The sequence below is a fragment of the Oncorhynchus mykiss genome, chromosome 32 (genome assembly GCF_013265735.2).
Source record: "Oncorhynchus mykiss isolate Arlee chromosome 32, USDA_OmykA_1.1, whole genome shotgun sequence".
NCBI lineage: Eukaryota > Metazoa > Chordata > Actinopteri > Salmoniformes > Salmonidae > Oncorhynchus > Oncorhynchus mykiss.
The window spans coordinates 40,418,494-40,553,402 of record NC_050572.1 but is presented as its reverse complement, the minus strand read 5'-3'; the positions used below and the strand labels follow the sequence as shown (position 1 = coordinate 40,553,402).

At 42.7% G+C, this 134,909-nt stretch overlaps 2 protein-coding genes across 3 annotated transcripts; both read right to left on the bottom strand.

The window, feature by feature from the left end:
• Window positions 1-31,951: 31,951 nt before the first annotated feature.
• Window positions 31,952-123,274, bottom strand: LOC110487656 (histone-lysine N-methyltransferase 2B). Of its 2 annotated transcripts, XM_036971714.1 has the most exons (38): window positions 122,904-123,274; window positions 103,507-103,573; window positions 101,781-103,325; window positions 100,603-100,832; window positions 95,615-95,686; window positions 92,670-92,826; window positions 92,292-92,526; window positions 92,052-92,113; window positions 91,128-91,382; window positions 90,659-90,774; window positions 89,801-89,908; window positions 89,487-89,600; window positions 89,085-89,231; window positions 88,910-89,002; window positions 88,500-88,617; window positions 79,517-79,630; window positions 78,854-79,038; window positions 78,534-78,638; window positions 78,121-78,231; window positions 76,229-76,305; window positions 73,651-73,835; window positions 73,293-73,390; window positions 69,551-69,685; window positions 69,021-69,179; window positions 68,763-68,880; window positions 57,733-57,811; window positions 57,319-57,476; window positions 56,911-57,069; window positions 54,369-56,663; window positions 54,221-54,332; window positions 53,962-54,069; window positions 37,408-37,541; window positions 37,106-37,237; window positions 35,524-35,776; window positions 35,186-35,299; window positions 34,993-35,076; window positions 34,736-34,865; window positions 31,952-34,398 (listed from the first exon to the last, which is right to left on the bottom strand). In XM_036971714.1, the coding sequence occupies exons 1-38, from the start codon at window positions 123,201-123,203 to the stop codon at window positions 34,123-34,125; spliced, it is 8,940 nt and encodes a 2,979-aa protein (XP_036827609.1). In that variant the 5' UTR covers window positions 123,204-123,274; the 3' UTR covers window positions 31,952-34,122. The 2 variants fall into 2 exon arrangements, with proteins under 2 accessions (XP_036827609.1, XP_036827607.1); XM_036971712.1 differs by having other exon boundaries at window positions 54,221-56,663.
• Window positions 123,275-126,551: 3,277 nt separating this feature from the next.
• On the bottom strand, window positions 126,552-133,544 carry LOC110487657 (zinc finger protein 436). The gene is made up of 5 exons (XM_036971367.1): window positions 133,255-133,544; window positions 132,526-132,689; window positions 131,190-131,305; window positions 130,486-130,629; window positions 126,552-127,869 (listed from the first exon to the last, which is right to left on the bottom strand). Exons 2-5 carry the CDS (start codon window positions 132,638-132,640, stop codon window positions 127,180-127,182), a joined length of 1,065 nt encoding a protein of 354 aa, XP_036827262.1. The 5' UTR covers window positions 132,641-132,689; window positions 133,255-133,544; the 3' UTR covers window positions 126,552-127,179.
• Between the last annotated feature and the right edge of the window lie 1,365 nt (window positions 133,545-134,909).

Genomic DNA, 134,909 nt, shown 5'->3' with positions numbered 1-134,909 from the left:
ATGTTACCTATCTACCCAACGTTAGTAGTTATACATCAAACTTGACAGTATATTAACTATAGGCTATCTAACTACCCAACGTTTATTGACTAGATTATTCCTGTCATTCTTAGCTTTGCTAAATGGTATAGTCGGCGTGCGTTCTCAATGGGACATTCGGGTGCTATCTCTGGCTATCTACTCCGATTTCAGAGCACTCTCGTCTGTCCCAGAGCGCAGATTAATGAATTTACGGGCGCTCGACACCCGTTGAATATGGCCGGTGTCAGTAAACGTCGGCAAAAAAAGCGTAATTAAATTGTTTCCCGCAGCACAGTTACAGTCACCAACGCTTTGGTTAACACGAAAACTGCCTAACCAGCTCTGCTAGGGCGAGTAAAATGGTCAGAGTGGTCTTATTTGTGACTTGAAGTAGCTAGCAAGCTAGCCAACGTTTGCTTGGGTGCTTTACTGCCTCGGGCCGAACGTCCAGTGTGCGCTCCGAGAGCGAAACGGTCTGAATTTACCCAGACGGTTTTGCGTTTTTCATGGAATAGAAACACCATAATATTAATCTAATTAATTAAGCAAATACCAGCCAAAAGTTTGGACACACCTACTCATTCCAGGATGTTTCTATATTTTTTTACTATTTTCTACATTGTAGAATAATAGTGAAGACATCACAACTATGAAATAACACATATGGAATCAGTTAAGAACTCATTCTTATTTACAAGGACAGCCTACTCCTTCCTCCACGTTGGGGGATTGAACCCAGGTCTCCCGTCCACAGGACACATGTATTCTTTAGCTAAATAGCCCAGTACTGTACTGCCGACCATCATGTTGTACAGCGCTATATTTTCCGTTCCATCCTAACAGAAATCCATTTTTTTTAAATAGTTTTCATGGAATAGAAACACCATAATATTAATGAAATTAATTAAGCAAGTACCAGTCAAACGTTTGGACACACCTACTCATTCCAGGATGTTTCTATATTTGTACTATTTTCTACATTGTAGAATAATAGTGAAGACCTCACAACTATGAACTAACACATACGGAATTCAATCTCTCCTCCACTTTGAGCCAGGAGAGATTGACATGCATATTATTATTATTAGCTCTCTGTGTACATCCAAGGGCCAGCCGTGCTGCCCTGTTCTGAGCCAATTGCAAAGTCCTTTTTTGTGGCACCTGACCACACGACTGAACAGTAGTCCAGGTGTGACAAAACTAGGGCCTGTAGGACCTGCCCTGTTGATAGTGTTGTTAAGAAGGCAGAGCATCGCTTTATTATAGACAGACTTCTCCCCATCTTAGCTACTACCTCAATATGTTTTGACCATGACAGTTTACAATCTAGTGTTACTCCAAGCAGTTTCGTCATCTCAACTTGCTCAATTTCCACATTACTTATTACAAGATTTAGTTAAGGTTTAGGGTTTAGTGAATGTTTTGTTCCAAATACAGTGCTTTTAGTTTTAGAAATATTTAGGGCTAACTTATTCCTTGCCACCTACTCTGAAACTAACTGTTGAGTGTTGCAGTCATTTCAATCACTGTAGTAGCTGACGTGTAAAGTGTTGCGTCATCTGCATACATAGAAACTCTGGCTTTACTCAAAGTCAGTGGCATGTCGTGGGTAAAAATTGAAAAAAGCAAGGGGTCTAAACAGCCACCCGGGGGAATTCCTGATTCTAACTGGATTATATTTGATAGGCTTCCATTAAAGAACACCCTCTGTGTTCTGTTAGACAAGTAAATCTTTATCCACTTTAAAGCAGGGCGTGTAAAGCCATAACACATACATTATTTCAGCAGCAGACAAGGATCAATAATGTCATAGCTGCGCTTAAGTCTAACAAGACAGCCCACACAAACATTTTATCATCAATTTCTCTCAGATAATCATCAGTCATTTGTGTAAGTGTTGTGCTTGTTGAGTGTCATTCCATATAATCATGCTGAAATTCTGTTGTCAATTTGTTTACTGCAAAATAGCATTGTATCTGGTCAAACACAATTTTTTCCAGAAGTTTACTTAGGGTTAGTAACAGGCTGATTGGTCGGCTATTTGAGCCAGTAAAGGGGGCTTCACTATTCTTGGGTAGCGGAATGACTTTAGCTTCCCTCCAGACCTGAGGGCACACGCTCTCTAGTAGGCTTAAATTGAAGATGTGGCAAATAGGAGTGGCAATATCGTCTGCTGTTATCCACAGTAATTTTCCATCTAGATTGTCAGACCCTGGTGGCTTGTCATTGTTTGCCAGACAACAATAATTTTTTCACCTCTTCCACACTGACTTTACGGAATTAAAAAGTACAATTATTGTCTTTCATAATTTGGTCTGATATACTTGGATGTGTAGTGTCAGCATTTGTTGCTGGAATGTCATCCCTAAGTTTGCTTATCTTGCCAATGAAAAAGTCATTAAGGTAGTTTGCAATATCAGTGGGCTTTGTGATGAATGAGCTATCTGATTCAATAAATGAAGGAGCCGAGTTGGCTTTTTTTCCCCAAAATTTAATTTAAGGTACTATCATTCTTTATATAATTTATCTTTGTTTCATAGAGCAGTTTATTTTTTATTTAGTCACATGATTTCTTAATTTGCAGTACGTTTGCCAATCAGTTGGGCTTCCAGACTTAATTGCCATACCTTTTGTCTCCTCCCTCTGAACCATACAATTATTAAGTTACTCATCAATCACTTTTACAGTTTTTACAGTCATTTTCTTAATGGGTGTGTGCTTTTTAGTAACTGGAATAAGTAGTTTCATAAATGCGTCAAGTGCAGCGTTCATTGGCTCACTGATCACTGAGCACTCTCAAACAACCAGAGAATCAGGATAAACAACCCAAAATGTAATCATTTGTGGCATCTACTGTAGAAACAGCAATAATTAACTGAACTCTGTTGTTTTTTTAACGCTATGTAGCTAACATTAGCTCGTTAATTCGATTGTTTCGAACTTTACTTTCTATCTCTGAGCTGCTTTTCTAAAATCACCTTCATTCCACTCTAGAAAGTTCTGACGCAGTTCTCTATTGCAAAACCCTATTAACTCCCTCTACTGGAACTAGGTAAAACATACAAGGCAACAATTAACCCTTCTCTGACAGTGATCAAATTAACAGGGTTACATCCTCCCCTCCTGAATCAGCATGCATCCTTGCACGTGATAAGACTATACCTTAAACGCTCTCTGAAGACATAGCTCTGAGCTGACTCATGTAAGGAGTAGTGTAAAAATCAAGGGCTTGGGAGAATACTTGATCCAAATCACTTAAGATTGACTGCATGACTAAGACTAGGGGATTTCCTAATGTAGCGTAAGTCAGTTTCTAGGGGCTATTCTCTTTATGGAGGATCTCCTCAATTCCATCTCCTAATCCTGGACTGATTCACCACCTTCTGAAACTCTAAGCCTCTCTTCATTCTCCTGTTCTTCCTTTCCTTCAGGTTCCGGATCCTTTTTGGTTTCCTCCACAGATTGTGCACTTTGGCTTGTGTCCATAGTTTCATCTCGGATATTCTCTATTACAACTTCTACACTGATCCACAGGTAAATATTGTACTTCGTTCCCTTCCAAGTTTCAATCCATTTGTGCCTCTTGAGGATGGAACGTTTGGGCTATGGGGTTAAGTGTAGAAACTTCCTGACTAGATTCTGTTTCCTCACTCTCTTCTTCTGATTGAACTTCCTCTTCCACTTGTTCCTCTAGTCCTGAAGATCTTTCCTCTGATCTGGATTCCTGTTATTCAGCTTTGTAAGTCCTACCATTCTCAATTTCAATGACTACTGTGTTGTCCAAGAACCCAGAGTGAGGAAATAAATACTCAACCTCATAATCACCTTCAGGAATCTGTGCCTGGTCAGTATTATTATTCACTTCAGCAGCTGGAGTATGCTGTGAGCTGTCTGGCTTCCTTGATGGCCTACGCTGATGTAGCTCCTCGTCACTTGATGACAAGAAGCCACAAGGTAGGAGTAGGTCTAGATGAAACACCCGTTCAGGCACTTCTGAGTGCTCTAATACCGCAACGTAGACAGGGGAGTTCTTGATCTGTTTCACAACAGTGTAAGTAGTCTCACTCCAACAGTCTGCAATTTTATTCTTCCCCGGGATCCCGATGTTCCATACCAGAACGCGATCTCCGGCCTGCAAAACAGGTTCTCTAACCTTTTTGTCAAATCTCTGTTTGTTATGTTGATCAATATTTGCACTACGCTCAATAGCAAGGGTATAGCTCTCTTGAATGCTTTCTCTGAGCTTCTTGACATACTCTGAGTGAGACACTTTGCTGCATCCTTCAGGGTTCAACCCAAAAGTGAGATCAATTGCAGGCATGGTTGTCCCCCAAACATAAATTAATATGGAGAGTCGTGTCATTTCGTGTCATTTCTTGTGCAATTATATACATTAACCAAGGGCTGCACAAAATCCCTCCACCTAACCTTGTCTTCCTCTTCAAGGGTTCCCAACATCTCAAGAAGGGTCTGATTTAACCTCTCCACGGGATTCCTGCATGGATGATATGGAGTTGCCCTTGTCTTTTTTATACCAAGCAGTGAGCACATTTCTTTGATTAGGGTAGACTCAGTCATGACCTTGGTCACTATGCAAACATTCTGGAAATCCATAACGGATGAAGTGGTTCCACAAAATCTTTTGCTACCGTCTTTGCCTTCTCGTCTGTGGTGGGAATCGCTACTGCATATTTGGTAAAGTGGACCATGATGACTAGGATGGTTTTAGTCCCTCTTCTATCAGGCTCAAATGAAAGGTAGTCTATACAGACTAGTTCCAAAGACAGGCTTGTTTTGATGCTTACCAGAGGAGCATTCCGTTCTGCTCAAACTCTCCTTTGAGTACACCTCTCAAAAGGTCTGGATCTTCTCATTTACATCCATGGCCATAGGCGGCTAATAGAACTGTGTGTGAACCAAGTCCATGGTTCGGTCGACACCCATGTGTCCAACAGCAACGTGGAGACCTTCAAGTGCTGCTCTTCTGTAACTGCTTGGTAGAACCAGCTGGTAGGAGGGTTCTCACATGATGCCATTCTTCCTGTAGAGACCTTCATTGTTCAAGACGAGTTGTTCCCTTACTCTGAGTATCAGCTGGACAGTGGTTTTCCAGTGTTCAGTATGGTTATATCCCTACTGATGGCAGGATCATTCCTTTGCTCTAGGGCCCAGTCTTGTGACATACGGGGCAGGGTACAGGATCCAGGGAGGATATCAGCTTGGCAAAACTCTGCAGGGGTGGCACTGTTGGTGGCAAGGAAATTGACTGACATGGGTAAGTCAGTGTTTTCTGGCTCTGTGTCAGAAGCTTGGGTGAGCAAGTGTCTCTGGCAAATAGCTTTGACAGCTTCTGCAGGAAAATAAGTATCCTTTCTTTCCTGTATAAACCGAACAATGAACTGCTGAACTTCCCAGGTTTCAACTCCCCAGGTCTGCATGGAATGCTGAAGTCAACACTGGAAAGAGCAGCAAGCCAACGATGTCCCCCTGCATCTACTTTGGCAGACATCAGTGCGTACGTTAATGGGTTGTTGTTGGTCACTATAGTGAATTTTGCCCCACAAAAGGTAGTCAAAAAATGTGTCAGTGACAGCCCTCTTAACCTCACTGGGATAGGCGGGACGCAACCTATTCAGTACCCGTAGCAGACAGTACTCATGTTTCTCCAGGGTGCTAGAGAAAACAAACAGGTCGTCGAGGAAGACTAGAACTTCGAGGTTCACACACTTCTCCATAACTCTCTGGAAGGTGCTGGGTGTGTTTGTTTCTCCCTTGGCAATTCTGTTAAATTCATAGAACCCCATAGGTGTCATAAAAGTGTTTTTTTTGCTTGTCTTCTTCTTCCATTTCCACTTGGTAGTATCCAGACTTTAGATCCACGACAGAGAACCATTTAGAGCCTATCAGTGCAGAGAATGTTTCCTCTATATTTGGCAAGGTATATGCATACTTGATTGCTTGGTTGTTTAGCTTTTGGTAGTATATGCACAGCCCAATTGCTCCACTCTTCTTCTTCACAACCACAATGGAGATGCGAAGGGGCTTTCAGACTCATAAATTATATTTGCAGCTTGATGCTATTTTAGGTGAAGTGTCATAGCCTTACAGTCAGATGGGTGGATAGGCCTTGGCCTCTGTTTGAAAAGGATAGGGTCTGACCCTATTTTTCCACTCTGCAGGCTCAGGGGAATCTCCAAAGTCAAAGGTATGTTCTTGGAGTCAGGTGAGCACATTGTGGTACACACTGCTATTGTTGGAGCAGGGTGAGATGTGTTATATTTCTCTGCTTCTCTGCTCTGATGTTAGGGAAGTCAGATACATGGGAACAGAGAGCTCAACAATTTTTGACTAGCAGGCACTTAGATATCATGGGCGCTCTCTCTCTTGGAAGGATGTGGGTGCTGGGCTCATCATGACGTAACTACAGAACAGCAGGCCGCCTGATGTCACTTGACTGAATGGATGTTTAATGGTAAATTATTTTTGGCTTCCCTCCCCACAAATACACGCCACTGGTAAATAAGAATTGCAACGCCATAGCTTTAGCTGGTGGTAACGTGTGAAATACACACCAGCTGGAATGCGGTTTTAACCAATCAGCGTACAGGATTAGACCCATCCATTGTATAATTAAGCAATAAGGCACAAGGGGTATATTAAATAAAAGTTAAATAAATGAAGGTTAAATGAACAATTAAAAAATTTAAAATATGTGATTTTACTGCTTGCATAAGTTGCTTGATGTGGAATAGAGTTCCATGTAGTCATGGCTCTATGTAGCCATGAGCCCCACCCTACCTATTGTAAACCATTTCTCCATCCCATTCCCCCAGTTAAGCAAACAAATTACTTTATTTGAAAAACACCCTTTATTGTGTGTGTGTCCCATTTTGAAGTTTTAATAAAACCTTAATTCAGCCAAGAAATCCATATTTTCATTGATTAAATATTCAACAGACTGAACACTCATGTACCAATGAGATGAATTAGTTGCATTGCAGTTGTGTGTGGTGTTGTTGAATAACCAATAGTGTTTCTGTGGACACTGGATATTCTGACTAACACATATATACACACGTCTGTTTGATCTCGCTGTGATACTGTGGGCCTACTTATGTTACTTTTCAATTCAGGTAGCATTTAATGTCCTGCATTTGTGTTAACCATGGCAGCCAGCATTGTAAATAAAGAGATGTGCAGAAAGATAATCAGCCTTTGTGTCTTTGGATCCTTTCCCCTTAATGTATTTTTCATGTCAGCCAGACCCATCTTTCCAAAGAAACACCATTTATTTCAATCTCTAGTTGAGTAAGGAGTCTATTGCTTCATTCCTTGAATATTTTTTATATTCTAGTTACCTGGTAAATAACCAACAACCATGGGTAACCACAAGGAGAATAAGGTGAGGAAACAGTCCATGTCAGTCAGGACCATTTTTTTTCTTTTAAGAAACACAATTTATTTCAATCTCTAGTTGAGTAAAATAAGTAGTTTTGTTCTGGTGACAATAATCCAGAAAATTGCAGTAAACAGCACAACAATCAGGCAGAAAACTGAATATTCTCTTCTCAGCCAGGGCCATCTTTTCAAAGAAAACACAATTTAATTACATATCTATTTGAGCAAAATGTGTAGTTTTGTTGTGATCACAAGAAAATCCTAATAATTCCAGTAAAATGCCCCCCAGGCAGACAAATCTGAATGTTCTATCATAAAGTGATAGTTTCATAAAGTTTCCCTTGCTCATATGGGTACTATTTAGAAATACTATGAGAGTAAATGAATTGATGACATTCACTGCTATAAACCTGTCTCCAATATAATCACATAATTTACATAGACCCACCATGGATCTGCATGTGAAAAGGCGTTACATGGTCTGTTTTGTCAATGAGCAATGTAATTCCAAAGACTTGTGGTAACCAGATGATCCCAATAATTTAGGTAGCCTTGTAAAAGATGCCCCCTCTGGAATGTTCTATTGCAAACTGTCTGGGACTCGTTGTTGTTCCCTTGTTAACTATTCAAAGATATTTTATTTGTTAAGTCAAAGACAAAATTAACTGCAATACACTTGCCTCAAATATACAGTTGAAGTCGGAAGTTTACATACACAGCCAAATACATTTAAACTCAGATTTTCACAATTCCTGACATTTAATCCTAATAAAAGATCCCTGTCTTAGGTCAGTTAGGATCACCACATTATTTTAAGAATCTGAAATGTCAGAATAATATGAATTATTTATTTCAGCTTTTATTTATTTCATCACATTCCCAGTGGGTCAGAAGTTTACATACACTCAATTAATATTTGCTAGCATTGCCTTTAAATTGTTTAACTTGGGTCAAACGTTTCAGGTAACCTTCCACAATAAGTTGGGTGAATTTTGGCCCATTCCTCCTGAGAGAACTGGTGTAACTGTGTCTGGTTTGTAGGCCTCCTTGCTCGCACACACTTTTTCTGTAGCGCCCACAAATTTTCTATATGTTTGAGATCAGGGCTTTGTGATGGCCACTCCAATACCCTGACCTGTTGTCCTTTTGCAATTTTGCCACAACTTTGGAAGTATGCTTGGGGTCATTGTCCATTTGGAAGACCCATTTGTAACCAAGCTTTAACTTCCTGACTGATGTCTTGAGATGTTGCTTCAATATATCCACATCATTTTCCTACCTCATGATGCCATCTATTTTGTGAAGCGCACCAGTCCCTCCTGCAGCAAAGCACCCCTACAATATGATGCTACCACCCCCGTGCTTCACGGTTGGGATGGTGTTCTTCGGCTTGCTAGCCTCCATCTTTTTCCTCCAAATATAACGATGGTCATTATGGCCAAACAGTTCTACTTTTGTTTTATAATTTCTCCAAAAAGTACGATCTTTGTTCCCATGTGCAGTTGGAAAGTCTGGCTTTTTTGTAACAGTATTTTTATTGGAATTTCACAATTTTCACCCATATTAAGAGATACAACAACAGAGACAAAGCACACAAAAAAAACAACACTCACTTACACATACCTACGCATATATATATATATATATATATATATATATATACATACATACACACACATACATATACATACACACATGCATATACACATATATACGCGTACACACATACATACACACACATACATACATACCACACACACCCATACATACGTACACCATTTTCCTCTTCCCGCTCGGTGCTTCTCTCACCCCATCCCCATCATTGCGTCTCTCAATACATACATTTTAAACAAACTTACAAACAGAAATTAAACAAAAAAGCTCAGTTTAAACCAAGAAGTTAGGTTCCACACATGGAACGTACAGTGTAGTTCTGAAATACATAGATCCCCGTCATTCTAGGAGAATACTTGCAGCATAATAGCTGATACCTCAGGTTCTAGGTCATTTAGATAAGGTTCCCATACTTTGTAGAACTGGTCTATTTTAGATATTCCAGAGGCACCCATTCAAATAGTATCTTATGCCAATCTTTAATAGAAGGAACCTTATCACTAATTCACTGTAAAAATATGTTTTTCCTCGCTGCGAAGGTAAGGAAGTTGTAAAGCCTTCTTTTACCCACAGAAGTAACATGCCTACTAGGGAGACCTAACAGTAAAGAAACTGGGTCCAATTCTAGATCAACCCCTAGGATCTTTTCAATTTCTTGCAGAACACCAGACCAGTATCTTTGTATTTTGGTACATGACCATAAACAATGTGTTAGGGTGCCTGTATCAGTTTTGCATTTAAGACACTGAGGGGAAGAGGAAGTGGGGCTAAAAGCATGTCTGCGATTTGGGGATATATGCAATCTGTGTATTATTCTTAATTGGATTGCTCTAGTACGATTACATATAGATATTGTTTTTGCATATCTCCAAATGTCCTCCCACATTTCTTCATCAATAGTAACAGACAATTCTTTCTCCCACACTTGTTTCACCCTCTGTGTGTTGACAGCAGAAAAGGATCTTAAAGTATCATAAAACAGACTTACAGACATTTTCCATTGTGGGAAAAAAGCATTATTTCAATGACAGACACATCAGGGTTACCAATTAAGGTGGTGCTCTTCAGAATATAATGTCTTACTTGAAGGAAGCAGAAAAATTCCTGCTTTGGGAGTCGATATTTCTCTACTATCTGCTCAAATGACAATAAAATCTTATCAGCAAATAAGTAATTTAGCCTGCGTATGCCCTTATTAAGCCAAGTTAAAGCCAGCATCCAGCAATCCTGGACTGAAATCTGGGTTGTTAAGAATTGGGGTAAGAGCAGAGGTTAGTTTGGACCTTCCCAGGAAGCGTTGAACTGACCTCCATACTTTGAGTGTGTTAAGTGTAACAGGATTATTTCAGTGATCTTCTACAGACTTGAAACTTCTGAAAAATAAAAGATCCTGTAAGGGGTATTTTGAAAGAGAAGTCTCAATGTCTAACCAAATAGAGGAGTCATCATTGATAGAACCTGATATTGGGCAGGTCCAAGCCGCCCATAGAACTTGGCAGCTGCAATATTGCCATCTTAAGTCTTGGCTTGCGTTTACTCCATATAAAGGAACTTAGCCATCCATTTACATCCTTTATTACCTTATTGGAGAGTAATACTGGGATCATTTGGATTGGGTAAAGTAGTCTAGGTAAAATGTTAATTTTCAAGAGGGATATTCTACCCAACCAAGAAATCGGGAGAGAGTTCCAGCACTCCAGATCCTGTCTTATTGTATCAAACAAGGGAACACAATTGGCTTTGTACATTTGCTGGAATTTAGGAGTTACAAATATACCCAGACACATGAAACCTGAGGGAGACCATTTAAAAGGAAAGGGGGGAGAAGTATTAGGTACAGAGTGTAGGCTACCAAGTGGCATAGCCTCTGACTTAGTTAGGTTAATCTTGTAGCCTGAGAATTTGCTGATTAATTCAATAATATTAATAAGAGATGTAATTGAAGTCTCGGGACTAGAGATGAAAATCAGGACATCATCAGCATACAAGCTTATTTTATGGTGATCATCACCAGTGAGCAGCCCCGGTATAGCAGGCGTTACCCTGATGGCCTCGGCCAGTGGTTCCATAACGAGTGCAAAGAGGTGAGGGGATAAAGGACAGCCCTGTCTGGTACCTCTGTGTATAGAGAAGCTATTTGACCTTAACCCATTAGTAAGGACAGCAGCCTGAGGATCATCATATAAAACTTTCACCCATTTTATAAAGTTGTCCCCTAGACCAAATTTATTTAGAGCAAATAATAGGTAAGACCACTCCACACGATCAAATGCTTTCTCAGCATCTAGGGAGAGCACAAGACCATCCATAGCACTTTGTTGGTAGGCTTGAATTACATTAAGAAACCGCCTGACATTGTTGCATGACTTACGGCCCTTAATGAAGCCAGTTTGGTCTCCTTTCACAATTAGTGGCAGTGAGTCCTCTAATCTTGTGGCTAGAATTTTAGAAAGCAATTTTCTATCCACATTCAGAAGGGAAATTGGTCTGTACGAGGAACAAGACTCTGGACATTTTCCCTTTTTGAGAATAAGTGAAATGTTGGCTTCTCTCAGCGTTTGAGGGAGCTGGTCATTTGAAAATGAGTGGTTAAACATATCACGCAGTGGCTCAAGGATCAGGCCATGGAACTCTTTATAGAACTCACTACAAAACCCGTCTGGTCCTGAGGCCTTAACATTTTGCAGATTCTTAATTGCGAACATTATCTCTTCCTTGGTAATACAGGCATTAAGGAGAGACCTCTGTTCTTCGGAGATAGTAGGGAGCTCAATCTTACAAAATAAGTTCTCCATTAATTTGGGTGCATCCTTTGGCAGTTCTGAGGCATAAAGGTTTGTATAAAATTTCTTAAATAAGTCACTTATCAGTTTATTTTCATATAAATGATTACCATCAGAATCAGTAATAGTAGCAATTGACTGAGAGTCAGCTCTCTTTTTAGCTAGGTATGCCAAGTACTTTCCTGGCTTATCGCCATGTAGCTTTTGCCTGACAAATCTCATTTTCTTTTCAGCGTCCTGTGTTAGGAGAGAGTCTAACGTTGATCTATTGACTGATATTTCCTTTAATAGGGCAGGAGTGGGAGTTTTAATGTAGTCCTCTTTAGTTCCTAATTCACCCTCTAACATTTTTTGCTTTTCATGCTTTTTCCATCTCTTAGTAGCTGTGTATGACATAATCAGACCCCTGGCATATGCTTTACAGGTCTCCCAAAGGAGCGAGGGGGTATCTGTTGATTGAGAGTTAATTGAGAAAAATGCTTTAAACTCTGTAATAAAATATGATGTGAATGTATGGTCTTTAAGAATGGTTGTAATTCAACCTCCAATGTCTTGACCGTTGAGTTTTATGTCCAGGATCACCTCAGCATGATCAGATATGACTATGCTTCCTATCCTAGCGGATAAAACAGACTGCAAAGACGTCCTTTGTAATCTATTCTAGTCTGACATCCATGAGGTGCAGAGAAAAAAGTGAACTCTCTGTTGGAGGGATGAGAAGCTCTCCAGACATCCGCATACCCCAGATCATCACAAATAGCTTTAAGTGACTTAGCTTGAGGAGAGAGTGAAGCTATACCGCTGGGAAACTTATCAATAAGGGGGTTCAACAAGCAGTTAAAATCTCTTCCAACCACTGCAGTGTCCGAGTTTAATTCTGAAAAGTCTAGAAATACCTTAGTGAGGAAATCAGGGGGGTGAGCAGGGGGGATGTAAATATTCATTATGGAAATGTTCTGCCCTTGTAAAGTACCATTAATTATAACAAAGCAACCAAATTTATCTTTCACACAATTCAAGACCTTAAGTGGTAAGTTCTTTTTCACCAAAATTGCTACACCTCTACTTCTGGATGTAAATGATGAGAAAAACACTTGACCAAACCCCCCCAGAGCGATGGGCTCTGTCCAGCTTCACACGACCAGCCTTAGTGTCCATTTGTAGGTAGCCAGGGATCCTTTCCTCAAAGAATTTTACTGAATGTGTCCCTTCAGAATTTTCCAGGAGTCCCACAACATTATCCAAGTCGTCAATGTGCTCCGCCATTTCGCGCACCTGTTTCTCAAGTGCTTTTATCTTAGCGTCCATAGATGTAGTTGAAGTTTCCACTGCAGCAATTCTTCCTTCCGCCTCAACAACACGTTTCACAACCCTCTGTAGTTCAGCTGAATGGCCTGCTATTGCTTCCAAGACCGTTCTTATCTTTAACATCGATCACTTTAGTAATGTTATCAGTCATCTTTTGAATCACCAGGTCCATTGTGCCTGGATCCGCAATGGTGTTAGCTTCGCTAACGTTAGCTAGCTCCTCCTCCTCCTACGGGGGTGGTGGTTTTGGTCGAGTTCTTAGTAGTTCTGTTGGGCATGTTGTCTGAGATTTTTGCAAAATAGCCGTCAAGACTCATTATAGGATAACTTATTTAGCCAATTCTACCACTTTTTCAAGCTAGGAGATTAATGTAAAAATATAAATTTACGAATGCCACGGGAGCTCGATGAAACACAGTGTTCTCTCTACGGCGCCATTTTGTCCCCCCCGTCTGGCTTTTTTAATGGCAGTTTTGGAGCAGTGGCTTCTTCCTTGCTGAGTGGCCTTTCAGGTTATGTCGATATAGGACTTGTTTTACTGTGGATATAGATACTTTTGTATCTGTTTCCTCCAGCATCTTCACAAGGTCCTTTGCTGTTGTTCTGGGATTGATTTGCACTTTTTGCACCAAAGTACGTTCATCTCTAGGAGACGGAACGCGTCTCCTTCCTGAGCGGTATGACAGCTGCGTGGTCCCGTGGTGTTTATACTTGCATATTATTGTTTGGTGTCAAGCAAAGAGGCACTGAGTTTGAAGGTAGGCCTTGAAATAATTCCACAGGCACACCTCCAATTGACTCAAATGATGTCAATTAGCCTATCAGAAGCGTCTAAAGCCATGACATCATTTTCTGGAATTTTCCAAGCTGTTTAAAGGCACAGTCAACTTAGTGTATGTGAACTTCTGACCCACTGGAATTGTGATGCAGTGAATTAAGTGAAATAATCTGTCTGTAAACAATTGTTGGAAAAATTACATGCACAAAGTAGATGTTCTAACCGACTTGCCAAAACTATAATTTGTTAACAAGAAATGTGTGGAGTGGTTGAAAAACAAGTTTTAATGACTCCAACCTAAATGTATGTAAACTTCCGACTTCAATTGTAGTAGCATAACTAGGCTACAGAGAACCATGTTGGACCCACTGTAAATGTGGCTTTTTTTGGAGCCAAATAGCTGCCAAAAGGTTGAACATACTGTATCATTAAGATCGTAAGAAACATGAGATGTCATCTGTGAACATACAAACACATGTTACGATTACGGACTAATATTTTAGGCTTGAACAAGTCTTGTGTTGCAATTCTGACGTACTATAATACCTCTCAGATTTTTGGCAGTTTCATCTCACCAACAATCAAAAAAGTACAACATACAGCCTGTGAGGAGTCCTACACAAACAAGCATAACACAGTATAAAAGACACGGAAGTCAGGGAAACTAGAAATGTAATGGATTTGTTTGCCAGCGCAAGTCTAGATAGAACTAACTTATGCCTACAACAGGGAAGTTTCAGTCCGCTTCGTGTATCTCTACAGCATGGGCATATCTCTGGGTGACGTGGACATCCCCATGCATATCAAAATACGACTAATTCAATATTGCACCATCCCGTTCTCTGGACTCTGTCTGCAATCATAACCAGTAGTTACCAGGAATAATGAAACAGAATAATAATAATAGATGTCATGTGAATCTATGAATTATGTATGACCACTGGAGTCTTTGGCACTCAAAAAAATTAATTATAGAATATTTTGACATTTAATTAATCACTCAAAATCTTGCTGAAGCATATTCTGTAGGAGGGGTTAATTGAAAATAATTTGACATGGTTTATATGAATAGGGTCATGAACATATGGACTTTGAAATGAACAAGGGAGAGGTCTGGCATAAGCTTATTCGCACTTTTTTTAATAACTCTGTTGCAGTGGTCTTAGGTAGTCTCCATATAGGCTACTCCCTCCATCGCGACACTGCTGCCCAGTTGAAGAGCATGTGATCTCCATGCAGCACCACAGCACCATGAATCTTCGGAAAATAACCCCTCAGCCTCAGAAGATGCTCTTCTGGAGGCATGCAACCATAGAGTCATTATACCCTAATGAAAGCCTAATGTATGGATGCTCTACTAAAGTGTAGAGCATGCATGATGCGTACAACTCATCATTCAAACATATTTGAATATTTAATTCATCCTTCATTCAGTTCAGTCAGTCAGTGTATCATCCATTCTGTCATTTGTCTGAGTTGAAATAGGAACTACATCAAAGATAATAGAACAGTCTTATCCATTTGTTTATTGAAATTATCTAGATTCTCCAAAGTTTTTTAGCCTATCCAAGTTTAAAAAAAATAGGCCTTCATCTTGTCGGAATTGCAATTTAGGCTATCATTTTGGGCACTGGTGTCTTGTGGAATCATTTTAGAACTCTATTTGGTTTTTTTTTAATGTTTTTATTATATTTATTATATCCTCTTAAAAAGAGACCCTAGCTCACAGGCATCTAAATACATTTAAAACAAAATAGCTGAAGAAGCACATGCAGTGGCGGATAGGGAGAACAAATCTGGCAATAAGAATAGGCTATAGATAGTCTTGATCAATTTGGCACCCGTTGGCTATTTAGCTCAGGACAGGTTATAGTCACGATATAATCAATATTTTGTTTTGTCTCATTTATTGATATGGATATAGCCTCTGCGTGATAGGGTTGTGCAACGCAAATGGCTATAACAAGCCTACATACAGAGTGGAATTCACAAATACAACAGTCAAAATGCCTAATATAAGGCCTACAGTCGGCGCTCTCAAATACCTGAAAAAATGTAATTCATTAGGTTACACGATCACCACAGTAGCCCCACGCGGCTATAAAAAATAATTATGCAATTAAATAACCCAACCGCATGGCACATTTAGATAGTGGAAAAGGCCTAGCCTAAATCATATTTACTTTCTATTTTACAGCTCAGGCGGTTATTCTAGACAAGGTTTTTCTGTGTCTTTATAGTATCATTGTCACACAAGTCATTTGCTGAAGGCCCAAGCCTATACTACGCCATCTACTGGTGTAATGTACAGTGCCTTGCGAAAGTATTCGGCCCCCTTGAACTTTGCGACCTTTTGCCACATTTCAGGCTTCAAACATAAAGATATAAAACTGTATTTTTTTGTGAAGAATCAACAACAAGTGGGACACAATCATGAAGTGGAACGACATTTATTGGATATTTCAAACTTTTTTAACAAATCAAAAACTGAAAAATTGGGCGTGCAAAATTATTCAGCCCCCTTAAGTTAATACTTTGTAGCGCCACCTTTTGCTGCGATTACAGCTGTAAGTCGCTTGGGGTATGTCTCTATCAGTTTTGCACATCGAGAGACTGAAATTTTTTCCCATTCCTCCTTGCAAAACAGCTCGAGCTCAGTGAGGTTGGATGGAGAGCATTTGTGAACAGCAGTTTTCAGTTCTTTCCACAGATTCTCGATTGGATTCAGGTCTGGACTTTGACTTGGCCTTCTAACACCTGGATATGTTTATTTTTGAACCATTCCATTGTAGATTTTGCTTTATGTTTTGGATCATTGTCTTGTTGGAAGACAAATCTCCGTCCCAGTCTCAGGTCTTTTGCAGACTCCATCAGGTTTTCTTCCAGAATGGTCCTGTATTTGGCTCCATCCATCTTCCCATCAATTTTAACCATCTTCCCTGTCCCTGCTGAAGAAAAGCAGGCCCAAACCATGATGCTGCCACCACCATGTTTGACAGTGGGGATGGTGTGTTCAGCTGTGTTGCTTTTACGCCAAACATAACGTTTTGCATTGTTGCCAAAAAGTTCAATTTTGGTTTCATCTGACCAGAGCACCTTCTTCCACATGTTTGGTGTGTCTCCCAGGTGGCTTGTGGCAAACTTTAAACAACACTTTTTATGGATATCTTTAAGAAATGGCTTTCTTCTTGCCACTCTTCCATAAAGGCCAGATTTGTGCAATATACGACTGATTGTTGTCCTATGCACAGAGTCTCCCACCTCAGCTGTAGATCTCTGCAGTTCATCCAGAGTGATCATGGGCCTCTTGGCTGCATCTCTGATCAGTCTTCTCCTTGTATGAGCTGAAAGTTTAGAGGGACGGCCAGGTCTTGGTAGATTTGCAGTGGTCTGATACTCCTTCCATTTCAATATTATCGCTTGCACAGTGCTCCTTGGGATGTTTAAAGCTTGGGAAATCTTTTTGTATCCAAATCCGGCTTTAAACTTCTTCACAACAGTATCTCGGACCTGCCTGGTGTGTTCCTTGTTCTTCATGATGCTCTCTGCGCTTTTAACGGACCTCTGAGAATATCACAGTGCAGGTGCATTTATACGGAGACTTGATTACACACAGGTGGATTGTATTTATCATTAGTCATTTAGGTCAACATTGGATCATTCAGAGATCCTCACTGAACTTCTGGAGAGAGTTTGCTGCACTGAAAGTAAAGGGGCTGAATAATTTTGCACGCCCAATTTTTCAGTTTTTGATTTGTTAAAAAAGTTTGAAATATCCAATAAATGTCGTTCCACTTCATGATTGTGTCCCACTTGTTGTTGATTCTTCACAAAAAAATACAGTTTTATATCTTTATGTTTGAAGCCTGAAATGTGGCAAAAGGTCGCAAAGTTCAAGGGGGCCGAATACTTTCGCAAGGCACTGTAGTTATTGTTATTCTAAAACGAGCTCTAGACTTTTATCTTGGAAATGAAACCAGAAGCTGCAAAGCAACTCTGGGCTAGAGTTACTTGATTGACTCGAGAACTTCAAATAGCTATGTTCGGTTCATGTCCTTTGCAGATGCCGCGAACTGTGACCGGGTAAAGGGAGATGTAAAGTAAGAATTTAATGTGTAAATGTTCATTCATAGTTGTGATATAGGGTTTATAAGTTCACAGATCTAATTTAACAGTTATGTTACATGTATCACGCATTGCTTTTCTTTTGATCCTATTTTCTTACAATCTTAACGATACGTTCGTTCAACCTTTTGGCAGCTATCTAGCTCCATACTTTTTTATCGTTTTATAAGGCGTCCCAGTCCAACATGCCTATCTCTGCCCACTGGGGCGTGGCTTATGGAGTGCTCTCTGAAATAAGTGCTCGTATGGTCGTATTCCACCGGATCAAGTTCTCTCATCACACCAGTCTGTGTTTGTTCAAAAACGAAATAAATTATGTTATGCCATGCTATTATAGTAAGATAACTCCAACTGGACTGAAATAATGAACATGCTGAATATACATTTCTGTGACTCACTAGATAACATTAGCTTGCTAGCTCAGTGTCTGCTGCCAGGTCAGGAAATATGCACCTCTACCTGTTACAGTGTTCCCTATGGGAAATCAGACTAGCGCCACAAAACCAACCAGTGGACAGAATTATATTACACCGCATTGACATTGGATGGGAAATGGTTCAGGGCTGTTTAGAGAGAGATTTTTTTTTAAGCCTATCCAGAAACCATTACCTTAACCTGGGGCGGCAGGTAGCCAAGTGGTTAGAGCTTTGGGCCAGTAACCGAAAATGTTGCTAGATTGAATCCCCGAGCTGACAAGGTAAAAATCTGTCGTTCTGCCCCTGAACAAGGCAGTTAACCCATTGTTCCTAGGCCGTCATTGTAAATAAGAATTTGTTCTTTAACTGACTTGCCTAGTTAAATAAAGGTTAAATAAAAAATATTACAATTTAAAAAACATTTGGAGTTTTAATACCTAACCTTAAGATATCAGAGTTAATGTCTAAAATGAACCCTAACCTAAAAAATTGTAGTGTGACCTTGAATGAGTGTGTGAGCATTACAGTACATTTGTGTGTGTGTGTGTTCAACACGGTGTATGTCACCAGGCTTAATAATAATGCCTGGAATGGAGTGAATGGAACAGGATCAAACACATCAAACAGCCAATATGTTGAGCTGTCCTCCCCTAAGCAGGCCTCCACTGGTTTATGTGTGTGTGTGTTTAGTTGTTGCTCAACATATCGCTGATCCAGATGTTGTATTGGCAAACGCAGGCGTAGAGACTAGGGTGTCCCTCCTGGGCACACTCGTAACCCCAGGACACCACACCCTACAGCTGACCATTACACACCAGGGGGCCACCAGAATCACCTTACGCACACTCACACATAGACACGCACACAGAAAGATAAAAATATCAGAATTAAAGTGAATATTCCCAGAAGACAGAATACTGTAACTCTAGTAAGATCTAAAGGAGAGTGTTGAGAAGACGCGTAGATGGTTAGAGAATATTATCAATACAAGTGGGAAAGAGGGGATGAAGAATGAAAGCAGGAAAGCAGTCCAACAGTCTTATTTCGGTATCACTCTCAACCCACATTTTCTCAGTGGTTTAGGTCGACTAACGTGACAGCTGCTGACTCCTCCATACATGAATGCGGGCCATGTTCTCTATGAACAGATTCTCATTCTCGCAGATTCTGTGATCGATGATGGGATGATGGGCTGTCTCAGGCACTGCAGTTTAGTAGGGAAGCTGTCTGGCGAAAGCAGAAATAAATCAATGAATGTGCTATGCCACACTCACACAGACTCTCATTCAACATACAGTATTCTGTGTTGTGTGCTTTCAAGTCAGCCCTAGACCGTTTGCATTTGAAATGTTATGTATCATGTAAACAAATAAAGCATACTCTTCAAGTTACTTTGCTTTAATAAAAAAAGCACTTATTAACTCAATACAACATCAAATCCCACTCCCCTCTCATTTCCTCTGCAGTTTGTGCCCTCTTTTTTATTTCACCGTTATTTAACCAGGTAGGCAAGTTGAGAACAAGTTCTCATTTACAATTGCGACCTGGTCAAGATAAAGCAAAGCAGTTCGACACATACAACAACACAGAGTTACACATGGAGTAAAACAAACATACAGTCAATAATACAGTAGAAAAATAAGTCTATATACAACGGGAGCAAATGAGGTGAGATAAGGGAGGTAAAGGAAAGAAAAAGGCCATCGTGGCGAAGTAAATACAATATAGTAACTAAAACACTGGAATGGTAAAGTGGAAGATTGCAAAGTAGAAATAATGGGGTGCAAAGGAGCAAAATAAATAAATAAATACAGTAGGGGAAGAGGTAGTTGTTTGGGCTAAATTATAGATGGGCTACGTACAGGTGCAGAAATCTGTGAGCTGCTCTGACAGCTGGTGCTTAAAGCTAGTGAGGGAGATAAGTGTTTCCAGTTTCAGAGATTGTTGTAGTTCGTTCCAGTCAAAGGCAGCAGAGAACTGGAAGGAGAGGCGGCCAAAGGAGGAATTGGTTTTGGGGGTGACCAGAGAGATATACCTGCTGGAGCGCGTGCTACAGGTGGCTGCTGCTATGGTGACCAACGAGTTGAGATAAGGGGGGACTTTACCTAGCATGGTCTTGTAGATGAGCCAGTGGTTTTGGCGGCGAGTATGAAGCGAGGGCCAGCCAACGAGAGCATACAGGTCGCAGTGGTGGGTAGTATATGGGGCTTTGGTGACAAAATGGATGGTACTGTGATAGACTGCATCCAATTTATTGAGTAGGGTATTGGAGGCTATTTTGTAGTTGACATCGCCAAAGTCAAGGATCGGTAGGATGGTCAGTTTTACGAGGGTATGTTTGGCAGCATGAGTGAAGGATGCTTTGTTGCGAAATAGGAAGATGTGAGTCTGGAAGGAGAGTTTACAGTTTAACCAGACACCTAGGTATTTGTAGTTGTCCACATATTCTAAGTCAGAACCGTCCAGAGTAGTGATGCTGGACGGGCGGGCAGGTGCAGGCAGTGATCGGTTGAAAAGTATGCATTTAGTTTTACTTGTATTTAAGAGCAGTTGGAGGCCACGGAAGGAGAACTGGGTGGCATTGAAGCTCGTCTGGAGGGTTAACACAGTGTCCAAAGAAGGGCCAGAAGTATACAGAATGGTGTCGTCTGCGTAGAGGTGGAACAGAGACTCACCAGCAGCAAGAGCGACATCATTGATGTATACAGAGAAGAGAGTCGGCCCAAGAATTGAACCCTGTGGCACCCCCATAGCGACTGCCAGAGGCCTGGACAACAGGCGCTCCGATTTGACACACTGAACTCTATCAGAGAAGTAGTTGGTGAACCAGGCGAGGCAATCATTTGAGAAACCAAGGCTATCGAGTCTGCCGATGAGGATGTGGTGATTGACAGAGTCGAAAGCCTTGGCCAGGTCGATAAATACGGCTGCACAGTAATGTCTCTTAACGATGGCGGTTATGATGTCGTTTAGGACCTTGAGCATGGCTGAGGTGTATCCATGATCAGCTCTGAAACCAGATTGCATAGCGGAGAAGGTATGGTGGGATTCAAAATGGTCGGTAATCTGTTGGCGTTCGAAGACCTTAGAAAGACAGGGTAGTATAGATAGTCTGTAGCAGTTTGGGTCTAGAGTGTTACCCCCTTTGAAGAGGGGGATGACCGCGGCAGCTTTCCAATCTTTCGGAATCTCAGACGACACGAAAGAGGTTGAACAGGCTAGTAATAGGGGTTGCAACAATTTCGGCAGATAGTTTTAGAAAGAAAGGGTCAAGATTGTCTAGCCCGGCTGATTTGTAGGGGTCCAGATTTTGCACCTCTTTCAGAACATCAGCTGACTGGATTTGGGAGAAGGAGAAATGGGGAAGGCTTGGGCGAGTTGCTGTGGGGGGTGCAATGCTGTTGACCGGGGTAGGGGTAGCCAGGTGGAAAGCATGGCCAGCCGTAGAAAATTGCTTATTAAAATTCTTAATTACAGTGGATTTATCGGTGGTGACAGAGTTCCTATCTTCAGTGCAGTGGACAGCTGGGAGGAGGTGTTCTTATTCTCCATGGACTTTACAATGTCCCAGAACTTTTTTGAGTTTGTGTTGCAGGAATACATTTCTGCTTGAAAAAAACATGGAATAGAGGTATGGGTACTGTAAAAAGTGCCCCTAACCACTAATAGAGAATCAGATTATTTAGTATTTGCCTAATCAGGTTTTTTTACCCCCTTTTTCTCCCCAATTTCGTGGTATCCAATTGTTAGTAGTTACTGTCTTGTCTCATCGCTACAACTCCCGATGGGCTCGGGAGAGACGAAGGTCGACAGCCATGCGTCCTCCAAAACACAACCCAACCAAGCCGCACTGCTTCTTAACACAGCGCGCATCCAACCCGAAAGCCAGCCGCACCAATGTGTTGGAGGAGGCACTGTGCACCCGCCCCGCCACAGGAGTCGCTAGTGCGTGATTAGACAAGGATATCCCTACCGGCCAAACCCTCCCTAACCCGGACGACGCTAGGCCAATTGTGCGTCGCCCCATGGACCTCCCGGTCGTGGCCGGCTGCGACAGAGCCTGGGCTCAAACCCAGAGTCTCTGGTGGCACAGCTAGCACTGCGATGCAGTGCCTTAGACACCTGCGCCACCTGGGTGGCCCCTGCCTAATAGTTTTAAGTTTAAGGGTTGGCTAGTTGCAGCCTAGGTTTATGCTTAGGTCCAAATTCTACCTTTAGCTCCCAGACTCTCACTTACTTCCGTTGGGGATGGTGTTGCCCCAGCCAGACACCAGGCAGTTCTACAGTCTGGATATGGCTATTGAGTTCAAGTAAACATTTTATTACACCTACCTAGCAGCAGTCAATAGTTCAACTACCACCGAGGTACTGCGTAATGTAATTATACTGAACAAAAATATAAACGCAAAACAAGCAACAATTTCAAAGATTTATATGAGGAAATTGAAATAAATTCAGTAGGCCCTAATCTATGGATTTCACATAACTAAGAATATACATATATTCCTCTGTTGGTCACAGATACCCCCCAAAAAGTATGGTGTGACCACCATTTTCCTCATGCAACGCGACACATCTCCTTCGCATAGAGTCGATCAAGCTGTTGATTGTGGCCTGTAAAATGATGTCCCATTCCTCTTCCATGGCTATGAGAAGTTGCTGGAATTGGCGGGAACTGGAACACGCTGTCATACACATCGATCCCCCATACGACGCCATACACGTTGTCTGCAGTTGTGAGGCCGGTTGGAAGCACTGCCAAATTCTAAGCCTACATCAGTTTAATAAAGCCCTGTCAGCACTTACGACTTGTGGCAGTGGGCAGCAGACACCACCCACTGGCTGGAGATCAGGGAGACACCGCAGAAGTGGTAGCCAGTGTTCAGAGACACTTAGAAGGGCATGGAGTGGGCCGGGCACTCATACCCTACGATAACCAACTCATCGCTCTCCTCCACCGGGGTAGCAACTGAAACAAACAGTTGTGGAGTTAAGCTGTACTGATCATATAACTTGTCCTTTTTCGTTTGGGTTTTGTGGGTAGTTGTTTTCTGTTTGGTGTCTGCACCTGACAGGACTGTTTCGGTTTTCCCCTCTTTGTTATTTTGTTTGAGTATTAAATTTATCATGAACACTTACCACGCTGCGTTTTGGTCCACTCCTTCATACGAAGTTGTTTGTTTATAAATCTGTCTGGTGGATCTTGCCTTCGTTCCGGGTAGCGCCTTGGATTGTCTGGAGGCTGCTGCACATCCTCATTGTGTGCTTGCTTCATTATATCTTCTGCTATAACAGCACCATCATCAACACGTTCTTTCTTTCAGCCTGGGGTCTCTGTACTGCTCCACTGTTCTCTACAGTTCCCTGTGTGTCACTCTCAGGTGCTCTGAGAGTGACAGAGCTCTGTTCTCTCTCGATTGTTGTGCTGTTTTCCGTGGAATGCATTTGGCTAATGTGACGCCGTCACGTTATGTCTGGGCTCACTTGAACCTGGTAAGTTCTGGATCCCGTTTGTGCTTGTCCGGTCCCTCTTCTCCATTTCCCTCCCCTTCTGTAGTCACGCACTATCACTTCCTCTCCTGTTCGGAGATGGCGCTCCCGGCTGCCGGAGAGCATCTTGGCTTGTTTTTTCAGCACTTCATTACGCCTGTTTAGCTTCTTGTTGTCCAGCTGAGTGTGGAGAGGCTGCCCGAACATCGGTGCTGCTGGGCTTTCATTTGTCGTGGGGTGTTTCGGTAGGAGGCCAGGGACTTGGCTAGTTTTGTTCGCAAGTTCCCTTCATTTCATTTGCTGCATGGAGTCCTTGCTTTAGGGTGTGCACCAAGAGTTCTGCCAGGCCATTTGTGGCAGGGTCGTGCAGAGCTGAGGTTGAGTGTTTTATTCCGTTTCCTGACATGAATCTTGTAAACTCTTCACTTCCGAAAGCTTGCGCATTGTCGCTTACCAGCTGCAGAGACAATCCAAAGCGTGCAAACGTTGTTCTGTGACACTCTATAGTCTGAGTTGAGGTGAGGAGTCGATGCAAAACACCTCTGGCCATTTGGTATATGCATCAACTATAACCAGAAATATGTGCTTTTCAAAGGGGCCGGTGTAGTCCATATTAATTCTCTGCCATGGGTCTGTGGGCCATTCCCATGGGTGGACTGGGACAGGAGCAGGCATGTGAAGGGTTTCCAAATATGCGCTACAGTTCTTCGCCACGTTTTCTATCTGTTGATCTGGCCCGGGCCACCAGAAGTGGCTTCTCATGAGCAGCTTCATTTAGACAATTCCAACATGCTCTTCATGTAGTTGCTGCAAAACCTGATGTTGGCATTTCTGGAGTATCATGACTCTCATTACCCACATCAAACATCCTTGGTACGTTCTAATTTTGTTTCTCTGCTGGAGATACGGTGTCAGCTCCTTTTTCAATCAATCAATCAAATGTATTTATAAAGCCCTTCTTACATCAGCTGATGTCACAAAGTGCTTTACAGCAACCCAGCCTAAAAACCCAAACAGAAAGCGATGCAGGTGTAGGAGCACAGTGGCTAGGAAAAACTCCCTAGAAAGACCAGAACCTAGGAAGAAACCTGGAGGGGAACAAGGCTATGAGGGGTGGCCAGTCCTCTTCTGGCTGTGCCGGGTGGAGATTATAACAGAACATGGCCAAGATGTTCAAATGTTCATAGATGACCAGCAGGGTCAAATAATAATAATCACAGTGGTTGTTGAGGGTGCAACAGGTCAACACCTCAGGAGTAAATGTCCATTGGCTTTTCATAGCCGATCATTCAGTGTATCTCTACCGCTCCTGCTGTCTCTAGAGAGTTGAAAACAGCAGGTCTGGAACAAGGTAGCACGTCCGGTGAACAGGTCAGGGTTCCATAGCCGCATGCAGAACAGTTGAAACTGGAGCAGCAGCACGACCAGGTGGACTGGGGACAGCAAGGAGTCATCAGGCCAGGTAGTCCTGAGGCATGGTCCTAGGGCTCAGGTCCTCAGAGAGAAAAAAAAGAGAGAGCATACTTAAATTCACACAGGACACTGGATAAAACTGAAGAAATACTCCAGATATAACAGACTGACCCTAGCCACCCGACACTAACTATTGCAGTATAAATACTGGAGGTGTCGGGTGTCGGGAGGTGTCGGGAGAAACTGCGGCCCCGTCCGACGATACCCCTGGACAGAGCCAAACAGGCAGGATATAACCCCACCCACTTTGCCAAAGCACAGCCCCCACACGACTAGAGGGATATCTTCAACCACCAGCTTACTATCCTGAGACAAGGCCGAGTATAGCCCACGAAGATCTTCCCCACAGCACGAACCCAAGGGGTGGCGCAAACCCGGACAGAAAGATCACGTCAGTGACTCAACCCACTCAAGTGGGTTAATAACTGTGCTTGTGACAAGTAGAGCCTCGAGCTGAGAGGTATGGAAAATGTCTACTGCATCCACACTCCTTTGTCTTTCTTTTGTACAGGGCAGTCTGGATAATTAGTCTGCGTTTGTGTGGAGGGACGACAGCTTAAACTCAATGTCATACATATGACCGGCAAGGAACAAGGTGTATTGCTGTAACCTGGCCGCTGTCATTGCCAGAATGCCTTTCCTTGGACTGAAAATGGAAAGCAACGGCTGGTGATCCGTAACCAGTGTGAAATGCTTACCATATACAGTGGGGCAAAAAAGTATTTAGTCAGCCACCAATTGTGCAAGTTCTCCCACTTAAAAAGATGAGAGAGGCCTGTAATGTTCATCATAGGTACACTTCAACTATGACAGACATAATGAGAAGAAAAAATCCAGAAAATCACACTGTAAGATTTTTTATGAATTTATTTGCAAATGATGGTGGAAAATAAGTATTTGGTCACCTACAAACAAGCAAGATTTCTGGCTCTCACAGACCTGTAATTTTTTCTTTAAGATGCTCCTCTGTCCTCCACTCGTTACCTGTATTAATGACACCTGTTTGAACTTGTTATCAGTATAAAAGACACCTGTCCACAACGTCAAACAGTTACACTCCAAACTCCACTATGGCCAAGACCAAAGAGCTGTCAAAGGACACCAGAAACAAAATTGTAGACCTGCACCAGGCTGGGAAGACTGAATCTGCAATAGGTAAGCAGCTTGGTTTGAAGAAATCAACTGTGGGAACAATTATTAGGAAATGGAAGACATACAAGACCACTGATAATCTCCCTTGATCTGGGGCCCCACGCAAGTTCTCACCACGTGGGGTCAAAATGATCATAAGAACAGTGAGCAAAAATCCCAGAACCACATGGGGGGACCTAGTGAATGACCAGCAGAGAGCTGGGACCAAAGTAACAAAGCCTACCATCAGCAAGGGCATTGGGCAGTGGCTGGGTCTTTCAGCATGACAATGATCCCAAACACACCGGCCGGGCAACGAAGGAGTGGCTTCGTAAGAAGCATTTCAAGGTCCTGGAGTGGCCTAGCCAGTCTTCAGATCTCAACCTCATAGAAAATCTTTGGAGGGAGTTGAAAGTCCGTGTTGCCCACCAACAGCGCCAAAACATCACTGCTCTAGAGGAGATCTGCATGGAGGAATGTGCCAAAATACCTGCAACAGTGTGTGAAAACCTTGTGAAGACTTACATAAAACATTTGACCTCTGTCATTGCCAACAAATGGTATATAACAAAGTATTGAGATAAACTTTTGTTATTGACCAAATACTTATTTTCCACCATAATTTGCAAATAAATTCATAAAAAACCCTACAATGTGATTTTCTGGATTTCTTTTCTCATTTTGTCTGTCATAGTTGAAGTGTACCTATGATGAAAATTACAGGCCTCTCACATCTTTTTAAGTGGGAGAACTTGCAAAATTGGTGGCTGACTAAATACTTTTTTGCCCCACTGTATATGTGGGTGGAATTTCTTGACTCCCCACACTAGCACCAGTGCTTCTTTGTCGATTTATGAGTAGTTCTTCTCTGCATCATTCAATGTTTGTGACGCAAGCCCACTGGCCTCTCTGATCCATCATTCAGTGTGTGTGAAAGGACGGCCCCTAAGTCATAAGGGGATGCATTACAAGCCAACTTCAAGCCAACTTCACTGGCAGTGATGAGTCGTTTTGCCTCAAGAAAGGCATTTTCACACTCCACTGCCATGTCCTATTCTTTTCCAGGAGCTGATTGAGAGGCTGGAGTACTGCTGAAAGGTTTGGGATGAATCTTCTGTAGTAATTGATCAGCCCTGTGAAAGATCTAACTTCTGTCACATTTTGCGTTCGTGGTGCCTGTACCACTGCATCGATTTTGTCCTGTGTTTTGTGCAATCCATTTTGGTCTAATTCATGTCCACAGAAGACAATCTTGTCTTTGAAGAACTCACAATTCTGTAAGTTTGCCTGTTGATCATACTCTTTGAGTCTTCTCAGGACCTCTTCCAGGTTAGCCAGGTGCTCTTTGTCTGTGCGTCCTGTTATGATCATGTCATCCAGGATACACTGGGTTCTTGTGATTCCTTGCAAAATCTGGTCAATAGTTTGTTGCCAAATGGCTGGAGCCGATTCAATGCCAAAAACCTGGCGGTTATACCGGAATAGACCTTTGTGTGTGTTTATTGTCAGTGTCAGAGTCTATCTACAAGATAGTGAAGGAGTCAGGCGCAGGACACAGATAAGAGTAACAATAACTGATTTACTCAATCCAAAACGTAACAGGACAAAACAGGACTCAAAATACAACACACCGGAATACACGAAAGACGATCACGCACAAAACAGAAAGGGAAACCAGAGGGTTAAGAAAGGAACATAATTATGAGATGGGAACCAGGTGTGTAAACAGACAAAACAAAAATAAAAATTAAACATGGATCGGTGGCAGCTAGAAAGCCGGTGACGTCGACCGCTGAACACCGCCCGAACAAGGAGAGGGAACAACTTCGGTGGAAGTTGTGACAGTCAGGTACTGTTTGGAGCTCTCTTCAACCGGTAGTTGCAGATAAGCCTGTTTCAGGTCGATTTTACTGAAGTATTTCCTAACAGCTAGTGCAGCAAAGATGTCATCCAGACGTGGCAGGGGGTATTGGTCCACATGCAACATTGAATTCACAGTTACCTTGAAGTCCCTCCACTTTCTAACAGACCCATCTTTCTTTACAATAGGAACAATGGGTGTGGCCCATTTACTTCTATCCACTTTCATCAGGATCCCTGTATCCTGCAAGCGATCGATTTCCACTTCCACCTTTGCTCTCAACGAGTATGGAACAGATCTGGCTTTGCAGAATTTTGGGGTTGTGTCATCTCTCAGTACGAGTTTGGTTGTGAAGAATTTTACTGTTCCCAACTGATCACTGAAAACAGTTTTGTATTTCTTCAGCAAGAGTTTGTGTTTGGTCTGTGCCTTTCTCTTTAGGCTGGGACCTATGAAGCATTTTGAAGTCACACCAGTTCAGCTTTATTTTGGACAGACATTTCCTGCCAAATAATGGGGGGCCATTTCCGGGCACCACATACAGCTGTAACTGCTGCGTTTGCTCCCCATAACTCACTCTGACCTGCCAAGCCCCAATTGGACTCAATCTCTCTCCCGAGTATGTCTTCAGCAACACACTTGTTTCCTTCAGATTGATAGCCTTGAAGTGCTCATTGTAGACAGTCGTGGAAATGACAGACACTGCAGATCCTGTGTCCAGCTCCATTTGTAAGGGTGTACCTTCAATTTCTGGTGTCACCCATAGTATGCTACTGCTAGGAGAAGTCACTGCGTTTAACTCCATTGTACCAATTAATTGTTCATTTGAATCACTGCCACTGTTCTCTGCCAGTGCATTCACAGACCCTTTCAATTTCTCAGTTTTCCTGTTGACTGAATTTTGCTCTGCATGCTCTTTGAATTTTGTCTTTGAAACAGCAGTTCTCTGCTCTGTGACCATCTCTGTCACACCTGTTTTTTTACGGCCACACGCTGTCGGCTGCGTGAATACTTGGTCAGGTAAGTCTGTGATAGGTCAGCATTTATTTTCCTTTGCAACACAATTGCATCTTTGGTGGCGATTTCCATAGCAACAGCAATTTCAACAGCCTTTGAAAAAGTGAGATCTGATTCTGTGAGCAAACGTTTGAATGTCCACAAATATATCCCTTAATATGTCTTTCTCCAAAATGGCAGTGCTCTGTCAGTTTCTTCAACTCTGCTACATACAGTGCCTTCGGAAAGTATTCAGACCCCTTGACTTTTCCAAATTTTGTTACATTACAGCCTTACAGCAATCAACACCCAATACTCCAAAGCAAAAACAGCTTATTTTTTTTCTCAACATGTATTAACAATAAAAAGACAACCTTATTTACATAAGCATTCAGGCCCTTTGCTATGAGACCCGAAATTGAGCTCAGGTGCATCCTGTTTCCATTGATCATCCTTGAGATGTTTCAATAAGAGTCCACCTGTGGTAAATTCAATTTATTGGACATGATTTGGAAAGGCACACCTGTCTATATAAGGTCCCACAGTTGACAGTGCATGTCAGAGCAAAAACCAAGCCATGAGGTTGACGGAGTGGTCCGTCGAGCGCAGAGACAGGATTGCGTCGAAGCACAGATCTGGGGAAGGGTACAAAATAATTTCTGCAGCATTGAAGGTCTCCAAGAACACAGTGACCTCCATCATTCTTAAATGGAAGACGTTTGGAACCACCAAGACTCTTCCTAGAGCTGGCCAATTGTGCAAGTTCTCCCACTTAAAAAGATGACAGGCCTGTAATTTATCATAGGTACACTTCAACTATGACAGACAAAATGAGAAAAAAAAATCCTGAAAATCACATTGTAGGATTTTTAATGAATTTATTTGCAAATTATGGTGGAAAATAAGTATTTGGTCACCTACAAACAAGGAAGATTTCTTTACATAGTTGAATGTGCTCACAACAAAATCACACAAATTATCAATGGAAATCAAATTTATCAACCCATGGAGGTCTGGATTTGGAGTCACACTCAAAATTAAAGTGGAAAACCATACTACAGGCTGATCCAACTTTGATGTAATGTCCTTAAAACAAGTCAAAATGAGGCTCAGTAGTGTGTGTGGCCTCCACGTGCCTGTATGACCTCCCTACAACGCTTGGGCATGCTCCTGATGAGGTGGCAGATGGTCTCCTGAGGGATCTCCTCCTGGACCTGGACTAAAGCATCTGCTAACTCCTGGACAGTCTGTGGTGCAACGTGGCGTTGGTGGATGGAGCTCGACATGATGTCCCAGATGTGCTCAATTGGATTCAGGTCTGGGGAACGGGCGGGCCAGTCAATAGCATCAATGCCTTCCTCTTGCAGGAACTGCTGACACACTCCAGCCACATGCGATCTAGCATTGTCTTGCATTAGGAGGAACCCAGGGCCAACCGCACCAGCATATGGTCTCACAAGGGGTCTGAGGATCTCATCTCGGTATCTAATGGCAGTCAGGCTACCTCTGGCGAGCACATGGAGGGCTGTGCGGCCCCCCAAAGAAATGCCACCCCACACCATGACTGACCCACCGCCAAACCGGTCATGCTGGAGGATGTTGCAGGCAGCAGAACGTTCTCCACAGCGTCTCCACTGTCACATGTGCTCAGTGTGAACCTGCTTTCATCTGTGAAGAGCACAGGGCGCTAGTGGCGAATTTGCCAATCTTGGTGCTGTAAGCACAACCCCACCTGTGAACGTCGGGCCATCATACCACCCTCATGGAGTCTGTTTCTGACCGTTTGAGCAGACATGCACATTTGTGGCCTGCTGGAGGTCATTTTGCAGGGCTCTGGCAGTGCTCCTCGCACAAAGGCGGAGGTAGCGGTCCTGCTGCTGGGTTGTTGCCCTCCTACGGCCTCCTCCACGTCTCCTGATGTACTGGCCTGTCTCCTGGTAGCGCCTCCATGCTCTGGACACTACGCTGACAGACACAGCAAACCTTCTTGCCACAGCTCGCATTGATGTGCCATCCTGGATGAGCTGCACTACCTGAGTCACTTGTGTGGGCTGTAGACTCAGTCTCATGCTACCACTAGAGTGAAAGCACCGCCAGCATTCAAAAGTGGCCAAAACATCAGCCAGAAAGCATAGGAACTGAGAAGTGGTCACCACCTGCAGAACCACTCCTTTATTGGGAGTGCCTTGCTAATTGCCTATAATTTCCACCTGTTGTCTATTCCATTTGCACAACAGCATGTGAAATTTATTGTCAATCAGTGTTGCTTCCTAAGTGGACAGTTTGATTTCACAGAAGTATGATTGACTTGGAGTTACATTGTGTTGTTTAAGTGTTCCCTTTATTTTTTTGAGCAGTATATACACACACACACACGTGTGTGTATATGTATATACAGACGTGTGTTTGTTTATATATAATATATATACGCACACACGTGTGTGTGTGTATATACAGACGTGTGTGTGTGTATATATAATATATATACAGACGTGCGTGTGTGTGTATATGGATACATATATACACATATATAATAGATATTGAATCAATCAAAAACCAACATTTCAACATCTTTATTAAGCCAAGTATATCATAAATAAAAAAAAGTGCTTAGAAAAAAATAAACAGGTTTAGAATTTTTTTTATACAACTATGTACAGACAAAGTTCGCTTTGTGTCAAGGTAACAGAACAATGTTCATTCAATACGCAGTGAAATAAACAGTCCTACGGCAACACACTGCATTTATTCAGTACTCTGGGGCAGAGACCCTTCCAAACCCAAAACATGTAGATTGTGTCCTTTGTTGCATGCACTGCCAGCTCAGTGCCCTAAAAAGGGGTTGCACAGCATGAGTTGGAAACCAAGAGCAAGTTACAATATCCATACTAGCATACCACTTAGAATGAAACACTCTATTGGCCATGCATTCTACGTGGTTTACTACAGTCAGTGCTTGACTTGGGCCAGAACAAACAGAAAAAGAGTCCCAATACCTCAAGCACTGGCTGAAGTAGTTATTGTAAGAGAGCCCAAACATTTTATTCTCTTGTTTATGTCATGGTGAGCCACTGAGGTAATATACCTGTGAGAGACAGGGGAGAGGATTGGTCACTGTTAGGTAAGTAGAAGAGGAACACACAGAAAGGTAAAGGACGACAATTTGAGCATAGGCTACGACCAGGTATTGTACTGTAAGCTTCATGCCCGTTTAAAATTAGTGGGTGTTCACTACCGAATATAAACCAGGTTAATATTTGACATCACCACATTTTTTCTCATTAGCATTTTGATTATACATGTATATGAATATACATGAATACATATACAAATTGGGTTGTAAAATTATAGTTGACTTATCAAAGCAGTTTTTATCACCTCAAACCAGATTACATTCCCCAGTATTAAAGTCTGGATAATCAAGAACAAAACGGCACAAAAACAATAGTGGAAAAAAAGTATACCTGGCAGACTAAAAACATCTTTCATTATTTCTTTCTAGAGGGGTGCAACAAGGTATGTTTTCACAGAAATTAAATTCTAATTTCAAGTACAGGGGAGAAATTAGTGGAGAACCAGTTTAAAAGGTAGACTCAGCGATATGACGGAGTTGCAGAAAGTAAACAGCATAGTGGGTCAATTTCCAACTAAGAGCGTTGAAGCGCGAGGCTCAGCGTCTCCGCTGTTTTTGTGCCCTGGCTACCACGCTGTAATAGCGTGAATCTATCCCGTACGCACATACTGTGTGTGTTGACTTTGTGAAATCGAAGTCTTGCATCTCAATATCTGCAGTGGTGATCGTAGCAACGTCACTTCGCTGAGTCTACCTTTATTAAAACCATAAGTGAAAGTATCCTTTAGGGTAGTTGAACAGCACCTTCATATAAGTACAACAAAAGGAACAACAACCTGAACCTGCTCATAAGAGTCTCTGGCCATGTCCTAAATGTCACCCCATTCCCTATTGGCCCTGTTCTAAAGTAGTGCACTATGTATGGAACAGGGTGTCATTTGGGACACATTCTGTTATAATGGTCTCCATAATATCAACATGGGCAATTAAAATATAGCTGCTCTAAAATGTATACTGGAGGTGGCTAGGGTCAAAGTAAAAAAAAAAAAACACAACAGGCTTTTTAAATTTTAAGTACAGCAATGCTCACGCTTATGGCCATTGAAAATAAGGTGCAAAAATAGTTTTCTCCTCAACTCGAGTGTAGCCTTGTACTGTCATAGCTACAGTACAATAACATGGAATTCCTCTTAAAACAGAGTAATCTGAATGATGACAAACTGAAATGAAGTACATAATCAACCCCATCTCTGGTCTAAGTGATAAGCACCACAACTGTGGAATATTTACCTTCATTTTCAGCAGAGGCCATTGGCAACTGATTCAAGAACGTAGACAAACCAAGCGAGTGGCCCATGAGATGGTGTAATGTCACCAGTGGCTTAAAGTACTGAGGTCTGAATCAACTGGGTTTCTTTGCAGGCCTAGAATAGATGTCTGTAGCGGTACACCATCGAATTTAGGAAAACCTACTCTGGGATATGTCCACCAGTCCGTCTTTAAATTAAACTATCTACGGAGGGTTCCGAATCGGAGGGTGCGATTCGTCAGTACTTATCGGTAACGCCACCCTTATGACCACGTCATTGCGTCTCCCAGTCTCCCTTGAAGAATTCAAGTACTCCAACATGGTGTCTGTTTGCTAGGTTGATCTTCTAGTTGAGGAAGCGGCGGCAGCGCCTGGCGGTACAGTTGCAGTGCAGCTTGCTGCTGTCGTCCTCGATGGGGAACTTGTAGTCGTAGGTGAGCTCCTCGCCGCGGTAGATCTTACGCAGGGCGAAGATGACGATGTGCTTGTGGCTGTCGACGAGGATGACACGCGAGTAGCAGTTGGGCTCGCACGAGTGGTTGATGAAACGGGCGGCGTTGCCGTGCATGGTGGCGTCAACCACATCAAAGTCATCAATGCGGAACATGTAACAGCCGATGCCCTGACAAGGAGATGAGAGGGTTTTAGAAGACAAAGATGAGAGAGTACTTTATTAATCCGCCAAAGGGGACATTTTTTGTGCTAGCTATAAAAACAACAAATACACAACCGAGACACTAAAATCCACACATCATGAATGCAAGTGCTCAGATTAAAATGTATCATCGCAAATGTTAAAATATATTTAGTTAGTGAATGAAATGAGATAGCTGTATTTTCTGAAATTAAATGTATTGCTGTATTTTCCTTTGTATTCAACCTAAACATCCGCAGCACAACCAGTTTCTGTAAACTGCTTTAAGGCATTTTTATTAACTCCGGTGATTTTGTTGACCAACCTTGCTGTCATAGTATTTCTCTCTCTTGTCTGTGAGAACCGCACGGATGACATTGCCTGCGTACTCGATCACCATCTCCCCTGCCTCAATGTTCCTCTTGCAGAACAGACCACGTCCGTGAATTTCAGACCTAGGATAAGGAAAATATATAATTTTTTAAACAGTGAAAGAGAAAAAAAAGTGAAGTATTTTTCCCCCAACAAAACAAAGTAATCATAATAATATTAGAACTTTTAAAAATGTAGTTTCTTAGTGACCTGTAAACCCCCACTGCTTCCTTGGAGGTCTTCTCCAGGTGTCTGAAGCGCATGGCCATGGGAAGCTCTGTGCTGGTGGCTCGTCTATGAGATGGGAACATGGAGAATACTGTAGGTTAGAACTTACAAATAGAACATACAAATACAATTAAATTACAGCGTGAACTCAATGGTAATTGTGGAGTTGTCTAACCTGGTGGATTTCAGTAGGACGTCATCGTCCTCCTCCTCACATGGCGTCGACATGAGGTCAGGCAGCTGTCTGTGTTGAGACGCCAAGAAGTTGAACATGTCGAAGGTTGACTTCCTGTGAGGGGACAGAGGCAGAGAGGGAGTTAGTCATAACTACAGTAATGCAATGTTCTAAATGTAGGGGATGTAGAATTCAGGTTACAAAATAGAAATTCAGATTGAATTACATAAGCTTAAAAATGAGAATCACCTCTACATTCCAATAAGAGATAAAGTTATGGAATGGCCCAGACATCAAAATGCCTATTTTAACCACAGACATCAGTGCTTGGTTCTTACCGCGTGTAGACCTCAGCGCGGGCGCAACCGCTGGGGTTGATGGGCAGCTCGTCGTCAGGGGTGTCGGAGTGGTGGAAGCGGAAGCGGTGTTGTTTACAGCTGGCGGCACCCTGCAGCTGCTCCAGTAGGAAGATGACAGCGTCGTGGAGCAGGCCCAGAACCCGCGCCCCGATCACCCCGCCCAGGGGTAACGCCTTCAGATGGAACCCTGCTCGGGCCTCCAGGACGCCATCGATCACCGCTCGCCACGCCACTGAGGGAGCGAGAGTAGAGAAAAAAAGGTGGATATGAATAACAAAATAAAATGCTATACTACATAGGGTCGGTTTACTGGACACACATTAAGCCTAGTCCTGGACTTAAAAGCCAGTTCAACAGATTCTGCATAGAAAATGCTTTTGCATACAAATAGGAATAGCTACAGTGGCTTGCGAAAGTATATAACCCCCTTGGCATTTTTCCTATTTTGTTGCCTTACAACCTGGAATTAAAATATATTTTTGCGGGGTTTGCATCATTTGATTTACACAACATGCCTACCACTTTGAAGATGCAACATTTTTGGGGGGGTGAAATAAGACAAACTGAACTTATGTGCATAACTATTCACCCCCCCCAATATTATGTAGAGCCACCTTTTGCAGCAATTACAGCTGCAAGTCTCAAATCTCTGGAAGACAAACAGGTTTCCCTCAAGAATTTCCTTGTATTTTGCACCATCCATCATTTCTTCAAATCTGACCAGTTTCCCAGTCCCTGCCAATGAAAAACATCCCCACAGCATGATGCTGCCACCACCATGCTTCATCAGGGTTATGAGAGGTGTTGTGTTTGCGCCAGACATTTTCCTTGATGGTCAAAAATCTCAATTTGAGTCTCATCTGACCACAGTACCTTCTTCCATATGTTTGAGGAGTCTTCCACATGCCTTCTGCGGAACACCAAACGTGTTTGCTTATTTTTTTACTTTGGTCTCCTGTTGCCCCTCTGATTAATGCCTCTGATTTAATGCCCTTCCTGCCCGGCCCATGAGTTTTGGTGGGCGGCCCTCTCTTGGCAGGTTTGTTGTGGTGCCATATTCTTCAAATTTTTTATAACGATTTAATGGTGTTCTGTGGGATGTTCAAAGTTTTGGATATTTTTTTGAACCCAACCCTGATCTGTACTTCTCCACAACTTTGTCCCTGACCTGTTTGGAGAGCTCCTTGGTCTTCATGGTGCCCCTTGCTTAGTGGTGTTGCAGACTCTGGGGCCTTTCAGAGCAGGTGTATATATACACTGAGATCATGTGACACTTAAAGTCCACCTGTGTGCAATTAACTAATTAGGTGATTTCTGAAGGTAATTGGATGCACCAGATCTTATTTAAGGGCGTCATAGCAAAGGGATATGCACGCACCACTTTTCCGTAATTTTTTTTTAATTTCACCAATTTGGACTATTTTGTGTATATCCATTACATTTAATCCAAATAAAAATCTATTTAAATTACAGGTTGTAATGCAAAATAGTTACTTTTGCAAGGCACTGTATAGCTTAAACTAAACAGCTACTGTTTCTGTAGTTGGGCTGAGATTCTTACCCTCTATGCTGTCTGCCTGTACATGGAAGCCGTCGTCACTGGTGATCTCAAAACGCAGGTGGGGCTGGTTCCTGTGGACAAACCTGGTCTTGTCCTGTTTAGGTGGCGACGTGTCCTCGTCAGAGCTGAAACCTGAGAGGTTTGAAGTGTGTTAAGACAGGAAGGTTACATAAAAATAAAAAATTAAATCATAAATGAGAAATATTTATTAACAGAATAAATTTAAAATATTGGCTTTGGGTGTTTTTTGTTTGTTTTAAGAGTAAAACCACTCAATGCTGAATGTATACAATGTTGCCCACCTGAGTAGGGGCCCCAGTCAGAGAGATCTCCATGGCGGGCACTGACCCAGACGTGGGTTTTCCCATGGATGTTACTGTTACTCTGAGTGGTGCTGCGGTTGGGCTGACATGCCATCTGAGGTATGGGAGGTGGTCTATAAGACAGGACACACAGACATGGTGTTATATTAAGAGTTTAGATATCCCTATTCTACTGAAGGCTTCAAAGGGAAGACCCCCATGAAAAGGACAAAAATGATTGGGATCTTATTGGCATTGGGCCAACCATATACACAATTGCAAATACCACTCAATTGGGCAGCTGTTGATCAAAAATATATTGCAAGTGGAACATGTCAAATGCCAAGTGTTATAAACCAAAAATCCAAAAGGTGGTTTAGTGCCACCTGAAAGTCAGGTCTCAAGAGTGAAATCTTCAAAATGTAAGGGAATACCCCCCTGATTTGGACAAAAACAAATGGCGGAATATTGGCATTGGACAAACCATATACACGATGGCCAATACCACCCAATTTGGCGTTGATTCATGCAAAGTATATTGCAAATGCCATATGGCAATTGCCAATTGTAACACTTCAAAATTCCAATAGGGGGCGTGTGCGTTCCACCGGGGCATTTCATATTGCAAATGGCACCCAAATCAACATCCAAAAGCCAAATTTTGAAAAAAGAAATAATAAAAAAAAAAAACTTAAAACCCCTTAAAAAAGTGCTTTCTGGACCTTTTTTCGAAATTCTTTCGAGTTTTTTGTCAATTACACATGTGTAAGAACTGTATGAGTATACTTTTGTCATCATATATATATTTTTTTTAAGTACATGCGCATAAGGCATATGTTTTGTCCATTTGCAATATGATTTCATAGGAAGTCAAAAGTCAAAAGTCAAAAATGTCAAAATTTGGTAAAAAACTTCATACATCCTTAAAAAAGTGCTTTCTGGACCTTTTTTCAAAATTCTTTCGATTTTTGTGTCAATAACACATGTATAAGAACTTTACCAACATACTTTAGTCATACTTTATTATCATATTTTTTTTACTTGTGCATAAGGCATATGTTTTCTCCATTTGCAATATGATGTCATAGGAAGTCAAAAGTCAAAGTCAAAAGTAACGATTTTCCTCCGTGCAACTGATGATCTAAAATGTGCAACAAAAATGTTTTGATTTTTTTTGTTTATGTTTCCTTACTTTTTCAAAGTCACTGTGCATTTGCAATATGTTTTAATGGGCAGGTACCATCACGAATTTGTCATGCTCAAATTTCAAACTTTACTTTGCTCAAACTATACCTTTGTCAACTTGTATTACATATTTATTTTTGTTTTACTTGTGCATAAGGCATATGTTTTCTCCATTTGCAATATGATGTCATAGGAAGTCAAAAGTCAAAGTCAAAAGTAACGATTTTCCTCCGTGCAACTGATGATCTAAAATGTGCAACAAAAATGTTTTGATTTTTTTTGTTTATGTTTCCTTACTTTTTCAAAGTCACTGTGCATTTGCAATATGTTTTAATGGGCAGGTACCATCACGAATTTGTCATGCTCAAATTTCAAACTTTACTTTGCTCAAACTATACCTTTGTCAACTTGTATTACATATTTCTTTTTGTTTTACTTGTGCATAAGGCATATGTTTTCTCCATTTGCAATATGATGTCATAGGAAGTCAAAAGTCAAAGTCAAAAGTAAATATTTTCCTCCGTGCACCTGGTAATCTGAAATGTGCACCTGGTGACCTGAAATGTGCACCTGGTGATCTAAAATATGCAACTGGTAACCCAAAAAAAAAAATTTGGGATGTTTTTTTGTTTATGTTTCCTTACTTTTTCAAAGTCACTGTGCATTTGCAATATGTTTTAATGGGCAGGTACCATCACGAATTTGTCATGCTCAAAATTCAAGCTTGTGATCTAAAATATGCAGCTGGTTACCCAACATTTTTTGGGATGTTTTTTTGTTTATGTTTCCTTACTTTTTAAAAGTCACTGTGCATTTGCAATATGTTTTAATGGGCAGGTACCATCACGAATTTGTTTATGTTTCCTAACTTTTTCAAAGTCACTGTGCATTTGCAATATGTTTTAATGGGCAGGTACCATCACGAATTTGTCATGCTCAAAATTCAAGCTTGTGATCTAAAATATGCAGCTGGTTACCCAAAAATTTTTTGGATGTTTTTTTGTTTATGTTTCCTTACTTTTTCAAAGTCACTGTGCATTTGCAATATGTTTCAATGGGCAGGTACCATCACGAATTTGTCATGCTCAAAAATTTTTAGATGTATTTTTTTTTGTTTCTTACTTTTTCAAAGTCACTGTGCATTTGCAATATGTTTCAATGGGCAGGTACCATCACGAATTTGTCATAATCAAAATTTTTTAGATGTATTTTTTTTTGTTTCTTACTTTTTCAAAGTCATTGTGCATTTGCAATATGTTTTAAAGGGCAGGTACCATCACGAATTTGTCATGCTCAAAATTTTTTAGATGTATTTTTTTTTGTTTCTTACTTTTTCAAAGTCACTGTGCATTTGCAATATGTTTTAATGGGCAGGTACCATCACGAATTTGTCATGCTATAAAAATCCTGCAGGAATGTGAAATTGACTGGCCCGATGAACTCGGGATGGCTTTGCAGTGATTCTGGGTCATCTCAATCGCTCGTTTGGGTTGATTTCAGAATGTCGCTTTTGGTGATGGTACCTCACTGTTTAAACATATTGCAAATGTACAAGAGTCAAGTGGACAAGAGTCCATCAGTCAATTAGATATCATTCTGACCACCAAACTGATACAAACTGACACCAAACCCACTTTTTCCAACTCGTTTAGTAGCCAACTATTACATACTTCAGAGCTGGCCCAAAATTCACAACGCCTTCGGTTCAAACCATAAAAAAACCATAAAACACGTAGTTACGTTCTAGTTGCGGGTCCATTTCTTATGTTATGTGTTGGCCTAGCTGAGGCGACCCCGAATCCCAAGTTTCGGCTCGATAGGTCATTTGGTGTCCGAGAAAAACCCTAATTGGTGCTGAAAATCCACTATTTTCCATGACTTGCTACGGGGTCCTTGAATGAGCTATCGGACAGAAACGTGGGGTCTGTCTATATGGGCCGAGACGTTCGCAATGCACCTAGTCTTGCGACTCTGGGACATTTCTAAATGTCGTCATTTTCGTGATGCAAAAATGAATTGAAGTTATTTCAAATGTACGAGGCTGTTTCTCGGTCCGAGAACCTTCTAGAGCCACGTAACTCACCACACACCATCTACGGGAGGTCTAGAACAGGTTTCTAAAGTTTCGGAACTCTAGGTCCGACGGTTCTTTTTTAGCTCCAACAAAGCTAACTATTGGAGCCACTGTCTGTCTCTACGCACCCCAATACGTCCCTCCTTCCAAGTTGTGTTTTAGTGTGATTTTTTTTTCCTTTGAATTTTTTTGGGAAAAATGACTGATTTACAGTTCATGGGGGTTGCCTAATCACACATATGAAGTTTTGGAAAGATCAGACTTTTTTAACCCTTCGAAACAGCCCCTGAGACACCAATTATGGCACTTCCGGTTGGCACAGGAAGTTATAAATCAACACATATCCTCATTGGGGTATGCTGTTACAGAATCCTGAGTTTTAACTCCTTACGTTAAGAATTGACTGATCTACACAGGGTTGAATGCACTATGTCTATCAAACTGCATGCAGTGTATGGGTAAACACTTTTAGGGGCATTTTAACCACTTCCGGTTGGTCCAGGAAGCTTAGAATCGACACAGGTAGACCTCATAGTGGCCTGATGGACTGGTACCGAAGACAGGTTCATACGGCATTCATAACCCACATAGGCCTCAGGTTGAAATTAGGGGTGCAGGCAATGTATTCCTATGGGGAGAGATGACACTGTAATCTGTGAGATCAAAAAACACTGTTTTACTGTTAAGGGTTAATGCCACACGGTCAAGGTTAGGCTTGTTCAGATCGGGAGGACCTTAGGAACATTCATGTGGTGGAATTTTTCTTCTCACTCTAACGGTTCTCTCACTGTCACCCAAAAGCAAATGACATTGTGGTGCAGGCTTCATTTTGGGCCTACTATTCTAATGCTCGCTGCGCCTAGACCGAGCGAGCTACGGTCAAGCGGGATATCTCGCTGAACTCGGTACGGCCTAGGGATTATGGTAATGCCATTTCCTGCTCTCTGTGTCTTTAAGCACCGCACTTTATCACTCCATCCTTCCTGTGTGTGTGTGAGGGAGCTTTTCTTTGACATCTGTTGGGATTAATGACTGATTTACAGTTCAGAAGGGTTACCTAGTCTCACACATAAAGTTTTGGAGAGATGTGACTTTTTTAACCCTTCGAAACAGAGAGTGTGACCCAATTAAAGGCACTTCCGGTTGGCACAGGAAGCTATAAGTAAACACATGTCTTGATTTACATAGCCACTTACAGAATCCCGAGTTTTAAGTCTTTACGTTAAGAATTGACTGATCTACACAGGGTTGAATGCACTGTGTCTATCAAACTGCAGGCAGTGTATGGGTAAACACTTTTAGGGGCATTTTAACCACTTCCGGTTGCTCCAGGAAGCTTAGATTCGACACAGGTAGACCTCATAGTGGCCTGATGGACTGGTACCGAAGACAGGTTCATACGGCATTCATAACCCATATAGGCTTCAGGTTGAATTTTGTGGTGCAGGCAATGTATTCCTATGGGGAGAGATGACACTGTAATCTGTGAGATCAAAAAACCCTGTTTTACTGTGAAGGGTTAATGCCACACGGTCAAGGTTAGGCTTGTTCAGATCGGGAGGACCTTAGGAACATTCATGTGGTGGAATTGTGCTTCTCACCCTAACGGTTCTCTCACTGCCCCCCAAAATCAAATGACATTGTGGTGCAGGCTTCATTTTGGGCCTTCTTTTTTTCAAGTTTGCTGCACTCAGAACGAGCTACGGTCAAGCGGGGCGTCTCCTTGAACTCAGCACAGTCTGGAGACTATGGTGATGCCATTTTTTGTGTTGATTTCAGAATGCCATTTTGGTGATGGTCCCTCTCCGTTTAAACATATTGCAAATGTACAAAAGTCAACTAGCAAGTCAGTGTCCATCAGTCAATTAGATGTCATTATGACACCAAATGGATATCAATTGACACCAAACCCACTTTTTCCTACTCATTTAGTAGCCAACTATCACATATGTCAGAGCAGTCCCATAATTCACAGCGCCTTCAGTTGAAAACATAATAAAAAGGTAAAACACATAGTTACGTTCTAGCTGCGGGTCCAGTTCGGACATTATGTGAAGTCCTATGTGAGGCGACCCCGAATCCCGAGTTTCGACTCGATAGGTCATTTGGTGTCCGAGAAAAACCCTAATTGGTGCTGAAAATCCACTATTTTCCATGACTTGCTACGGGGTCCTTGAATGAGCTATCGGACAGAAACGTTGGGGTCTGTCTATATGGGCCGAGAAGTTCGCAATGCACCTAGTCTTGCGACTCTGGGACATTTCTAAATGTCGTCATTTTCGTGATGCAAAAATGAATTGAAGTTATTTCAAATGTACGAGGCTGTTTCTCGGTCCGAGAACCGTCTAGAGCCACGTAACTCGCCACGCACCATGGCCCGGAGGTCTAGAACAGGTTTCTAAAGTTTCGGCCTTCTATTCTAATGGTTGCTGCGCCTAGACCGAGCGAGCTACGGTCAAGCGGGATAGCTCGTTGAACTCAGCACAGTCTGGAGACTATGGTGATGCCATTTTTTGTGTTGATTTCAGAATGCCATTTTGGTGATGGTCCCTCTCTGTTTAAACATATTGCAAATGTACAAAAGTCAACTAGCAAGTCAGTGTCCATCAGTCAATTAGATGTCATTATGACACCAAACCCACTTTTTCCTACTCATTTAGATGCCAACTATCATATATGTCAGAGCAGTCCCATAATTCACAGCGCCTCTAGTTGAAAACATAATAAAAAGGTAAAACACATAGTTACGTTCTAGCTGCGGGTCCAGTTCGGACATTATGTGAAGTCCTATGTGAGGCGACCCCGAATCCCGAGTTTCGGCTCGATAGGTCATTTGGTGTCCGAGAAAAACACTAATTGGTGCTGAAAATCCACTTATTTCCATGCCTTGCTACGGGGTCCTTGAACGAGCTATCGGACAGAAACGTTGGGGTCCGTCTCTATGGGCCGAGCCGGTTTCAACGCACCTAGCCTTGCGTCTCTGAGACTTTTCTAAACGTCGTCATTTTCGTGATGCAAAAATTAATTGAAGTTATTGCAAATGTACGAGGCTGTTTCTCGGTCCGAGAACCGTCTAGAGCCACGTAACTCGCCACGCACCATGGCCCGGAGGTCTAGAACAGGTTTCTAAAGTTTCGGAACTCTAGGTCCGACCGTTCTTTTTTAGCTCCAACAAAGCTAACTATTGCAGCCACTGTCTGTCTCTACGCACCCCAATACGTCCCTCCATCCAAGTTGTGTTTTAGGGCAATTTTTTTTTCCTTAGATTTTTTTGGGGAAAAATGACTGATTTACAGTTCATGGGGGTTGCCTAATCACATATATGAAGTTTTGGACAGATCTGAATTTTTTAACCCTTCGAAACAGCCCCTGAGACACCAATTATGGCACTTCCGGTTGGCACAGAAAGTTATAAATCAACACATATTATCATTGGGGTATGCTGTTACAGAATCCTGAGTTTTAAGTCCTTACGTTAAGAATTGACTGATCTACACAGGGTTGAATGCACTATGTCTATCAAACTGCATGCAGTGTATGGGTAAACACTTTTAGGGGCATTTTAACCACTTCCGGTTGGTCCAGGAAGCTTAGAATCGACACAGGTAGACCTCATAGTGGCCTGATGGACTGGTACCGAAGACAGGTTCATACGGCATTCATAACCCACATAGGCCTCAGGTTGAAATTAGGGGTGCAGGCAATGTATTCCTATGGGGAGAGATGACACTGTAATCTGTGAGATCAAAAAACACTGTTTTACTGTTAAGGGTTAATGCCACACGGTCAAGGTTAGGCTTGTTCAGATCGGGAGGACCTTAGGAACATTCATGTGGTGGAATTTTTCTTCTCACCCTAACGGTTCTCTCACTGTCACTCAAAAGCAAATGACATTGTGGGGCAGGCTTCATTTTGGGCCTACTATTCTAAATGGTCGGTTATTGTGTTATTTCAGAAAATCATAGAAAATCACAGAAATGTCGCAGAGCTCCGCAGCACACTTTAAAAAGATTCGTATGAACACCCTGCAACTGGATCTGTAACCGTTGAAAAAAAAAAAACGCCTATTTGTGACCAACACCAATTTGTCATTGTTCCGTTTCTCTTAAATGACGATAGATAAATGGCTGGTTCTTTTTTTATTGACACCGGAGGCTCCTTGGCTTTGACCTGAAGTGGAAAAATAATTTCTCTACTTCCATTTTAAGCCTTTAATCCCAGAAAAATGGCCGTAACTCAAAAACCGTCGAGGCCTAGACGCCATCCCGTTCAGGGCCAACTGCCCCTTGAGCCAAACCTACGCTCGCCAAGTTTCGGCTTCGAAATATTTTCAGTTTTTGAGATAAGGCCCCGTCGCGATTCGTGATGTTTTGCCAAATTGCCATATGATTCCGTATGCCATCTGGTGGGAGTGTCCGGGACGGCGGAAAAACGGTCCGAAACTTTTTTTTTATTTTTTACGGAAACCGAACGTCCGACAAAGTTCATTCGATGACTTCCCGGTAGGTCCGGCCCTACCGCACGTCCCGACGCCGACCGCGAATTTTACAAACGATTTTGGACGTCCGGTAAGGGACCGTACATTTGCAATATGGACTTTCTCACTGATCATACACGAAATGCCGAAATGTTCCCTTAAGGTATGTTAAAACCTTGTAAAAAGTGTTTCAATTTTGGTCAATTATACATATATAGGAACCATATGGACATTTTTCCTATTTTATGCAAGTTGTCATAAGGCCTATGTTTTGTCCATTTGCCATATATGATCATAGGAAGTCGGGTTCTGAACCCAAAAGTCACAGAACCATGTCCAAATGGCATATATAGGTATTGAAAGTAATACATCAGGATGTTATGTCCATTTGCCATATATGATCATAGGAAGTTGGCTTCCGAACCCAAAAGTCAGTGAACCGTGTACAAATGGCATATATAATGTCGAGATGGCCTATATACTGACCAAATGATATATCACTATGTTAAGCCTTGAATCAACCTAGAAGGTATATTTGTCATGTTTGATCATAGGAAGTCAGAATTTCTCGTTGGTGTTGATTCAACATCCTTATGGATATACATTGACAATGGACACTGTCAACTTGCAGAAGAGCATGTTCACACTGGCAATGTATTATATGCATTGGATGCTGTCCATTAGCAATACATTAAAATGGGAATTTACCATCATGAATTGAACATGCTCTAATATATTGCTGAAATGCCCAATTGTCTGGTTCGCTGAACTCGGGATGGCCTAGCAGTGATAGTGGTTCCTCTCCATCGCTCGTTGGTGTTGATGTCATCCTGTCCATTTGGTGATGGTAAATCCCTAATTAAATGTATTGGAAATGTACACTGTCCATTAGCAATACATTACAATGGGCATTTACCATCACAAATTAGATATGCTCTAATATATTGCTGAAATGACCAAATGACTGGCTCGTTGAACTCGGGTGGCCTAGCAATGATAGTGGTTCCTCTCCATCGCTCGTTGGTGTTGATTTCAGCCTGTCCATTTGATGATGGTAAATCACTGTTTAAACTTATTGGAAATAGACACTGCCCCTATGACCCAAATGTAAGGCACTTCCGGTTGTCACAGGAAGCTGAGAGTAAACATATCCTCATTGTGACACCCGTATACAGAATCCTGAGTGTCAAGTCTTTACCTTTTGCGTGTAGGGGGAAGTATTTTCGTTTTTGGCTAAAAAACGTAACCATTTGAAACTGCCTATTTCTCAGCCCCAGAAACTAGAATATGCATATAATTGTCAGATTAGGATAGAAAACATTCTAAAGTTTCCAAAACTGTAAAAATATTGTCTGAGTATAACAGAACTGATATTGCAGGCAAAAACCCGAGGAAAATCCAATCAGGAAGTGCCTCTTATTTTGAAACCTCTCTATTCCTATGCATGCCTATCCTCCATTTAAAGGGATATCAACCAGATTCCCTTTTCTATGGCTTCCCTAAGGTGTCAGTCTTTAGACATAGTTTCAGGCTTTTATTTTGAAAAATGAGCGAGAAAGATTACATTGCGTAAGTGGATAGGTGGGGGCTCTCAGAGTGAGTTTTGCGCAACAGAGTAAAGCGGCCATTGTTTCTCCCGGTCCTATTGAAAAACCTACACTCCCGGTTGATATATTATCGAATATATATTTTAAAAACAACCTGAGGATTGATTATAAAAAAACGTTTGACATGTTTCTGTGGACATCATGGATATTATTTGGAATTTTTGTCTGCGTTGTCGTGACCGCTCTTTCCTGTGTATTTCTGAATGCGACAAACAAACGGAGGTATTTTGGATATAAAATAATCTTTATGGAACAAAAGTAACATTTGTTGTGTAACTGGGAGTCTCGTGAGTGAAAACATCCGAGGATCATCAAAGGTAAACAACTAATTTGACTGCTTTTCTGATTTTCGTGACCAAGCTACCTGATGCTAAGTGTACTTAATGTTTTGTCATGCGATCGATAAACTTACACAAACGCTTGGATTGCTTTCGCTGTAAAGCATAATTTCAAAATCTGAGACGACAGGTGGATTAACAAAAGGCTAAACTGTGTTTTGCAATATTGCACTTGTGATTTCATGAATATTAATATTTTTTGTAATATTATTTGACTGGGGCGCTATGCTATTCAGCGGTTGCTGATGACAATTGTCCCGCTTAAGGGATGGGTAGCGTCAAGAAGTTAAGAACCGACTGATTTACAGAGGGTCGAATGCAGTGTTTTTCACTAACTGCAGGGAGTGAAATCAAAATCAATACAGGTAATCCTTAGAGTGGCCTGATGGGTTGTCATTGAAGACAGTTTGCTATGGCAACCATAATCCACATGGGCATCAGGTTGAAGTTAGGGCAGCAGGCAATGTATTGCTATGGGAAGAGATATCAGATCAACTGTTGGAAGAAATACTCAGTGTTTTCACTGTTAAGGGTTAATTCCACATGGTCAAGGTTTGCACAGATTGGGAGGACCATAGGAACATTCCTGTGGTTGAATTGCACTTCCAGCATCAACGGTTCTGCCGCTGTAACTCAAAAGCACCTCAAATTTAGGTCAGACTTCATTTTAGGCATACTTTTTTTGCACGGTCACTGAGGTCAGACCGAGTGAGCTACGGTCAAGTGGAGCACCTTGTTGAACTCGACATGGTTCAACGATGGTGATGCCATATGTTTCCCTTTCTGTGATGGTTTAAGCCTGCTCATTTGTTAATAAAATGCATACTTCCCCTTTAGGATGTGAAGGGGACTATTCAATCTTTTCATGTTGATATCTGTAGAGGTACAGGTGACCCTGCACACGTGGCATAGAAATTTAGAAAATTGCCTGCAAGATGCAGAGTTAGAGAATAACCTGTAAACCCATGTTATCCTTAGGGAGAAACTTGGATGTGTCAAACTACATGAACCGGCGAGCGCAGCTATAATAACTCTGGCTTATCCACCTGATGACCCCAGTCGAAAACAGCATCTGTGTGATCCAGAGGCCGTAATGTCAAAAGCATGTCAATATAACTACTAGTCAGGCTTCATTTCGGGCCTACTATTTGCACGGTCGCTGCGGTCAGACCGAGCGACCTATGGTCAAGTGGGGCACCTCGAACTCGGCACGGCCTAGAGACTAAGGTGATGCCATTTACCAACACTTTAGTGTTGATTTCAGCCTGTCCATTTGGTGATGGTTCATAACTGTTTAAACTTATTGGAAATGGACAAAAGTCAGCCATCCATCAGTCAATAAGATATCATACTGACACCAAACTGATACATACCGACACCAAACCCACGTTGTCCAACTCGTTTAGAATCCAACTATCGCATATTTCAGATCCGTACCAAAATTCACAGCGCCTTCTGTTAAAACCATAAAAAAAAAAAAACACGTAGTTACGTTCTAGCTGCGGGTCCAGTTCTTACATGATGTGTAGGCCTAGCTCAGGCGACCCTGAATCCCGAGTTTCGTCTTGATAGGTCATTCGGAGTCTGAACAGTGACCTTAATTAGTGCTGAAAATGCATTGCTACGGTGTCCCTGAAAGAGCTATCAGACAGAAACCTGTAGGGTCTGTCTCTATGGGCCGAGGCGGTTTCGATGTACCTAATCTTGTGATTCTGGGACTTTTGAAATGTTGTCATTTTCGCAATGTTAAATTAATTGAAGATATTGCAAATGGACAAGGCTGTTTCTCGGCCTGAGAACCTTCTAGAGCCACAACTCACCATGCACTACCGACTTAAGCTCTAGAACAGGTTTATAAAGTTGCAGAGCTTTAGGTCTGATGGTTCTAAGATGGTTGGAACGCCAGTAACTATTACAGGCTCTGTGTGTCTAAGCGCCACACTGTGCCACTCCATCTTGGCTGTGTGTGTGTGAGTACAGAAAGTCACATAAATCACATAGAGCTCCGATACTTACCTTAACACGCCTCAAATGGATCTAGAACTACATTTAAAAAATAATTTAAACACGTTTTAGCATCCTGAAATGGACGTTGTATGATAAACAATGATAGATAAATGTCTGGTTGTATTTTTCCTTACGCCGTTTATGTACTTTGACGTGAAGCGGACAAATTAGCACTGTATTACCATTTTCGACCTTTAGTCCCACAAAATGTGCATTAAGGGCCTGTCCATTTTCCCTATGAAAATCCTCATCAATCAAAAGGAAGCTGCCACATGCGTCCCTTAAGTAGGAAAGGGGTGTTCATCTGGGTTAAGTCATTCCAAAAAAGAAAATGTGAAGGAGGACTGACTGAAGTCAAAAGGAATTCATTTAAAATTTTTTAAAAAAACACACAGTGCATTCGGAAAGTATTCAGACCCCTTAACATTTTACACATTTTGTTACTTTACAGCCTTATTCTAAAATTTATTAAATAAATACAAATCTCAGCAATCGACACACAATACCCTCTAACAACAAAGCAAAAACAGGCTTATAGATATCTTCGCAAATTTCTTACAAATAAATATCACATTTACATAAGAATTCAGACCATTTATTCAGTACTTTGTTGAAGCACCTTTGGCAGCGATTACAGCCTTGAGTCTTCTTGGGTATGAAGCTACAATCCTTAACTCCTGTAGAAGTTAAGGATGATCAATGGAAAAAGGATGCACCTGAGCTCAATTTCCAATGTCATAGCAAAGTGTCTGAATACTTATGTAAATAAGGTATCCGTTTTTTAAAATGTTTAATACATTTGTTACAACAACAAAAACTTTTCGCTTTGTCATTATGGGGTAGTGTGTGTAGATTGATGAAACATATTTTTATTTAATCCATTTTAGTATAAGGCTGTAACGTAACAAAATGTGGGAAAAAAGTGGTCTGAATACTTTCCGGAATGCACTGTATGTATGGAGCCCCTTATGGGTTATGGTGGAGAGAAAAAAACAGCCAGGCTAATCAGTTCCTTCAGTTTTTTCATTAGTTTCCTCAATATAAAAAGTAGATCACTCAATTGTATTAATCCATTGCTTGAATTTGTTCCCTCAATCATGTTGGGGCAGCGTAGCCTAGTGGTTAGAGCGTTGGACTAGTAACCAAAAGGTTGCAAGATCAAATCCCCGAGCTGACTAGTTACATATCTGTCGTTCTGCCCCTGAACAAGGCAGTTAACCCACAGTTCCTAGGCCATCATTCAAAATAAGAATTTGTTCTTAACGGACTTGCCTAGTCAAATAAAATAAAGACTAAAATAGTCCTCAGAATCGGCATTCTCTGCAACCATTTCCCAGAATTTCAGAAGCATGCTGCTGTGTATGTGCGACTGCGCTGCAAGGCATCTTGCTCGCTATAGCTGTATAGTGACTTAGCCAACCATGCACAGATTGATGGTTTAAAGAGGCTCTGGCTCTATGTTCATAACAAAAACTGACCGCTATTCGCTTTGTTGCGATGACAGTACGGTCACCTGCATATTAGCTAATTACCATGCTAGGATGGTAACGAACTCCCCTGGAGTATAGAAAGGCTATAGATCAAGGAGCTGAGCCAGAAATAATTCCTGCCTAGCTCTGGGATGAGAGTGCTTCATTGCACCTGTTAACACTGAAGCCTCTTGGAAACTATGCACACTACATTTGCATTGCCTTTCTGCCTCCGATGAGTCACATGCACAATTGTTAAGTCAAAAACACATCCAGGCGCTTGGCTGGTGCCATGTTTTAGTGGATGTATAGACCAAACTGCAGGAAGCCGGTAAAACACAGGGTCGAAGGGATGAGAGGCACTCAAAATGGACAACTGTTCATGTTGTCCAAGTGTATGAATAGGAGTTTGCACAAAGTGTATTTGGTTTGCATTATAAACATGCATCATTCAATTAGGACTCCTGGCTTTTTAGGCTGTTGAAATTACTTAGCCCAATTAAGGGATTTTAATTGCTATATTTGCCCTTATAGGCATATGAAAACACAAACTAAGCTATTGAATGGTCACTGATCATCACCATTTGTAGCATGCAGAGGACAATACAGTGCCACTGACACGGCCCGCTACCAAAACCTGCGGACTTTCCTTAACTGCAGCTAACGTGAGTAAAACATTTAAACGTGTAAACCCTCGCAAGGCTGCAGGCCCAGACGGCACCCCCAGCCACGTCCTCAGAGCATGCGCAGACCAGCTGGCTGGTGTGTTTACGGACATATTCAATCAATCCTTATCCCAATCTGCTGTTCCCACATGCTTCAAGAGGGCCACCATTGTTCCTGTTCCCAAAAAAGCTAAGGTAACTGAGCTAAACGACTACCGCCCCGTAGCACTCACTTCCGTCATAATGAAGTGCTTTGAGAGACTAGTCAAGGACCATAACACCTCCACCCTACCTGACACCCAAGACCCACTCCAATTTGCTTACCACCCCAATCGCAACCACACTGCATTCTGCCCTAACCCTTCTGGACAAGAGGAATACCTACCTATGTAAGAAAGCTGTTCATCGACTACAGCTCAGCATTTAACACCATAGCACCCTCCAAACTCGAGACCTTTGGTCTCGACCCCGCCCTGTGCAACTGGGTCCTGGACTTCCTGACGGGCCGCCCCCCAGGTGGTGAGGGTAGGTAACAACATCTCCACCCCGCTGATCCTCAACACTGGGGCCCCACAAGGGTGCGTGCTCAGCCCTCTCCTGTACTTCCTGTTCACCCACGACTGCGTGGCCATGCACGCCTCTGTTAAGGGAATTTTTATCAATAATGACTAATTATGTATACATTTCAATCAGGACTGACTAATCAGAATACTATTATATTACTGTATATGTATGAATATAACGTGTGTAAATATAATCAAGAATTAGAACAATGACTGTCTGTTCCTTGGTAGAAATAAATGAACTTATAGCCAGACTGGCTAGAATGCTTATCTACACAGGCAGACCTGGGCTCTGTTCATAAATTATCTTAATAGGGAGAGACGCTGGTGAGAAAGCTTGAGAACCATACAGCCATTGTACTGGAGCGGAGATGACACGGGCTAGTACTAAAACTAATGACGTCATATTCAGTTTATAACCTGGGGTAAAATGTATAATGGGCAGTACTCTCGAGAATAAACGCTGCTGGTTGACTTTTAAGACTGGTCTCTGTCCATTTTATACAAATAAGAGTCATACAAATTATTTTGAATTGACAGAGTGTTTAATTTTAATTGGGTATTAAAACAGAGGAATATAATTCCTGTAACAGCCTCCAACTCAAATCATCAAGTTTGCGGACGACACTAGTGGTAGGCTTGCTTACCAACAACAACGAGATGGCCTACAGGGAGTGTGGTGTCAGGAAAATAACCTCACACCCAACGTCAACAAAACAAAGGAGATGATTGTGGACTTCAGGAAAGAGCAGAGGGAGCACCCTCCTATCCGCATCGACGGGACAGTAGTGGAGAGGGTAGTAAGTGTTAAGTTCCTCGGTGTACACATCACAGACAAACTGAATTGGTCCACCCACACAGACAGCGTTGTGAAGAAGGCGCTGAAGGAGGCTGAAGAAATGTGGCTTGTCACCAAAAGTACTCACAAACTTCTACAGATGCACAATCGAGAGCATCCTGTCGGGCTGTATCACCGCCTGGTACGGCAACTGCTCCGCCCACAATCGTAAGCCTCTCCAGAGGGTAGTGAGGTCTGCACAACGCATCACCGGGGGCAAAATACCTGCCCTCCAGGACACCTACACCACCCGATGTCACAGGAAGGCCATAAAGATCATCAAGGACAACAACCACCCGAGCCACTGCCTGTTCACCCCGCTATCATCCAGAAGACGAGGTCAGTACAGGTGCATCAAAGCAGGGACCGAGAGACTGAAAACCAGCTTCTATCTCAAGGCCATCAGACTGTTAAACAGCCATCACTAACATTGAGTGTCTGCTGCCAACATACTGACTCAACTCCAGCCACTTTAATAATGGAAATTGATGTAAAAAATGTATCACTAGCCACTTTAAACAATGCCTCTTAATATAATGTTAACATACCCTACATTACTCATCTCATATGTATATGTATATACTGTACTCTATATCATCTACTGCATCTTTATGTAATACATGTATCACTAGCCACTTTAAACTATGCCACTTTGTTTACAGACCCTACATTATTCATCTCATATGTATATACTGTACTCGGTACCATCTACTGCATCTTGCCTATGGCGTTCTGTACCATCACTCATTCATATATCTTTATGTACATATTCTTTATCCCTTTACACTTGTGTGTATAAGGTAGTAGTTTTGGAATTGTTAGGTTAGACTACTCGTTGGTTATTACTGCATTGTAGGAACGAGAAGCACAAGCATTTCACTACACTCGCATTAACGTCTGCTAACCATATGTATGTGACAAATAAAATTTGATTTGATTTAATTAACTAAATAGACTTACAATAAGGCTGCAATATGTTATCGGCCAAGTGGGAATGGGACCGGGTAGGCCTACATAAGGAGAATGACATTCTTGTAAGCCAAGAGATCTGCAGGGGAGATCCGAGGGAACTAATACGATTGAGGGAACTACTTTTTCTAGTCAGGGAACAATTTTTTATACGAGGGAATTACTTTAAATATTTGAGGGAATGTTTGAAAAAAAAGAAAAAAGGGAATGGATTAGCCTTTGTTCCAATTTTTCACCACCATGACCCCTAAAGGGCTCCGTACTTATGCATTCTAAAATATCAACAACAACAAAAAAATGTACCTTGCAGTGCGCATTTCTGGCATCCATCTTGCTATGGTCATGTTTGAGAAGAAACTAACCTGATCTTCTCAGGTTCTGTTGGTAGGATGACCTTGGGCTCAACTTTCTCCTGGTCCAGATCCAGCACATCTTTCATTGTTGGGGCTTTAGTTCTAACGCCACAATTTCTGTATGAGAAAAATAGTGACTTAGTCTTTCAAATCAATCAATCTCTTTATTATCCCAATTGGAAAATGTGCAGTGCAGTCAAAGTTACAACATTAAAAGTAAAATAAAAAATGTAATAATTCCATCATCTCATGTTGTACTCTGTCGTACCTGCTGCCATCTAGGTCATCAAGTTCACTAGAGGTTGTCTGCGGGAGGAAATCAGTTTTACATTTCTTCTTGCCGGGACGCTCTGCGACGAAGGACACTCTTTTGACACGGACCTGAGACTCTGGTACGGTGGGCAGCTCATGGCAGAGCATTTGTCCAGGCGTGTCTGAGATGGCTAGAGGGGACTGAAGCTTGTTGAGGAACGGGTGGACTTGGAAGTGGGATGGGCTCAGCTGGGAAGGGATCACCCTGAGGATATTAGGCCGTATCCGAGAGGGCTCACGATGGGAAGCCATGGCTCTGTCTAAGATAGCTTGGGCCTGGTTGCCTGTCATCATTGGAGAGCTGGGCACAGAGACGCACTTGACCTTCACTTGTTTCGCTCCACGCGTCATGGGCATGGCTCGGACCAGCACTCGCCCATCATGCAAACTCTGTGGGGTCCTGATCAGGAGATTGGTGGTGGTTGCTGGTGTGGTGTTGTTTCTGTTAGAAATGGTGGTTGGTGTGGTGGCGTTGTCGTTTCTGCTACTGGTGATGAGATTTGAACTATGGAAGACGGCTGTCCGTGGCGAGGGTGTAGATGTAGCGGGTACGACCACCATCTGGGGAATCGCGCGGGGCAGTGCACCACTGCTGTGGATAATCTTGGCTATCTGGCTGATGCGGCTGTAGGAAGGGGAGCTGGTGCTGACCGTCTGGAAGGTGTTAGTGTTTGGATCTTTCATCAGAATCTGACCTTGACGGTTGACTAGCAGAACCTGTGGAGACAGGGCTGAGTTGGAGGCAGACTGAATAGTGGCAGTCAGCTGCTGCTGCTGAGCTGCTTGTCTTGGTGTGGCCAGGCGGATAGCGATAGCTCTCCCCGTAGTGGCCCCTGTCTGTAAGGGTATAGAGTTCATGCCATTCATTACAAATGGGGTCAGGGAGGCAGTGGAGGTGACTGTCCTTGGAATGGTTCGAACAGCGATGGGTGGCGAAGAGAAGGCTACATTCAGAGGCAGAGCAGGTCCAGAGGGTATGGACACCCTGATGATTTTTCTCTGCGCTGGTGTGGGTTTTCGTGGAATAGTTTTCATGCTCACAGGACGAGGGCGTTCCATGATGGTTTTCACAGGAGTTGATTTGGGGTTGGGTTTGGGTTCTGGCTCAAAGTCTGGGTCTCCCATCTCGTCGTCCACTCCAACGAGAGAATCTGTAGAGGAGCCAGAGCTGTCACTATCCTCGAGCACTACGTTTTTATTATTAGCCAGGTACTCTCTGATGCTGTCGTCATCCGAAACAAAATGGCCACTGTTGGGGTCCAGAAGAACCTCTTTCTGGGATTCCATTTGCTCAGACTCCATCAGAACCTCCTCTTCAATAGACAAGTCATTATTTGGGTCACAGGTTTCAAACAAGGCTTGACTGTCAGCCCCCTGATCTTCCGTACTCTTCCCCTCTTCCTGAGTTTCTTCCTCATCGCAGGTAGAATCGCTTGAATCACTCTCAGAGCAGTTATCCGCTCCGTCAAGCTGGGAGATGGACTGAGACGTAGGAGCTGGTGGGGGGAGAGGGAGACTTGCCTGCCCTGAGTCCTTTGAGACTTTGCACACCACCAACATACGAGATAACTTTAAGTAGTGATCCATGTCTTCGTCTGAGGAACCGTTCTCCAGGACCTCTTTAGTGGCCATTGCTTTGGTGAATACTGGAGCCATGTTGGCATCCATGTTGTCCCCACCACGTGTCTGGCTCTGGGTCTCCTCTAACGGCTCCGCCTCTAATGCCTCCTCCACATCGCCTCCAGCTGTCTGGGAAACTCCACAGTGAAGCGCCACAGTCTCATTCAGCAAGGCCTCGTCAAACTCCAGCTTGGCGTTTAGCACAGAGGCCACCGCCACGTCTGCGTCCGCCACGTCGAAGGGCAAGTCCTGATCCGACATCAGGGGTCCGATGTCTGTGTCTTCCTCCATATTATTTACTGTCAATGTGATTCCGTTTGAGGGCACCACCACTACTGGCTCGGATGATGCTAAGAAGTCTTGTGGCACCTCAGTGGACACTGGAGTTGTGATTTTGAATGACTGCCTGATCCTGGAGGAGTGGCCGAGGGCCAGAGGGAGGTTGGAGGGTGGGCTGCCGATGGCGACAGGCCGCAGAGAGAGAGGGGAGGTAACACTGGAAGGGGACAAGAGAGGGGAGCGCCAGCTGGAGGAGCCAGCGTGAGGTTGTACTCCCCGAGGGGAATTCAGGAGGTTTTCGCTGGTTCTGGGAGGGGAGCTGAAGGGTAGGGACCTGGGGTGGAGGGTGCCCCCTGAACGGAGCATCATTGGTCCAGCAGGGCCATCGGTTGGGGAAGAGGAGTCCCCGGAGTGGCGGCCCCGAGACAGGCGACGCAGCTGGCAGGTATCACCCAGATCCCTGAGAGTCAGGATGTGGTGGGATTTGGTCATCGCACTCCCTAGAGATTAGAGGATGACCAGTTATGTCATGATGGAACAGAGTGATATTAACATTTGATGTCGTTTAGCAGACGCTCTTATCTTAAGCGACTTAGTCAGTACTTTAAATTTAAGGGAACTAGGCAAGACCACATATCACTCATTGTAAGTAAAAATGTTCCTCAAATAATCAGAGATATCTATCTCCCTGTTAACTGACACTAGATATTAAACTGGTATCGATATCTAACTCAATGTCAATGTTACCTGGAGAGGGAAGAGGTCGAGATGTTCCTCCTGCTGGTCTTCTGGTTTGTGAGTAACTAGGGGTTTTGGCCCCAGGCTCCTGTTTCAGGGGGGATGAGGTGGTGCTGAGAGATACCTGAATGGGCAGAGGACTCATCACAGCCTCTGGAATTTCCATTTCTGGTCAAGGAATAAAAAAGGAACATTATTTATTTTGAAGACTGAGAATTAGTAGATTCTAGAAAATTGTCCCTTTTGAATAGCAAATATTGTACAATTCCAATGTACTTAATTATGTTGTTATACATATCCCCCTTAATTATTTCAAATGAAAAGAAACAAACAAATATAACGTATGGGACATCAAGGTTATCCATTGAAGTGCCCACCCTACTACCAGATAGGGGCAGGTTTGGTGGGTTTGCTGACCTTTGTAAAAGCTGTGGGCTATGGTTCGGTTCTCCTCCTGCTCCCACCAATGTGGTTCCCCTGGCTTCTCTGGGAGTGGAGAGTACACCTCTGTCACATTACAGGTGTACTTACAGCGCCGCCGAGGGTCCACTGTGCTCCAGTACAGCCGAGAGCACCTGGACGTAGGAAAACAGAGAGGAAGGAGAATGACAAAAGGTGAGTAACGTAAAAGATAAACAACCCAATATAATTTCAAAACGAACTCCAGGGAAGTTCTCAAACAAAATACCTGCAGTTTTATACTGCTAATCTTATAATAACAATACAATGACAACCCTGACTACATTAATCACAAATCGATTATTCAAAACAAGAAGAATCTAAATGGATGCTGTCGATGTCTGGGTTACAAGAGGATTATTGGTCACTTACTGGTAGCCCACAGGATACAACCTTGCGCCATTTGCTGATTGCTCCGTCAGCACACCCAGCCTGTTGATCTGAAGTGAACCTGGATATAGAAGGAAACAGATGGATGGTTTCACGAGTAAAAGGGGAAATGATTGATGGTGGTAAAATACTGTACATCCCTTACTGGCCAAACTTTTAGAGTATATGGGTCACACCTTCCAAATCAAAAGCCCCTCGACACAGGGAATAGGGTGCCATTTGGGACAAAGCCTGTGTAATGCACTTTTAAACTTTAACTTTAAACTCGTACCCGTATATGGGTTGAAAATTGCAGATTTGGACACTGATAAGTGCCTAATTTGGAATGCAGTGACTGTATAGTAAGTAACATGATATACATAACATGAGAGCTCCTCTTCACAGCTCTGTATTTGTTTTGACTGATAGCTGTTCTGAACTTGAGCACCGAATGTGACAAGACAGTTTGCGCATTTTTTTGTTGTTTGAGTGAGGGAGATGCTGTAAATTAAGAGGGTTCGATGTTATTTATTTACCTTTATTTAACTAGACAAGTCAGTTAAGAACAAATTCTTATTTACAAATGACGGCCCAGACGACGCTGGTCCAATTGTGCGCCGCCCTATGGGACTCCCAATCACAGCCGGATGTGATACAGCCTGGTTCGAACCAGGGACTGTAGTGACATCTCTTGCACTGAGATGCAGTGCCTTAGACCGCTGCGTCCATGTGTGTGTATACTATTTAACTGTACTAGAATGCTTAAAAAGGCCACTAAAATTTTAAATATCGTATCAGCCACAAATGTCATGGTGAGTCACTAAAATGAACCTATAGACCGTTTTTATTTTATTTTTTATGCATGCCCAATCAAATATATTTCCATCAACTGGTATTTCATCAATATATAGGCTAAACAGCATTATTTCACAATGTGATTTTTCTTCTTCTCTCAGACAATTGGCCGAGCCAATTTCTATCAGCCAAAAACCGTTTATTAATGGCTAACGGAAACACTGCTGCCATCCCACAATGGCTGTTTATGCAAATGTAATGGTCCATTATAATTCACAATCTGTTCTATTGCAGATATAACTAGCTAAATTATAAAATACGACCTTAGTGTTAGGCTTTCACTAGGAAATTCAGGGAAGTACAGTGCCTTGCGAAAGTATTCGGCCCCCTTGAACTTTGCGACCTTTTGCCACATTTCAGGCTTCAAACATAAAGATATAAAACTATTTTTTTGTGAAGAATCAACAAGTGGGACACAATCATGAAGTGGAACAACATTTATTGGATATTTCAAACTTTAACAAATCAAAAACGGAAAAATTGGGCGTGCAAAATTATTCAGCCCCCTTAAATTAATACTTTGTAGCGCCACCTTTTGCTGCGATTACAGCTGTAAGTCGCTTGGGGTATGTCTCTATCAGTTTTGCACATCGAGAGACTGACATTTTTTCCCATTCCTCCTTGCAAAACAGCTCGAGCTCAGTGAGGTTGGATGGAGAGCATTTGTGAACAGCAGTTTTCAGTTCTTTCCACAGATTCTCGATTGGATTCAGGTCTGGACTTTGACTTGGCCATTCTAACACCTGGATATGTTTATTTTTGAACCATTCCATTGTATATTTTGCTTTATGTTTTGGATCATTGTCTTGTTGGAAGACAAATCTCCGTCCCAGTCTCAGGTCTTTTGCAGACTCCATCAGGTTTTCTTCCAGAATGGTCCTGTATTTGGCTCCATCCATCTTCCCATCAATTTTAACCATCTTCCCTGTCCTTGCTGAAGAAAAGCAGGCCCAAACCATGATGCTGCCACCACCATGTTTGACAGTGGGCATGGTGTGTTCAGGGTGATGAGCTGTGTTGCCAAACATAACGTTTTGCATTGTTGCCAAAAAGTTCAATTTTGGTTTCATCTGGCCAGAGCACCTTCTTCCACATGTTTGGTGTGTCTCCCAGGTGGCTTGTGGCAAACTTTAAACGACACTTTTTATGGATATCTTTAAGAAATGTCTTTCTTCTTGCCACTCTTCCATAAAGGCCAGATTTGTGCAATATACAACTGATTGTTGTCCTATGGACAGAGTCTCCCACCTCAGCTGTCAATCTCTGCAGTTCATCCAGAGTGATCATGGGCCTCTTGGCTGCAGCTCTGATCAGTCTTCTCCTTGTATGAGCTGAAAGTTTAGAGGGACGGCCAGGTCTTGGTAGATTTGCAGTGGTCTGATACTCCTTCTATTTCAATATTATCGCTTGCACAGTGCTCCTTGGGATGTTTAAAGCTTGGGAAATATTTTTGTATCCAAATCCGGCTTTAAACTTCTTCACAACAGTATCTCGGACCTGCCTGGTGTGTTCCTTGTTCTTCATGATGCTCTCTGCGCTTTTAACGGACCTCTGAGACTATCACAGTGCAGGTGCATTTATACGGAGACTTGATTACACACAGGTGGATTGTATTTATCATTAGTCATTTAGGTCAACATTGGATCATTCAGAGATCCTCACTGAACTTCTGGAGAGAGTTTGCGCCACTGAAAGTAAAGGGGCTGAATAATTTTGCACGGCCAATTTTTCAGTTTTTGATTTGTTAAAAAAGTTTGAAATATCCAATAAATGTCGTTCCACTTCATGATTGTGTCCCACTTGTTGTTGATTCTTCACAAAAAAATACAGTTTTATATCTTTATGTTTGAAGCCTGAAATGTGGCAAAAGGTCAAAGTTCAAGGGGCCGAATACTTTCACAAGGCACTGTATATTGTAATTATGGTGCACATTTAAACAATTCAACAAACGTGCTCATTCTTTTCAGGACAACCCATCACTTCTTTTTTTGAATTTTACCCCTTTTTCTCCCCAATTTCGTGGTATCCAATTGTTGGATGTTTAAATCATTGCTAAGAATAATGAAAATGACTGCAGGTTCTACTGGTCAACTATCTTGTCTCATCGCTACAACTCCAGTACGGGCTCGGGAGAGACGAAGGTTGAAAGTCATGCGTCCTCCGATACACAACCCAACCAAGCCGCACTGCTTCTTAACACAGCGCGCATCCAACCCGGAAGCCAGCCGCACCTATGTGTCGGAGGAAACACCGTTTACCACCTTGGTTAGCGCGCACTGCGCCCGGCCCGCCACAGGAGTCGCTGATGCGCGATGAGACAAGCCCTCCCTAACCCGGACGACGCTAGGCCAATTGTGCGTCGCCCCACGGACCTCCCGGTCGCGGCCGGTTACGACAGAGCCTGGGCGCGAACCCAGGGACTCTGATGGCACAGCTGGCACTGCAGTACAGCGCCCTTAACCACTGCGCCACCCGGGAGGCGCTGACGCTATATATTACTGCACGTCACAATAATTTAATGAGTTCATACATTTTTTACATAGTTAATAGACATTGATTACACTATCATGTCACAACGATTCATCGATACGTATGCTATGATGCTGGTAAAGTTGTCTCGCGCACCTACAGTGCTGGTCATAAAAAAAAGATAGCTAGCTCATGGATGCAAATAATGTTCTTCCCCAAAAACAGCAAAACGACAATCTAGGTGTCATCTAAAATAACCCTTATATAACAGAATAACAAATAACAGTTCTTATTTGATTAATGCTGGCCCGACCCAACTATGTGAAGCTAGCCACAATAAGGATTAGTCACAACAGTGGACTTTGCTGTTAGCCTTCAAAATAACAGTATGGCACAATTCTACTATTTTGTATTCATTTGCGTCCCTGTCAATGACATACTTGTATTTTGAGGGCAAACCGCAAATTCCACTATTGTGCCTAATCCTTATTGTGGCTAGCTTCAAAACACTGAACCCGGTCCGGTCGAGGCACACTAGCCAGAGCCAGATGAAGCTAGCTGGCTGCTAAAAACGTTAGCTTTGGGCACCAGGGTTAAATAACTGGCAAGCTATTTATTTTATTGAAATTGAACTTCAGTTCATTAGGCCAACAACAAGTTGCTGCCTAGCTAGTACTTACAAGGATGTTTAAATCATTGCTAAGAATAATGAAAATGACTGCAGGTTCTACTGGTTATTGTTTTCAGGCTGGTTATATAGGTGCTAGCTAGGTACCAAGCTAAAGCTAGCTACCCCAGAAGTTGTGGTCGAACAAATTATGCTTTATTACCAACGCGGTATTGCAAACACATCGTTCGTGGCCAGTGTTTGCAGACTTTTTTGTACAGCTTTGACAGTGCTACTGTAACATGCAAAGACCCAAACGGCGTTCCATAGTATGTATGTCGTGAAGCTATTAGCAGTGACGCTATTACTGTGTAACTCCTGTAGGGTAACATCTGAAAAATAGCGCACTTGGTAGTGTGTACCAGTGCTCGACCATGACGTAATGTGGCGTCATATAGGTATGACATCGTTTTTTACCATCAGCGTTAAACTAGACATCGGTCCGATACCGATGATGGCATTTTTAGCTAATATTGGCCGATTCAGATATGTTCACAGATCGTGCATCCCTAGTTAATTTGCACGATTTAGTGGAATTAAATTGGCATGAGTACAGTATGTATCTTATTTATATATTTATCTTATTTATCACATGCGTCGAGCATACAGATGTGATAAATTTCTCAAACAGCAAATGCATAGGAAGGTAGGCTTCATCAATGCGTCACGCACCTTTATTTAACTAGGCAAGTTAAAGAACAAATTCTTATTTACAATGACGGCCTAGGAAGTAGAAAATAGTAAAAAATAAAATAAAATAAAAAATATGGAATGCGTAGGTGTGTCCAAACTTTTGTCTGGTACTTTGTCTCCACTTGCTACATTGAAAGTCAATATATATATATAAAAACAGATTTTAAAAAATAAAGAGTTCTTAACAGGGCGTGTTTTTTTTTTTACCCTCGCTGGTTCCTATCAGCACCAGAACTCTGAAGTAAAGCCCTTTTTTTATTTTTTTTATTTATTTTATTTTCCCTCTTGTGATCATCTTTGCTGTTATTTTTGCATTTTGTTATAATTACTACAGCAGCACTACAGCATAATTTGTCTGAAAGAACTGCCTTGTTCAGGGGCCGAACAATAGATTTTTACCTTGTCAGCTCGGGGATTTGTTCTAGCAACCTTTTGGTTACTGGCCCAACGCACTAACCGCTAGGCTACCTGCCACTCATTTGCAATGAGCTGGAGGCAGTACGCATTTTGAAAACATATTAGGCCTGTCCAACATTTTTTTATATATTGGTCGACCAAAAGTAGTCGACCAATCAATTGGTAGAAGTTTTTAAAACGTCTATTTAAAAAAAAAAAAAGGACACCTATGTGTTTAAATAAAATCTCTTATTATCTCTTATTAAATAATTAAGACACAAAAATGACTCGGAGCCAGAGATCAAGATAGCCTAATCAGAAGGGGGGAAAAAAAAAAAAAAAAAAAACTTTACGACCTTGCTCCTCCTGCTGCTGGCCTTCGCAGATTGCCATTTCGTTCTTGTTTCTCACATTCTTCTCTGTAGATCCTCTCAAGCTCTGTCAGGTTGGAATGGGAGTGTCACTGCACAGCTATTTTCTTGTCTCTCCAGAGATGTTAGACCGGGTTCAAGTCCAGGCTCTGGCTGGGCCGCTCAACAATATTCAGAGACTTCTCATGTAGCCACTCCTGCGTCGTCTTGGCTGTGTGCTTAGGGTCGTTAAAGGTGAAGGTGAACCTTCACCCCAGGCGGAGATCCTGAGCACTCCGCAGCAGGTTTTCATCAAGGCGCACTCTTTACTTTGCTCCGTTCATCTTTCCCCTCGATTCTGACTAGTCTCCCAGTCCCTGCCACTGAAAAAAACATCCCCACAGCATGATGCTGCCACCATGCTTGACCATAGGGATGATGCCAGGTTTCCTGCAGACGTGGTGCTTGGCATTCAGGCCAAAGGGTTCAATCTTGGTTTCATCAGACCAAAGAAGCTTGTTTCTCATGGTCTAAGAGTCCTTTAGGTACCTTTTGGCAAACTCCAAGTGGGCTGTCATGTGCCTTTTACTGACAAGTGGCTTCCATCTGGCCACGCTACCATAAATAAGCTCCTTTCATTGTCCAGTAGCAAAAGGCACAATCCAAGTCATTATCAACCCATGCTCGTTGTTGCCCATTAGATCTCCTCTCTTTCTTAATTTCTAACACAATTTCATTTCTGTCACATGAAAAGTGCAGTGCCTTTTTTGACAACAGTGTTGCATTATGGAACAAACATTTGCGCATAGCCTCCTACTGCCTTGTACGCACTGCTGCACTTATGTGAAGAAATGCTGCCCAGTGACACAAACCTACCAGAGCTAAATGACTGAGGCAAGTAACACTGAAACATGCATAACATTCGCAAGGTCGCAGGGCCAGACGGATTACCAGGACGTGTACTCCTTGCATGCGCTGACCAACTGGCAAGTGTCTTCACTGACATTTTCAACCCTGCCCGAGTCTGTAATACCAACATGTTTCAAGCAGACCACCATAGTGCCTGTGCCAAAGAACACTAAGGTAACCTGCCTAAACGACCAGTAGCACTCACGTTTGTAGCCATGAAGTGCTTTGAAAGGCTGGTCATGGCTCACATAAAGATCATTATCCCAGAAACACTAGACACACTCCAATTTATTGCACTCCACACTGCCCTTTCCCACCTGGACAAAAGGAACACCTATGTGAGAATACTATTCATTGACTACAGCTCAGAATTCAACACCATAGTGCCATCAAAGCTCATCACTAAGCTAAGGACCCTGGGACTAAACACTTCCATCTGCAACTGGATCCTGACGGGCCGCCCCTAGGTGGTAAGGGTAGGGAACAACACATCCGCCAAGCTGATCCTCAACACAGGGGCACCTTAAGGGGTGCGTGCTCAGTCCCATCCCGTACTCCCTGTTCACTCATGACTGCATGGTCGATGGTGTCAGGACAACAACCTCTCCCTCAACGTGATCAAGACAAAAGAGAAGATTGTAGACTACAGGAAAAGGAGGACCGAGCAAGCCCCCACTTTTTTGTACCCCCTTTTTTCTACCCAATTCCATGGTATCCAATTGGTAGTAGTTAGTCTTGTCTCATCGCTGCAACTCCCGCACGGAGGCGAAGGTCGGAGGACGCATGGCTCTCGAAACACAACCGAACCTGGCCGCACTGCTTCTTGACACAATGCACATTCAACCCGGAAGCCAGCCGCACCAATGTGTCGGAGGAAACACTGTACACCTGGCGACTTGGTCAGCTTGCACGGCACCCGGCCCGCCACAGGAGTCACTAGTGCGCGATGAGACAAGGATATCCCTGCCGGCCAAATCCTCCCTAACCCGGACGACGCTGGGCCAATTGTGCGTCACCCCATGGACCTCCCGGTCGCGGCCGGCTGCGACAGAGCCTGAGCTCGAGCCCAGAGTCTCTGGTGGCAAAGTGTCGTCCGGGTTAGGGAGGGTTTGGCCTTCGACCACTGCGCCACTCGGGAGGCCCACATCCCCATTCTCATCGACGGGATGTAGTGGAACAGGTTGAGAGCTTCAAGTTCCTTGGTGTCCACATCAAACTATCATGGTCCAAACACACTAAGACAGTCGTGAAGAGGGCACGACAAAGACTATTCCTCCTCAGGAGACTGAAAAGATTTGGCATGGGTCCTCAGATCCGCAAAACATTCTACAGGTGCACCATCAAGAGCATCCTGACTGGTTGCATCACTGCCTGGTATGGCAACTGCTCGGCCTCCGACCGTAAGGCATTACAGAGGAAAGGGCGTACGGCCAAGTACATTACTGGGGTCAAGCCATCCAGGACCTCTATACCAGGCTGTGTCAGAAGAAGGCCCTAAAAATGGTCAAAGACTCCAGCCACCCTAGTCATTGACTTCTCTCTGCTACCGCACGGCAAGTAGTACCGGAGCGCCAAGTCTAGGTCCAAAAGGTTTCTTAACAGCTTCTACCCCCAAGCCATAGGACTCCTGAACAGCTAATCAAAGGGCTACTCAAGACCTCTCTTTTACGCTGCTGCTACTCTGTTTATAATCACTTTAACTCTACCTACATGTACATATTACCTCGACTAACCGGTGCCCCCGCACATTGAGTCTGTACCGCTACCCCCTGCATATAGCCTCTTGTTATTTTACTGCTGCTGTTTATTATTAAACATTACATTTTCTTTCTTTTTTTTTTAAACTTAGGGCTGCAATCCCGTTAACGGGATAGATATGACAACAGTCAGTGAAAGTGCCGGGCGCCAAATTCAAAACAACAGAAATCTCAATAAAAATTTCTCAAACATACATGTATACATTTAATGTAGAATTATAACATAATTCTACCCTGTATTTCTAGAATGATAAATGTTTGTTCATTAGGAATGGGTTATGTAGCATAAACCTAGGAAGAAAGGAATGTATGTGTGTGTCGAAAGAGAACAAAGAGGTGCATTAACCTATGTTTGAACCGACCTGGCTGAAACTCTGGGGAGATTAGATAAGACAGGGAGAGCCCCTCCAGAGCTCTCGTATCTGGGGGAGACTGGAACTGTCAGCTGAGTGGTAATAAACTGTGGTGAGACTCATGAGAAAATTCCTGTTGATGTGTATGTATGAGTGTAGGGTAAGAGAAAGTTATAAAAGGAATGTCTTTGTATATGTACTGCAGCGCTCTCGTAAATAAACCTTGCCGACTACGGTAGACTGGCCTCTGACTTTCATTTTAATAAGAACCTTACAAATTCTTAGTAACAGACAGAGGATTTTAATTGAAGTTCAGTTTATGAACATTGAGAACAAAATTCTCATAGCAGTATCTTATACCGTTTTAAAGGTAATCTTGTTGTTAATCCCACCAGTGTCCGATTTCAAATAGGCTTTACAGCGAAAGCACCAAACGATTATGTTAGGTCACCACCAACTCACAGAAAAACACAGCCATTTTTCCAGCTAAAGAGAGGAGTCACAAAAAGCACAAGAGATAAAATTAATCACTAACCTTTGATGCTCTTCATCAGATGACACTTATAGGACTTCATGTTACACAATACATGTATGTTTTGTTTGATAAAGTTCATATTTATATAAAAAAAAATTGTATACATTGGTTCACTAGTTCCAAAAACATCCAGTGATATTGCAGAAACACATAATTTTACAGAAATACTCATTATAAATGTCAATGAAAAAACAATTGTTAGACATGGGGAAATATAGATATACCTCTCCTTAATGCAACCGCTGTGTCAGATTTCGGAAAAAGCAAACCATGCAATAATCTGAGAACAGCGCTCAGAAAAAAAAAAATATCCGCCATGTTGGAGTCAACAGAAATCAGAAATAACATTATAAATATTCCCTTACCTTTGATGATCTTCATCAGAATGCACTCCCAGGAATCCCAGTTCCACATTAAATGTTTGATTTGTTTGATATTGTCCGTTTAGTACACAAATCGAAACGCTCGTGCAGGTCCAGCCGAACGTCGGACGAAAAGTTCAAAAAGTAATATTACAGGTCGTAGAAACATTTCAAACCAAGTATAGAATCAATCTCTAGGATGTTTTTATCATAAATCTTCAATTACGTTCCAACCGGAGAATTCCATTGTCTGTAGAAAAGCCATGGAACGCAGGTTGCTATCATGTGAAATGCGCGTGACCAGGACCTGGCTCTCTGCCAGACCACTGACTCAAAGAGCTCTCATCCGGCCCCACATCACAGTAGAAGACACGTTCAAGTTTCTAAAGACAGTTGACATCTCGTGGAAGCCGTAGGAAGTGCAACTTGAACCATATCCCACTGTATATTCGATAGGGCTGAGTTCAAAATCTACAAACCTCAGATTTCCCACTTCCTGTTTGGATTTCTTCTCAGGTTTTTGCCTGCCATATGAGTTCTGTTATACTCACAGACATCATTCAAACAGTTTTAGAAACTTCAGAGTGTTTTCTCTCCAATACTACTACTAATAATATGCATATATTAGCAACTGGGACTGAGGAGCAGGCCGTTTACTCTGGGCACCTTTCATTCAAGCTACTCAATACTGCCCCTGCAGCCATAAGAAGTTAACACGTTTATGTATTTATTTTACTTCTTAAAGCGTTATTGGTTGAGGGATTGTAAGTAAGCATTTCTCTAAGGTTGTTGTATTCAGGGCACATGTGACATAGAATTAGATTTTAAATAGTTGATCCACATTTTAGGCTAAACTGTCCGATCTGATTTTGAATATTTATTTTTTATGTAACCTAAGTCTACTGGTTGTATGAATTTAAAATCAAATCAATTTGGGATCTATTGTCTCACAACTGTCCCAGAGTTTGCTTGGAATAGGCTATTTCTTTGTCGACAAGTTGCTCAATAAAATATGTGAAGTTTCCTACTATTTTGGATTGTACAGTGACATGCACTGAGTGTACAAAATATTAAGAACATTTACCTAATATTGAGTTGCAGGGCTTTGTTCCAAACAAAAACAACTATAAGTGTGCTTGCTCTAGTTCATCAATGGCACAGCTAGGAGAGCTCAAAAAAGCACCTTACAGTTGGGAGACTCTTCTTTGAGTCATACAAGTGCATTGAATTGACTTACTGTGCATACTTTGGAGAGCTGTGTGGCCACTTGTATACACCAGTTGGACCTCTCTCAAACCTTTGGCATTTAAAAAAATAGATGCACCTACCCTAAATTTTCCAATATTATTCTTATGTTACTGAATGTATCCAGAGTATTTTCAGATTTCATTTCAACAAATGCATTGGAAAGTACAGTAAATGTAAAATGTTCATAAAATCACAGTGTAATGTTTAGACTCAGTCTTGTGTCAGGTGAACTGCCGTGTCCTCATAATTTCACTACAATCTCCTAACTGTTCCCTTGTAATTGCTTCCAAGGGTATGCATATGCTTTCCATATTTCTTCTGTAAAAAAAACATTTCAATGTAGCCGTATGCATATAGGCTCATTCCCACGAGTGTAAAGGGTTAAAAGCAGTGCACTACATAGGGAATAGGGTGCCATTGGGGATGTGCACATACTCACCAATGGTCATATTTATAGACTCTGGCTCCAGGCCAGTCAGAAACTTCCTACGGAGGCTGATCCCTTCGAAGTCCACGTAGACCCGCCGGAGAACTTCAAACCCATTCCCAGACACCATCTGGAGAGTGGAAACGAGAGTGCAAATCCTGAGACATAAGTTTGGATGCCGCTGACAAGTCACAGTGAAAGTGGTGGTGCGCACTGTTGGAAAGATGACTGTTTCTTTGTGTGCGCCTCAGCCCATTTCTAAAAGTTCACCTTCTCACTGACGAGGTTGCGGTGCCTGGAGCAGAAGACCTTCCTGTCCTCCTGGAAGACACAGTTGCGGGCACGGGCGCACATGAAGTGGTAGTTACTTTGACAGGATGAGAGACAGCAGCCAACAGTCGCCCCCGCCTGGCCACAACGCTCACAGCGCTGTAGGGAAGAACGGTACAATGAGTAGAAGAGAAAAGAAAACAGAATGAGAACGACTAGCAGAAAACTCCCTGAAGAGTAAACATTCTCATTATAACTAAAATGGGCATAGCAGACTTGACAAAACAATTCTCTCTTTGCCATAAAATAATAGGAGCTTTATTGTTCCAATGTTAAAAACAGGAAACTGCACACCTATGTCTGAATACAAAGTCTATTGGGTAAGGATGTACTCCAGCTTTGATATGTGTCCCAAATGTCACCCTATTCCCTACATAGCCCACTATGGGCCCTGGTCAAAAGTAGTGCACTTCATAGGAAACAGGGTGACATTTGAGGCGCAGCTATGGTTATGTTCAATGCATTCTTACCATGTGGCGCCCCCTGGAGACAGCACTGTGTACTTGGAGTAGAGCTCCGTTGTCTTCGTACACCTCAGCGGACCACAAGCAGCAGTTGACGTGGGCCCACTCGTTCTGCCCCAGGTACAGCAGCCTGCCTGCGTCCTTCAATAAAAACGAGGAAATTCAGATTTAGAGTGGACCTGAGACAACATTCTGGGATGTCTGAATAGCTGCTAATACCATTACTGTGGGTATAATGTACTTCAGAAGTGTTTCACAACTCCGATTCCTGAGTACCCCAAACAGAATAAATGATTTGTTTTAGCCGCATAGAAGAACAAACTCAACTAGTTATGTGCTTGAATAGTTCACTAATTGAATCGGGTGTATGGCCACAACAAAAAATGCATTCTCTTTCAGTCAGTCATCTTCGGTACAACACACTATGGAGGAGTCGCACACTCACGACTTCGGTTGAAGGATCTACAATCACGCCCGACAAGGCCAATGAAATACAGGGCTCGCTGGAAGCCCCTCCTTCCACATGTGATAAGCGTGAGACTCGGATTCATTCTTTCAATTATTCCACTCTTCACCTTGGTGTGAACAGGTACATTTCACAGAACTTAAACAAATAATCGGAACACGAGACTGTCTTATGTCGCGCCAACTTAACTGTCCCTTAGGTTGTAGAGCGTGCTCACGCCCTGGACGTCGTGTACTGTAGTTTATGATTAGGAAACTTGTGAGAACAGTACAAACAATGAGTTATTATTCTAATTGCTTGGCCTGGCTTCAGCAATAGATAAGACAGGTAACGAGACCGATACGACAAGGTGGGTTCGGGTTTGCCACCACGCCCCCAATAAATTAATAGCTATCCATGTTTGTTGTCTTATGTCTCGGCGCATGCTCAGGCTGCCCTCGCTCTAATCAGTTTGTGTACGAGACTAGGGGACGGCTGGGGCTTGGTGTTTCAGATGACTTCCTCTCCCGGCTCCTGTGCGCTCTGTTGCCAGTTATAGGAGGCTACTTGAAGAGAGAGGATGACCAGGTTCTGTCTGTGTGCCTTGGTTAAGCACCACTTGCCTCTTCTCAAAAGAGTCCGGGTTCCACATCAGCGATCCTTTCCTACATAAATAGCAATCACTAACTCAGAGGCTGCTCCCTACATTGAGACCCAATCACTGACCACTTTAATAAATGGATCACTAGTCACTTTATACAATGCACTATAAATAATGACACTTCAATAATGTTCACATATCTTACATTACCCATATCACGTGTATACTGTATTTTATACCATCTATTGCACCTTGCCTATGCCGTTCAGCCATCGCTCATCCATATACTTACATGTACATATTCTCATTCACCCCTTTAGATTTGTGTGTATTAGGTAGTTTTTGGGGTATTGTTAGATTACTTGTTAGATACTACTGCACTGTCGGAACTAGAAGCACAAGCATTTCGCTACCTCACATTAACATCTGCTAACCATGTCTGAGACAAATAAGTTTAGATTTGATTTTAGCCATTCCAGCTTCCTAATGGTGGAATTGCTTGGGTAACCCTCTTGTTTAGTGTACGTAGCCAGCATTAAGTTGCTTGGTTATTCTAAACTGACTGTGTTGCAGTCAGAGGCTAGCTAGCCTAGCTTAAACTAGAAGCCTTAGCATGGCTAAATTCAGTTAGCATGCATAACTTCTGGCAAATAAAGCTTATTAGCTTTCTGCCAGTGATACGGCAATCCTATTCCTAGCACGGGTCTGATCGACCGGTGAGCCCCACAACAAAAATATCACTGTGACGTCAGTGCCACCACGTTTGGTTAATAACAAAACAGGGTGCTACGTCAGAATTTACTGGAGCCCCGTGTCCATAAGGGGCAGGGCTTCATCCAGGCTATAGAAGCACAACTTAGCTTGGAAGCTTGTCCATGTTTAAAGCCTCCTGTTACCCCAAGTGCCTTTGTGTTCACAGGGTTCAAGTGGTATCTCAAATCTCCCCAAGGTGAGAGTAATACGTTGGGCGACTCGCTCTCTGTCCACAAGAAGGCTCATCACTGGGATTCATTGCTGATTCCTGCCTGTAGCTCACTAGTCCCCATGAGGTGCTTAGTGATACAGGTTATGGGTTTCATTCTAGGAAATGACATTCAATTACCAATTGCCCCGTCTGTTACCACAGAAGGTGTCCATTTTTCGGTGCTGTCTGTCCCTTCTCCAGCTTGGTTGAAAGATTCTGTGGCACCGGTAACTATGAAAAAGAACAATGAACCAATCTCTCCCAGTCCATATGGTGGCGTCCCGCCCCTTGGCACTTGACGGGAGGCTCGCTGTCGGCTCCAAACAACGGTGTGCATGCGCAGTGCTATCATGCGAACAGTCACGTCGGGGGTACAGGCTACAACTTTTGCGCATCCCCCACACTTCAGCGATGTCATAAGGTTTCCTGTTTCCGAGGCCTCAAAGCCCGTTTTGAGGGAGGGAATAACCTCCCGTCTCCAGACACAGGTAACCGGAGAAGTCTATGTCAGATCCTGGTTGTGCGGTTGTCTCAGACTGGTCTCCAAACCAATTGCTCCCACATGGGACTTGGCCCTGATCCTCAACTTCAAAATCTCCCTGCACATGACTTTGGTCATGGCTAAACATGTTGGGGACCTCCAAGTGTTATCAGTACAAACTTTCTGTACTCAGTTCACCCGGGCAACTAAAGTGAACGTTGAGTCCAAATGCGACCTTCTCCCTGAAAGTCATGGCTATGTCCTACAGGTGCTTAGCTTTGAGCCATTTCCATTTTCACCTCCTATTCCTTCTGAAGAGGAACAGGAGTTTAAATGTCCTGTGTGAGCTTTATGCCCGTTCTGCTAATCGAGCTCGTGGCAGGGCAGTCCATAAACAGCATGTCTCCTACTGGATTGTGGAATCTCTCCGGGCATATTACAGCAGGGGGCAAGGGTTAAATAGCGGTGTACGCGCCCACTCCACCAGCGGTCCGGCAGCATCTTGGGCATGGTTTAAATGGTTGAGTGTAGGATACATTTGTGCTGCAGTGAGTTGGGCATCACCATATACTTTTGTGATGTTTCATTGCTTGGATGTCACTGCTCCCAGTTCAGTCCAGTGTGTTTACGGCTGGGATGGGGAAAGTCACTAGGCAGCGCTGTGTGCACGATACCCAGACTGCCGCATCTGGCGGGGTCAGGTCTGGATGGTCTGCCACGGGCAGTTTAATTTAGTATCGGTTGGGCTAAGCTTGGGGCGTGATTATATATCCCCATAGTATGTTGTACTGAAGTTGACTGAATGAAAGGGAACGTAACGTTATGACTATAACTACTGTTCCCTGAAGGGAGGGAAACGAGATACAACTCCTGTTTCGCCCCACACTGCCCGTTCCTCAGTGAAGGAATTAATCAGAGCCTCACGCTTATCACCTGGGGAAGGCGGGGCTTCCAGCAAGGGGTGGATTTCAGGCGATTGAAGATCCTTCAACCCGAAGTAACGAGAGTGCGACTCCCCCATAGTGTGTTGTACCTCGTTTCCCTTCTTCATGGAACAGTAGTTATAGTCATCAAGTTATATTCTGTTTGAGATACTCAAGGACCAAAGTTGAGAATCACTGTACTACAGTAGCCATAATGCTCTATTTATGGTTTTATTTTAGTAAAGATGTTTCTGAAGCTAACACAATGGTGTCTCGTCTCCTTATCAATACAATTACTGTGTGGGATCAGTACAGAGGGGGGAGGGAAACTCACGTTGGGTGTGGCGTCTCCACATTGTTGGCAGAGTACACACTGCCTCTCATCTTTGGTCCAGTCGAGTTCCAGGGCCCCGGTTAGAGCACAATGTGTACCTACTCAAGATAGACCAAACACATTCATTAATCATTGAATTGATTCACATTGTTAGGATGAAGTAAAAAGCTAGATCACCATCAATCTTGTGCCGGTGAATGGGGTTACATGCTTGCTTTGAGAAAGGACATAGGCTTACAGAGGGAGTGATAAATATATAATATAACGCACTACTGAACTTTATAATGCACTACTATTGACCAGAGCCCTATGCCTATGACCAGACCCCCTAGTTGAGACACAGCCAAAGACTCCATACCTTGGGATTTGAGTGTGAGGCTCTCCAGAGCCCGGGACTGATGGGTGGTGACTGAGTACAGGGAAGGGATGCTGTTCCCCTGCTGGAGGCACCCTGAGCCCCTGGTAACTTGGTATGTCCTCTCCAGCCACTGTGCATAGCTGTGCTCCTTAGAGGGTGGAAGAACTGCCTCAGGGAGCATACCACTGAGACAGAAGAAACGGGGGGGGGGGGGGGGGGGGGGGGGGGAGACTTGTTCAGCAACAGAGCCTTTCTAAAATGTATTTGTATATTTTATTTATTTATTTCACCTTTATTTAACCAGGTAAGCCAGTTGAGAACAAGTTCTCATTTACAAATGCGACCTGGCCAAGATAAAGCAAAGCAGTGTGACAAACAGTTACACATGGAATAAACAAACATACAGTCAATAACACAATAGAAAGGTCTATATACAGTGTGTGCAAATGAAGTAAGATTAGAGAGGTAGGGCAATAAATAGGCTGTAGTGGAAAAATAATTACAATTTCGCAAATAAACACAGGAGTGATAGATGTGCAAGTAGAGATACGGGGGTGCAAAGGAGCAAAAAAAAGAAAATAAAAGAAAATAAATAACAATATGGGGATGAGGAGGTTGGATGGGCTATTTACAGATGGGCTATGTACAGGTGCAATGATCTGTAAGCTGCTCTGATAGCTGATGCTTAAAGTTAGTGAGGGAGATATGAGTCTCCAGCTTCAGTGATTTTTGCAGTTCGTTCAAGTCATTGGCAGCAGAGAACTGAAGGAAAGGCGGTCAAAGGAGGAACTGGCTTTGGGGGTGACCAGTGAAATATACCTGCTGGAGCGCGTGCTACGGGTGGGTGCTACTGTGGTGACCAGTGAGCTGAGATAAGGCGGGGCTTTACCTAGCAAGGACTTATAGATGACCTGGAGCCAGTTGGTTTGGCGACGAATATGAAGCGAGAGCCAGCCAACGAGAGCATACAGGTCGCAGTGGTGGGTCGTATATGGGGCTTGGTGACGAAACGGATGGCACTGTGATAGACTGCATCCCATTTGCTGAGTAGAGTGTTGGAGGCTGTTTTGTAAATTACGTTGAAGTCAAGGATCGGTAGGATAGACAGTTTTACAAAGGTATGTTGGGCAGCATGAGTGAAGGATGCTTTGTTGCGAAATAGGAAGCTAGATTTAATTATGTATTGGAGATGCTTAGTATGAGTCTGGAAGGAGAGTTTACAGTCTAACCAGACACCTAGGTATTTGTAGTTGTCCACATATTCTAAGTCAGAACCGTTCAGTGATTTTTGCAAGGCGGGCGGGCAGCGATCGGTTGAAGAGCATGCATTTAGTTTTACTTGCATTTACGAGCAGTTGGAGGCCACGGAAGGAGAGTTGTAATGGCATTGACGCTTGTCTGCAGGTTAGTTAACAGTGTCCAAAGAAGGGCCAGAAGTATACAGAATTATGTCGTCTGCAGAGGTGGATCAGAGAATCACCAGCTGCAAGCGCGACATCATTGATGTATACAGAGAAAAGAGTTGGCCCGAGAATTGAACCCTGTGGCACTATAACCCTATAAGCTGCTAGAGGTCCGGACAACAGGCACTCCGATTTGACACACTGAACTCTATCATAGAAGTAGTTGGTGAACCAGGCGAGGCAGTCATTTGAGAAACCAAGGCTGTTGAGTCTGCCGATAAGAATGCGGTGATTGATAGAGTCGAAAGCCTTGGCCAGGTCGATGGATATGGCTGCACAGTATTGTCTTTTGTCGATGGCAATTATTATATCGTTTAGGACCTTGAGCGTGGCTGACGTGCACCCATGATCAGCTCGGAAACCAGATTGCATAGTGGAGAAGGTAAGGTGGGATTCGAAATGGTCGGTGATCTGTTTGTTAACTTGGCTTTTGAAGACCTTAGAAAAGGCAGGGTAGGGTAGATATAGGTCTGTAACAGTTTGGGTCTAGAGTGTCTCCCCCTTTGAAGATGGGGATTACCGCGGCAGCTTTCCAATATTTGGGGATCTCAGACGATAGGAAAGAGGTTGAACAGGCTAGTAATAGGGGTTGCAAAAATTGTGGCGGATCATTTTAGAAGGAGAGGGTCCAGATTGTCGAGCCCAGCTGATTTGTAGGGGTGCAGATTTTGCTCTTTCAGAACATCAGCTATCTGCATTTGGGTGAAGGACAAATGGGGGAGGCTTGGGCAAGTTGCTGTGGGGAGTGCAGAGCTGTTGACAGGGGTAGGGGTAGCCAGGTGGAAAGCAAGGCCAGCCGTAGAAAAATGCTTCTTGAAATTCTCGATAATCGTAGATTTATCTGTGGTGACAGTGTTTCCTAGCCTAGTTTTGCTTTCCATTCAGGCCAAGGAGATACTTTTTTTGAAGTATTATTTGCTAGCTTTTCGAAAATAAGTATTCTATGCCTGCTTTATCTTTCTGAAGGCAAAACTAATTATTGTCATAGTTGGTTTGTTCAGGGATTTCCCCTTTTGTCTTCTTGGCGGAAATGGGAGTAAGAACAACAATATCACAATCGGTCAAAATCGATAACATAAACCGTCATATGGTCTACACATAGTGTATCAATTTACCTTGGGAAATCTTTGGAGATTGGGTCCCACATTCTCTGATCCTGGCTATGAAACCAACTGAAAGTCTCCTCCAGCAACTGAAAGGACATAGATACAGTATATTCGGAGAGTATTCAGACACCTTGACTGTTTCCATATTTTGTTACGTTAAAGCATTATTCTAAAATTAATACAAATGTTTTGTCCCCCAATCTATACAAAATACCCCATAATGACAAAGCAAAAACAGTTTTTTTTTTTTTTTGTAATAATAAATATAGAATTTAAAAAACTTAAATGTCACATTTACATAAGTATTCAGACCCTTTACTCAGTACTTTGTTGAAGCACCTTTGGCGGAGATTACAGCCTTGAGTCTTTTTTGATTGAGAGGGGTTGAGTTAAATGCGGAAGACATTTCAGTTGAATGCACTCAGTTGCACAACTGACTAGGTATCCCCCTTTCTTGGTTATGACACTATAAGCTTGGCACACCTGTATTTGAGGAATTTATCCAAAATCCTCTCAAGCCATGTCAGGTTGGCTGGGGAACATCGCTGCACAGCCATTTTCAGGTCTCTCCAGAGATGTTCAATCGGGTTCAAGTCCGGGCTCTGGCTACGCCACGCAAGGACATTCAGAGACTTGTCCCGAAGCCACTCCTGCATTGTATTGGCTGTGTACTTAGGGTTGTTATCCTGTTGGAAGGTGAACCTTCGCCCCAGTCTGAGGTCCTGAGCGCTCTGGAGCAGGTTTTCATCAAGGATTGCTCTGTACTTAACTGGTCTCCTACCGCTGATAAACATCCCCACAGCATGCTGCTGCCACCACCATGCTTCACCGAAGGGATGGCGCCAGGTTTCCTCCAGACGTGACCCTTTGCATTCAAGGCAAAGAGTTGAATCTTGGTTTCATCAGACCAGAGAATCTTGCCTTTTGGCAAACTCCATGCGGGCTGTCATGTGCCTTTTACTGAGCGGCGGCTTCCGTCTGCCCACACCACAATAAAGGCCTGATTGGTGGAGAGCTGCAGAGATGGTTGTCCATCTGGAAGGTTCTCCCATCTCCACAGAGGAACTCTGGAGCTCTGTCAGTGTGACCTTCGGGATCTTGATCTTGTAGGCCCATCTCCCCCAATTGCTCAGTTTGGCCAGGTAGCCAGCTCTAGGAAGAGCGTTGGTGGTGCCAAACTTCTTTCATTTAAGAATGATAGAGGCCACTTTATTCTTGGGGACCTTCAATGCTGCAGACATTTTTGGTACCCTCCCCAGATCTGTGCCGCGACACGATCCTGTCCCTGAGTTTTACGGACAATTCGTCCGACCTCATGGCTTGGTTTTTTGCTCTGACATGCACTGTCAACTGTGGGACCTTACATAGACAGGTGTGCCTTTCCAAATCATGTCCAATCAATTTAATTTATCACAGGTGGACACCAATCAAGTTGTAGAAACATCAAGGATGATCAATGGAAACAGGATGCACCTGAGCTCAATTTTGAGTCTCATAGCAAACGGTCTGTTACCTTAGGTAAAAAAAAAAAAAATCTAAAAACCTGTTTTCGCTTTGTCATTATGGGGTATTGTAAATGTATTTAATACATTTTAGAATAAGGCTGTAAAGTAACATTTTGAAAAGGGGAAGGGGTCTGAATACTTTCCGAATGCACTCAGTGTGTGATCTTTATACATCGTTAAAGAGAGGCAATAAGGGGTTCATACACAAAAATATTATTTTAGAGTTATTTTATTATGTTTTATTAATCGAGGCAATTAATAAACTAGCATATATTTTTTTTATGCGGACTATACTAAAATAGAGTAAATATGCAAATAAACAATATAATGATATGGCACAGTATGGCCCATAACAAATGTCTATAGCATTAATGGAGGAAAGGTCTTTCTACTAACCTTCAGGTAGTGAGACCTGGCCAAACAGGTGGGCCTCAGGTCCTCAGGGAGAGACTCTTCCTCCTTTAGCCCCTTCCTCATCACCATGACAACATCCTCATGGAATGATTTCTGATTGGTAGACAAGAACAGGAAAAACAGGTGTCAAGTTCAGGAGACGGATGTATTGTTGTTACAATATATGTGAGATTAAATTTACTGTGTGGAGTCTTCTCTCCCATTAGAACATCTATAAGAGCATCTGCTAAATGACCAAAATGTATATAAAGTGATCAGATTGTGGTCTGAAAAGAGCTACATGATTCATAGTGGAACATTGATGCCATGACAGCTAAATCAACAACCGCTAGCTAGGTCTTAATAGTTTTCATGTGACATAATTCAAATGTTTATAAAGGACTGGGGTCTCTCACCAGTGAAGTGTACTGGCCGCCTGTACATTTTTGACCCACGGCATGTAGGTCGCAGATGGGCTGCTGTTGGTCCCTGAAAGCATTTAGTTCCGTTGATTCCTCACACTGCAGAAAACAAAAGAACAGCATGGTATAGTCAAATGGAGACCGCCGTCAGGGAAATACAATCCATAAGACAGTCTAAACGTGTAAAAGTTAAATAGTTTTTATACTTGATTTTGGATATAGAGAAGAGCCATGTTATGAAAGTGAGAGAGCATGGTACGAGTATCTGACTCGTGACTACTTGACGTCTTTACTGTGATGGCGGCAGACATTACCTCTCTGCAGGTTATCAGGTGCTGGGCGGAGGAGTCAGAGAGGAGGTTGGTCAGCACATTCTCTAGCCCCGCCCTCAGCCTTTCCTTCAGCGCCTCCTTCCAGCATATGGGCTGTGATTGGCTGCAGCGTTTACAGGAATATACTACGCTCTCTGGCAGGCTAGACATGATCTCATACAGGTCATCTGGGAGCCAGAAGAGAGGCATAATTTCAATATAATGGAGTGGGTTTATAGTGGGATAGGCCCTTAAGTTAGGACCTGCCTGAAAAATCGGCCCAGCGTCGACCAGGTTAGGCCAGTATATGCCGTCATTGTAAATAATAATTTGTTTTTAACTGACTTGCCTAATTGAATAAAGGTTAAATAAAATTAAATAGTTGAGGTGGCATCTTCCCCTACACATACTGTTATTAATAGGGGTGGTCACCCCTTCGCCTGGAGAACTACCCTCTTGCAGGATTTGGTTCCAGCTCTTATATCCAACACACCTGATTCTACCAATGAGATGCTCCTTGGAACCTTGATTAGCTGGATTAGGTGTGTTTGTATAGGGCTAGAGCAAACGCCTGCATACCCAGTAACACTAATGAGTGTTGGCCACCCCTGTTGTACATCCCCTTGATAAAGATAGTTTTAAAGCTGAAACATTAGTGTCACTCACCAGAGAGTCCTTCACATTTAGAATGCACCCAGTGGCTACACATGGAGCACTCCATCATCTGGCTGTTGTGGTCGTTCTCCTCGTAACACTTGGAGCATATGGTGCAGAAGTTCCCTTGTAAAACAAATAAGAAACAAAATCAGATGTACTAAAGTAATCAATGATTAATGGTTCTTTCGACCAATCGAAATAAAAAAAACAGACACCCTGTTTAAATAAAATCAACCTATACAGTGCATTCGGAAAGTATTAAGACCACTTGACTTTTTCCACATTGTTACATTACAGCCTTATTCTAAAATTACATTTTTTTAAAGACAAAGCAAAAAAAAAAGTTTAGAAATGTTTGCAAACGTATAAAAAGAAACAAAAAAACGGAAAAATAACATTTACATAAGTATTGATATGTCCGAGTCTTAATTATCAGGTCATTTATTGAAATTGTAACCTTTATTTAACTATGCAAGAACAAATTCTTATTTACAATGACGGCCTACTCTGGCCAAATCCGGACGACGCTGGGCCAATTGTGTGCCGCCCTATGGAACTGCCAATCAAGGCCGGATGTGTGACAGCCTGGAATCGAACCAGGGTCTGTAATGACACCTCTTACACTGAGATGCAGTGCCTTAGACCGCTGTGCCATTCGGGAGCCCAATTGAGTGCCATGGTATGGTTTCTACACCAGAAGTTAATGATTATCTGTAGGAGGAATATACAGTTGAAGTCGGAAGTTTACAAGCACTGAGGTTGGAGTCATTAAAAGTCATTTTTCAACCACTCCTATTTTCTTGTTAAGAAACTATAGTTTTGGCAAGTCGGTTAGGACGTCTACTTTGTGCATGACACAAGTAATCTTTCCAACAATTGTTTACAGGCAGATTATTTCACTTCTAATTCACTTTATCACAATTCTAGTGGCTCAGAAGTTTACATATACTTAGTTGACAGTGCCCTTTAACAGCTTGGAAAATTCCAGAACATGTCATGGCTTTAGAAGCTTCTGACTAATTGACGTCATTTGAGTCAATTGTAGGTGTACCTGTGGATGTATTTCAAGGCCTAACTTTTGTTATTGACCAAATACTTATTTTCCATCATTTGCAAATAAATTCATAAAAAAAATCCTACAATGTGATTTCCTGGATTTTTCCCCCTCATTTTGACTGTCATAGTTGAAGTGTACCTATGATGAAAATTACAGGCCTCTCATCTTTTTAAGTGGGAGAACTTGCACAATTGGTGGCTGACTAAATACTTTTTTGCCCCACTGTATACTAACACTGGTGGAAACATGTCTTTGTCTTATGCAGCTGTATAACACAAATGGGTGAATCAACTTGGTTTAAGCTTTACTAAGCGTCCGTGAGTTTATTACTCACGTTACTCAATTTGGAACCTAACAATATTCAGACCCTTCACTCGGTACTTTGTTTAAGAACATTTGGCAGCGATTACAGCCGCAAGTCTTCTTGGGTATGACGCTACAAGCTTGGCACAACTGTATTTGGAGAGTTTTTCCCATTCTTCTCTTCAGATCCTTTCAAGTTCGATGGAGAGCGTCTCTGCACAGCTATTTTCAGGTCTCTCCAGGGATGTCATATCGGGTTCAAGTCCGGGCTCTGGCCAGACCACTCAAGGACATTGAAACTTGTCCCGAAGTCAATCCTGCGTTGTCTTGGCTGTGTGTTTAGGGACATTGTCCTGTTGGAACAAGGTTCACCCCAGTCTGAGGTCCCAAGTGCTCTGGAGCAGGTTTTCATCAAGGATCTCTGTACATTGCTCCGCTCATCTTTCCCTCGAGCCTGACTTGTCTCCCAGTACCTGCCGCTGAAAAACATCCCCACAGCATGATGCTGCCACCTCCATGCTTTAACGTAGGGGTGGGTGCGCCAGGTTTCCTCCAGAAGTGACGCTTGGAATTGACACCGAGTTCAATCTGGGTTTCATCAGACCAGAGAATCTGGTTTCTCATGGTCAGAGTCCTTTTGGAGTTTGCCAAAAAGGCACCTAGATGGCTGTCATATGCCTTTTACTGGGAAGTGGCTTCAGTCTCGGAGCTCTACGGACAATTATTTCGACCTCATGGCAACTGTGGGACCTTAAGTTCCTGTGGAATTATCCACTGTCATCTGGTTTTTCCCTCAATACCATCTGCTTTCAAGAACACACATAGGTGTGTTCCTTTCCAAATCATGTCAAATCTATTGAATTTACCACAGGTGGACTCCAATCAAGTTGTAGAAACATCTCAAGGATGATCAATGGAAACAGGATGCACCCGAGCTCAAGAATAATAGTGAAGACATCAAACTATGAAATAACACATTGAATCATGTAGTACCCCCAAAAAAGTGTTAAACAAATCAATATATATTTTATATTCTTCAAAGTAGCCACCCTTTGCCTTGATGACAGCTCACTCTTGGCATTCTCTCAGCCAGCATCATGAAGTAGTCAACTGGAATGCATTTCAATTAACAGGTGTGCCTTGTTAGCCAATCAGTTGTGTTGGGACAAGGTAGGGGTGGTATACAGAAGATAAAATGTACTTGGTCTTTTACCAAATAGGGTTATGGCAAGAACCGCTCAAATAAGCAAAGAGAAACAGTGCATCCTTACTTTAAGACATGGTCAATCAATCCGGAAAATTCCAAGAACTTTAACCTCGAGGGGGCAGTGTAGGCAGTGTAGGGGGCAGTATTTTGATGTTTGGATGAAAAACATACCCAAATTAAACTGCCTATTTCTCAGGCTCAGAAAAAACTAGAAAATGCATATAAATTGTCAGATTAGGATAGAAAACACTAAAGTTTCCAAAATATTGTCTGCAAGTAGAACAGAACTGATATTGCAGACGAAAACCTGAGGAAAATCCAACCAGGAAGTGGCCTCTATTTTGAAAGCTCCATGTTCCATAGCCTGCCTTCTCTCCATTTAAAGGGATATCAACCAGATTCCTTTTCCTATGGCTTCCACATGGTATGAACAGTCTTTAGACATAGTTTCAGGCTTTTATTCTGAAAAATGAGCGAGAAAGATCACATCGTGTCAGTGGATGGCTGGGTGCCAGCAGCGTTTTGTACGCTCAACAGCTTGGAGCAGCCATTTTCTCTCTCTCTCTCTCTCTCCTATTGAAGAAGCTACATTCCCGGTTGATATATTATCGATTATATATTGTAAAAAACAACCTGAGGATTGACTATAAAAAAACATTTGAAATGTTTCTACGAACATTATGGATACTATTTGGAATTTTCATCTGCGATGACGTGACCGCTCGAGCCTGTGGATTACTGAACACAACGCACCAACCAAATGGAGGTATTTTGGATATAAAAATAATCTTTATGGAACAAAAGGAACATTTGTGTAACTGGGAGTCTCGTGAGTGCAAACATCCGAAGATCATCAAAAGGTAAGCGATTTAATTTATTGCTTTTCTGACTTGTGTGACCAATCTACTTGGCTGCTAGCTGTTTGTAATATTTTTCCTACTGAGAGAGATGTCCTTACATAAGCGCTTGGTTTGCTTTCGGCGAAAAGCTTTATTGAAATCTGACACGCCAGGTGGATTAACAACAAGCTAAGCTGTGTTTTGCTATATTGCACTTGGGATTTCATGAAAATTAAATATTTTTAGTGATTTAATTTGAATTTGGCACTCTGCAATTCAGCGGTGGTTGACAAAAATGATCCCGCTAACGGGATGGGTGCATCAAGTTAAGGTTCCTTCAAGTGCAGTAACAAAAACCAAGTGCTATGATGAAACTGGCTCTCATGTGGACCGCCACAGGAAATGAAGACCCAGAGTTCTCTGCTGCAGAGGATAAGTTCAGAGTTACCAGCCTCAGACATTGCAGCCAAAATAAACGCTTCACAAAGTTCAAGAAACAGACACAGCTCAATATTAACTGTTCAAAGGAGACTGTGTGAAATCAGGGCTTCATGGTCAAATTTCTGCAAAGAAACCACTAAAGGACACCAATCAGAAGAGACTTTCTTGGGCCCAGAAACATGAGCAATGGACATTAGATCGGTGGAAATCTGTCCTTTGAGTCCAAATTTGAGATTTTTGCTTCCAACTGACATGTCTTTGTGAGACGCAGAGTATGTGAACGGATGATCTCCGCATGTGTGGTTCCCACCGTGAAGCATGGGAGTGTGACGGTGCTTTGCTGGCAACAGTGTCAGTGATTTATTTAGAATTCAAGGCATACTTAACCAGCATGGCTACCACAGCATTCTGCAGCAATACGCCATCCCATCGGATTTGCGCATAGTGGGACTATCATTTGTTTTTCAAAAGGTCAATGAACCAACACATCTCCAGGCTGTGTAAGGGCTATTTTACCAAGAAGGAGAGTGATGGAGTACTGCATCAGATGACCTGGCCTCCACAATCACCTGACCTCAACCCAATTGAGATGGTTTGGGATGAGTTAGACCGCAGAGTGAAGGAAAAGCATTCCAGGTGAAGTTGGTTGAGAGAATGCCAAGAGTGTGCAATGATGTCATCAAGGCAAAGGGTGGCTACTTTGAAGAATCTAAAATGTAAAAAACTTTTTGGGTTACTACATGATTCCATATGTGTAATGTTATAGTTATGAAGTCTTTACTATAACTCTACAATCTAGAAAATAGTCAAATTAAATAACTTTTGACTGGTACTGTACTTTTGCAAAAATGTCTAAAACACTGTTTTTCCTTTGTCATTATGGGGTATTGTGTGTAGATTGAGTAAATAATGTATTTAAATACATTTTCGTATAAGGTTGTAACGTAGCAAAATGTGGAAGGGGTCTGAAAACTTTGAATGCACTGTATGTATTGCGCTTGTCTGATGCTTTAAGCACTCTGATTAAGTAAGACAAATGACTCGAGGGAGCCAGAGATCAAAATAATAATAAGAAAGAAACCTTAACCTGACCATCCTCCTTCCACTCCTGCAGGCTTTTGCAGATTCTGCAATTACTCTCCTGAAGTTTTTTTTACCCCCCAATTTCATGGAATCCAATTGAGATCTTGTCTCATTGTTGCAAATATGAGCCCCCTAAACCAGACAACGCTGGGCCAATTGTGAGCCGCCCCATGGTACTCCCGGTCACGGCCAGTTGTGACACAGCCTGGGATCGAACCTGGGTCTGTTGCAGTGCCTTAGACTGCTGTGCCACTTGGCAGGCCCCAATTATGGTTGTCATGTACACATTTTCATGGAACAGTTTCATTTAATTTATAACATTAACCCATCTCAAAATCATTGTCATGTAGTTAATAAAAATTATATCCAAATCTAAATGATAAACCTAAAAACGAACTTATTACCATTGCCAATTACAGTATGTAAAAATAGTCTTCATAAAGCCAACCAATCAAAACATTGCAGCCTGCAGGTAGAAATATCCTGCTACAAATGAATACCCTATAAATCACATGTCCGCAACGAACTTAAAACATTGTATCAACGTGGGTCCACGCAAACTTGCAACATTGTAAAAACGATTCTGGGACAGACACAGATGTAGGCTATTTGCACAAGGGATAAGAGGTCATCAGATAGGAAAGATTTTTTTCAATACATTGAGAAACTATTGTTTTTACATCCATTGATTGACAGACTGCTTGCTTTACTGTTTGAGGTGAAGAAAACATTACTTTGAGAAGCACCACAGCTCATTAGTGGTGGTCCGTCAAGCCAATCAGAAATACTATCAGATCCACAAATGGGCACATTTATATGCCTACATTTGCGCGCAAGTCATGTAGCCATAGGCCTACTTCAGTATTGGTATTTTATTAGGATCCCTATTAGCTGTTGCAAAAGTAGCAGCTACTCTTCCTGGGGTCCAAACAAAACATGACATAATACAAAAGCTTCCGCTTGAGCGGACAGCTTGAAGAAAACCAGTCAATATGCAGGTCCCCAAGAAAGTAGACCTCTCTGTTTACATCACATACACTATCAAGCATTTCCCACACATTATTTAGATACTGTTAGAGTGTTGCTATAGGCCACCAAGTGCTAAAAGAAAAGGCTTAAGCTGTGCCAAGTGAACCTGCAACACCTCAATAACACAAGACCTTCTTAAGCACCTGCCCCATAAGCATGTCTGTCTCTTCTATAGATGTTATATCCTTGTATTTTTATTTCACCTTTATTTAACCAGGTAGGCTAGTTGAGAACAAGTTCTCATTTGCAACTGCGACCTGGCCAAGATAAAGCATAGCAGTGTGAACAGACAACAGAGTTACACATGGAGTAAACAATTAACAAGTCAATAACACAGTAGGAAAAAAAGAGAGTCTATATACATTGTGTGCAAAAGGCATGAGGTAGGCGAATAATTACAATTTTGCAGATTAACACTGGAGTGATAAATGATCAGATGGTCATGTACAGGTAGAGATATTGGTGTGCAAAAGAGCAGAAAAGTAAATAAAAACAGTATGGGGATGAGGTAGGTAAAAATGAGTGGGCTATTTACCGATAGACTATGTACAGCTGCAGCGATCGGTTAGCTGCTCAGATAGCAGATGTTTGAAGTTGGTGAGGGAAAAAAAGTCTCCAACTTCAGCGATTTTTGCAATTCGTTCCAGTCACAGGCAGCAGAGAACTGGAACGAAAGGCGGCCAAATGAGGTGTTGGCTTTAGGGATGATCAGTGAGATACACCTGCTGGAGCGCGTGCTACGGGTGGGTGTTGCCATCGTGACCAGTGAACTGAGATAAGGTGGAGCTTTACCTAGCATGGACTTGTAGATGACCTGGAGCCAGTGGGTCTGGCGACGAATATGTAGCGAGGGCCAGCCGACTAGAGCATACAGGTCGCAGTGGTGGGTGGTATAAGGTGCTTTAGTGACAAAACGGATGGCACAGTGATAAACTGCATCCAGTTTGCTGAGTAGAGTGTTGGAAGCTATTTTGTAGATGACGTCGCCGAAGTCGAGGATCGGTAGGATCGTCAGTTTTACTAGGCTAAGTTTGGCGGCGTGAGTGAAGGAGGCTTTGTTGCAGAATAGAAAGCCGACTCTAGATTTGATTTTCGATTGGAGATGTTTTATATGAGTCTGGAAGGAGAGTTTACAGTCTAGCCAGACACCTAGGTACTTATAGATGTCCACATATTCAAGGTCGGAACCATCTAGGGTGGTGATGCTAGTCAGGCGTGCGGGTGCTGGCAGCGAACGGTTGAAAAGCATGCATTTGGTTTTACTAGCGTTTAAGAGCAGTTGGAGGCCACGGAAGGAGTGTTGTATGACATTGAAGCTCGTTTGGAGGTTAGATAGAACAGTGTCCAAGGACGGGCCGGAAGTATATAGAATGGTGTCGTCTGCGTAGAGGTGGATCAGGGAATCGCCCGCAGCAAGAGCAACATCATTGATATATACAGAGAAAAGAGTCGGCCCGAGAATTTAACCCTGTGGCACCCCCATAGAGACTGCCAGAGGACCGGACAGTATTGCTACTGTTGTATCATCAAATGAATTATCTAAGTGCGTCTCAGAAATGACTAATTTATGAACGTTATGTTCGCAAGTTATTGATTATATGAATCTTATTTCCAAGGCTACATATATTAATATGGGCTATTTTCAGCCCTTTCCTGGGTAGCTTATCAGAGATAGACTTAGTACGGAAAAGAGCAAACAAGCAAGAGAAAAAAATACAAATTCACCATTAACCCCTGTTTCCCTGTAGCGCCGTCTTAGGCGTCTCACAGTACGGCCATTGCAATTTATTGCCCTGGCCACATCTGCAGTCCTCATGCCTCCTTGCAGCATGCCTAAGACACGTTCCCGCAGATGAGCAGGGACCCTAGGCACCTTTCTCTTGGTGTTTTTCAGAGTCAGTAGAAAGGCCTCTTTAGTGTCCTAGGTTTTCATAACTGTGACCTTAAATGCCTACAGTCTGTAAGCTGTTAGTGTCTTAACGACCGTTCCACAAGTGCATGTTCATTAATTATGCATGGGAAACCGTGTTTAAACCCTTTGCAATGAAGATCTGTGAAGTTATTTGGATTTTTACAAATTATCCTTGAAAGATAGGGTCCTGAAAAGAGGACGTTATTTACAATAGATAGCAAAAACCCAATAGTCACAAGAATGGCTTCAGATCAAAGTCTACGTTGAGACTGAAAGGGACAAGGGTCTTTAAAATATAAGATCCAGGCGGCCTCTCGATTTAAAATTGTCAAGGTCACCCCCTTTCTCCTCGGGAGGGAGACGTGTTCGATGCCGATATAGCGAAGGGCTGAAATAGAGTTTTTACTCAAAATTGACAGGAGCTCTCCAAACAAAAGACCCAAAACCGGTAAATGGTATGAAATAAACCAAAACGTGTTTCTCATAAGCATAGGTTGTGCGTCTGCAAACAATGTGTTCACGACAATCAGAACGATAAAAGACTAGAATAATAATATATTGAATGCATTAACAGAAATGACCATAAACAAACATTGTAGATTAGAAATTATAGGAATTAACAGTAAATGTACTACTACTGGTGATATATGTCATGGGGAATTGATAGACTAACAATCAAACGATTAAGTTATGAAACAATGAATGTGCAGAAATTGTCAGGAAAGAGCACATTCAGGAGAGAGATGTGGATTGTGCATCTTAGTCACACTCCCCTTCTTGGTCTGTGCAATCCGCAATGGATTAGTCTCAGCCTCCACAATGGATTAGTTCACTGAGATGGGTGCGAATCAGATCGGCGTCTGGTGTGCCATAGAAATAAAATAAACGTATTTGCTGCTGCTCGAAAAATAAAATCTTGGTCAACCAACAGCCTATCAACCTAACAATCAACAAGTGGACTGATTGGGGTCAGTCCTAAATGATGGTAAGATCCTGACAAAGTATCAGTCCATCTAAGCAACTGCTCCCATCCCTCTCTTCTTGGCCTGTTCCTGGAGTTTGTGTATACCTTGCCTTGGTTGACTTGTGATGTGTCTCTGTGTGACTCACTGAGGTCCTACCTTTGCTGTGGAGGGTGCTGCAGTCGGGACAGAGGTCCTGCTCGTGGTTCCAGGCCATGTCCCAGGTCTTCCCTGGGGTCACGCCACAGCTCTTACACCGGATACACGTCATACACACCTGGGACAGGGGCAGGTAGCCCAGAAGTTAGAGAGATGGACCAGAACTTTAAGGACGCTGGTTGCTCCCAGGCCGGGCAAAGAAAGGTGGGAAATGAATTGGCTGAGAACTGAGGGTTGCTGGTTTCAGATCATTACTGGAATCCACTATTGTTGTGCCCTTGAGCAAGGCACTTATGCAAACTGGACAATACACTTGCATTGTATGGTATTGACCAACAGTACAGTAAAAAACAGTCGTAAATCAGAATGGGGAGAAGAGAAGTAATAAATGTTAAATTCCGGGAACTTACCCAGGGCATCTTACAGTTGATGGGCTTTGGGTAGGTGGGTCCCAGACAGGAGGGGTGGTAGCAGTTCTGACACCTCCTGCACTGCAACACAGGCTAAAGGAAGTAATAGTACGCTTAAAATGTGAAAGTGGGGGTGGGGGAAAAAAACACCTCAGATCCTGCTGACCATACACACCTTGTTGTTCTTGCTCTTACGGCCACACACGTGGCAGAACTTGCAGCGGCGGCAGCACCAGTTCTCCTTGTTCTTCTCCTGGGGGCGCTCTTCGGGCCAGAGGCAGAAGCTGTGGAAGGGTTCGCAGCACACCTGGCAGTAGATCATCTGAGTTAAGGTGGAAAAGCAGAAGGCAGTCAACTCTCAAAATCAGGAGAACACATATTGCACTAAACCTACTGTTTTACATACAACCCAGTGTAGCTATTCAGTAAACTATGGAGTCTCCTGTGTGCTTCCTAGTTAATTTGTTTTCCTCAAAATGGTCAGACTAATACTTATCTACAATGAAATGTGATCATTCAAATAATAATACTGCAAACATAGGCACTGAATAATCTGTGGATGCCTTTCCATGATTACCTCATGGTGTCCTTTGCTGGCACAGAGCAGACAGACAGGCTGAGGGGTGACGGGGACGGAGGTGAGAATACTCAGACCGCCCATCAACCACACGTTCTGGATGGCACAGTCCTCCTGGGAGAGAAATACAACAAATTAGTGTGAGTTAATAAACTTTGATTTTGCAGTCATTCTTTAAGAGTATATGAGAGACTAAGAAAAGGAGAAAGACAGTTGGCAATGAGTTAATAAGAAAATAAACAATTTCACATTTTTAAGAAAGTTTATATGGGAGGGAGATGGAGTGAAAGAGTGAGTGAGAGAGAGATACACACCTTAAAGTCCACGTGGATCCTGTGCCTCCCGGTCTTCAAGTGGCCCTTTTGGGGGAGTCTGTTGGTTAGCGCAGTGAGGATGTTTGTTGAAGTGTTTTCCACGGCATTCTGCGAATGAAAGACGTAGTGGGGATCAATTCTGAGATTGTATTGTTGCTCTCCCTCTTTAACAACAGTCATCTCCTCTTCCTGCGAAAACTCGTCATCCGACTCATCGTCCCTCTGCATGACCGACTGCACCACACACTGGGGCAGTCGCTGCAGCTGCACCTGCAGGCGCCGCCTTAACCGCAGCAGTGGGATCCTGGGAGGGCAGGGCTGGCTGGGGCTCCTTGTTAGGTGGCCCTCTGTAACCAACAGCCCTGGGCGGAGCTCCTCTGAGTCGCCCCCCTGTGCATGTGAAGGGGGGAGGGGCTGCTTAAGCCATTGAGTGGGGGACCAGCGTTACAGCACGACCACGGTCACATGCTAAGCAGCCGGCCAAGGCAGAGGAAAGATGGAGAAGAAGACCCACCAAAACCACCTTTGGCTTTGAGAATAAAGTGTTAAGAGAAGTGAAGGAGAAGAGTTAAGAGAGGGTTAGAGAAGCCTGATCAGTTAAGGCATGCCAAGTCTCAGAGGAAAAGAAAGAGGTCCAATCACCAACAGTAGTCAACGTTGTTAGAGAAAAAAGCAATCATAGGTCATGCCAGTCAAGAGAAACATGGAAAGAGTCACGGCATCTAATATTCTAATAAGTTCCAGAAAAACATGAAGGAAGATTCCAGAGGAGCAGTTAAGGTAAAATGCATGAATCAGGGATGAATGTGAAAGGGGTAAGCTTTTCCAACATGAGAACAGAGTTATACGAGTCATTACCTTGTCGGCTCTGCATCGGCCCAGCAGTCCTTTGGGTGTCCCAGGTCTGCGGTGCCTTACAAATTCACTGGGCACTGGGCCATCCTCAGGAGCTAGGAGGCCAGAGGGTGCAGCATCTGTCAGAGAACAAAGGGGTTTTAAAGCATAAAAAATAATAAAGTCTCCACTCAAACCAAAATCCTGAAACGACTCAAAAAAAAGTATTTTGGAATTTCTGACCTGTACTTCTATTGTCAATCACTGTCATCCTTAATCTCAATAACTACGGACTTTAACATCCACCACTAATCTTCTTATCTGCTTGGCTAATGGCTTTACATCCTTCAACTCTACCTGTCAGATAACTACATTTCAAGGATGGCGTTCAATGGATCTTGTTGTGGTCCAACTCAAAAGGAGAAGCCCGAATGTGAATCGACCTATACTTTCATCCATACACTACGGCTCCTATCCCGGTGTACGGAGTTACCTTGGCTGCTGGGAGCGTCAGGATTCTTTACCACGCCTTCTCCGCCTGTGTCCTCATCTGAGTCAGACTTCAGCAGGCTGCTGTAGGAGCGTGGCGTCACGTTCCGCCTCGGCTGCTTCCTGGTGGAAGGCCTCAGGCAGTCTCCAAGGGTTGCAGGGGCCGAAATCTCCTCTGCATCTCCCCAGGACGCCGACGCCTCATCATTGTTGGACTGAAGGCCATTAGCTGACGTCTGGCGCCGCCGCCTCGAAAGGACTGCACGACAAAAAGAAGCCCAGTGGTAAAGCTAAAAAAAAAAAAAACGGCCTGAATATTTGGGCCATGAGGCAGGCCAGTGTCTAGTGTGGCTTTCGTTTAACTGTGTCAATGTTTTTGGTAGTAACAGCAAAAACAAAACAAGTGGCATTAGTAAATTATTCCACCCTCTTCAAGACCCTGGTGCTTGCCTACAGAGCAGCAAGGGGAACTGCCCCTCAACTTTAGGCTCTCTCAACCTGAGCACTCCATTCCGCCATCTCTGGTCTCTTGGCCCTCCCACCCCTATGGGAAGGCAGCTCCCGCTCAGCCCAGTCAAAGCTCTTCTCTGTCCAGGCACCCCAATGGTGGAACAAGCTTCCCTCTAAAGTCAGGACAGCGGAGTCCCTGCCCATGTTCCGAAAACATCTGAAACCCTACCTCTTGAAGAGTATCTTAAATAACTCACGGCACCCCCAATGCCCCCCTCCCAAGAAAAAGGCACTTGTATTTTCCTACCAGCACTGACATTGCTGATAAATACTTTGAGGGGAAACGTACTTGATACGATTGTGTTGTGGTCTCACCTAGCTATCTTAAGAAGAATGCAATAATTGCATAAGAGAGTCTGCTAAATTACAAATACAAAATATTATAAATAGACGTATTAAACATTAGAACACAACAAACCTGTGAATGGCTTGATGCCGCGCTTTACTTTCCTTGCCTCAATCCGAACACATCGTTTTAACCTGGTGGCACAGGGACATATTTATCATCACCATCTAAAAATAGGTGCCAAGTTAAATTTGTACACAAGACAACTAGAGCCGATTATAGAAATTAAAAACTGTGTGCCCGCCTGAGTGTGTGTTCATGAGTGGATGAAAAGTGAAAGCAACGGCCACAATTCTAGGCACAGTCACTTACACACAGCACTGGCGTCTGGTGTTGGGCCCTCCAAACTTGGGCTTGTCCAGGCAGTTGAAGCAGGTGCTGCAGTCACGCTCATGCAGGCAGCCCTGGCAGGTCCCACAGCGGGTGGCGCGGCCCCCAGGACCAACCTCGCTATAATTCCTCTTGAACTTCCGCTGCTTGCTGTACTTGTGCTTCTGTCTTGTCATCTTGTGCTTGACCGTGCAGTCAGAGGGGTCATCCGCAATGTCTAAAATCAGAGCGAGATCCAAAAATGATCTTAAATGACTTTGCAAACATGTGACGTTAGCGCAGTGACCTACCTGAATCGCAAAGCTAAAATCAAGAAAACAAAGACCGTTCTTATCAGCGTGCTTCATAAACAAAGGTTACCTTCTACAGCTGGTGAAGTGATGATGCCCTCTCGCTCATGGAGGGGCAGAGCGCTAAGCCTGGGGATATCGTCAGGCACCATGGCACGGGGTTGCCCCAACGCCACCGCTGCTGCCCGACAGACGTGCTTGATGCGTGGGCCACCAGGGAGTTGGTCCTATGGGAACAAGAACATTTTCATAAATTATAATTAAACTATTGTAATGAAATGCCACCCTAAACACAGCCACAGCACAAATGGCCTAAGCCTAATTCAAGAGAGGGAGGTGTGCAATGCAAATAGTCTGGGTAGCCATTTGATTAGATGTTTAGGAGCCTCATGGCTTGGGAGTAGAAGCTGTTTAGAAGCCTCCGGTACCACTTGCCGTGCGGTAGCAGAGAGAACAGTCTATGACTAGGGTGGCTGGACTAGGACCTTCCTCTGACACCACCTGGTATAGAGGTCGTGGATGGCAGGAAGCTTGGCACCGGCGATGTACTGGGCTGTGCGCACTACCCTCTGTAATGCCTTGCGGTCGGAGGCCGAGCAATTGCCATACCAGGCAGTGACATAACCCGTCAGGATGCTCTTGATGGTGCAGCTCTAAAACCATTTAAAGATCTGAGGACCCATGCCAAATTTTGTAGTGCCCTCTTCACAACTGTCATGGTGTGCTTGGGCCATGTTAGTTTGTTGGGGATGTGGACGCTAAGGACCATGAAGCTCTCAACCTGCTCCACTACAGCCCCGTCGATGAGAATGGGGACGTGCTCGGTCCTCCTTTTCCTGAAGTCCACAATCATCTCCGTCGTCTTGATCACGTTGAGGGAGAGGTTGTCCTTGCACCACACGGCCAGGTCTCTGACCTCCTCCCTTTAGGCTGTCTCATTATTGTCGATGCAAACTTAATGATGGTGTTGTAGTCGTGCCTGGCCCTGCAGTCATGAGTGAACAGGGAGTACAGGAAGGGACTGAGCACGCACCCAAGGGGCCCTAGTGTTGAGGATCAGTGTGGCAGATGTGTTGTTACCTACCCTTACCACCTGGGGGCGGCCCATCAGGAAGTCCAGGATGTGTTTAGTCCCAGGGTCCTTAGCTTAGTGATGAACTTTGAGGGCACAAATAGTGTGAATGTTGACGTGTTTAAAGGTCTTACTCACATCGACTGTGGAGATAGTGATCACACTGTTTCCCGGAAAAGCTGATGCTCTCATGCATGTTTCATTGTTACTTGCCTCGAAGCCAGCATAGAAGTTATTTAGCTCGTCTGGTAGGCTCGTGTCACAGGGCAGCTCTCGGCTGTGCTTCCCTTTGTAGTCTAATAGTTTGCAAGCCCTGCCACATCCGACGTGCATCGGAGCCGGTGTAGTACAATTCGATCTTAGTCCTGTATTGACGCTTTGCCTGTTTGATGGTTCAACAGAGGGCATAGCAGGATTTCTTATAAGCTTCCGGGTTAGAGTCCCGCTCCTTGAAAGCAGCAGCTTTACCCTTTAGCTCAGTGCGAATGTTGCCTGTAAATCCATGGCTTCTGGTTGGGGTATGTATGTACAGTCAGTGGGGACAACGTCATCGATGCACTTATTGATGAAGCCAGTGACTGAGGTGGTGTACTCAATGCCATCGGAAGAATCCCAGGACATATTCTAGTCTGTGCTAGCAAAACAGTCCTGTAGTTTAGCATCTGCTTCATCTGACCCCTTTTTTATAGACCCGAGTCACTGGTGCGTCCTGCTTTCATTTTTGCTTGGAATCAGGAGGATAGAATTATGGTCAGATTTGCCAAATGGAGGGCGAGGGAGAGCTTTGTACACATCTCTGTGTGTGGAGTAAAGGTGGTCTCGAGTTTTTTCCCCTCTGGTTGCACATTTAACATGCTGATAGAAATTAGGTAAAACGGAATTAAGTTTCCCTGCATTAAAGTCTCCGGCCACTAGGAGCGCCACCTCTGGATGTGTGTTTTCCTGTTTGCTTATGGCGGAATATTGAGTGCAGTCTTAGTGCCAGCGTCGGTCTGTGGTAGTATCTAGACAGCTACAAAAAAAAAATACAGATAAACTCTAGGTAGATAGTGTGGTCTACAGCTTATTATGGGATACTACCTCAGGCGAGCAAAACCTTGAGACTTCCTTAGATATAGTGCAACAGCTGCTGTTTACAAATATGCACAGGCCCCCGCCCCATGTCTTACCAGAGGCTGCTGTTCTATCCTGCCGATAGAACAGCATAGTGTATAACCCGACAGCTGCAAGTTATTAATGTCGTCCTTCAGCACACGACTCGGTGAAACATAAGATATTACAGTTTTTAATGTCCCGTTGGTAGGATATACGTGCTTTCAGTTCGTCCCATTTATTTTCCAGCGATTGAACGATAACTAACAGTACGGATGGCAAAGGCAGATAAGCCACTCGTCACCTGGTCCTCACCTGGCACCCCAGATCTCCTTCCGCGAGATCTCGCTTTCTTTCTCCAGCGAATGACAGGGATGAGGGGCTGTACGGGTGTTTGGAGTATATCCTTCCCATCCGACTCATTAAGGAAAAATTATTTGTTCGATTCGAGGTGACTAATCGTTGTTCTGATGACCAGAAGCTCATTTTGGTCATAAGGGACAGTAGCAGCAACATTATGTACAAAATAAGTTAAACAAAGCGGAAAAAAAACTACCAAAATAGCGCGGTTGGTTAAGAACCAATAAAACTGCGGCCATCCACACCGGCGCCATTATACTTAAGTCGTGTGGGTCAAATTGGCTCATTCATCTCCCCTGTAACTATTACCCAGGTCGTTGATGTAAATGAGAATGTGTTCAGTCAACTTACCTGGTAAAATGTGGATTCAATTAAAAATAAAACACTGTACTATAAACATCAACAATACATAAGCATCAAACAGAGACCGACACAGGCGGCGAGAAAAAAACCCACAAAAACACAGCCAGGGTCAGGAAACATAGGCTCACCTGAGCAGAGCATCGGCTCCTCCTCCTCCCTCCTAAATCTCTGGGACCAAGCTTTACCGATCCAGACAGGGGCTGAAAGAGACAAGGGTGTAACAATTAAACTATTACCTTTCAGTGCCATAGCAGTGAAACAGACTAATAACGTAGGCTGGGAATTCCCGGGGAGCTCACGATACTTAGGCGCTGATACGATATGTCAAATCAAATTAAAGTTTATTTGTCACATGCGCCAGTGAAATGCTTACTTACAGGCTCTAACCAATAGTGCAAAAAAGGTATTAGGTAAACAATAGGTAGGTAAATAAATAAAACAGTAAAATGACAGGCTATATACAGTAGCGAGGCTACATACAGACACCGGTTGGTCAGGCTGATTAAGGTGGTATGTACATGTAGATGTACATAATGTGGGGAGGCAGGGTAGCCTAGTGGTTAGTGTTGGACTAGTAACCGAAAGGTTGCAAGTTCAAATCCCTGAGCTGACAAGGTACAAATCTGTCATTCTGCCCCTGAACAGGCAGTTAACCCACTGTTCCTAGGCCTATGAACAGTGGGTTAAGTCACGTAATAAGTTGCATGTACTCACTCCGGGGGAGGAGGGGGTACTGCTAAGCTATATGGAATTGTTTTAAGCACATACCAGGGAGCATTTTGATTTAGAATTTTAAGAGGGGGTTCACAACATGGAACAACAGACAGTCCCCCAAAATATCAAAAGGAATTTTGTTCCAAAGTGTCATATCTGAGAGCCATAAGATTTTTTTTATTTTTTTATTATTTTTTAGGTTTGGACACACCTACTCATTCAAGGGTTTTTCTTTAGTGAAGACATCAAAACTATGAAATAACACATGGAATCATGTAGCAACCCCCCCCTCCCCCCCAAAAAAGTGTTAAACAAATCAATATATATTTTATATTTGAGATTCTTCAAAGTAGCCAACCTTTGCCTTGATGACAGCGTTGCACACTATTGGCATTTTCAGGACCCTGTCTTTAAAAGATAATTCGTAAAAATCCAAATTAACTTCACAGATCTTCATTGTAAAGTGTTTAAACACTGGTTTCCCATGATTGTTCAATGAACCATAAACAATTATTGAACATGCACCTGTGGAACGGTCGTTAAGACTAACAGCTTACAGACGGTAGGCAATTAAAAAGAGGCCTTTCTACTGACTCTGAAAAACACCAAAAGAAAGATGCCCAGCGTCCCTGCTCATCTGAGTGAACGTGCCTTAGGCATGCTGTAAGGAGGCATGAGAACTGCAGATGTGGCCAGGGCAATAAATTGCAATGTCCGTACTGTGAGACGCCTAAGACAGCGCTACAGAGAGACAGGACGGACAGCTGATCGTCCTCGCAGTGTCAGACCATGTGTAACAACTAGAGGTCGACCGATTCAATCGGAATGGCCGATTAATTAGGGCCGATTTCAAGTTTTCATAACAATCGGAAATCTGTATTTTTGGGCAACGATTTGCCGTTTTTTTTTGTTGGTATACCTTTATTTAATTAGGCAAGTCAGTTAAAGAACACATTCTTATTTTCAATGACGGCCTAGGAACGGTGGGTTAACTGCCTTGTGAAATTCTGTTGTTCTGCCCCTGAACCTTGTCAGCTCAGGGGATCTAATCTTGCAACCTTACAGTGAACTAGTCCAACGCAATAACGACCTGCCTCTCTCTCGTTGCACTCCACAAGGAGACTGCCTGTTACGCGAATGCAGTAAGCCAAGGTAAGTTGCTAGCTAGCATTAAACTTATAAAAAAAAACAATCAATCATAATCACTAGTTAACTACACATGGTTGATATTACTAGATATTATCTTGCGTGTCCTGCGTTGCATATATTCTGACTGAGCATACAAGTATCTAAGTATCTGACTGAGCGGTGGTAGGCAGAAGCAGGCTCGTAAGCATTCATTCAAACAGCACTTTTGTGCGTTTTGCCAGCAGCTCTTCGTTGTGCTTCAAGCGTTGCGCTGTTTATGACTTCAAGACTATCAACTCCCGAGATGAGGCTGGTGTAGCCGAAGTGAAATGGCTCTAGTTAGCGCTCGCTAATAGCATTTCAAATGTCACTCGCTCTGAGCCTTCTAGTATTTGTTCCCCTTGCTCTGCATGGGTAACGCTGCTTCGATGGTGGCTGTTGTCATTGTGTTGCTGGTTCGAGCCCAGGGAGGAGTGAGGAGAGGGACGGAAGCTATACTGTTACACGGGCAATACTAAAGTGCCTATAAGAACATCCAATAGTCAAAGGTTAATGAAATACAAATGGTATAGAGGGAAACAGTTCTATAATTCCTATAATAACTCATCTAAAACCTCTTACCTTGGAATATTGAAGACTCATGTTAAAAGGAACCACCAGCTTTCATATGTTCTCATGTTCTGAGCAAGGAACTGAAACGTTAGCTTTCTTACATAGCACATATTGCACTTTTACTTTCTTCTCCAACACTTTGTTTTTGCATTATTTAAACCAAATTGAACATGTTTCATTATTTACTTGAGGCTAAATTGATTTTATTGATGTATTATATTAAGTTAAAATAAGTGTTAATTCAGTATTGTTGTAATTGTCATTATTACGAATAAAGAAATAAAAACATTTTTTTTTTAAATAACATTTTTAAAAAATTGTCCGATTAATTGGTACCGGCTTTTTTTTAATTCGGTATCGGTGTTGAAAAAGCATAATCGGTCGACCTCTAGTAACAACACCTGCATAGGATCGGTACATCCAAACATCACACCTGCGGGACAGGTACAGGACAGCAACAACAAGTGCCCAAGTTACACCAGGAACGCACAATCCCTCCATCAGTGTTCAGACTATCCGCAATAGGCTGAGAGAGGCTGGACTGAGGGCTTGTAAGGCCTGTTGTAAAGGCAGACACCACCGACAACAAAGTCACCGATGGGCACAAACCCACCGTAGATGGACCAGACAGGACTGGGAAAAAAGTGCTCTTCACTGACAAGTCGCGGTTTTGTCTCACCAGGGATGATGGTCGGATTCGCAATTATCGTCAAAGGAATGAGCGCTAAACCGAGGCCTGTACTCTGGAGCGGGATCGATTTGGAGGTGGAGGGTCCATAATGGTCTGAGGCGGTGTGTCACAGCATCTTCGGACTGAGCTTGTTGTCCTTGCAGGCAATCTCAATGCTGTGCGTTACAGTGAAGACACCCTCCTCCCTCATGTGGTACCCTTCCTGCAGGCTCATCCTGACATGACCCTATAGCATGACAATGCCACCAGCCATACTGCTCGTTCTGTGAGTGATTTCCTGCAAGACAGGAATGTCAGTGTTCTGCCATGGCCAGCGAAGAGCCAGGATCTCAATCCCATTGAGCATGTCCGAGACCTGTTGGATCGGACAGTGAGGGCTAGGGCCATTCCCCCAAGAAATGTACCCTATAGCATGACCCTATAGTTCCTGGACCATGGTGGAAGCGTGGGGTAACATCTCACAGCAAGAACTGGCAAATCTGGTGCAGTCCATGAGGAAGAGATGCACTGCAGTACTTAATGCAGCTGGTGGCCACACCAGATACTGACTTACTTTTTATTTTTTATTCTAGGCCATCTATTTGGTAGATGGGTAAAAACAAAATATAAATCTGACATTGAATATCCCTTTGAGCATGGTGAAGTTATTAATTACACTTTGGTTGGTGTCTCAATGGAAACCGCTCAGGGATTTCACCATGAGGCCAATGGTGACCAAAACAGTTATAGTTTGATGTCTGTGATAATTGAAAATAGAGGATAAATCAACATTGTAGGTACTCCACAATACTAACCTAAATGACAGAGTGAAAAGGAGGAAGCATGTAGAGAATAAGCACTGAACTGCAAATACATTTGGCAAAGACATTCACTTTATATCTTGAATGCAGTGTTGTGTTGGATATTTTTTTTTATTTCACCTTTATTTAACCAGGTAAACTAGTTGAGAACAAGTTCTCATTTACAACTGCGACCTGGCCAAGATAAAGCAAAGCAGTTCGACACATACAACAGAGTTACACATGGAATAAACATACAGTCAATAACAGAGTAGAAAAAGTCTATACACAGTGTGTGCAAATGGGGTAGGATAAGGGAGGTAAGGCAATAAATAGGCCGTGGTGGCGAAGTAATTACAATATAGCAATTAAACACTAGAATGGTAGATGTGCAGAAGATGAATGTGCAAGTAGAGATACTGGGGTGCAAAGGAGCAAGATAAATAAATAAATACAGTATGGGGATGAGGTAGTTGGATGGACTATGTACAGGTGCAGTGATCTGTAAGCTGCTCTGACAGCTGGTGCTTAAAGTTAGTGAGGGAGATATGAGTCTCCAGCTTCAGTGATTTTTGCAGTTCATTCCAGTCATTGGCAGCAGAGAAACGGAAGGAAAGGCAGCCAAAGGAATAATTGGCTTTGGGGGTGACCAGCGAGATATACCTGCTGGAGCGCATGCTACGGGTGGGTGCTGCTATGGTAACCAGTGAGCTGAGATAAGGCAGGGCTTTACCTAGCAAAGACTTGTAGATGACCTGGAGCCAGCGGGTTTGGCGACGAGTATGAAGCGAGGGCCAGCAAACGAGAGCGTACAGGTTGCAGTGGTGGGTAGTATATGTGGCTTTGGTGACAAAACGGATGGCACTGTGTTGGAGGCTATTTTGTAAATAACATCACCGAAATCGAGGATTGGTCTGATGGTCAGTTTTACGAGGGTGTTTGGCAGCATGAGTGAAAGATGCTTTGTTGCGAAATAGGAAGCCGATTCTAGACTTAATTTTGAATTGGAGATACTTAACTTTTTAGTGACAGGGGGCAGTATTTGGAAATTCAGATGAATGACGTGCCCAAAATAAACTGCCTGTTACTCAGGCCCAGAAGCTACTTTTGACCAGAGCCCATAGGCCACAATTTAGAGAATAGGGTGCCATTTGGGACGCAGACAGGGTAAATCAAGGTCACCGATTCTCACCTGTGATGACTTCATTGGTTTTTCTTGGTCGATCTTTACAAGCTGCAGCCTGGCTCTCTTCAGCTGGCCGATCTCAATGAGTTGGACCTTGGCCCTCTTCAGCAGATGGAACATCCTCTTGTTGATGCTGGTGAGGTTGCTCTGATGGCTGGTGCCCCCCTGTTCCACCACCACCCCATCATCAGCCTGGCTTTCTCCTTCGTAATCATTGTCAGCAGCAGCCTCCGACCCTGGGGAGAAGAATCAGGCAAGTGTCCGTCCCGCTAACTAATTTGCAAAGGCTGACATCAAACCTGCAAATGGCAACTTATTCCCTATATTGTGCACTACTTTTTACCAGAGCCCTCTGGCAAGCAACACTGCAAGCTATACTGCTCCATCCTATGAGAATATGTAGAATTCAGACCCCTTGACTTTTTCCACTGTTACATTAGAGCCTTATATTATACAATGGATTAAAATGTTTTCCGCCCTCATCAATCTACACACAATACCTCATAATGACAAAGCAAATAAAGTTTTTTAAATGTTTGCAAAACTGAAATATACCATTTACATAAGTAATCAGACCCTTTACTTTGTACTTTGTTGAAGCACCTTTGGCAGCGATTGCAGCCTAGATATACTTTTTGGGTATGATGCTACAAGCTTGGAAAACCTGTATTTGGGGAGTTTCTCCCATTCTTCTTTGCAGATCCTCTCAAGCTCTGCCACGTTGGATGTGGATCGTCACTGCACAGCTATTTTCAGGTCTCTCCAGATTTGTTAGATGGGGATCAAGTCCGTGCTCTGGCTGGCCCACTCAAGGACATTGAGACTTGTCCCGAAGACAGTCCTGCGTTGTCTGAATATAAAGGGTCTGAATACTTATGTAAATAAGGTATCTGTTTTTTATATTTTATAAATTTGCTAAAATGTCTAAAAACCTGTTTTCACTTTGTCATTGTGGGGTATTCCGATTGATTGATGAGGATTTTTAAAAATGTAATCAATTTTAGAATAATGCTGTAACGTAACAAAATGTGGAAAAGTGGAAGGGGTCTGAATACTTTCCGAACAACATCTAAGAATTCTACTTTAAAATCAGTCCAAAGAATTTTCTGGAATAAGAAAATAGATGTTTGCTTAATGGATCGATAGGAACTAATACATTTATCAGAGCACAGAAAAGGCCTTACCTTGGACATTTTCTCTGTCATTTGCTGCCTCCTCCAGAGTCTCAGATGAAGCAGCTTGAGATGCAGCAGCATCGTTACTGACTAGCACCGCCAGTTTCCTCACAACCCCAGGAGAGTTGAGGTCCTCCATCTTCAGCTTGGACCTCCCCCCCTTCCTAACCGGCGAGGTCAAACTTAGGTACTCCTGGACTTCTTCTGTGGTTTCACCATCAGCAGCACTAAGGCCTTTCTTCTTCTTCTGGGCCAGGCTGAGGGTCAGCTTCTTGAGTCTCTCGTAGACCTCAAGGTGGGATGAGCCTGGGCTTGAGGAAAGGCTGGTCTTAAGTGTTTTTTTACCAGTTGAGCCGTCAACTTCAGGTTTGAACTCATTTTGACCTGGAATTTGAGACAAGTTGTCAATGTCATCATTGTCTGAATCATAAAAGGATAGGCTCATGGCATCCTTCTCCATCTTGTATTGGCACTTTTTTTTCGGGGATCCCCTAGGCAAGGATATGATCTCGTCATGGAGGAACCTCTTGGGTGCCTTAATGACACGTGAAGACCTGGCGCTCACCACAGGCAAGGAGATGTTACTGCTGCCTCCTTGCTGGATCACTCCAGGGGACAGGACAGGCTTGCCCTCTGTCCCGGTTCTCTCCCACTGCGCCTCCTGTCCCGCCTGCTTCACTGGGGTTGGAAGCGACTCTGGCACGTAGGTGTCGAAGACAACCTTACGACGAAAGCCTTTCACGACAGAATCTGGCGGACGAAGCTTCTGCACATTACTGGGCTTCCTCCTGAAGCCAAATATGGACTTACGCTTATATGGTGCTGGTTTCTTTCTTTCCAGGGTTATTGCTGGCTCCTGACACAGCTCAGCACCAACCTCAGAGGAATCCCCATTTCCCCTGGACACCCTATCCCTCTGCTGCTTATTCACAGGTTTAGGAGACAGTGCTACTCCTTGAGAGGCTGTGTGGGGATTCGTGGTCTTCTGTCCATTTCTAGACTGAGCTTCAACCTTGTCCCCTTGCTGAGATCCTTTTCTCCTCTTCCCAGACCTCTGTGGCTTAACTATGTCTGTTTCACTATCGTCTGCTGTTACCTCCCCAGCCTCTTTGACCTTGGAAGTCTTCCCTTTGCCTTTGACCACTGTCAGGGTCCACACCAGTTTACCCTGCTTGTTTCTGCTGGTTTGGGGTCGGACTATGCTGGACCCTGAGCCTAACTTAGTTGTTTGTTCTTGCCTGTTCCTCTTTCTGGCTGTTGAAGACGATTCCACTGCTTTTCTTCCCCAGTCAGAGCCATCTGATTTCTCACTGCCCTTGCTTTTTGAGGCCTTTGTCCCAGTAGCCTGCTTTCTTATAGACTTAACCCCCGAACTGATGGATTTATTTTGGGCTGCCAGTTTGGCAATTATTTTGGGTTTCACAGCATTTTCTTCCTGACCCTCTCCAACCTCTTCTTCAGAGACCTTGCCTGCACTTTTCTTAAGCTTTGCTGTAAGTTCTGGAGCTAGGGGAGGCTTTTTTGGCTTCAATAATGATGATTGGAAAGGACTGCCTAGAAACAAGAGGGAAACATGTCTTAATACAAATAGACTAATGTCAGACAATAACTTGATCATGCATATTATCAGGTATGCTACCAAAGCAATATGAAGGCTACTGCATATTTATGCTAGAAATAGATAATTCCTGAGCACAGGTGATCTCACATTACTGTTCCTCATTAGCCTACTTACTTTTAGAGATATTGCGTGCTGAGAGTGTAGGCGGGTATTCCGTCCCAAACCCAGAGAAATCCTCATCCTAACACAGGAAAACAGGGTAGGAATGTGTTTAACAAAAAATGTAATACTGACCCTAACAACCACAATAGGCTACACAAATACTTAGCAGGTACACCACACAAGGCCTAATAAATCAGCCAATGTATATTTCTTAACAAATAATAATTAAAATGTTTAGCCCTAATTGATCTTAAATCACAGGGTTGGGATCAGATGAATCCATGGACAGCAGCCCAGGTGATATCTGTTTACAAACCATCACACTGAACTGGTTTGAGAGATCAGGATTCAAAATGTAGTGGTGGATAACTGCAAATGGACATGTGTAATTTCAATTAGGTCTAGGCTAGTACAAATGCAAAGTGTGATCATTGATCAAACTCCACTTCAGCAGAAAATACAGGCCATCATGAAATGTACACTGTTCATAAATAGAGATCTGAATCCTATTCTACAGCATTACCGGAAGTTGAGGATGTGTAAGAAAAAGACAACTATAAAAAATAGCAAGGCAAAAAAAAATCTCTACTCAGTAAACTGCAATCAGCTCACTAACCGAGGGCAAGCTGTGTGACAAAAAAACTGCAGAAACGATATCAGGGCCAGACTACATTTTTTACTGGGAGTTAAAACTGACAAGATTTAGAAGAGGAAAATAGACAGATGCCAAAGATCTGGGTGATATACAAGAAGCTTTACTGAGAGAGTGTATAAAGCTACTTACAAACTGGGTGGTTCAAGCCCTGAACTGGCAGAGAGTTCAAGCCCTGATTGGCAGAGAGCCGTGGTATATCAGACCATACACACAGGTAAGACAAAACATGTATTTTTACTTTACTATTCAGAAAGCATCTCAGAGGAGGAGTGCTGATCTAGGATCAGGTCCCTCCCTCTGTAAACAAGGTAGCACAAGTGAGAATCAGCCCAGCAATGGCCCAAATTCACACAATTCTACCCCCTCACCCACAACTACTAAAAACATATTAATGTAGGTAGTAATATTCATTTAATGTAGGTGCTGTAGTAATAGAAGCTATGAACCGAACTATGAAAGGCAAACATAAAAAATACATTCATTTTCAAACTTCTATTTAAAATCGATGAAATGTACTTTGTGTGGGTGTCATCCATCAACAGGCACTATGTATGTATGTAGCATGGATGCATCCAAATACATTTCACTGGAAAGCAGCTTAAAAAAAACAGAATAACATTGAAGAAGTTGCATCCATCTGCAGAGTTGACGCGACTGCTAGTAAGCAAGCAAGCGAGCGAGCAATAAGAACATTGCCAGCTTGCCTAGCAATCAAACAAACAAATACAATGAATAACAAGTCCACTTCTCAACAACCTAACTTCTCTAGCAACCTAACAAAGTTCAGGTGGATAAAATATAATTACGAATTAACTTATCAAAAATGTTAACAATCACGTTTTAATTGAGATTAACAGTAAATGTGCACTTGTTTTATTTGGCAATCGTGGAATAAGCAGGATAAACGTCTCCGTTCCATATATTATCTGGAACTAATGTACGTCAGTGTTTATCCCTTACATGTACGGTACCAGTCAAAAGATTGAGTAGGTGTCCATTCAAGTGTTTCTCATAAAAATTAAAAATAAAGCAGTGATCAGCATTTGTGGGAACTCCTTCAAGACTATTGGAAAAGCATTCCAGGTGAAGCTGGTTGAGAGAATGCCAAGAGTGTGCAAAGCTGTCATCAAGGCAAAGGGTGGCTACTTTGAAGAATCTAAAATAGATTTTGATTTGTTTAACACTTTGGTTACTACATGATTCCATGTGTGTTATTTCATAGTTTTGATGTCTTTACTATTATTCTACAATGAAAACAGTCAAAATAAAGACAAACCCTTGAATGAGTAGGTGTGTCCAAACTTTTGACTGGTACTATACATGTGTACAGTGCACTCAGACCCCTTGACTTTGTTACGTTACAGCCTTCTAAAATTAAAAATGCTTTCCCCTCAAACACAATACCCCATAAATTTATAAAAAGAGAAAATACCTTGTATAAATAAGTATTCAGACCCTTTGCTATGAGAATCAAAATTGAGCTCAGGTGCATCCTGTTTAAATTGATCATCCTTGAGATGTTTCTACAATTTGGAGTCCACCTGTGGTCAATTCAATTGATTGGACATGATTTGGAGATGAACACACCTGTATATAAGGTCCCACAGTTGACAGTACATTGTCGGAGCTAAAAACCAAAACATGAGGTAAAAGGAATTGTCACTAGAGCTCAGAGACAGGATTGTGTCAAGGCACAGATATGGGGAAGGGTACAAAAACATTTCTGCAGCATTGAAGGTCTTCAAGAACAAAGTGGCCTCCATCATTCTTAAATTGAAGAAGTTTGGAAACACCAAGACTCTTCCTAGAGCTAACTATTTTCTGCAATCTATTGTCATGCTGTCAAAATAATATAATTCCTAATTTTAAGATCAGGCCACACTCTGTCTCATACCAGTCTCTTATCGGGTGTCTCCTGCCCAGGATTCATGGATACAGCTCTCAGATGATAAACATACGGTCCATGCCCTTGAGGATCCTTTAGACGTCCCTAACCCAAAGAAGTTTACATTTAAAACGGTTAAGGATAGGTAAGAGATTTGGTTGTGTGTAAGTTTAGGATAAGGGTTATGGTTTAGGGTAGGGACATCCCAAGGTTCCCAGATAGCAATGACCATAAACCTATAGGAGCTTTGGCTGCAAGGACTGGCCCACCAATATATACAAATTATACGTTTTAACCATGTGCTGGTGCTATACAGTGATCAGGCCTATGTTTGGTTCTAAATGGGGGGAAAAAAGTCCAAGCATTTATAACTTATTTCCTTCAAGAATCAAATGGGTATGCAGTGTCTAGTGAAAGTCTACACCCTTGAACAGTTTTCCCCTTTAAGAACGAATCCTTTTATTGTCCAGCCACACCTGCTCAGGCTCAGGGTTCCAGCATTCAGATTTATTTGGCGAACGGTGGGGGAAGGTGGAAACAGTCCATCAGATGGGCTGAGAGTAGAGAGAGAGAGAGAGAGAGAGTCTGCTTGTAGAGAGACAAACAAGACATGTATTGTAGAGCACATCACTTTACATGAGGTTTAAGTGAGGAATGGAGTCAGATGGAAACACTAAATCATTCAACCAATAGAATGTTGTTTTACACTATACTTAGTTTATTTTCTTTTTATAGATTTTCTTTTCAGTTAAAGACAGCAGCCGATTCACCCATTGACTGTATAGGGTCAACCATGAATCGTGTTGCAAAATAATTTGTTTTGGGGTTGACCACGAGAGCTACCAAAATTAATTGGATCTAATGTTATACAGTACCACCAGGGCCATGGGACACACACACATTGCCCTCAGAAAGTATTCAGACCCCTTGACTTTTTCCACATTTTGTTGCGTAACAGCATTTATTCTAAAATGGATTACAATTTTTTTAAATCCTCAGCAATCTACATATAATTATCCCATAATGAAAAACATTGATATTAGCAAATGTATAAAAACAAAAGTTGTAACCTAACAAAATGTGGAAAAAGTCAAGGGGTCTGAATACTTCCCGAAAGCACTAATATACAGTACCAGTCAAAGGTTTGGACGCAACTACTCATTGAAGGGTTTTTAGGAATGTCTTTACTTATTCTACAATGTAGAATATAGTACATCAAAACTATGAAATAACACAAACTCATGTTGTAACCAAAAAAAAGTGTTAAATCAAAATATATTTTATATTTGAGGTTCTTCAAAGTACCCTTTGCCTTGATGACAGCGTTGCACACTCTTGGCATTCTCTCAACCAGCTTCATGAGGTAGTCACCTGGAATGCATTTCAATTAACAAGTGTGCCTTGTTAAAAGTTCATTTGTGGAATTTCTTTCCTTCATCATGCATTTGAGCCAATCAGTTGTGTTGTGACATGGTAGGAGTAGGAGCAAGACAATGATGTCTTGCTCCCAGACAAACTAAAACAGATTCTTTGCTCGCTTTGGAGGACAATACAGTGCCGACGACACGGCCCGCTACCAAAACCTGCGGGCTCTCCTTCGCCGCAGTAATCGCGAGGAAAACGTTTAAACGTGTCAACCCTCGCAAAGCTGCATCCCTAGCCGCGTCCCCAGAGCATGCGCAGACCAGCTGGCTGGTGTGTTTACAGACATATTCAATCAATCCTTATCCCAGTCTGCTGTTCCTACATGCTTCAAGAGGGCCACCATTGTTCCTGTTCCCAAGAAAGCTAAGGTAACTGAGCAAAATGACTATCGCCCCATAGCACTCACCTCCACCCTACCTGACACTCTAGACCCACTCCAATTTGCCTACCGCCCCAATAGGTCCACAGACGACACACACTGCCCTAACCCATTTGGACAAGAGGAATACCTATGTAAGAATGCTGTTCATTGACAATAGCTCAGCATACAACACCATAGTACCCTCCAAACTCGTCAATAAGCACGAGACCCCGGGTTTCGAACCCGCCCTGTGCAACTGGGTCCTGACTTTCACGGGACGACCCCAGGTGGTGAGGGTAGGAAACAACATCTCCACCCCACTGATCCTCAACACTGGGGCCCCACAAGGGTGCTTTCTCAGCCCTCTCCTGTACTCCCTGTTCACCCATGACTGCGTGGCCATGCACACCTTGAACTCAATCATCAAGTTTGCAGACGACTCTACAGTGGTTGGCTTGATCACCAACAACGACGAGCCGGCCTACAGGGAGGCGGCGAGGGCCCTCGGAGTGTGGTGTCAGGAAAATAACCTTGCACTCAACGTCAACAAAACAAAAGGAGATGATTGTGGACTTCAGGAAACAGCACATTTCCATTGATAATATTTTGTGTGATTTTGTTGTCAGCACATTCAACTATGTAAAGAAAAAAAGTATTTAATTTGAATATTTCATTCATTCAGATCTAGGATGTGTTATTTTAGTGTTCCCTTTATTTTTTGGAGCAGTGTACATAATGTGTCTGCAAAAGTATATTACGGCAAAAAAAAGAGCTTCTGGATATCAGGACAGTGATCACTCACCTCGGATTGGACAAAGATTTTTTCTACAACAAGGAGGACGCACAGGACATTCTACAAACACCCCATATATTTGTATATTTGCATATTTGTAAACAGCTGGTGCTCGAAATCTAAGGAAGTCTCTAGATTTATTGGGATAAATTGCAGGCCAAACTACTTGCCTATACGAGTTCAGCTATATAAACTGGGCTATCTGCATTGTGTTCTGCCACCCGCCAACCCCTCTTTCACACTACTGCCTACTCTGTTTATCATAGATGCATAGTTACTTTAACCATATCTACATAATACCGCAATCAGTCTGACTAACCGGTGTCTGTATATAGCCTCGCTACTGTATATATTGTTCACCTAACACCTTTTTGCACTATTGGTTAAAGCCTGTAAGTAAGCATTTCACTGTAAGGTGAGAATACCTGTTGTATTCAGCGCACGTGACAAATAAACTTTGATAATTAACAAACACACTTCGGAAGCAGTAGGAAGTGCATGAACATTTATATCATGATCGCGTTATGCAGTGATGCTCATGCTGATTAGCAAGTCCATGATCATGTTATGATGCGTCCATAACGGACACATCTGTTACACTTAGCACAAGTACTGAGTGGGGGGGGGGGGGGGGGGGGGGGGGGTACTCATTTGTTCTCCAGTTGTCATACTGGAGTAAAATATATTTTCTTTTCAAGTTGACTCAAGTAAAAGTCACCCAGTAAAATCCAACTTGAGTAAAAGTATTTGGTTTCAAATACTTTTTTTCAAATTCCTTATATTAAGCTAACCAGACAGCACCATTCTTGTTTTTTTTTTTTACAGATAGCCACACTCAGAAATCATTTACAAAGAAAGCATGTGTTTAGTTAGTCTGCCAGATCAGAAGCAGTAGAGATGACCAGGGATGTTCTCTTGATAAGTGTGTGAATTACACCATTTTCCTGTCCTGCTAAGCATTCAAAATGTAACGAGCACTTGAGTGTCAGGGAAAATGTTTGGAGTAAAAAGTACATCATTTTCTTTAGGAATGTAGAAGTAAAATATAAATAGTAGGGCCTTCCGAGTGGCGCAGCAGTCTAAGGCACTGCATCGCAGTGCTAGCTGCGTCACTACAGTTCCTGGTTTGATCACAGGCTGTCTTGCTACCAGGAGACCCATGAGGCGGCACACAATTGGCCCAGCATCGTCCAGGTAAGGGGAGGTTTTGGCCGACCGGGTTGTCCTTGTCCCATTGCTATCGAGCAACTCCTGTGGTGGTCCGGTAGCAATGCATGGTGACACGGTCGTCCGGTGTACAGTGTTTCCTCCGACCCATTGGTACGGCTGGCTTCTGGTTTAAGCGAGCATGGTATCAAGAGGCAGTGCGGCTTGGCGGGTCGTGTTTCGGAGGACACACAGCTCTCGACCTTCGCCTTTCCCGAGTCCATACGGGAGTTGCAGCGATGGGACAAGATTAACTACCAACTGGATATCCCGAAATTGGGGAGAGAAAAAGGGGTAAAAAAAAATACAAAAAATAATGTACAAATATAAATTGTAAAGTACAGATAACCAAAACAACTACTTAAGTAGTACTTTAAAGTATTTTTACACCCCTGAAAAAGTTTGCATACAATCTTACTCGAAACGCATCTACAATAACTTTTCTAAAACATGACGGATGTGAAACTGCCTGTTCAAATCAGTGTTCCATCTTTAGTACAATCTAGTAGAGGTCGACTGATTAATCGGAATGGCCGATCTAATCTTGCAACCTTACAGTTAACTAGTCCAACGCTATAACCACCTGCTACGTGAATGCAGTAGAAGCCAAGGTAAGTTGCTAGCTAGCATTAAACTTATCCTATAAAAAAACAATCAATCATAATCACTAGTTATAACTACACATGGTTGATGATATTACTAGTTTATCTAGCGTGTCCTGCGTTGCATATAATCAATGCAACGCTGGGGGATGATTTAACAAAAGCACATTTGCGAAAAAAGCACAATCGTTTGACAACTGTGCCTAACCATAAACACCAATGCCTTTCTTAAAATATATATTTTTAAACCTGCATATTTAGCTAAAAGAAATCCAGGTTAGCAGGCAATATTAACCAGGTGAAATTGTGTCACTTTTCTTGCATTCATTGCACGCAGTGTCAGGGTATATGCAACAGTTTGGGCAGCTTGGCTCATTGCGAACTAATTTGCCCGAATTTTACGTAATTATGACATAACATTGAAGGTTGTGCAATGCAACAACAATATTTAGACTTAGGGTTGCCACCCGTTCGACAAAATATGGAAAGGTTCCATAGTTCACTGAAAGAATAAACGTTTTGTTTTCGAAATTATAGTTTCCGGATTCGACCATATTAATGATCAAAGGCTCGTATGTGTGTTATAACTAAGTCTATGATTTGATAGAGCAGTCTGATTGAGCGATGGTAGGTAGCAGCAGGCTCGTACGCATTCATTCAAACAGCACTTTCGTGCATCTCGCCAACAGCTCTTCGCAAGAACAGCGCTGTTTATGACTTCAAGCCTATCAGCCTAATGGCTGGTGTAACCGATGTGAAATGGCTAGCTAGATAGCGGGGTGCGCGCTAATAGCGTTTCAAACGTCACTCGCTCTGAGACTTGGAGTAGTTATTCCCCTTGCTCTGCAATGGCCGCGGCTTTTGTGGAGCGATGGGTAACGCTGCTTCGAGTGTGGCTGTTGTCGATGTGTTCCTGGTTCGAGCCCAGGTAGGGGTGAGGAGGGGGACGGAAGCTATACTGTTACACTGGCAAAACTAAAGTGCCTATAAGAACATCCAATAGTCAAAGGTATATGAAATACAAATGGTATAGAGAGAAATAGTCCTATAAATACTATATTAACTACAACTTAAAACCTCTTACCTTGGAATATTGAAGACTCATGTTAAAAGGAACCACCAACTTTCATATGTTCTCATGTTCTGAGCAAGGAACTTAAACGTTAGCTTTTTTACATGGCACATATTGCACTTTTACTTATCCAACACTTTGTTTTTGCATTCTTTAAACCAAATTGAACGTTTCATTATTTTTAAAAATAGATTTTTATTGATGCATTATATTACGTTAAAATAAGTGTTCATTCAGTATTGTTGTAATTGTCATTATTACAAATAAATAAAATGTTAAAAAAGAAAGAAAAAAATTGGCCAATTAAATCGGTATCGGCTTTTTTTGGTACTCCAATAAATCGGTATCGGTATCAAAGAAAATCATAAAATCGGTCAACATCTAGATTGTACAATCCTATACTAGCCCTCAATGAACTAAAATGTGTTTGATATTGTTTCATTAACCTTCTGAATTGGTCAGAAACACAGGGGGAGTACCAAAACAAGTTATGTGAGACATTGCCAAAAGCTATGAAATCTGGTTGACTGAAAAGCCTTATTTTGAGACTTCATATCCTACCTTATAGCAACAGTAACATTACATTTGGAAAAAAGAAAGGAAAACGTAGTCTATACTTCAAAATACACACATTCCAGGTAAATATGGAAGTAGTTCAATTAGGAAATGAGCTATTTAGTTTAATACTCAGGATGACCTTACTATGGAATTTACAGGAAGCTAAAACAATTTCTCCAAAAACGAAATATAAGTGTGGATATTAGTTGGCAGTACTTCAACAGTGTGTTTTGATGTATTTCTGATAACATCTACCAGAAAGTCTTAAGGTTTCTAAGATCCCCTTCTCCATCTGTTACGTTTGTTTTTCTTCCCAAAAATACACTTCTCTTGTATGACACCCAATTTCATATGCGCCTATGAACTTCATATTGGTGTTCATGGGCCCTTTGATGGAAATGTATTCATCTAGTTCATTACTAATTACTCATTACATCTTGACAAGTTAATCAGTAGTATTTTGCTTCAATACACATTTTAAAAGGGTTCTGTCAGACAGTTCAGTCTAATATTCATACTAGACAAATTAATATGTTTGCTCTTCCCTAAGATAACATTATTAAATGAAAAGGTGAGTTCGAACTATAGCATTGAATCAATGAATAGCCTGCATACGATTCCAAACCTAAATATAGTCAGCACTCACCAATCAAATGAACATGTGAATTGCTCTACAGTTACAGTATAACATATGCCAATTAATCCTGGTAGGCCATTTAAAAGTAAAGATCTAACACAGAATCTCTGCTATATGAAGTATGACTAAAAATTGAACATTTTGCCATTCTCTTAAATGTGAACCATCTACCAATCAGCACAGATAGTACTGCCTTGTGCAAGGTACACTTCTATGCTCAGATCCATCTTCACACTATGGTAATGGTAAATCTCAGTCAGAATCAGAGGGACCCTGTCAGCGAGACCATGCTACTGCTGTACTCCACAGCTGGTGAGTGCGTAGAGCTGTCTGGGGTACCCACAGGCAGCAGACAACTTTCAATGTGACTAAAGTCTCCTCCAAAGGATTGCATCAGTTTATTCGGAACTACATGATGTCACACTGTAAAACCCCATGATCCCCCTTCTCGCCAATGTCCAGTCTCTTGACAAGGTTGATGAAATCCGAGCAAAGGTAGCATTCCAGAGGGACATCAGAGGGACATCAGAGACTGTAACCTTCTTTGCTTCACGGAAACATGGCTCACTGGAGAGACGCTATCGGAGTCGGTGCAGCCAGCTGGTTTCTCCACGCATCGCGCCGACAGAAACAAACATCTTTCTGGTATGAAGAGGGGCGGGGGCGTATGCCTTATGGCTAACGAGACGTGGTGTGGTCACAAAAGCATACAGGAACTCAAGTCCTTCTGTTCACCTGATTTAGAATTCCTCAAAATCAAATGTCGACCGCATTATCTACCAAGGGAATTCTCTTCGATTATAATCACAGACGTATATATATTCCCCCCGAAGCAGACACATCAATGGCTCTGAACGAACTTTATTGCAAACTGGAATCCATACATCCTGAGGCTGCATTCATTGTAGCTGGGGATTTTAACAAGGCTAATCTGAAAACAAGACTCCCTAAATTTTATCAGCATATCGATTGCGCAACCAGGGCTGGAAAAACCTTGGATCACTGCTATTCTAACTTCCGTGACGCATATAAGGCCCTGCCCCGCCCTCCTTTCGGAAAAGCTGACCACGACTCCATTTTGTTGATCCCTGCCTACAGACAGAAACTAAAACAAGAAGCTCCCGCGCTGAGGTCTGTTCAACGCTGGTCCGACCAATCTGATTCCACACTCCAAGACTGCTTCCATCACGTGGACTGGGATATGTTTCGTATTGCGTCAGACAACAACATTGACAAATACGCTGATTCGGTGTGCGAGTTCATTAGAACGTGCGTTGAAGATGTCGTTCCCATAGCAACGATTAAAACATTCCCAAACCAGAAACAATGGATTGATGGCAGCATTCGCGTGAAACTGAAAGTGCGAACCACTGCTTTTAATCAGGGCAAGGTGACCGGAAACATGACCGAGTACAAACAGTGTAGCTATTCCCTCCGCAAGGCAATCAAACAAGCTAAGCGTCAGTATAGAGACAAAGTAGAATCTCAATTCAACGGCTCAGACACAAGAGGTATGTGGCAGGGTCTACAGTCAATCACGGATTACAAAAAGAAAACCAGCCCCGTCACGGACCAGGATGTCTTGCTCCTAGGCAGACTAAACTTTTTTGCCCGCTTTGAGGACAATACAGTGCCACTGACACGGCCTGCTACCAAAACATGCGGCCTCTCCTTCACTGCAGCCGAGGTGAGTAAAACATTTAAACGTGTTAACCCTTGCAAGGCTGCAGGCCCAGACGGCATCCCCAGCCACGCCCTCAGAGCATGCGCAGACCAGCTGGCTGGTGTGTTTACGGACATATTCAATCAATCCCTATCCCAGTCTGCTGTTCCCACATGCTTCAAGAGGGCCACCATTGTTCCTGTTCCCAAGAAAGCTAAGGTAACTAAGCTAGCACTCACTTCCATCATCATGAAGTGCTTTGAGAGACTAGTCAAGGACCATATCACCTCCACCCTACCTGACACCCTAGACCCACTCCAATTTGCTTACCGCCCAAATAGGTCCACAGACGATGCAATCTCAACCACACTGCACACTGCCCTAACCCATCTGGACAAGAGGAATACCTATGTGTGAATGCTGTTCATCGACTACAGCTCGGCATTTAACACCATAGTACCCTCCAAGCTCGTCATCAAGCTCGAGGTACTGGACTTCCTGACGGGCCGCCCCCAGGTGGTGAGGGTAGGCAACAACATCTCCACCCCGCTTATCCTCAACACTGGGGCCCCACAAGGGTGCGTTCTGAGCACTCTCCTGTACTCCCTGTTCACCCACGACTGCGTGGCCGCGCACGCCTCCAACTCAATCATCAAGTTTGCGGACGACACAACAGTGGTAGGCTTGATTACCAACAACGACGAGACCGCCTACATGGAGGAGGTGAGGGCCCTCGGAGTGTGGTGTCAGGAAAATAACCTCACACTCAACGTCAACAAAACTAAGGAGATGATTGTGGACTTCAGGAAACAGTAGTGGAGAGGGTAGCAAGTTAAGTTCCTCGGCATACACATCACAGACAAACTGAATTGGTCCACCCACACAGACAACCTTGTGAAGAAGGCGCAGCAGCGCCTCTTCAACCTCAGGAGGCTTAAGAAATTCGACTTGTCACCAAAAGCACTCACAAACTTCTACAGATGCACAATCGAGAGCATCCTGGCGGGCTGTATCACCGCCTGGTACGGGAACTGCTCCGCCCACAACCGTAAGGCTCTCCAGAGGGTAGTGAGGTCTGCATCAAAGCTGGGACCGAGAGACTGAAAAACAGCTTCCATCTCAAGGTCATCAGACTGTTAAACAGCCACCACTAACATTGAGTGGCTGCTGCCAACACACTGACTCAACTCCAGCCACTTTAATAATGGGAATTGATGGGAAATGTAAAATATATCACTACCCACTTTAAACAATGCTACCTAATATAATGTTTACATACCCTACATTATTCATCTCATATGTATACACTGTACTCTATATCATCTACTGCATCTTTATGTAATACATGTATCACTAGCCACTTTAACTATGCCACTTTGTTTACATACTCATCTCATATGTATATACTGTACAGTAGATGGTATCGAGTATCTTGCCTATGCCGCTCTGTACCATCACTCATTCATATATCTTTATGTACATATTCTTTATCCCCTTACACTTGTGTGTATAAGACAGTAGTTTTGGAATTGTTAGTTAGATTACTTGTTGGTTATTACTGCATTGTCGGAACTAGAAGCACAAGCATTTCACTACACTCGCATTAACATCTGCTAACCATGTGTGTGTGTGACAAATAAAAATTTGATTTGATCCAAGAGATCTAGCATGATTCTAACAGCTTGTTATCACAACATCTAATATTCTAACACAGGCCTATGCCCATTGCTATTCAATAAGTCAACTACAAAGCCTGGTGAAAGAAAGACTGATAGTACTGTTGAAAAATAAAAAAATGGAGGGGAAAAAAGGAGATGGTGATTAACTAGCCATCTAGGATGCATTGGTCTATGAAAAGGGTTTCCCAAACTTGGTCCTCAAGGCCCCAAGGGGTGCACGTTTTGTTTTTGTCCCCCTTGCACTACACAGCTGAATCAAATAATCAACCAATCAAGCGTTGATAATTTTGAATCGCCTTGGGGTCCCGAGGACAGATTTCGGGAAACGCTGGTCTATCAGTAGACTAGTTCTAAATTGCTTGCGGAATGGGGCAAATATCCATGCACAGATCTCATGTCAAGCCGCAATTAGCCTAGTTGTTGTGAGCTTGGGCACCAATTTGATTGATGATGCGATGACAAGCTCACATACAAGAGATAGCTGATACTAGTAGTATCAGGGTGTGAGAAGTCAGTCAAATACTAGGTAGGACAAACTGCTTAGTTTAAAATGACACAGGCCAAGCTTTTGGTTTAGCCCACTCAAATGCAGAGGAACGTCTCATGAATATTTTCCCGTGAATGTTTCACGGGCTCAGTCGTTTGGCACGAATTGAGGGCTGTCTGGAGCGGACTGGGTGAGAGATGCTACAGTATATGGGGAATAATCTGACTGAGCGAGATCCACATCGATACTATGTAGTGTAATGGTGCATTTGTGTGAATGTCACTGTGTTGCAAATGTAGATACAGTATCATCACTTTCCTCAAAGTGTTTTACTATAGCTAAGTTGGCATATAACTTTCCTGGAAACCGGACGTTGAATTGCATTGAATACAATGTCGGGCAGAAATGAGAGTTAGAGGTCATGATGGGAAACTTTCTTGACTCTACGTTGAATAAAATGATATAATGTAATTTACCGGTTGTCCATGCAGTTGGTCCTATTGGCGGTAGGAATGTGAGACAATATATCCACAGGAAAGTGTAATTACATCAACTTTTTAACAAAAGGCTAAGCTGTGTTTCGCTATATTTCACTTGTGATTTCATGAATATGTTCTAGTAAGATTATTTGACCGTTGCGCTATGCTAATTAGTGTAGTTGCTGACAATTCTCCTGGATCCGGGATGGGTAGTTCCAAGAGTTATTAAAGCGCTGGTAGCGTATTCAGATTTCACCTGAAGCACGCGCAAGATGAAAATACATGCATGAAACGTATGCATAATTGCTTAGCTCGTGCACACGTTTACAAGGCTATGTGCATGCTTCATGTGATATACAGTGCGTTTGGAAAATCTTCAGACCCCTTTCCTTTTTTCACATTTTAGCCTTATTCTAAAATATATTTAGTTTTTCTTAAGTCCTCAATCTACACACAATACCCCATATTAACAAAGCGAAAACAGGTTTACAAATTTTTGGAAATGTATACGTTCAAAAACCCAGAAAGTCCTTATTTACACAATGTATCCAGACCCTTTGCTATGAGACAGACCAGACAGAGTCCTGACTTCAACCCGATCGAACATCTCTGAAAAGACCTGAAAATAACTGTACAGCGACACTCCCCATCCAACCTGACAAAGCTTGAGAGGATCTGCAGAAAAGATTGGGAGCGCCGCAAATACAGGTGTGCCAAGCTTGTAGCGTCATACCCAAGAACACTTGAGCCTGCAATCACTTCCAAAGGTGCTTCAAAGTACTGAGTAAAGGGTCTGAATACTTAAGTGTTTTTTTGTATAAATATGCAAAAAAAATGTAATATGTTTTATTTATGTAACTAGGCAAGTCAGTTAAGAACAAATTCTTAATTACAAATGACGAACTACCAAAAGATAAAAGGCCTCCTAAAAGGCCTCCGGTCTTGCGATGGGTATACAGAGATGATCAGTTTACAGAGGAGTATAGAGTGCAATGATGTGTCCTATAAGGAGCATTGGTGGTAAATCTGATGGCCGAATGGTAAAGAACATCTAGCCGCTCGAGAGCACCCTTACCTGCCGATCTATAAATTACGTCTCCGTAATCTAGCATGGGTAGAATGGTCATCTGAATCAAGGTTAGTTTGGCAGCTGGGGTAAAAAAGGAGCAATTACGATAGAGGAAACCAAGTCTAGATTTAACTTTAGCCTGCAGCTTTGATATGTGCTGAGAGAAGGACAGTAGCCATACTCCCAAGTACTTGTATGAGGTGACTACCTCAAGCTCTAAACCCTCAGAGGTAGTAATCACACCTGTGGGGAGAGGGGCATTCTTCTTACCAAACCACATGACCTTTGGTTTGGAGGTGTTCAAAACAAGGTTAAGGGCAGAGAAAGCTGGTTGGACACTAAGAAAGCTTTGTTGTAGAGCATTTAACAGAAAATCCGGGGAGGTGCCAGCTGAGTATAACACGATCATCTGCATATAAATGGACGAGAGAGCTTCCTGAGCTATGTTGTTGATGTAAATTGAGAAGAGCGTGGGGCCAAGGATAGAGCCTTGGAGTACTTCCTGGGTGACAGGCAGTGGCTGAGAAAGCAGATTTTCTGACTTTATACACTGCACTCTGAGGTAGTTAGCAAACCAGGTCAATGACCCCTCAGAGACACCAATACTCCTTAAAACGGCCCACAAGAATGGAATGGTCTACCATATCAAAAGCTTTGGCCAAGTCAATAAAAATATGTGAACAGTCTTTAGACATCGTTTCAGGCTTTTATTCTGAAAAATGAGCGAGAAAGATCACATCACCTCACTGTATGGCTGGGTGCCAGCAGCGTTTTGCATGCGCCAACAGAGTGGAACAGACATTTTCGCGCTCTCTCCTATTGAAGAAGCTACAGTCCGATTATATATTGTAAAAACAACCTGAGGATTGATTATAAAAAACGTTTGACATGTTTCTACAAACTTTACAGATAATATTTGGAATTTGTCTGCCCCGTTGTGACCGCTCTTTCCTGTGGATTTCTGAACATAACGCGGCCTCCAAATGGAGGTATTTTGGATATAAAAATAATCTTTATGGAACAAAAGGAACATTTATTGTGTAACTGGGAGTCTCGTGAGTGCAAATATCCGAAGATCAAAGGTAAGCGATTCATTTTATTGCTTTTCTGACTTGCGTGACCAATTTACTTTGCTGCTAGCTGTTTGTAATGTTGTCTGCTGAGAGAAATGTCCTTACATAAACGCTTGGTATGCTTTCGCCGAAAAGCTTTTTTGAAATCTGACACGCCAGGTTGATTAACAACAAGCTAAGCTGTGTTTTGCTATAATGCACTTGTGATTTCATGAAAAATAAAAAAAAATTGTCATTTAATTTGAATTTGGCACTCTGCAATTCAGCGGATATTGACGAAAATGATCCCGCTAACGGGATGGGTGCGTCAAGAAGTTAAGGTAGCAGTGACACATCCACAACCTGAGTGTAAAGCAGATTTCGTACCAGAGAGAATACTATAGACATCAAGAAAGCCAGTCAGTTCGTTAGTGACAAGTTTTACAACACTTTTGATAAACAGGGGAAAATAGAAATAGGCTTATAACAGTTATGATCAACTTGATGTCCCCATTGAAATAAAATGACAAACCGTGGCTGCCTTCCAAGCAATTGGAACCTCCCAGGAAAGGAGAGAGAGGTTAAAAAGGTCAGAGATAGGCTTGGTGATGATAGAGGCAGCAACCTTAAAGAAGAAAGGGTCTAAACCATCTGTCCCAAATGTTTTTTGGGAGTTTCAGGAGCTCCTTTAGCACCTTGTAATCAGTGACTGCCTGCAGGGATACATTTTGTAGTGGGGCAGGGGGAAAAGAGAAGCATCGGGGATAGTCGCATTAGAAGGGTTGGGAGATGAGGAAAAGTTGGACGGGCAATGAGGCATGGCTGAGTCAAATAGGAATCCTGACACCACTTCATTGAGATTAAAGAGCTCAGCCATGTGTTTCTTGTCAGTAACAACCACATCATCAACATTAAGGAACATGGGCAGCTGTGAGGAGGGTTTATCCTCCAGGTCTTTAACTGTTTCGCAGAACTGCTTGGGGTTAGACCCACAGAGAGAGAACGGCTCCTTAAAGTAACTAACTTTGGCCTTCCGGAAAACCTGAGCGCACTTATTTCTCATTTGCCTGAACGATAGCCAGTCAGCCTGAGTATGCATGTGCTGAGCCTTTCGCCAATGCAATTCTTGAAGTGGAGCAACTCTGCAAGATCACGGTCAAACCAAGGACTGAACCGGTTTTTAATTCAAATTTTCTTTATGGGGATGTGTTTGTTAACAATACCACTGAAAATATCAAAAAAATAAGGTCCAAGTGTCTTCGACAGAGGGGATCAAGCTGATTCTACACCATTTTACAGAGTCCAGTTCATGAAGGAAGGCTTGCTCATTAATGTTCAGCAAGCATCAATGACAAATCAGGACAGGTTGTTTCACTGAGCAGCCATTACAAACACATGCTGTAAAACAGTGATCACTAAGGTCATTACAGAAAACACCACTGATACCCATCAGGATTATTTGTGAGGATAACGTCGAGGAGAGCAGCCTTTTCTGGGTGTTTGGAGTCATACCTTGTGGGATTGGTAATAATCTGAAAAAGATTTAGGGAGTCCCATTTCTTTACGACTTCGTCAGGTGGTTAAGCAGGTCCCAGTTTAGGTCACCTAGCAGGACAAATTATACAAAGCACACAGCCAACAAAGAGCAATTTGAAAGCTTAATGCTTAAAACCAGCAAATCAAATTGTTTTGGGACAGACTTGGTGGAGACAACCGAGCACTACAGGTGATCCTTGGTAAAAGATTGCCACTCCCCCCACCTTTGGAAGATCGGTCTTGCCGAAAAAGGTTATAATCAGAAAGGTTCACATCAGTATTCAAAACACTCTTCCTTAACCACGTCTCAGTAATGACCAACACATCTGGATTGGAGCTGTGAAACCACACTTTCAACTGATCCATTTCAGGTAATAACCTTGGTGTTAAAATGCAGAAAACTCAGGCTTTTATGAGAGCAGAAATCAGTGAAGCAGATTTCTGACTTCTGCTCTGATTTGGGGATAGCAACAGTAGATGGGCCAGGGTGAACATGCATATTTCTATGTATCATCAACAGTAATGCAATCAAGGCATAGGAAATGAAGAGCTCTGCAGTGCTGATTTATGAAATATAAATGTGCATCAGAAGGCAACAAGATCATATTGTACAGCAATTTCATCAGGTAACATAAATACAAAGCCGGCAAGAGGTAGTTCGAATAGGATGGGAGGCCAAAAGTCTGTGTAACCAATAGAGTCAGAGTCCCAAGTGAGGGAACAAACAGCCTGTCCCACAGTTGGGTAAATAAAGTTCGTAGTCCAAGCATGCAGAGGTCAAAATTAACAAGATTGTTTTTTAATATATAACACAACTTCGGGTTAGCCATTGTAAGTTCAGAGTCACTTGCTCCAAGTGTGTGTGTGCTGGAGGCGAGCGAAAGCTCGGCAGAGGGCGTATGGTGGTGGTACCTGTACCAGACAGGGGGAGACAGGCCAGGGCAGTGAACAGATCACCAGGTGGAATCCAAGCAGCAATGCAGCAGGCAACGGAAGCAAGTGTCACACCCACTTGGGAGAAGCTCTTATTTCTGATGGCAGATTTCTTGTATTAAATGCCAGTGGTCTTTGAAGAGCAGGAGGGGGCTTCAAAGGGGTCTTGAAAGACTCCTGCCACTTGTTGGGCCCAAAGGCCTCAACACCTTTCACTTCACACCTCAGTGCTAATTAAAGTTGCATCTGGTCTGTCCTAGCAAGCCTGGCAGCCTTAACTCAGCATTCAGTCCCCATAAAGTAAATTATATAATTGTATTGTACTTTATTTTTATTCTTGGCTTTCAAAATAGCATCAGACCAAACACTACTCACTCAGTTCCAGGTTGGATGGTGTCCTCAGGTCTCTGCTGTTTGTTTACTAGAGCACCCTCTGTAATGCTTGGAAAAAGGAAACCTTGGTAGCACTAATCTCACCGGTTAATTAAGTTGATCTAACTCCAAATCTATCCTTTTCTAAAAAACATGTTGAAAAATGTGAGCGCTCACATGCAGCTGTGTCTCTCTCACCACTCTTATGAATGCTTTGTCAATATGTGGTATTGTGTGTTGATTGATGGTAACAAAAACCATTTAATCAATTTTAAAATAAGGCTGTAACGTAACAAAACGTGGAAAAGTCAAGGGGTCTGACTACGAATGCACTGTAAATCTGAACACACTACCAGCGCTTTAACTATTTTATTTCATTAGGTTTTCCTGTGGATAGTCTCACAATCCTACCACCAAAAGGACCAATCGCACGGACAACTAGTACTCTAAAATGTAATTGCATTCAAGATTCTGGCTTGTAGGTGTCATGGGAAGAAACTTTACAGATTAAAATTCTCATTTCTGCCAGACAATTCAACGCCGGGTTTCCAGGCAAGCAGACAACAAGCTTGTATCCAGCTAAGGTGACGTTGGCTACCGCAAATTTTACCGCCTAAAGTAAACGATTGTCAAAGATTCTGGTAAAGGTAAAGTTAGTCGGTCTAGGAAATGGTCAGCCTTGGATATGTTGTCACTCTGTTACCTACTAGTTTGTCAACTTGCCACTGAGTAGTGGATTGGTAGCTAACGTTAGCAAGCGTTAACAATTGTATCATTTAGATATAAAGCTACATAGCTAGCGAACGTTTACTAGCCCAGGTATGAACGTTATCGCGAACACTTGATTCTCAATATCACCTATATTACAGAAAGGGCTGTGAAACACACGTTTTAATTGGGTCTGTGGTGTGGGGCTGGTACACAGTGCATGGCTTGGAAACTCACCTCACTCCCGCTTGAGTAGAAACCCGCCTCGCTCTGGCGCCTATGTTTCTCGGCAATCCCGAGTAAGCGTAGCAGTGACGGGTCCTCGCACAACGTTAGTCCAATGTTGATTGGCCTCGGGCCTCCAGTGATTACCTCTCCACCTTCCGAGTCCAATCGTCCCCGCTGCGGACGTTTCTCAGACCGTATCCGAATACGAGATGTCCATGGCCGGCCCGGGAAACGAGGCCGGGCCACGACCGGAGTGTTAAAGCCAGTCACATTAGCAGGATATGTTAATCCCCCCCCCGATTCCGCCATTATTCACTTGCTGCTGCTGCTGGCTGCTGCTGCTGCTGCTGCTACAACAACAACGACGACGACGACGGTGGTACGCTGTTGATTTGTGGTAAAACAACATGGAAAGGCGCGAGATAGGAAGGAAATACCGTTGCATCATGGGAAAACGAGTTTGTTGTATTTCATCATTCTGAGCGTCCTTTCGAGTGTTAGTGAATGTGAATAAGTACATACATAGACAGCTTGTTTTATTCGTGTTTTATATTTCAATTAATACAAAATAATTCAAATAAAATCAAATAAACATAAATTATAGTAAAAGAATATCTAAAAATGTTATTATTCAGTCCACTTACAGTAAATGTTTGTAACTTTTAGCCTTTTTCCCCTTCTGCCCACTTGTTCCTCTCCTTTTGACCATAATATGTATGTATATACACTGAAAAAATATATAAACGCAACATGTAAGGTGTTTGTTTCATGAGCTAAAATAAAAGTTCCCAGAAATGTCCCATATGCATAAAATTATTATTTCTCTCAAATGTTTTGCACACATTTGTTTACATCCCTGTTGGTGACCATTTCTCCTTTGCCAAGATAATCCATCTACCTGAGGGGTATGACATATCAAGATGATTAAACAGCATTATCATTACACAGGTGCACCTTGTGCTGGGGACAATAAAAGGTAAAATAAAATGTGAAGTTTTGTCAGACAACACAGTGACACAGATGTCTCAAGTTTTGGGGGGCCGTGCAATTGGCATGCTAACTGCAGGAATGTCCACCAGAGCTGTTGCCAGAGAATGTAATGTTAATTTCTCTAACATAAGCCACCTCCAACGTTGTTTTAGAAAATTTGGCAGTACGTCCAACCGGCCTCACAACTGCAGAAGTGTATGGCGTTGTGTAAGCGGTTTGCTGATGTCAACGTCGTGAACAGTGCCCCATGGTGGCGGTGGGGTTATGGTATGGCAAGGCATCAGCTACGAACAACAAACACAATTGCATTTTATCGATGGCAATTTGAATGCACAAAAATACAATGACAAGAACCTGAGGCCCATTTTTTTAAATATATATATATACAGTGCCTTGCGAAAGTATTCGGCCCCCTTGAACTTTGCAACCTTTTGCCACATTTCAGGCTTCAAACATAAAGATATAAAACTGTATTATTTTTGTGAAGAATCAACAACAAGTGGGACACAATCATGAAGTGGAACGACATTTATTGGATATTTCAAACTTTTTTAACAAATCAAAAACTGAAAAATTGGGCGTGCAAAATTATTCAGCCCCTTTACTTTTAGTGCAGCAAACTCTCCAGCAGTTCAGTGAGGATCTCTGAATGATCCAATGTTGACCTAAATGACTAATGATGATAAATACAATCCACCTGTGTGTAATCAAGTCTCCGTATAAATGCACCTGCACTGTGATAGTCTCAGAGGTCCGTTAAAAGCGCAGAGAGCATCATGAAGAACAAGGAACACACCAGGCAGGTCCGAGAGACTGTTGTGAAGAAGTTTAAATCCGGATTTGGATCCAAAAAGATTTCCCAAGCTTTAAACATCCCAAGGAGCACTGCGCAAGCGATAATATTGAAATGGAAGGAGTATTGCACAATATTGCACAATATTGCACAAATCTGGCCTTTATGGAAGAGTGGCAAGAAGAAAGCCATTTCTTAAAGATATCCATAAAAAGTGTAGTTTAAAGTTTGCCACAAGCCACCTGGGAGACACACCAAACATGTGGAAGAAGGTGCTCTGGTCAGATGAAACCAAAATTGAACTTTTTGGCAACAATGCAAAACGTTATGTTTGGCGTAAAAGCAACACAGCTCATCACCCTGAACACACCATCCCCACTGTCAAACATGGTGGTGGCAGCATCATGGTTTGTGCCTGCTTTTCTTCAGCAGGGACAGGGAAGATGGTTAAAATTGATGGGAAGATGGATGGAGCCAAATACAGGACCATTCTGGAAGAAAACCTGATGGAGTCTGCAAAAGACCTGAGACTGGGACGGAGATTTGTCTTCCAACAAGACAATGATCCAAAACATAAAGCAAAATCTACAATGGAATGGTTCAAAAATAAACATATCCAGGTGTTAGAATGGCCAAATCAAAGTCCAGACCTGAATCCAATTGAGAATCTGTGGAAAGAACTGAAAACTGCTGTTCACAAATGCTCTCCATCCAACCTCACTGAGCTCGAGCTGTTTTGCAAGGAGGAATGGGAAAAAATGACAGTCTCTCGATGTGCAAAACTGATAGACATACCCCAAGCGACTTACAGCTGTAATCGCAGCAAAAGATGGCACTACAAAGTATTAAGGGGGCTGAATAATTTTGCACGCCCAATTTTTCAGTTTTTGATTTGTTAAAAAAGTTTGAAATATCCAATAAATGTCGTTCCACTTCATGATTGTGTCCCACTTGTTGTTGATTCTTCACAAAAAAATAGTTTTATATCTTTATGTTTGAAGCCTGAAATGTGGCAAAAGGTCGCAAAGTTCAAGGGGGCCGAATACTTTCGCAAGGCACTGTATATCTGTGACCAACAGATGCATATCTGTATTCCCAGGAGTGTGAAATTCATAGATTAGGGCCAAATTAATATATTTAAATTGACAGATTTCCTCATATGAACTGTAACTCAGTAAAATCTTTGAAATTGGTGCATGTTGCATTTATATTTTTGTTCAGTATAAAATTGTGCAGGTAACCACACAGATTCTTATTTTAAATGACAACCATGAGCGGTGAGCACAGCAATTATATAAAATACCCTCCCCCAAAAATATGTCTTTCCAGCTCTCTCTGCACTCCTTCTCCATGATGCTCATTTTCATTTGACTCACCACCTGCCAATATTCAGGAAGTATTTTTGGATGGTGACTTCTCCAAAGCATCCATCGCCTTCAGCAGCATCATCCCTATTTCTCCTATTTCTTTGCTGCTCCTCTCCATCTCCAGGCTGGCCTTGACCCATCCCTCCTTAACCAATCTCCTCTCCAATTAGCCAGGATCATCTCCAGCTCACGCTTTAGCTCGTTCAAGGTGTTATTCTGATCCTTACTCCCTTCTCCACTACAAGCTTTTGCCTTTGAGGCTGTTATTCTCTATCCCTTTGTCTTTCTTCCTCCTTGACCTCTCCTCATCTTTTCCCTTTTCTGCCACAAGCCTTTGGATGTCCTCCTCATTCTTCCTATCTATCCTCACTAGCTCCTTCTGCCACAACAACCCCAAATGAATGGAAAAGATAAGCACAATACAATCTTATTCAGTGCTTATAGTTTCCATTCATTTCAGGTTGACATTTCCCATAACCTTAAATTCACATTGATTACAGACTGCAATTTAAATCACTCCTTAGTTTAATGCATTACTATTTCATTGTGGATGAAAAAAAGTACAAGATCACCTGAATACAACAATGACATCCTTCACGGAACAATGGATTCTCCAGACCAATACAAATGTACATGATCAGAAGATGCCTTGACAGGAACAAACTAAATTATGAGCGGAATGGTACACCATACAACCCATTGATTACCTACTAAAATCAATACTATAAGTTACAAAAACTTCTCACATTTGAGGCAAATCGTTAGACTAGCTCTACATCTGTAATATCAATACAAAATTATAATTTTTTTAAAGGTGTTGGCAATATGGAAACAAATAGATTCCCACTCTGGGGGTCAGTTGTAATTCACAATTATGTACACATCTGTATAAAGGGTTTTATACATAGTACATTAGGTTGTTTTTCTAAAAGCACTTTAAAATAACCACGGTGGGACCAATCAGGAACAATCTAATGATCCAAGTGCTTTTGTGTATGGTATGTCACATATTCCAAACCCCCATCTTGAACATAAAAAATCCCACCCACATCAAGGCCTGTTTTAATCAAAATTATATTTTCAAAACCCTAAACCATTACATACATTTTTCATGAGGATATTCCCATTCCCGAGATTATCTCCTTTCTTTGTCTGTTGCCTCTTCTCCCTCAGTGTGTGTCTTCTGGTGTGCCTTTAGGTTGCTCTCCCGACTAAAGCTCTTGCCGCAGGTGGGGCAGTTGTGTCGGCCAGAGCTGTGAGCCCTGGCCATGTGGGCTTTGAGCTGCTCCTGCCGGGCATAGCTCTCTTCACACTCAGAGCAGGGGTGAGCCTTGCGAGGTTGAGGCGGCCGCCCATGCTTCTCCTTCTTGTGGGCCCGGAGAAGGGCAACAGAGGAGAAGGTGAGGTCACACTCAGCTTCAGGACAGGGAATTTGGAGCTCCTCCTTAGGGGGTCGCCCCGGTCCTTTCCCTCTATTTGCCACAGACTCCTCTCCCCCCTCCTCAGCTTCACCACTCTTCTCTCCGTTTGCTGCCTCAGACACTTTCTTGGGAGGTCGGCCACGTTTTTTGGCCGGGACCTTTGCATCGCAATGCTGATCCCCCGCAAAGTTCTCCTGGTGCAGCACAAGATCCACCTCCGCCTCAAACCCGCGGCCACACTTGCCACAACGGTGAGTCTTGGTGTCATCCTCCTCCTCTTCCAGTGGCTGGGGGTGCTGGGTGAGGCGGTGGGTGCGTAACTGGTTTGGGCCCCGGAATACCATGCCACATTCCTTGCACACACACTGTCGCTCCTTGCACAGCTGTCGCCGGTGGACTGTCAACTATGAGAGACAGAAACAAAATTATAAGAGGCTTAGGGCATCTTGAGGAAACAAACATGGGGACCAAAGGCACCAATGGACAACAGAAGGCAGATGCACTACAGAGCACCTGCCTAGCCCCTGGTTCTTTATCTTTATTGGGATTCCCATTAGCTGATGCCATGACCACAGCTAATATTGCTGGGGTCCTAATATCTCATGGACAGACTATGTAAACATAACTGGTACCGTAGATCTGTCTGCATTCTATGGGATGCGTAAGATAATAAGAAGCATTAATACATTCTGGGTCTTGTGTTTTCGTCACTGGTAATTTGGACGCATCAGGATAGGGCAAAGGCAGTGCTTAACTCTTGACACTCATGGGAATTGGCCTATATGGACAGGGCTAAATTGAAATGTTTCTTACAGAAGAAATAAAAAGTTATGGGGAAATTATTAGACCAAAGCTGATAACAGTTCAAGACTGAATCCAAACATTACACTTAATTTTATGTGCAGTTTACATTTACTGTACTTTTCACTGCATTTGATAATAACAAAATCTGAAAATACTCTGGATATATTCAGTAACATATGAATGTTTTTTTTTTTTTTTTTTACAATGGTTTGACAGAGTAATAACTGCAGTCTCCAAGTGGCCACGTGCACAGTTCCTAAGTCATTTCAAGCAGTTTGAAGACTCAAATCCAATTTTTTTGCATATCCGATTGTTATTTTTTCCTGCAGTGTGAACAGCCAAAGGCCACATTGAAGTCAGATACAAATCCGATACCTGGCCATGCGACTTAACGGTCAAATCTGATTTTTTTGCCCTCAGGTGGTTTTTAAAACTGTTATTTGCCATCTCTGTTGAGTTTGACAAGAACATGGAGGTTGTAGCTAACTAGCTTGTTAATTGTTTACAAACAAAATGAGTGAATGTGCTAGAAAGCTAAACAGCTACCTGCTGTGACTAGCCAAAAATTATTCCTTTTGAAAGTTGGATCATCTTATAACTTGAGGCTTTAAAAAGTGTTCTTACACTATGATTTTGAACATTCAAAGCAACCGGGAAAAGTTCCATGGCAGGCATTATTGCTACATAACTTCTGAGTGATAGGAAGCACGAGCACCACTACCAATCAGCCTACACCACTGTACATACATACACCGGTTGTTACTATGACAAGCATAGCCATGACAGCAAATGACTGATGCCTGAACACATATGTCTGATTTGGTCACTTGTAACTTGCTGTTTGGACAGTCAGTATTCCAAAACGGAATTTGAAAACCATACTTATTGGAGCATTGTGTGTGAACAAGGCTAAAGAAGAGTCTTCAAATATAAGGTGCTTTTTTGAGCTGAGGAAGCCAGTATTCCAAAACAGAATTTGAAAAACAAAACTTATTTGAGCATATTTGGCCTGCAGTGTGCACAAGGCTAAAGAAGAGTCTTCAAATATAAGGTGCTTTATTGAGCTGAGCACACTTGTAGTTGTTTGGAACAGCCCTGAATCAATCCAAAAATGGCCCATTTTAAATCATTTGAAAGCTTGTTTTATTTCCAACATGTATTTTTTATGTAAACTTTATTTAACTAGGCAAGTCAGTTAAGAACAAATTCTTATTTACAATGACGGCCTAACGGGGAACAGTGGGTTAACTGCCTTATTCAGGGGCAGAACGACAGATTTTTACCTTGTCAGCTCGGGGATTCGATCCAGCAACATTTCGGTTACTGGCCCAACGCTCTAACCACTAGGCTACCTGCCCCCTAAGTTATAAAATATGTGTCTGGCAATTCAGCGAAACAGATCAGAATTTTGGTGCGCATAGAAAGGAGTCATGAGTGCCTTCAGATGCGTGTTCTGCAGTGAATTTTCTTCACAATAGACAAACATAGGCTCATTCTGTTCAGAACAACTCAGGTTGACACCATGTCATCTTGTAACTGTACAAAAAACAGTGATTATAAACATTGACACTGTATATGACATGAGTATTGTGATATGGAAATGTGATATGCACATTTGGACTCAAAGGTGTTTGGCCTGCTTGTATGACATCAAAGTTGTATTTATTTTAATCTTCAATGTCTCATCTTTCAAAATACATTGAGTCTTCTTCATATTTACAGAATTCCCTCAAACAACAACAACAAAAATCTGCAAAAGTTACCCAATTAGCAGGAAGGACGGGGGCAACTTCTTGCCGCGTGCGGTGCTGATGTTCAGAACGGCTGTCAGTCAAAAGCCATACAGCACTGTGAATGAAGCGCAGAGCCTGAGCTCTGATGTCATTTATAGCTTATCAGTGCCCAAATCTGCCATGTTCAACTCGAGTACGGGTAAAAAAGGGTTAAACGACTTTGCTTCAACAGATGATAAACACAGGTGAAAATATCAGAAGGTAGGGCTTTGGCTAAGAGTGTCCTTTTGCGAGGGTGGAGATGTCGCAAACTGGAAATCTCAACTTCTTACACGTTTACCCCCAAAACCTAATCGAGCGTCTGACCAAATTTGGAACGATTTTAGTTCTGGGTTAACCGAGATTACTGGGGTCCTTTCACACCACTAAAAGTCATTAGAGACAAAAGACCTTCCAACTTTCATTGAAAGACCGTTGTCTCACCTCAGAGAAGGTCCGGAAGCTTCCCTGGCAGTGGGGGCAGCGGAAGGGCTTGTCTTCCAGGCTGTGTGAGGTCTGGTGCTGTGTCAGCTCCTCAGAGGAGGAGTAGGTACGATCGCACACATAACAGGTGAACAGCGTATTGGTCTGCCAAATAACACAAAACAGCAAATAATTAAGTGTTAGAAGTAATGTACATCATTATATATTCTGTGCATACAGGGCTACAGCATCCTGCTGCTAAGCTGTGCGCTTTGCAGCTCCGGGGTGAAGTTTCCCATAGGTACAATCAGCCCCCCTGCCCTCCCCAATTGTTATTTGACCCTGCTGGTCATCTATGAACCATGTTCCACCATCTTGGCCATGTTCTGTTATAATCTCCACCCGGCACAGCCAGAAGAGGACTGGCCACCCCTCATAGCCTGGTTCCTCTCTAGGTTTCTTCCTAGGTTCTGGCCGTTCTATGGAGCTTATCCTAGCCACCGTGTTTCTACACCTGCATTGCTTGCTGTTTGGGGTTTTAGGCTGGGTTTTTGTACAGCACTTTGTGACAAAAGCTGTAAGAAGGGCTTTATAAATACATTTGATTGAATTCTAAACTTAACCATTACTAAAAAAAATCTTAAAAATTACCCAAGACCAGCATCTAGGGGCAATTTCACCCTACTCCTGCAATGCATCTTGCATTTCTTTTATCCATTCCGTACCTGTTGGAGCGACTGCTTGTATTCCTCACGATGGCTCTTCCTCATGTGCCTCTCCTTGGCCTTGGCATTACAAAACGTAATGAAGCATTGAAAACACTGTAGGCTGTCATGCTGATCTGCAATAAAAGGAGAGGAGATACTGCACTTGAAATTCAAACACATAAACAACTATCTGAAATCACTATCAAGCGCTCCCTAAAACACTTCTGTGAGCAGGCCTTTAAATCGACCTGGCCCGGGTATCCTGGAAGGATATTGACCTCATCCTGTCAGTAGAGGAAGCCTGGTTGTTCTTTAAAAGTAATTTCCTCACCATCTTAGGTGTCTGGCTAGACTGTAAACTCTCCTTCCAGACTCATATTAAGCAAATCCAATCCAAAAATGAATCTAGAATCGGCTTCCTATTTCACAACAAAGCCTCCTTCACTCATGCTGCCAAACATACCCTCGTAAAACTGACTATCCTACCGATCCTCGACTTCGGCGTTGTCATTTACAAAATAGCCTCCAACACTCTACTCAGCAAACTGAATGCAATCTATCACAGTGCCATCTGTTTTGTCACCAAAGCCCCATATACTAGCCACCACTGCGACCTGTATGCTCTCGTCGGCTGGCCCTCGCTACATATTTGTCGCCAGACCCACTGGCTCCAGGTCATCTACAAGTTTTTGCTAGGTAAAGCACCTCCTCATCTCAGCTCACTGGTCACCATAACAACACCCACCCGTAGCACACGCTCAAGCAGGTATATTTCACTGTCACCCCCAAAACCAATTCCTCCTTTGACCGCCTTTCCTTCCAGTTCTCTGCTGCCAATGCCTGGAACGATTTGCAAAAATCGCTTAAGGTGGAGACATATCTCCCTCACTAACTTTAAGCATCAGCTATCCGAGCAGCTTACTGATCGCTGCAGCTGTACACAGCCCATCTGTAAATAGCCCATCCAACTACCTACCTCATCCCCATATTGTATTTATTTACTTTTTTTGCACACCAGTATTTCTACTTGGACATCATCATCTGCACATCTATCACTCCAGTGTTAATATCACTCCCATTACTTCGCTACTATTGGCCTATTTATTGCCTTACCTCCTTACTCCATTTGCACACACTGTATATAGATTTTTCTATTGTGTTACTGACTGTACTTTTGTTTATCCCATGTATTCTCCCACCAAGTCTCTCTGTGTTGTTTTTTGTCTGCACTGCTTTGCTTTATCTTGGCCAGGTCGCAGTTGCAAATGAGAACTTTTTCTCAACTGGCCTACCTGGTTAAATAAAGGTGAGGGGGGAAAAAATATATAAAAGATATACACAAATGTGTGCTTACAGGGTTGGATAGCAGGAACAGTCTGTGGCTTGATGGTGGACGCTGTGGCACTGGTCATCACCTCTTCCCCCAAAACGACCTGCTCTATGTCCAACATAACATTACCCAACTCCATCGACGTCTGAATCCACCCAGCAATGCAAACACAAGTTTACATCATCGGGCTGTAACACAAATACAGGCATCATCGGATGTGGGAATAAATTCCTATTTGCAGCATTGTCTTATTTTTCTCACGTTAATTGGCAACTAATAGCAAGCCAATGTGAACCTGTGTGTATGTTTCGATAACTAACGCTAATTAGGTAACGTAGCGAGCAACAACCAACAAAATGCGCCGTGGATCAAATGATTGAGGAACTTGATGAATGATTATTTAGCATGCTAACTAGCTAGGAAGGAAGGCTGGCGGGCTTAGCCTTTGCCACTAGATATGTTTTACAGAACAGAAAAAGGTATTGATAACCACACAGAAAAACAACAAATATAAGAAAGCAAATAACGTTATATATTTAGCCAGGCAATGCAGACAACAGGGAGGGGGGATTTCAAACTGGAACTAAAGCAGACATTTTCCGCAAAAAATGATAAAATAGCATTAGCTATATTGTTGCACTAGGTTTTCATGCAGATTTGTTTATATAATTTGGGATTGCACACTCAAATTCAAGGCAAAATCAATGTAAACATTTATACGTAGCTAGCTAGTTAGCTTCAACCGTTCCTTACCCAGTGTCCAATGAAATGAAGTCTTTGTGTGAACTCTTGACCCACATCACGTGACACTGGATTATACGCAATCACTGCTAGTTGAGAGACTTGGTGGGAGAAAACACACTTAATATCCAAATTGCCTCGATTTGTCTATGTATATTCATGACATGAGGCTAGGAAGCATAGCGTTTCTATTGAATACAGGCAGTTGAAGTCAACGAATATTCAAAACAATATTAAAATAATGAGATGTATCGTGGTAGCCAGGTGGTACACGCAGGATTTGTTAATTCTGCAGAACAGCAATGTTGGTATATATGCCCACAGGAGGGAGCTGTTGAGGATAGATGGTTTATCGGTGACTGTTGCCTACTCATTTGTCTTAAAGCAACTACCTCATGTCCTCTCTTTGAGGCGTTGTTTTTATTGCTTGAGCCAAATACATGCTTTTGGTTGTACTCAATCTCTGACACTGGCACTTCTATTTCAGTCTTTTTTTTCTCCCTCTTAGCAGTTTTGAGTTGCGACCTTAAATTCCCCACGCGCTTGAAATGAATGATTTTGACCATATATGGTTCATTAGGGGAATTTCGAAACGTAAATAGCCAAGGTCTTGCACCGAGTATTGAGGCTGAGAACAATTGGTATTTATCAATGGTTATCTCCTACAGGTGTGCTTATATTGTGTGATAAATCACACTTTTTTATGCATTGGAGCATTCTAAATTAAGTGTAAGTAAGATTTTTGAATAATTTCTATACAATATTGATAAATGAGGCCCCTGTACATTTATATAGATTATTATCGTAACAAATGCACTGATGTGGTTAGGTCCGGTGCAACCTTGGTTTTAGAAATTGGGGGACATAACAAAAACATGTATCCAGTCTAATAAACACTCCAAACAGCATGGTCCTAAAACATACAGTTGCCTGGTTTTGTATCACAACCTATGATAAAAAAGGGAGGGACAAAAACCCAATTTCAGAATGTGGGGTGTCATGCCAAATAATGTCCCCGGGCCAAATAGTGTTTTCCTCTACGTCACAATGAGATTCGATAAACTATTAGCGTCCGTTGCTATATCAACGCTGTGACTACCTAATGATTAGAATTTTGAAAATCATGACGGCCTAAATTATGTTATTTTATCATCGCTATGCAAACAAGGCTGATTTCCGCTGTTTAAACAAGTTTTGTTTAGCTAGTAAAATGAAAACATTAATTGGAACTACTTTGGGTACACTGGAACTACTTTTATTACCTTTATTTAACTAGGCAAGTCAGTTAAGAACAAATTCTTATTTTCAATGACAGCCTAGGAACAGGGGGTTAACTGCCTTGTTCAGGGGCAGAACAACAGATTTTGACCTTGTCAGCTCAGGGATTTGATCTTGCATCCTTTCAGTTACTAGTCTAACGCTCTAACCACTAGGCTACCTGCCGCCCCATTTGTTAACATTACATGAAATCCATGTCTTAAACGTTTCGGAAATGGCACTGAAAACGTGTAATCTGCTTGACACATTAAAGTTACTTACCTTACAGATCAAGAAGCAGCTAATTTCTAATCCATTCATATGCAAATCCATTTGATTCATACACTGGCTTGTCTGGCTGTCATGTTTTTAGTTTAACCTGCCCTTCCCTTATCTACACTGAAATAATC

What these genes read in the sequence shown, in the direction of transcription:
- LOC110487656 (XM_036971712.1), bottom strand. Translation starts at nt 123,203, where the DNA reads ATGGCGGAATCGGGGGGGGGATTAACATATCCTGCTAATGTGACTGGC. An exon ending in GTGGAGACGCCACACCCAAC is followed by an intron (nt 69,686 to 73,292) that starts GTGAGTTTCCCT and finishes TTTTTATTGAAG; the next exon opens with GACGCAGGCAGGCTGCTGTA. An exon ending in AGCCCACAGCTTTTACAAAG is followed by an intron (nt 57,070 to 57,318) that starts GTCAGCAAACCC and finishes TTCCTTGACCAG; the next exon opens with AAATGGAAATTCCAGAGGCT.
- LOC110487657 (XM_036971367.1), bottom strand. Translation starts at nt 132,640, where the DNA reads ATGGAGTTGGGTAATGTTATGTTGGACATAGAGCAGGTCGTTTTGGGG. An exon ending in TGTTCCTGCTATCCAACCCT is followed by an intron (nt 131,306 to 132,525) that starts GTAAGCACACAT and finishes CTTTTATTGCAG; the next exon opens with ATCAGCATGACAGCCTACAG. An exon ending in GCTTCCGGACCTTCTCTGAG is followed by an intron (nt 127,870 to 130,485) that starts GTGAGACAACGG and finishes TGTCTCTCATAG; the next exon opens with TTGACAGTCCACCGGCGACA.